The sequence below is a fragment of the Colossoma macropomum genome, unplaced genomic scaffold, assembly GCF_904425465.1.
Source record: "Colossoma macropomum unplaced genomic scaffold, Colossoma_macropomum, whole genome shotgun sequence".
Taxonomy (NCBI): domain Eukaryota; kingdom Metazoa; phylum Chordata; class Actinopteri; order Characiformes; family Serrasalmidae; genus Colossoma; species Colossoma macropomum.
In genome coordinates, this window is record NW_023494808.1 from 6,405,771 (window position 1) to 6,549,949 (window position 144,179).

At 39.4% G+C, this 144,179-nt stretch overlaps 7 protein-coding genes and 1 pseudogene across 10 annotated transcripts in view; 4 read left to right on the top strand and 4 right to left on the bottom strand.

Annotated features, from left to right (window-relative positions):
- Positions 1 to 5,082: 5,082 nt before the first annotated feature.
- Positions 5,083 to 42,312, bottom strand: LOC118797919 (zinc finger protein 658B-like). The gene is made up of 7 exons (XM_036557220.1): positions 41,805 to 42,312; positions 37,257 to 37,698; positions 36,436 to 37,160; positions 27,704 to 27,880; positions 11,406 to 11,639; positions 7,532 to 7,946; positions 5,083 to 6,707 (listed from the first exon to the last, which is right to left on the bottom strand). The coding sequence occupies exons 1-7, from the start codon at positions 42,003 to 42,005 to the stop codon at positions 5,512 to 5,514; spliced, it is 3,390 nt and encodes a 1,129-aa protein (XP_036413113.1). The 5' UTR covers positions 42,006 to 42,312; the 3' UTR covers positions 5,083 to 5,511.
- LOC118798044 (zinc finger and SCAN domain-containing protein 2-like) lies at positions 19,663 to 28,672 on the top strand. Its single transcript, XM_036557360.1, has 3 exons — positions 19,663 to 20,010; positions 23,222 to 23,735; positions 27,180 to 28,672. The coding sequence occupies exons 1-3, from the start codon at positions 19,852 to 19,854 to the stop codon at positions 27,908 to 27,910; spliced, it is 1,404 nt and encodes a 467-aa protein (XP_036413253.1). The 5' UTR covers positions 19,663 to 19,851; the 3' UTR covers positions 27,911 to 28,672.
- A 3,484-nt stretch (positions 42,313 to 45,796) lies between the features above and the next one.
- On the bottom strand, positions 45,797 to 70,976 carry LOC118797920. The gene is made up of 9 exons (XM_036557221.1): positions 70,479 to 70,976; positions 62,998 to 63,454; positions 60,980 to 61,330; positions 60,290 to 60,852; positions 55,003 to 55,411; positions 52,935 to 53,022; positions 50,700 to 50,880; positions 47,188 to 47,638; positions 45,797 to 47,063 (listed from the first exon to the last, which is right to left on the bottom strand). The coding sequence occupies exons 1-9, from the start codon at positions 70,671 to 70,673 to the stop codon at positions 46,336 to 46,338; spliced, it is 3,423 nt and encodes a 1,140-aa protein (XP_036413114.1). The 5' UTR covers positions 70,674 to 70,976; the 3' UTR covers positions 45,797 to 46,335.
- Positions 70,977 to 74,324: 3,348 nt separating this feature from the next.
- On the top strand, positions 74,325 to 84,750 carry LOC118798043 (zinc finger protein 883-like). Of its 3 annotated transcripts, none has more exons than XR_005005972.1 (4): positions 74,325 to 75,072; positions 76,982 to 77,411; positions 78,728 to 79,389; positions 79,497 to 79,664. XR_005005972.1 is itself a non-coding variant. In XM_036557359.1 (3 exons), exons 1-3 carry the CDS (start codon positions 74,932 to 74,934, stop codon positions 80,996 to 80,998), a joined length of 2,073 nt encoding a protein of 690 aa, XP_036413252.1. In that variant the 5' UTR covers positions 74,326 to 74,931; the 3' UTR covers positions 80,999 to 83,117. The 3 variants fall into 3 exon arrangements, 1 of the variants encoding a protein (XP_036413252.1); XR_005005971.1 differs by lacking the exon at positions 78,728 to 79,389 and adding an exon at positions 84,672 to 84,750 and having other exon boundaries at positions 74,326 to 75,072; positions 79,497 to 83,111; XM_036557359.1 differs by lacking the exon at positions 78,728 to 79,389 and having other exon boundaries at positions 74,326 to 75,072; positions 79,497 to 83,117.
- Positions 84,751 to 89,834: 5,084 nt separating this feature from the next.
- On the bottom strand, positions 89,835 to 95,496 carry LOC118798046 (annotated as a pseudogene).
- A 9,123-nt stretch (positions 95,497 to 104,619) lies between these two features.
- Positions 104,620 to 115,521, bottom strand: LOC118798042 (NACHT, LRR and PYD domains-containing protein 12-like). 2 transcript variants are annotated; one of them, XM_036557357.1, is made up of 11 exons: positions 115,413 to 115,521; positions 113,766 to 113,870; positions 113,437 to 113,634; positions 112,697 to 112,732; positions 110,132 to 111,935; positions 109,443 to 109,616; positions 109,179 to 109,352; positions 108,457 to 108,633; positions 107,408 to 107,578; positions 107,242 to 107,288; positions 104,620 to 107,127 (listed from the first exon to the last, which is right to left on the bottom strand). In XM_036557357.1, the coding sequence occupies exons 1-11, from the start codon at positions 115,423 to 115,425 to the stop codon at positions 106,571 to 106,573; spliced, it is 3,456 nt and encodes a 1,151-aa protein (XP_036413250.1). In that variant the 5' UTR covers positions 115,426 to 115,521; the 3' UTR covers positions 104,620 to 106,570. The 2 variants fall into 2 exon arrangements, with proteins under 2 accessions (XP_036413250.1, XP_036413249.1); XM_036557356.1 differs by having other exon boundaries at positions 113,437 to 113,664.
- A 10,050-nt stretch (positions 115,522 to 125,571) lies between these two features.
- On the top strand, positions 125,572 to 127,177 carry LOC118798045 (zinc finger protein 239-like). Its single transcript, XM_036557361.1, has one exon. The coding sequence runs from the start codon at positions 126,389 to 126,391 to the stop codon at positions 127,175 to 127,177; it is 789 nt and encodes a 262-aa protein (XP_036413254.1). The 5' UTR covers positions 125,572 to 126,388.
- A 13,433-nt stretch (positions 127,178 to 140,610) lies between these two features.
- LOC118797921 (zinc finger protein 271-like) overlaps positions 140,611 to 144,179 on the top strand; it is a 15,772-nt gene continuing 12,203 nt past the window's right edge. Inside the window, exons 1-3 of the mRNA XM_036557222.1 lie at positions 140,611 to 140,760; positions 143,405 to 143,624; positions 143,963 to 144,179. The exon at positions 143,963 to 144,179 is cut by the window's right edge and continues 976 nt beyond it. Coding sequence (XP_036413115.1) covers positions 140,611 to 140,760; positions 143,405 to 143,624; positions 143,963 to 144,179 — 587 coding nt within the window. The remainder of the gene's footprint in view (positions 140,761 to 143,404; positions 143,625 to 143,962) is intronic.

Sequence of the window (144,179 nt, forward strand, 5' to 3'; positions counted from 1 at the left end):
ATACCTTATATATTGTATTTATAATATTATGTGTATATATACATGTATATATCATTCATAGATATATTTATAATTGTCTATGTATTGTTCATGTACTATATTTCATAGATGCGTCATATTTAGCCTTATTATACACCAAAACACCACAGCACTGCCAGGTTTTCCACTAAGCCTGCCACTGACTTATAGATGATTTTTTTAGTTGTAATCACAAAATATAATTCAGATAATCTCTTACATAAAAATTATAGTGCTTTTTATATGCATTATATTGATTATAACATCTAACTTCTAGCAAATATATCACTAAAAAGATTGTTAAAACTGAAAAGTAGTGTCACAGTGTTCCAGTATAAATACAATGTATCACATATCACTAGTTGTTCTAGAGGCTTATACAACCGTATGCAAAAGTTTGCACACCCTGGTCAAATTCCATATTTTGTTGATTTTCTAAGCAGAAATGAGTTGATACTTGGTCTACAGAGAGCAAGCTGAAATATGGCTTTTTTGTGCTAGTTTTTGTGCACAAGTTTGACATACTGGAAAAAAAGTAATAATAAAACATAAAATGTGTCATAAGTTTTGCACAGGCCACGGTTTATGTTTTATTTGTTTTCAATATGTGAAATTCAACAAATAAGCAGTAATTGTGTATTACACTGTGCAGAATTGTGCTCTCTGTAGAGAATGTGTTCACTTATTAACACTTAGAAAGTCTAAAGAAACGTGTCATTTGACCAGGGTCCCCAAACTTTTGCATACAGTATATCAGTGGTCTGGTTCATTAGCTGCATTAGTCAGGTCAGTTAAAGTTCAGAGGAGGCAGTGCTCTGTGTATTTTAATGCTTCTCTAATAAAACTGAACAAATATTAATTATGTAATTATCTATCCAGCAACTTTAACAGTATTTCTCTCTCTTTTTTCAGTACAAGACCAGACAGACCAGGCAGATGGCGTTGTCTCCAGTTCAGCTCAGGCTCCTGGGGCTCCTGTGGGTCCTGGGGTTCCTGGGGCCCCTGGGGTGCACCAGACCATCACGGCTGACAGTAGCAGCAAGGTTACCGCCCCTGTTCTTTCCGGTGGCCAATTCCATGGCCCTGTGACTTTTAACTTCAATTAATGAGAACACTAAATGCATTTTTACCAGGATGTTTACCAGGACATTTACCAGGACGGCACTGCCAGTACGTACAGACCAAAAACGATGAACAGCAATCCATTTCATACGCTGTAATATATAGTCCTTGTTATTTTAAATGTTCTCATGGATTTAATCTACTTTTTACTCACTAACTGTGTAGCAGACTGGCTGAATCACATCAACAATCAAGTCTTTTAAAAAGTGAAGAGCTATAAGCTCCATGAACTCTGTGTTATCCACTAATTCTGTATGTCATAAAATATATTTAAGAACGTGTCTGAGCCAAGCTAAGCCAAGATAAAGTGCAGTCAATTTTTGTTACAGAAATAACTAAATAATTTTGCTGTAAAATCATTTTTTATTCAAACTATTCAAGATCACAATAAATCTTTTTTTTTTTGATGGCTGCTTGATCTTATGTTGCTTCTTGACTGTCCCCTCATTATGTTTACTATTGTTCCACAGTCTAAACCATGTCCCCCTCAGGCAAAACAAAAAGCTGCAAAAGTTTTGGCACCCCCAGTCAAACTCCATGAACACACCTCTGTGCATCTTAAAGCACAGTTACTGTTTATTTGCTGAATTTAATGTACTGAGGGAAAAATAAAACATAAAATGTGACAGGTGCAAATGTTATGGTACATTTCATGTTTCTTGTATTATGTTTTCCCCAATATGTTAAACTCAGCTAATTAAAAGAAACTGTGCATTAAATTTACTGTAAAAATGCTATATTTAAGTGTTCTCTGTAGAGGATGTGTTCACTTATTACTTTTCATATGACTGTTTATTACAACTCCCAATTGACTCTTAAAACTTATTCATCCTGTTTTGTTTCCCACATGTGAACGTTGAGATGTTGCAAGAAAGATTCATGGTTTCTTGCTGAGAGCTGGAGCTGTAAAAGAGCAGCGTCCCTCCTGTCTGAAGCCCACAGGTTGCATCTCGGCTCCTCAGGGCTGGGGCGTATCTCACAAGCGGGGTTTTCTTAGTTAACAGTGTAACTTAAACTCAATGGGCCTTGTTCACCAACTATTCTTAACAAAATCTTCTTAAAACCCACTTGCGCGGTTTTCATGAAGATTCTAACATTCAGCAGTGTTTTCTTATCTGGGATTTGTTCTTAGGTAAGAACAGAATCTACACACACTCAAGAGCTCAAAGGTGAGATCAGTTCTGCGCTTTAAGAACAAAACATGAATCTGACATAGACTTTTTCTTAGGGCGTTTCTCAAGAACATATTTAAGAACAAATTTAGGAACATACTGGTGAATGAGGCCCAATGTGAGGTATCCAGCTTAATGACTTATCCTGCTTTGTCAAATAGCGTCCAGTGGTGTGTCTCAGCTTAGTCTGGGTTCCTAATTAAGTTCCAGCTTCACTAAACCTGAACATAGTCGCCTCTTTTTATGAAGGTGGCTGCAAACTTTCTCTGTAAATCAGGCTTAAATACTCAGGCTGTAATTAATCCAGGTTTAGAAAAATAAACCAGCATTCTTCATGTGATTGATGCCATGAAAGTTATGAAGACAAAAGTGACCTGAGGGGTACACCCATCAGTCCCCGGATTGGTTTAGAAGCTCAGCACTGACTGATTGGTAACACTTTATTTGGATGGTCCACTGTAGATGCTCAGGCTATTTTTAACTAACTTTCAACTAAATATCTATTGCATGCAACTGACCTTGAATTGTGTGACCTTGAATAAACCTACACTACTCCTAAACCTAACCCTAACCTTAACTTCAACACTAAACCTACACCTACTCCTAAACCTAATCCTAACCTTAACTTCGGCACTAAACCTACACCTACTTCTAAACCTAACCTTAACTTGAACACTAAACCAACACCTATTCTTAAACCTAACCCTAACCTTAACTTCAACACTAAACCTACACCTACTCCTTTAAATAAAACCTTAATGTTGTTGATAATCAACTCTCACCAGAAAGTTTGTTAATATAGGTATCTGTAGATCATCTATAGAGGATCATCCAAATAAGGTGTGACCGATTGATCCAACACCTCATACTCCGCGAGCCCTGGAGATGGTCAGGCTTACAGCACTATGATGTAGCCCAGTACAAAGTGACCTGTCTTTGTGAGATACAAAATTCAGAGTTAGATTCAACTAAGCTTAAAAGTCAGGCTAATCAAACTGAAAATTAACATATTATTTTTTCCAGCATTTGCAAAGCTAACCTTACTGATCTCATCACAACAAACTGGAGATGAGTCTGGTTCATTACTTATGAAGGTTTGGACACCGCTTGTCAAATTACATGATTTGTTGATTTTCTAAGGGGAAATAAGTCACACATCCTCTACAGAGAACACCCTTTTGCACATTCTAATGCACAGTTACTATTTATTTACTTAATTTAACATACTGGAAGAAAATAAAACATAAAATGTGGCCTGTGCAAAATTATGGCACATATCATGTTTTAATTTTACCAATAGGCAAATGAATACAAATTGTGCACTAAAATGTACCCTGTAGAGAATGTGTGCTTATTTTCACTTTTCATTTTCCAAAAAAAAATAAATAAATAAATCAAAATTCACATACAACTCAAATCTACAAGACTGCTGAACTAAGCTAGACAAATTAGAAGATTCTGAATCAGTCAACAGTCTTCAACTATCATTTTTATTCAAACTCAGTAATAATCACTTTTAATACACCAACAGTTCATCGATTACAAGGTTCAGTCTTATAACTGCAGTGAAGCCATCTTTTAGAGACATCAGGAACTGAGGACTTACACACATCCCATCTACAGGAACACAATCTGAAGGAGGCATGCAAAATTTAGTACAGTCGGCAGATGGACTGTGTGGATAATGGGAATCATATCATAGAAATCATAGGCCAACAATGAATTTTCAGAGTAGGAATGCAGATCTCGGACCAGGTTATGTGTTTAACACAACACTGAAAGGAATTACATTAGATCAGTGTTTCTACTCTGAGGCACTTGATAAATATGGGCCACCGAAACTGCAAGTTACTTTGCAAATACACTCCAAATAAAGCGTAGGTTAGACATCCCTCACATTACTGAAAGTGCTATTACTATTCTGACAATATTGTGGTGGGCAATAAGACAGTATTTTGTTTATTGTTACATAATGTCAAAAGATGCTTTCTTGCTATCAGGGATATGCTCAATATGTCAGAATACTACAGAGCCCTGCTGATGACATCTGGCAAGAACTAAAATAATGCATGGCCACGACTTAGCAAGGCATGGGAACGAGATCATGCCTTATTAAGCTGTGGTCAAGGCTTAATTATCCCATTCCCACGCCTTACTAAGTTGTGGACATGCAATAGGATCTCTTCCCCATGCCTTACTAAGTTGTGGCCACGACTTCATTATCTCATTCTCACGCATTTCTAAGTGGTGGACTTAGTAAGGCATGGGGACGAGATCCTATTGCATGTCCACGACTTAGTAAGACGTGGGAATGAGATAATTAAGCCTTAACCACAGCTTAATAAGACATAATCTCATTCCCTAACTAAGTTGTGGCCACGTCTCAATTGTCTCATTTCCCGGCCTTACTAAGTCGTGGCCACGCATTAGGACAGGGGTGCACAACTCTGCAGGGCCGGTGTCCAGCGCAGTTAAACACCACTAAACCTGGCAATTAACGGATAAACGCATTTTGTTGCATTTGCTGGTATAATGTAGTGGGTAACACCTCTGCCTTCTACACTGTTGACTGGGGTTCAGTCCCTGCTTGGATAAGAACCCTACACTATACCAATAAGAGTCCTTGGGCAAGACTCCTAACATTATATTCGCCTACCTGTGTAAACTGATCAAATTGTAAGTCGCTCTGGATAAGAGCATCTGCCAAAATACTGTAAATGTAAAATGTAAATCACCAAACTGTGCTGGACACCGGCCCTCTAGGACCAGAGTTGTGCACCCCTGCATTAGGATCTCATTCCCACGCATTAATATGGCACAGCCACACATTATTTAAATTTATGCAGGATGTCACCAGCAGGGCTCTGTAGAATACTGGTCAACTGGATGATTAATTACAAGCAGAGCATAGTTAGTCCTGTTTAACTGGATGTTACAGAACAGTTTGTGAAATTTTGTAGTATTTCTAAATTTTTGACTGTGTAAACTTTCAAATGTTGCAACTGCTGCTTCTTTTGTCCCTTCCATCTTATCAAACCTCAAAAAGGCTAAATATTGTGATGTATACTGAGTATTACTAAAATATCTTGACGTATCACAATACTTTACTTCTGCCATACTGCTCACCCCACACAGTATTATTGCACAACCAAGAAAAAGCCTTAGCAGTGCTTTGTGAATGTCTATGAGAAGTGAAACACTACGTTACAGTAGTGTTTTTATGAGTCAGCTTGTGCCTGTGAAGCGCAGATGATTTGATGAAACCCTTTCCGCAGATGGAGCACAGGCAGGGCTTCTCCCCAGTATGTATTTTGTAGTGGGCTTTCAGGTCGCTCAGCCGTGCAAATGGTTTGTCACACTGTGAGCACTGGTAGGGTTTCTCTCCTGTATGTATCCTCTGATGCGCTGTGAGGTACGTCGAGCGGCTGAACGTTTTACCGCACTGGCTGCACCTGTAAGGCTTCACTTCCAGATGCGTCCTCTGATGGTTTTTAAGGTTTGAGGGGTGAGAGAACTTCTTCCCACACTGCGAGCACTCGTAAGGCTTCTCTCCAGTGTGCGTCCTGTTGTGGGTTTTGAGGTCGCTCAACCGCACGAACGTCTTGTCGCACTCGGGGCACTGGTAGGGTCTCTCTCCGGTGTGTATCCTCTGGTGGTTGGTGAGGCTCGCCGAGTGAGTGAATGTCTTCTCGCACTGAGAGCACTGGTAAGGCTTTTCTTTGGTGTGCGTCCTTTGGTGGTTCTTGAGGATCGACGAGTAGGAGAACTGCATCCCGCAGACAGGGCACTTGTAGGGCTTTTCTCCAGTGTGCATCCTCTGGTGGATTTTGAGGTTGTCTAACCTCGTGCAAGTCTTGCCACACTGGGAGCACTGGTAAGGCTTCTCTCCGGTGTGCATCCTCTCGTGGATTTTGAGTATCGACAGTTGTGAGAACTTCTTTCCACAGGTGGAGCACTGGTAAGGCTTCTCTCGGATGTGGATTCTGCTGTGTTTCTTGAGGTCTCCTGAGTGAGTGAACGTTTGATCGCACTGAGCGCACTTGTAAACCTTCTCCCCACTGTGAACCTTCTGATGGATAGTAAGGCTTGCCAAGCAAATGAAACTCCTATCGCACTGGGAACACTGGTAAGACTGCCCCTCCACATGTGTCCTGTAATGGATTTTAAAGTCTCTCAACTGGGCAAATGTTTTACCGCACTGAAAACACTGGAAACGTCTATCGTCACCGGGTAACCTCGTATATCTTTTAAGAGGAGATGATTTAGCGAAGGCGATGCCATACTGGGAGTAAAGCTTCAGTCCACTGTGGGATTTCATGTGGATGTCCACCGGTTGCGATGTAGAGACACTTTTCTCAGTATTGGTGCACAACTGGCTGGGCTCAGCTGGGATTTCTAGACAGGGAGGTTTTACAAAAGTTAATATCAGATTTACTTTTAATTAAGGATGCACTGTAACTAAACCATCTGGTACTCTGGAAGAACGTCTTGGGGAGCCTGATTTGGTCATAGTAGGCCTGGGCGACAGGGCAATATAATCAGATAACGTCCATGATTGACCGATATCCTGATGGCAATGCATAAAAGGCAATAATCGCTGTGTTGGCAAACAGACAAAGAATTACAGAGGACTAATCTACCGCTAAACAGCTGGCTAAATTTGTTGAGAAATGGGGTTTATGTTCCTTTCAGAAGTGTGTGGACGCACATCACATTAGACAAGTTTATTTCTGTTTAATGAGAGACAGAGAGTCAGAGAGAGAGAGAGAGAGAGACTCCTGGGGACCACAACTTTCGTTATATATTTTCTAATATGTTTTTTTTTATATTTTTCACTTAAATATTTCATAGTCATGTACAGATTATTGAAGAAAAACATGTTTTTTACTTCAAAATATGGCCTCACCCTTTACACATTACTGTGAGGACGAGCTCTTCTGTGATGCTTGGAATTCTATATAATTGATTTAAAAACCAATGTTGCTAAATTGGTGGCTCAAGAAGGTGTAATTGTTAAAATAACATTGTTTTATTTTGAAATATAAATAAATTGTAACTTTGTGTATTCTGTAAACACTAGGGACACAAAAATGGACGTTTCCACAGAATGACTAATCAGCATTGGGCATCTACATAGATTAGATACAGACTCCAATTCCTGTATCGACTCATCTCTACTGATAATTGAAAAAAAAGCAGAATAAAACAAACATACTTACTTGGAGCATCTGATTTCATATTACTGGACTTCCTGCTGTCTACCGGCTTCACTGCACAAAGATCCAATGGTGCTTGCTGTTCGTCCTCGCTGTATATGTGGTAAGGTATTTCCGTCTGGTTTGGTTCAGTTTTACAGACGGAAGAGAGACTGGGGTTTTCTGGCAGGTTCTGAGGCGTGTGCTGGTTTTCTTTTTCGTTTTCACATACAACATCCTTTGTTTCTGTGGCAGTTAGTTCAGTTTTAGCAAAAGAGAGCAAGCTGGGCTTATCATCTCCTCCAGCATGTACAAACGAAGTTATTTCTTTCGGATTTGGTTCTGCTTTCAAGACAGATAACAGACTTGGTTCATCCTCCAGCTCCTGTACTGTGAGCTGGTCTCTGCTGTCTTCATTCTGCAAGTCTTCAAATGCTCCCTGTGGAAAAAACAACACAAGATTATTATTATTAATGTTATTTCCTTCAAACTTCAAACTTCACTGATGGAGGCAATTAAGACTGTAATGAGGTTCTCTGCAGTAGTTTGTGAAGCGTGGAAAAACATATCAGCCTGTTTTTTACTTGCAGAAGGACAACAAAAGTGACACTGAGGGGAAAAAGAACATATTTAGCTGCTGGTGTCTTAGAACTGGAAATGAAACTGTTTAATAGAACCAACTGTCATGCAAGTGCTTACACATGTGGTATAACGTGCAACAGGTGCCCCACTTTAAGCTAAATGGCTTCCTGTTTTTCACCAGCTGCATTTTTGCCCCTGTCAGGATTCACTGGCTCCACCTGCACTGCAGCCGAGTCACACTATTAGCTAATGATCGAGTCTGTTTTGAGCTGAATCAAGCGTGTTGAGGTTGGGAAGCTGTGCAGTGCAGGTGTTATGTTATGCACTTTATTGGTCTTAGAAAGGAAGACCCTTTTAAGCGTCCAGCTTATGTGTCTCAGAACACGACGTCTTCCTCTCGGCCTTCTTTAAAAAGGACATGTGAAGGACGTTTTCCTGAGTCCGACATCATTTTAAAGCAATTAAAAACACAAGCACTGCTCACTGCTGCTCGTCTCACTCTGACTGGACGTGATGCTCGTTGTCATGGTAATGTCTACACTAAGCGGTTCTCTATGCATGTGTGTTATTTTGGATCTGATTACTTGTAGTAAGCATGTAAACAGATTTTCCATCAGGTTGTTGAGTAGAGTGAGAATATAAACACCTCAGTCTTCATCTATAATAGGAATGCGTTCAATCAGATTAGCAAAAGTCTTTGCATGTAAACACAGACACTGTCAGGCTAGCAGCGGTAAGGTGGACTACAAGCCTGATGGTGGAAATCGCTGGTCACTGTGAATGTAAGCATTTCTGAATCTCTGCAGTTTTCCAGGTCTCCTCCTGTAATGCACCTGATGCACATCTTGAAAAGCTTGATAATTAGCTCACGAGCCAGATCAGCTCTTTTAAAGCATAGAACATATTAACAGCTCAGGGAAGTGAGACCAACTGTGAGACGCTTCAATGCACAAAGAGTGATGCACCCTCTGCCCCAGGATTAGTCGGTACTAGTTTACTGTTTCCTTATTGATGTTGATTTGTAACTTAGCTAAAAATGTATCTAACGGTGATCAATTAGCAATACATGTAACCCAGCTCACAGTTTAGTGTTTTTCCATCACAAATGCACCCAATTCACCTAAAAGTCCTAATCCTTATCACAATACTGTCCAAACTGGACTTTTTCTTGTTGTTTCCCAGCTCTAATACACCTGATCCAGCTCAGTGGCTAATTATCAGCCCTTTCAAGGTGTGAATAATGTGTTTTAATGACGGAAAAAACATGAACTGAAGGTCCCTTATGTACCGCTTTTCTTAGAAACCAGTGTCAAAGATCAAAACTAGTCATTTTGGTACATCCTGTCAGAGTAAACAGCTCAAAAGAAGAGGCTTTTTTTTTAGAAATCAATTATAAATTCTAGTCATTCTTTTTGGGATTTATTTTTTTTAACCAGGTGGTATAAAAGTTCTGTTGGAGAACCTTTACTTACTAGAGCCAAACCAATTAGGTCTCTGTAGAATAATTTTAACATACAAGGAACATTTTACACATTTGAGCATACATGGATTTGTATCTTGAACATAATAACATCAACATATGAACAGGCACATATTCAGGCACTCATTATTTTGCCGTTTATTGGGATGAAAATGTGAAGACGTGGCACTGCTTGTGCACTGAGGCTTCACTCAGGGGTCTCACTGTGCTGTTTGTCTTTTTTTATGCTCTAGTAGAGCTGATTCAGCTAGCCAGCTAATTAAGCCCTTCAAGGTTTGAGTCCGATGCGTTAGAGCAGGAAACATGGAACAACTTCCATTCACACTGACCAGCCCAGCTACAAAAACCTTACAAAGGGCCATGCATGGCACATCTAGTAGTATTCCTGCTCTATCATACCTGGCTCCACTTATCAGTCCATTATAAAACCATCCATGACTCTTAAACGGGTGTGTCAGAGAAAAGAAAACATTAAAATGTACAAACTGGCTTGAGGGTCAGAACCTTGAACTCTATAATGCAGCATTTTAAAATCCTGCATTAAGTCTATTCAATCTATTTGGCTCTAACAGGCAAATTAGTTCAGAGAACAGTATTTTCCTTCTCCAACACCACCAAAATGACTTCAAGCAGGGCTGAACACTTCACATCTCAGCGTTCTTCTACTGTAAAGCACCTGACCCAACTTAGCAAGTCATTACCAAACCCTTCATGATGTTAAAGGGGATTTCCATCAGTGAACCCACACGTTTTCTACACATGATGTTGATGATGGTAAGATAGTGGTCAGTCTGAAAAACAAATGTTTTGGAAACCCGTGTTTAAAAACAGCTTAAACCAGTATTTCACTGCTGTCGGAACAAAACATTGTATCTCCAAAATGGTAACTTTACAGGAGAAGGAAAAAACCTTCTTTACTTTTTATGTAAACCAATGGAAGCAGATGTTTTTCTATGTTATTTTGTACTTTTGTTCCATTCATCACAAAATGTACACACCATGTAAAGGCATTTTCAAATTATGTCAAAAACTGAAAAATGTGAAAAATGGAGATAAGAGGTTTTGTTCTGACAGCAGCGATAGCCCTGATAGCAAGAGGATAGCAGACCACTGTCGGCCCACTGTAAAGCTGGCAGTCCACTGGCGTTTGGTCAGCATTTTCCTGGCGGCCCATGGGCAGTTAAAGTTATCATCCCTCATTTTCCACTCACAGTCCAATTTACTGATTTTTCCTTCCCTCTTTTCTTTAGTTATACTTTGTAAATTAGTTAAGTAAATAATTTTAATCTAGCTCAGTGTCAGCAACAACATTTTCTATAAAATCTATTTATATCAGAGCTAATCATTATTTTTTGTCTTAATTTGTAATATTTGTCTTAAATAAAATAAAATTAAATAAAAATCTCTGTGCATTTAAAGTCTGTTTAAGGACATTAAAAACTAGTCAGAGCTTGTATGCAGAACAGTAATCTGGGTGGTCCGAGGGTGGACCAGCAGTGGCTAACTAAAAATCTAGCCAGCGGACCGATATATGCTCGCTATCTGGGATGCTGTGTTTTGGATGCTGGTATTCTTGTCAACCAGCATGACCATGCTGGGTGACCAGCTAACCCAAACCAGCACAGACCAGCATGGAATGGACTATTTGACTGATTTGGCAAAATACTTCAGTTCAAATTTCTCTGACTAATATTGCAACTGCAGTTTAGATTAGATTCTTTTCTGTAAATTGAGCTTCAGGCCAGCATAAAAACTGAGTCTGATGAGTTGAGCCTGATGTGTTAGACGCTAAAATTGCTAAAATAGAAAACCACCAACATCTCGTAAAGCACAGACCTCTGAGTGCTGCTCTCCCTCTTCCCTCCACTTCTTCAGTCTGGCCTCCAGCGATGCCACCAGCCTCCTCAGCTGAGTGTTCTCACTCTGCAGGTCCTCCAGGGTGCCAATGTCCGTCATGGTGAGGTCTGTGCCCACCGCCTTAGAGCAGCTCCCAGAGTCCTGCATAAGCTGGATGGTTATAGTGACCTCTCCATCCTCACGGCTGATCACATCAGCGGACATCCTCGCAGATTAAAGAGGACTGACGCAGCCAGACCTGGTCCACCAAGAGCTTCGACCTCCTGAAGTCTGGAGAAGTAAACAGAGGGAGAGAGAGAGAGGGAGAGGGAGAGAGGGAGAGAGAGGGAGAGAAGCAGCAGCTCAAACCTGGAAACACTGTATTTCTCCCCTTTTCTAAACGGAACTCAGTGTTTTCCTCTTTTTCTCTCGAGCTGAAGTAGCTCCAGCAGATCACTCGCTCCGTTTCTTCTTCTGTAAGGAAGTGACGGTGCAGAGCGCTACATGTACAAAGCGCCGCCCTCCGGACGATCATGGAGGCGTTACTACCGTCCAAAGAGAAAGAGCTGAAAGGCAACTCCACCGAATTTTCAAAGTTTACGCATACAGCAGTCGAGATGTAAACAAAGTCATCCAGAGCGGTTTGATGTGAAATGGTTAATTGTAGACAAATTCCTATCCATTGTATTTACTGTATATGCCGAAAATGGACCATTAAAAACCATTAGGATTAAAACTGGCTTAATGCTTTCCAGTAGACAGCACTTCTTTCCCTTAGAACATCTTCAGATCCCATTAGGAAACCATCAAATGCATTTAGAATCAGAAATTGGTCACCTGTTAAGCCATTGGATCCTTTACACTGTAATAGCAACCCATTAAAAAGCCAAAACACGTTACGAAACCATCAGGAACCAACAGAAACACTTAATGGTTTTTATTGTTTTTTTCAGCAGGGATCTAAAACCACCAACTAACCTACACGTGCCAAAATACTTTGAAAAAGTAGTGATGGCTGAATACATAATAGATGTCCTAAAAGGAAATACGTAAATACGTAAAAAATAATGTATGCATAATATATAATATAGAGTAGATTTAGAACACAAGGTGGGGGGTGCTGATATTTTAAGCAGCTTGAATGTGACGCGAACGATGACGTCATGCACACATATTTACCTTTTTGTCCATTTGATAATTTGCATTAAACAGAATGTGTCATACTTCAGATACTTAATTTCTGTATGAATTGTGTTCTGAAAACTTATATTTCATTACATCCTAAGCCTGACATATATCTTCTGGTTCATAGCCCACTGTAGATGTTGTGTAGATCCTAATCCTAATTCTGAATCACCAGACTTCCTCCAAGTAGTTTGTTTATAATTTTAACATCTGTTGATATCTATTGAGGGTTTCCAAATAAAGTGGAATCTTTTAAATTATTATTATAAACAAGAAATTGCAGAAATTAATTTAAATTAATTACAGAGATGCATTTTTTAAACCATCTTTTTTGCTGCTCTAAAATATTTGGTCGACCATCATTTATTACAAAACTCACATGTTAAACTTGGATCCTGGTGGCTTTTGACATTAAAGAAATTCAAAAATGTATTTTTAAATTGTGAATTGTAAAACGATGCATTACCTAACACTAAGGCACCTGTAATAACCAAACAGTTAAACTTTTCAGTATTTTATTAAAATGAATTATGAAGACAATTTTTTAAACCTCCCAAAAGATTTCATCTATTGCTTTTGTGATGATGTTGTTGGGTAATTTACCACAACTTAAGTGTACTTAGATAATACTGTAAAATCTTGAAAAATGTGAAAAACTCCAAAAGTTGAAATAAAGCAAAACTAGGAAGCCAATATCCAAAAATAAGACACAAAATTTTCTTTAAAAATCATTTCAGCATTACAGGTACAGGAAAGAATGAATTGAATGGACTGAAACCAAAGAATGACACCAAAAGTAAATCAGACCATTACAAACCTGTATCAGCTGCAGGTTCTCTACCCTCTGCTCTCAAATCATTATACTTAAATGCAAATTATATTTAAATCAAGCTAATCAATTTATGACTTCTCATTTGTTATATTAAAATCATAATTATCGCTAAATCTATGATTGGTCCTTAAGGCACATCAAAACTTAATACTAATGACTTGACTAAATAATAGAACATTGGATGACATTAATCAGCATAGGCTGTAGGTTCATCATCGAATTAAAATCTTGTTGTTCAGCTTTGATGACCATGAATGTCTCCACCATGTCAGGTAGAATAGCCGGTAGATGGGCATAAACAAGTTATTATCTCATGTCACAGCATCCCTCTCAAAAAAGTCTTCCTGCATCACAAAAAACATCAGCGTGAGTCCTTAAATGTTTCAAAGACTCTGAAGAAGATAATGAAAAAATATACAGCTTCTGTGTTCTGGCATGTATACAACTTTATGCTGCTTAGAACAGGTTTGTGTAGACCATACTGAGGAGAGGTCACCACCAAACATGATTGGGTGTGCCTGAATTGATTTTTACAATTATAATGACGTGAATTTGCATAGAAAATGTAAATGATATATCCAATGATATGATATTTAAAAAGTAAATGATATATCCAGTCACTCCCTTCAATGTCCCGGCTCAGTAACCAAGATTTGGCTTCAAAAAACCTGACCTTACCCACTGAGCTAATTTTGAAACATATGAAATTTTACACAAAAAAAAAACAGTTCCACAGGCTCCCCTACAATGGTCAGCAGGATCAGCATTTGTTATTTACAGTGTTTACATTTAAGTGGGAAAACCCACAATTCTCATAATTTTGTTGTTCTTTCACTGTTTTGATATGCCAGTTTTGATGGGATAGTGGTGTTAAATTGAAAACACAAACCTTATAAGGTTATTTCATACTGCATACTGAGGACTGAGGTACTTCAAACTTAAAGCCTGCATAGAGGGGCTCGGTGAATTTGAACTGGAATGTATGTATGTGGATCAGTTTGTTTTGATCAGAGACACCATAGAAGGACACAGTGCCAGCAGGCCAGTCCAGATACACTCCCACTTGGCTGGAAGTGGTACCACATTTCACTGTGCTCTTACTGTTATGGCAAGCACTTTGGCAAAGTTTGTCACATTCCAGGCTCCATGATTTGTCATTAAACCCAAGACTACAGTCATCACCTCTTCCTTTCCTGTTGATCCCTATATATGCCACTCCAATAATCATTTTCTTATGCCACTTCACTTCCCAGTAATGGCGCCCAGACAGAACCTGCTTGCAGAACTCAGATCTTTCACGATGATTGATGTACTCACACCTCTCCTCTCTCTGTTCAACCCTCCTGTTGTACTCAGACAACCAGAGATTAACACTTGACATGTTTGGATCCAGTGTGGATCCAGATAGGCATCTGAAAACAGAAAGCAAAATAGGTGACTGGGTCATCAAAGGGCCATTCCAGCCTAAAAGTAGCACTTAGTATGTTCTTTGTTGTGTTATGTGATATTCTGTCCTGTAGCGCTGCATCCCTTATCCTCACTGTTTTGACAAAATTTATAGTTTTGTATCCTTCATGTGTTTTTGTCCATCAGTGTTCTCTGACTAGAATAATCAGCATGCATTAAGCAAATACATTGTACAATCACAAGGACAAAAACAATCCTGTTTGCTAGTGTAGCTGCTAACATTAAGGCTAATGAAAACATATGTAAAATTTGTCTTCCTAACAGAAACATTAAACACCTGGGTTCCTTGTTTATTAGTCAGCTAGTTGGGAAAATCAGCCAAAGAAAACTGTCTGCCCAAAGCACTTGTAATTTTTCCTCCCAGCTTTAAGATATTTCATCAGAGAGAGATTTTCCTTGTCTTTGCAAACTGAGACATCTAACCCTAGAGGCTACTGTGGTGCCACTGTAGGAGATGTTTACAACAGGTATGTTTACAAGACGAAAGTTATACTTTCGGTTTTTCAATGTATTTTTTTTCCTTTTACAACTTGTATGATTAATTGTTTTAGAGTGAAAGTTATGTAATTTACACTTCTCATTTTCCTTAGCAAAACCTTAATTAATTACTCATACAAGTAAACCAAATCATACAGATATATAGGATAAATCCACGTCATGACCTGAAAATTCTTCCCAGTTAAATTTAATTACCACCACAGGTAAGAATTTGTGTTCTTTGGGCTTATATAGAATTGGTGAAAGTACAAATATGCAACTGTGGGCATATCAGAAGATAAGGTAGGGCTAGTGTTTTTTTTTTAGACTTACATTTCATAAGGCCTGGTTTGATTCGATCCTGACCTCCATGGTCTGTGCTACATTTCATATAAAAAAACATAAATATGATTAGTATAGGCATCCTATAGAACAGGGGTTTTCAATCCATGTGCTGGAGATCTACCACCCTGCAGGATTTAGCTCCAACCCAAATCTAGCACGCCACATACAAGTAATGATGCTTTTCAGAGGCATCTGAATATTAGAGCAAGGTGTGTTGGACCTGAACTTCCAGGGTGATAGATCTCCAGGACCAGGATTGGCTATGGCTACAGAATATATCAGCCCCTAAAGAGATTTCTACAAAGAAGAACATAGCAGGTGGGTACAAATCCCCAGAACTGCTTTATACTAGCAGTAAACAGTACAATAACCAGTACAGTATTAACTTAGTTCCTAAAATAAATAATTTGCTTTTGCATTTAATGCTGACCTAAGTTTCTCCAGTGTGAACTCTTCAGTCCACTTGAGAGCTTCTCCACTCCTGAATTCTGCAGTTCATTATTACTGAGGTCCAGCTGTTTTAGGCGGGAAGATTCCAAGTTTAGAGCTGCAGCTAAAGCTTTACCATTTTCTTCGTTGAGATTACACCACACCAGCCTGAAATATTAGTTGTGAAAGAATGTTACTTACTGGATTTATTTTATCTTTTTTAAATATCTGTAGATCACTGTTTCCCAAACCTGGTCCTAGAAGCCATAGTTTGGTGCTTTCCTTGCGTTAACACAGTATAACTCTGTAAGGGTTTGTTAATGAACTGATTAGTTGGACCAGGTGAGTTGGAGCAGGGAGAACACTAAAATGTTGAGAGCAAGGGGTTGGGAAACATTACTGCAGATCAACATTTACCAATCTCAGCACTGGTGACCCCACACAATGCACATTTTTGTGCTATGTTTTTCCTGTAGCACAACTGATGCAACTCACTACCTAATTAACAATCTCCCCAATGTCAGGGTCAGATTTGTAGAGTAGAAAAAATGCGGAGAGAATTGCAAGGATTGAGGTTGGCAAAATTATAAAAACTGTGGTAAGAAATGTTCTAGTTGCCTTGAATAATCTACAGATTTATAAACGTAAATAAGAACTACTAACCTCAAAGTTTTCAGTTTACGGTATAAATTTTTTTGTCCATCTGAAAGTTGGCTGACCCCTAAGTTAGAATCTTCATGTGTTCTGAGAATGAACGACCACCCAAATAATATGTAGTCAGCTGCAGTCTGGAGATTTACCGATGATGAGGTAAAGAGTGGCTGAACATTTTTTGCAGAACAGATTATAGTAATGACACTCATAGTATACTATACTATACTATACACAATCCCACCAGGATCTCATGGCCTTTTTGTTGCAAGCTACAGTGGTTGATTTTACAGAGGCTTTTCTCAATGTTTGCAGCAATATCTGCACTTTGTTTGTTAGGGGTGTTGCTATAAACCTGTAGAATTTAAAAACTTGTGATGGCTGTGAGCCTGATATATTTCTTCAACTTGTTTTGAAGCCTAGTGTAGCTTAGGTAGTTATAAATTCTGGAAATTAAGTGTAAATCTCAGAGACAAGATCATACAAACACCAATGATGTTATCGATGCTCAAAAAAAAAAGAGTTTTTAAAATTTCATACTAAAGTTATGCAATGAAACTGCTTCTAGAGAAAATAAGCACCATATTTCTACAGATATCTTCAGGGAAGAGGAGGAAAAGAAGTAAAAAAGGGTACTGTCAAACATATTTTGGCAGAGCATCCATTAGCACTGTATGACTGTATGAACTATGCCTGAACAATATCTAAAAATAAATGATAGGCTATTTTAGTGGTAGAAAATGAGATCATCAGTTAAATTGCCCCCTCCTTGGCCCACCATGAAAACACAAATAATCTACTGCACCATAGACCTGTGTTCTAAGTAATCTTTAACTTATTTGCCTTTTTAGATTGAACTGAATAATATAATAATATAATAACAAGAAATTCAACACCTTTTGATATTATACTATTGCACATTTGCCTTTTCTTTAGCTCAAAATATTTGTTGGCATATATCTCCTTGCATTAACCATGGCTAACCATGGCAAAAGATTACAATAATTGCAAAAGTACTTAATTATTTACACATTAAACACTCAAATAAGGCAGTAATATTAAATATTTTCTTTGAGGAATAACACATCGATCTAATTGTTTAAGGTATTATCAAACTTTTAAGTGATTTATTCTTACAAAGCCTTGCTGCAGCACTTTAGAGCTGGGATCAGTCTCCTCTGACCCTCCACTGACGTGTTGTATTTCTTCAGGTTAAACTCATCCAGCACCTCTTCAGACATTAACAGCATATAGGCCAGTGCAGAGCAATGAGCAGGTGAGAGCTCTTTGATAGAGTGTTTGTCTGACTGCAAGTACTCCTGAATCTCATCATGCAATGTGTTGTCTTTTATCTCAAGTAAGCAAAGGAAAAAGTTGATGAATCTCTCTGGAGAAATGTCCTTGATATACAGTATTACAGCATGTACTCTTAATAGCCTCTGCACTGTCCTCACTGTGCGTGAGCAAGGCCTGCAGGAAGTCTTGATCGGCTGGCAGAGAGATGCCAAGCAAGAAACGAAGGAAAAGATCCAGGAAACCATGAGTTATCCTTGATCTCTGCTTGTGATCGTAATCAGCTCCATCAGCTCTCCGCAGTTCAATCAACCATGGACCCTCACAGAGCAGGTACTATTTGGGTGGTGGATCATTCTCAGCACTGAGTTTTTAAACACCGTGTCCACTCACTGTCCACTCTTTTAGACACTCCTACCTTGTCAGTCCACCTTGTAGATGTAAAGTCAGAGATGATAGCTCATCTGCTGCTGCACAGTTTGTGTTTGTCATCCTCTAGTCCTTCATCAGTGGTCACAGGATGCTGCCCACAGGACGCTGTTGGCTGGATATTTTTGGTTGGTGGACTATTCTCAGTCCAGCAGTGACACTGAGGTGTTTAAAAACTCCAGCAGCACTGCTGTGTCTGATCCACTCAGACCAGCACAACACACACTAACATACTGCAGTGCTGAGAATGATCCACCACCCAAATAGTACCTGCTCTGTGAGGGTCCATGGGGGTCCTGACCACTGAAGAACAGGTTAAAAGGGGGCTAACAAAGTATGCAGAGAAACAGATGGACTACAGTCTGTAACTGTAGAACTACAAAGTGCACCTATACAGTAAGTGGAGCTGATAAAATGGACAATGAGCATAGAAACAAGGAGGTGGTCATAATGTCATGCCTGATCGGTGTATGTGTGTTTGTATATGCTGATATATGGCTAAAATATATTTCCCATATTTGAAAATGGCCAATTTCAAAAAATATATGTCCATATGTGACTAATATAATTGGGATATAAGGGAAAACCATACATGCTAATATATGTCATACACACTTAAAAATGCTGGTTCTTCAAGGGTTCTTTATACAGAAAATGGTTCTATAAAGAACCATGAACATCAAAGAAGACGTTGCATTCTTCAGACTGATGAAGAATGTGTTGAATATGGTTCTATATGGAACCTTTTTAAAAAAAAGGGTTCTATGTAGCACCAAAAAGGGTACTTCTACTGTAACAATGTCAATAATAGAAGAACCCGTTTTGGTGCTATACAGTCAATCCGAAGAACTCTTTCACCATGCAAAGAAAGGGATCTTTGGGTGTTTATGGTTCTATATAGAACCATTTTCTTTATTAAAGAACCCTTAATGAACCATCATGTTTAAATATTTGCCATGTTTGAAATCCATCTTGCCATATATCAGATTTTTGTTTGGGTGAGTATGAGCTGTTTATATAGATTTATTTTCACACTGTAGCGCCCTCTATTGGTCGTCATAATTATTGTCCAAAGCTTTGCACTGTAGATGGCAGTAACACGCAGACTGGTGTTCAGTCTGATGTCAAAAACAAGAAGAAGGAGCTCAGCTTTCTTGGCATGTTCGCAGTAAGGCAGCAGTATAGGTTCATTTACAGATCAGAACTCAGTCTAGGTCTAGCTCTAAGTCTAACAGCGGCTGTATTTACCCTATGAGGTGCATTTCTGTGTGCAGCACTGCGTGTTTTTAGCCCTCCTGCTTTAGTCCATGGAGACTAGAGAGCTAAATTAATGAGTTTATGTACATCGACTTGGATTGTAGCAGCATGGCAGTGCACGGTCAGGAGGGAGCCAGACGGGCAGCAGTGATAGTGGACACTGAACATGTCCTGCATCCAAAGAATGGATCAGTGATCCATTCATTGAAGACTGAAGAGGAGGGCGAGCTCGTAAAAGAGGTTTGTGCTTCTGCACGGTCGTTTCTATACTAAAAAAGAGGGAATTATTGTTGTTCCATGTCTTATAAATCGCAGCCTGAGTTTATCTGTCTAACATTTATTAAGAAATTGGTGATGAATGACTGTCTGATTATTCTAATTAGTGGAGTTCATGCTTTTCCACCTGTTTGCAGCTGATGAGTTCAGGAGGAATAGTCTACTTAAAGGGTTCTTTAGTAAAGACAATGTTTTTTTTATAGAACCATGGACTCTAAATGGTTCTTGAGATTGATGGAGAATGTGTTGTATATGGTTCTGTATGGAACCTTTTTGTAAAAGGCTCTGTGTAGTACCAAAAAGGGTTCCACTATTGTTACAAGCCCTTTTTGGAACTATGTAAAACCCTTTTTGCTAAGCGTGTTTTTTTAAAAAGATGGTTCTTCAAGGATTCTTTAGTAAAGAAAATTGTTCTGTATAGAACCATGAACACTCAAAGAACCCTTTGTATACTTAAATGGTTCTTTGCATAGGGAAATAGTTCTTCAGATTGATGGAGTATCTGCTAGGTGGTTCCCTACAGAACCTTTTTGAAAAAGGTTCTATGTAGGACTCAAAAGGGTTCTTCTGTTGTTATGATGGCAAGCTTGTAACCATAGAAGAACCCTTTTGGTTGCAATATAAACCCCTTTTTAAAACCACCAAAAAGGTTCTATAGCACATTTTCCATCAATTTGAACCATTTCATGATTCAAATAACCCTTTAATCAGGGAAAGGGTTCTTTGAGTGTTCATGGCTCTGTATAGAACCATTTTCTTTACTAAGGAACCCTTGAAGAAGCATCGTTTTTAAGTGTACTATACTGACTCCTTTCATGCACACTTAAAAAGGATTGCTCTTCAGAGGTTCTTCAGTTAAGGCAGTGGTTCTGTTAGATCCATGAGTTCTATATAGAACCATTTCATGCTTAAATGATTCTTTGCGTGGTGAAAGGGTTCTTCAGATTGATGAAGAATGTGTTCTATCTGGTGTAATTGTTTTTGAAAAGGACTCTATGTAGCACCAAAAAAAGGGTTCTGCTATGGTGTACAATGTCAAGCTTGGAACAATAGCAGAATCATTTTTGGTGCTACATAGAATAATTTTCAAAGATGTTCTATATAGAACCATGTACAGCACATTCTCCATCAGTCTTAAAAACTGATTCACCATGCAAACAAATATTGAAGAATGAACTTATAATTGTAAATAGAACCACTGCCTTTAATAAAGAACCCATGAGGAAGCATCTTTTTTAAGGATGCATGAAAAGCAAATATATGTAAAGTAGATTTATCGGGTACATCTGAAAACGTATGAAAATAAACAAACTATGTTTTTTTTGTCTAATGTACAGTTGTGTTTGGAATAGGGCTGGGCAGTATGATCATATTAATATTGGCATTCCTGATGAGCTGTGAAAAACATTCTTCATTGCTTCTCCTTTTGATCTTTCATTTAAAATATTAGCAAAAATCAAACCTTTGTTGAAAAACTAAAAACTCAATCTTATTGTGACATAAAACAGTATGTAAAATGTTAAATGAAAGTAATTTGTACTAATGGTCTTTGATACATTTTTTAAATGTGGCACTACTGTTTCTATTTGTGTCTATTCCAACTTATTAGACCTGGATATTGTGTCACATCATATTGTGAATCCTATATACACCGATCAGGCATAACATTATAAGCTCCTCCTTGTTTCTATGCTCATTGTCCATTTTATCAGCTCCACTTACTATATAGGTGCACTTTGTAGTTCTACAATTACAGTCTGTTTCTCTGCATACTTTGTTAGCCCCCCTTTTACCCTGTTCTGTCAGGACCCCCATGAACCCTCACAGAGCAGGTACTATTTGGGTGGTGGATCATTCTCAGCACTGAGTTTTTAAACACTGTGTCCACTCACTGTCCACTCTATTAGACACTCCTACCTTGTCAGTCCACCTTGTAGATGTAAAGTCAGAGATGATAGCTCATCTGCTGCTACACAGTTTGTGCTGGTCATTCTCTAGTCCTTCATCAGTGATCACAGGACGCTGCCCACAGGACGCTGTTGGCTGGATATTTTTGGTTGGTGGACTATTCTCAGTCCAGCAGCGACACTGAGGTGTTTAAAAACTCCAGTATCACTGCTGTGTCTGATCCACTCAAACCAGTGCAACACACACTAACACACCACCACGTCAGTGTTACTGCAGTGCTGAGAATGATCCACCACCCAAATAGTACCTGCTCTGTGAGGGTCCATGGGGGTCCTGACCACTGAAGAACAGGGTAAAAGGGGGCTAACAAAGTATCAGAGAAACAGATGGACTACAGTCTGTAACTGTAGAACTACAAAGTGCACCTATATAGTAAGTGGAGCTGATAAAATGGACAATGAGCGTAGAAACAAGGAGGTTGTCATAATGTTATGCCTGATCGGTGTAGCATATCATGATATTATATCTTTATATTGCCCACCCCTAGTTTGGAATACATATTCAAATGTAATAATGTATTTGAAATGTATCTCACATATTAAAAATACATTATTTTTTTAGAAATTGAAATTCTAAGTTATTTTTTAAAAATACATATTTGGAAAGTAAAATCTTGTAGTTTCTTTTCAAGATTGCAGAATTAATTTTAATCTAATGATAACATTTAAAAAGGACTTAGATATTTGATAAAGTTACAAAACAAAAATATACAAATGTACAAAACAAAAATATACAAAAATATGTTGTGAAATCTGATACATACGCTGTGAAAAAGAGGAACAGAGTGGAAATTGATAGTTTGAATTGGTGTAACATATTACTGTATATTGTTTTATTCACTGTATTTAAGAAAACCAATTAAACTGCTTGTTAGGAGCTATTACCACCAGTATTTTTTTCTATATCTATATCAATCAATACACAGTTTTTTATAACCTCACAGATTATAAAAAAACATATACTAATGTAAGGACGTTTTATTGACCACTGAAAAAAGAGAGCTAGAAATTCTGACTTATTTTACAAGATTTATACATTTAGACAACAAGATTTAGTGTTTTTAATAATATAGCAGTTTAGTTTATAGAACTATATAACTCACAATACAGCTTTTAGATCTAGAGTAGCACTGAATGGCTTAAATATTAAAATAAAGGAGAGATTTCAAGCAGTTTGATTAAATGCTTTTTGTCCTTTTCAATAACAGGAGCTCCATGATGCATCTCCCCTTTATCCTCCACATAAACGCCCAACACAGGTACAGCATCATGAAGGCATAGTGGGAGAGCAGTGTGCAGTCCAGGATTCAGCATGTGTGGAAAGTCTGTTTGTAGTTATTAAAACAGAGCCAGAAGAAATAAATGCGTCTGCACAAAGTGGTGAAGACCACAGGATAGCACAGGACTGTGGATATGAAGAGGAAAATGAGGACCACCAGTCTCTCCATGAGATAAAGGAAGTGCCCAGTTCGGTAGTTATTAAAACAGAACCAGATCTACAGAGACTGAAGTGTGAATCTGAAAGTGAGAACCATCACATACCTCAGCAGGGGGAACCTTACCTGCCTCCTCTCTGTAAAACAGAAGCAGACACTGTGGAAGTCTCTTACCCCCTATACAGCGGCGCTGGTGAACAGACCTGCATACAGATGTGGTCAGTCCAGCATGTGGACTGTAAGCAAATACCAGAGTTGATGGGAGACCAAGAGGATTCAAATACAAGTAAGTTGAGTGTGTTTGGTTGGATAATAAGTGATTATACAATGACACTTTTTTGATACTGATACAGAAAACGTAAGTATCAGCAGATACTGATGTGATACTCTTCTTTAAAGACTACTATGCTTCACACACACACACACACACACACACACACACACAAACACACTTTCTAAACCGCGTATCCTCCTGGGTCACGGGGTGGCTGCAGCCTATCCCAGGTGGTCATTGGGCGAAAGGCAGGATACACCCTGGACAGGTCACCAGTCCATCACAGGGCAGACACATAGACATACACACTCACACCAAGGGGCAATTTAGCATCTCCAATTGTCCTGACTGTATGTCTTTGGACTGTGGGAGGAAACCCACACAGACAGGGGGAGAACATACAAACTCCACACAGAAAGGTTGACCGGGCGGGGAATCAAACTCAGGCCCTTCTTGCTGTGAGGTGACAGCGCTACCCACTGTGTCACTGTGCTGCCCCCTATAACACTTCATTTAAGATTAGCTAACCTAAACGTAATCCATCATGCTGAGACTAATCAAACACTCTACTACCCCATAGGAAGAACTTCACTAATTAAAATTGATGGTTCTTCAGGGTTTCTTCAGTAAAGACAATGGTTCTACATAGAATCATGAACGCTCAAAGAACCCTTTGCATGATTAAAGGGTTCTTTATGTGAAAGAGTTCTTCAGATTTATGGAGAGTGTGTTGAATATGGTTCTGTACATAGAACCTTTTGAACAGGATTCTATATAACACGAAAAAGAGTTCTTCTTTTTTACAAACTTCACATTGTACACACTTAAAAAAGATGGTTCCTCAAGGTTTCCTCAGTAAAGACACTGGTTCTATATAGAGCCATGAACACTCAAAGAACCCTTTGCATTAAAGGATTCATTATATTGTGAAGGGGTTCTTCAGATTGATGGAGAATGTGTTGAATGTGGTTCTATATGTATAACCTTTTTAAAAGGGTTCTATATAGCATCAAAAAGTGTTCTTCTGTTGTAACAAACTTGACACTGTACACACTTAAAATTGATGGTGTTTCAAGGGTTCTTTAGTGAAGACAGTGTTTCTATATAGAACCATGAACACTCAAAGAACCCTTTGCATGATTAAAATATGCTGAGTATGGTTCTAAATATAGAATATTTTAGGAAAAGAGTCCTATATAGCACCAAAAAGGTTCTTCTGTTGTTACAAGCTTGCCATTGTAACAAATAGAAGAACCCATTTTGGTGCTATATAGAATCCATTACAAATATAACCATATGTAAAGAAGATTTTCTCCTCTCTCTCAAAGATGAAAGTTTTAAGTGCTGTTTATCTGATGGGGGCAGTTTTGGTGTCCACCAGCTCTTCCAGGTGGTTGTTAGGAGCCCCATTTAGTCTGTAGCTTTTAGAGTTCTGGAAGCTCTTGTTTTTTCCGCTTTGACTAAATGGATAATCTTATATCTAATCTCCTCACAAATATCCCATCGTCTGCAGAATCTTTGATATAAAAGATATCACCATGATGCGAATGCAGTCATGTGAGCATTACAGAGCCTTACCTTATACCTTGCAGTTTCACTGATGCCAATATAATGACCATACAATTACCAACTAGGCTAGCTTCTAATATTACTGAATAATTGATACTGATAATTACAGCTGTCCACAACCGAAGTTTAAGTTTAATAATTCTGAAATTTAAAGCAATTGAAAATGTCAAAAATCTACCGGGAACAGGACGTATGTCTATACTGACCCCATGCAGAGTGAGGAGGATGATTTGAGTGGCCAAAGAATCTCCAAGGATCACAGCTGGGGATGTTGGTTAGGTCTTGTGGTGGGAACGTCTCCCAAACTGCAATCAGACGCCACCTATACAAGCACAAGTTGTTTGGAAGGGTTGCCAGCAGAAAGCCTCTGCTGTCAAACTCAAGCGCCTACTGTTTGCCAAACATTTCGGGATCTTTCAGTGGGACTGTGTTCTGTGGACAGATGAGAGCAAAATGCTTGTTGCAAATTGGCAGCAAACACCAGAGATGAGTTTGGTGTAGACAAAAAGAGAACCCTGTTCTCACTATGAACTATGTGGATCTGTGATACTGTGGGGCTGTTTTTCCCTTCCAAAGCCCCTGGACAGCTTGTGTGGATACATGGTAACTCCATTAAGTACCAGCAGATATTAAATCAAAACCTGACTGCCTCAGCCAGGAAGCTTAAACTGGGCCATAGTTTGGATCTTCCAGCAGGACAATGATCCAAAAAACACCTCAAAATCAACACAAACATGGTTCACTCAAGGTTTTGCCATGGCCACCCCAGCTCCCTGTCCTGAACCCCATAGAAAACCTGTGGGATGAGCTGAAGAGGAGAGTCCACGCTGTGGACTCGGGATCCTTTGCCATGTGTTCTCTGGTCTAATTAAGTGGTAGAGGAGAGACTCAGAGCCGGTATATTTGCAAAGTATTAAATTAAGTCGCATTCATATTTACCATACATGATATGCATCACAATGATTAGTTTTTGAGATTTAGTAAATTACAACAGACAAAATGGAACCTGTAGTGCCACCTATAATAATAATAATAATAATAATAAACCTACGGCTATACTGATTTTATTGCATGTTTTAAAAACTGCTCTGCAATAAATCCAATTAAACAGGCCTAATTATGTGCACTTTGAAATGAAAAATGTTTTTAGTTGGTGTTCTTCAAGTACTGGCCATATCCACAATATATCTAGAAAAGTGTATTGAGACATAATCGTTCAACAATAAAACAACAATAAAATTTTGCTATATTGCCCACCCCATGTACACATTATCATAGATTAGAATAATTATACAAAAAGAATGATTCCTGGTTTGGAGAAGAAAACAAAAATATTGGGCATGTGAAAGAGAATAAAGGAACCATAATTAGCATAATATGACAGGTGACACTCATCATGATATCGCTGCTGTTGGAACAAAAGCTCGTATCTCCATTTTTGTCATTTTTCAGTTTTTGATATAATTTGAAAATGTCTGTTGTTCTTTACATTGTGTGTAAATTTCATGATGAATGGACCAAAAGAAACGACCCAAAATTACTTGAAAAAAAGTCTGGTTCCACTGATTTACATAAAAAGTAAAGTATGCTTTTTCCTTCTCTTGTAAAGTTGCCGTTTTGGTGATCTGAGGTTTTGTTCCGACAACAGCGATATTCAGTAATATCAGTTATTGCCCAAGGCCATAAAAAAAGGCTAGACTGAATTGGAAGAATCCTTTTTTTCCCCATCCAATATCTGATACAGCATTTGTCTGCTAATAACACCCCAATGCACCCTGGTTGCATAGCAAATAATTACTTTAGTAAGCAATATATTTTGTTAGAACATCATTTGAACAGTTTTTATGTTGTTTTAATGACACTAATTTCCTGTTCTTGATATGTCAGGTCAGCCATCCTCAAATAATGGGAGCAGATCTCCAGCTGGCCGACAAATTCTGGACAAAAAGATTACCAGAGAAGGAAAGCATGGGAAACATGTCCATCGCCTGGACAAACCCGGTAAAGAACACAGCAGACTAAAGTCTTACTCCTGTTCTGAATGTGGAAGTACATTCTCTAAATCATCAGCCTTTTACAGCCACATGAGAATACACACCGGTAAGAGGCTGTACCAGTGCTCTCAGTGTGACAAGTCCTTCACCCAGTCAAGATCCTTCAAAACCCACCAGAGAACACACACCGGAGAAAAGCCGTACCAGTGCGCTCAGTGCGGGAAGACGTTCACGCGGACAGACGTGCTCCAGATCCATCAGAGGACTCATACCGGTGAGAAGCCCTACCTTTGCTCTCAGTGCGGCAAGAGCTTCACTCGGTTAGACGTCTATCAGAACCACCGTAGGATTCATACCGGAGAGAAGCCTTACCAGTGCTCTCAGTGCGCCAAGACGTTTACACGCTTAGACGTCTACCAGAATCACCAGAGGATACACACGGGAGAAAAGCCCTATCAGTGCTCCGTCTGCGGAAGGCGCTTCTTGTACTTGTCGAACATCAGGAACCACGAGAGGACGCACACAGAGGAGAGGCCGTACCGATGCTCTTTGTGTGATAAGACGTTCATTCAGTCGGGACACCTTACCAAACATCTGAGAACGCACACAGGAGAGAAGACGTAACAAAGCTGTGAAAATACTCTCTTGTTAAATCACCCTTTGATTACATCCTGTGGATTAATATTCCGTAATTACACAGCAAACAGTGCAAAGAAGTTAGTCGTGTGCAAAAGTTTTGGCACCCCTGGTCAGTTGACATTTTGTTGATTTTTTTTGTTTTTTTAAAGTGAAACACATCCTCTACAGCCCATGTGACAAACACAAGGCCCGCGGGCCAAATCAGTCATTTCTATTAGTATTAGCCCATTTCACCCTGAGCTGCACTATAGTTCATATTGTGAGCCCCACCCCCTCCCTAGCAACGGTCTGCCAGGTGTCTAGTTCAAGCGAATGGGCAGCTTTAAAAAAACCTTGCTGTCTAATGAGGATATTTAAAGAGGTTTAACAGTTACCTGCAGCTAATTTTTGAGTCATTCAGTTACTCAGTGCCTATTTTCTGCTGTTGTAGCTTAGACAAATTTTGAATAAACAATAGCCAGTTGGGGTCATGGCAAAATATTACGTAAAAATAAAAGCACATCTGACCCATTTGTGCTGGGATTTTTTAATATGGCCCTCTTAGTCGTTGACTTTGACAACCGTGCTCTACAGAGAACACACTTCTGCACATATTAATGCTCAACTCCTTTCCTTTTTAACATATTGGGAAAAAATACAGCATAAGACGTGACTTGTACGTAAGGAACATTTTACATATTATGTTACATCTTCTCAATATTTTAAATTCGGCAAATAAATAGAAATTGTGCACTAAAATTTGCACAAAACAGCCCTATTTAATTGTGTTCTCTGTAGAGGATGTCAGCTTATTTTAACGCAGAAAATTGACAAAACATTATTTGACTGGGGTGCCTGAACTTTTGCATACAACTGTGTAAGAGAGCTGCTGGTGTGTCAGTGAAGTTTACACATATCTTTATAAGTGATGTACTAGAAGTGCGACAACTTACAAAAAGAATGTTTTCCTTCAATGCAATACAGTGTTTTCTCAATTAGATTGATTTTTCAATACAGCAAAAACAGAGTGGCAAAAAACATGCCTTAGTTAGTGTATTAATGTTAATGTTTCCAATTAGCTTTAAAAATGTTAAAATGCATTTATAAAAATACAGTTTTTGAAACTGTATTTTAAAGCACTTGCCACAAGCTGATATGCTAGTCATGATAAAGTGATACAATATGCTGCCATACAGTTTTCAGTACAGTACAGTGTGTTACGTTGTATTGTTACATTACTAGAGGCAACACTTGATAGCATTATCCTGATTTAAGGAGTTTTGTTTATATGATGCTGGTGTGGTCTGTCATCATGCATCTAAAAGTGGGCTTGGTGAACATGCACTACAAGGCTTCAGAGCGTCTGAGGCTGTGGAAACGCTGGCGTCATGGAACATGGACTCGAGGTCCATAATTAAAACAAAAACTTAAATTTGAATCATTATTTTCAATTTACACAGAATACAAAAGCGCTTTAAAGATAAAACTAGGAACCCGAAGCGACAGAACAGTGCGTTACCTTTTATTTCTGGGCCTTTTTTGGGACGTATGTGCACCACTTCTCAGCACCACAAGTAAAAGGCCAAATTATAATTTGGTTGAAAGGGCTGAAATGAATAAATAGACAGATGAGATTAGACACTACAAAAATGATGGGAAGAAATTTTTGGGAAAAGAGAGGAAGAAACAATAACTCAAAGCCCAGCTTCGAAACATAAAACTACAATAACAGGCCACAATTAATAGTAGCCTACACTCTTAAAAAGATGGTTCTTCAAGGGTTCTTTAGTAAAGAAAATGGTTCTATATAGAACCATGAACACTCAAAGACCACTTTGCATGATTAAAGGGTTCTTTGCATCATTATAGAGTTCTTGAATGTGCTTGAATGTGCTACACACGGTTCTATATAGAACCTGTTTGAAAAGTGTTCTATATAGCACCCAAAGGGGTTTCTCTATTGTTGCAAATTTGTCATCTTAACAGGTGCTATATAGAACCATTTTCAGAAAGGTTCTTTATAAAACTGTCTACAGCACATTGAAGAACCTTTCACATATAAAGAACCCTTTAGTCGTGCAAAGGGTTCTTTGAGTATTCATGGTTCTATATAGAACCATTGTCTTTACTAAAGAACCCTTGAAGGACCGTCATTTTTAAATGTGTACAATGTCTTTGTAACAATAGAACAACCCTTTTAGGTGCTATATACGACCATTTTCAAAAAGGTTCCTTATAGAACTAGCTACAGCACATTCCCCATCAACCTGAATAACCATTTCAGGATGCAGAGAACCCTTTAATCATGCAAAGGGTTCTTTGAGTGTTAATGGATATATATACCATTTTTCTTTACTGAAGAACCCTTGAAGAACCATCCTTTGTAAGAGTGACACGGCTCACCCAGCATTATCGAAGAATGAAAGCAGCATTTACACAAATGTCCAGCCGGGTGGAACCTCCCTGTTTACCATTTCATGTTCTCCGGCCACTTTGACACAGTACTGACCCCTAACGAGCATCTGGCCTGTCCACGTCAGTAAATTTCAGTCATAGAAATACATATACGTGAAAATGTATGTACAGATAGAAGATAATTCCATAATACTTATATTTTCATCTTTAATCCATAGTGTGTTTATTATCAAGTAGAAATTACTGTTTTGATTTCAGAGCCCTAAATTCTGACAGTACAGATTTTATACTGGTGGTCTAAAAGAGTTGGTAAACTCTTTATCCTGCCTTAAGTGTGTTTATTTGTTTGATGATTAATAATTTGCTGATAGGAAATGGATTAAATTTCCAAATAAAATCTTAGCTCCACAGATTAACCTTGAACTTGAAGTGTCTTATACCTATGAAATATGACTGAAACTGACTAAAAAGAGTTTTTGTAGCCAAATGTTTTTAATGTTCTACAAGGTTAAAATTGTTACAGATTGTGCTGCAGAGCTTCTGTGGTTTGTACACCAAATGATTTTTGAATTCTAAATGAATAGAATGTGATTAACTTGAACATTGTTTTATTGTACTATTTACAGTGTCTTATTTCATCATTGTGTATTAATTGTATTGTATATATTTGAAAGCTATTTAATGTGATACTTATATTTTATCTTTTATTCCTCAGCATCTTACCAAAAAGAAGGTTTTGCTAAAGGACAGCCTTAAATAAAATTGGTATAAAAAGCAGCAACCAAGTTTAAAAATGGTTTCTACTTTTTGAACTAGTCTTATTAAACTAGCGTATGTAATACTGTTAATCCACAACTCATGATCACACTTGTGCCCCCTTATTGAAGCAGCCAATCCAGTATAAATTAATATACATTAATTTCTGATTCTGTGGTTTCACGTTTGATACATAATGTTGATGATATTGTTATGGTGGTCAATGTGTCTTTTGAAAATTACTTTTGCTAGCTGGATAATATTGTCTTCTAATGTATACAGAGAAGGTACAAGAGATTATATCCTTTTGTTTTTATGAGACCAGCAATAAATGGCAGATACCAAAAGAGATTATGGACTTGGGTAATGTTTATTCCCCATGATACAGTACAGACTGTGTACTGTTACACCAGTGGTCTACTATCTACTATCCTGTAGAGTTTAGCACCAAGCTGCTGCCTCCTCCTTACCTGACACTAATGCACCTGATCCAGACAATCAGGAACCTCTGAAGAGGTTGATTAGCTGGAACAGGTGTAGCAGACTGTGGTTGGGAATACACTCTGCTGAAAGCTAGACTCTTAGAAATCATGGTTCTTTAAGGGTTCTTTAGTAAAGAAAATGGTTCTATATAGAAACTTTTTGAAAAGGGTTCTATGTAGCACCAAAAAGCGTTCTTCTATTGTTACAATGTCAAGCCTGTATCAATAGAAGAACCATTTCTTGGGCTGTGTAGAAGCCTTTTCAAAAAGGTTCTATATAGAGCCATCTACAGCACATTCTCTGTCAACCTGAAGAACCCTTTCACAATGCAAAGAACCAAAGGGTTATTTGAGTGCTCATTGTTCTATATAGAACCATTTTCTTTGCTAAAGAACCTGTGAAGAACCATCTTTTTTAAATGTGTAGATCTCCTGATGAGGGCTGATGACCATCATGCTACTCTACAGCTTCTGTGGATCACAGGTTCTCAATCCTGGAGCTGGAGAACCACTTCCCTGCATGTTGTAGTGTTCTCCCTCTGGAAGTGCTTGTTCATTTTGTTAATATAGTTTGTTAGTTATATCAGGTGTGAGGAATGTCTGAAATGTGTAGGACAGTGGTACTCCAGGACCAGGGCTGAGTACCAGTGCTCTAGATCAGGGGTACATTTCTTGTGTTCTCTCATCAAGCTCACTTGATTCGATGCATTAACTAATGAACAGGACCCTCGTTGGCTGGATCAGGTGTGCTAAGTAGGAAAAACTCAAATATTTGCAGAGCAAACGGTCACCAGGACTGGGATTGGGAGCCCCTGCTCTAGATAACTGTACGTTGGTCTGAGTTCCAGGTCCATGTTTGACATTATCTAGCAAAGAACCTTTTAAAGAGGTCACTAAAACTTGTTCCTGGTCTACCTTCCAGCAGTGTAGTCTTAACCACAGTCTACCACTCCTGCTCCAGCTAATCCACTTCTTCAGACGTTCCTGATTGGCTGAATCAGATACATTAGTGTCAGGTAAGCAGGAGGCAGCATTTTAGATGCAGGCTGGAACTAAACTCAGCAGATCTTCAAGAGGAGGGTTGGTGACCACTGTTTTGAAGTAAGTATTGAGACTGCATTTTATTCCCTCCAAGGTGACGTCCAACCACCAATCCAGTCGCACTGCGCTGCATAACTTGCTTTAAAGTGGGCAGTAGTTAGTTTCTCTGAGTAGGAACCACCCAAGTGGTCACAGTCATGTGATTCACGTGGGAAGTAATCAAAAAACATTTAAGTTGTTGTACATACTTAAAAAGATGGCTCTTCAAGGGTTCTTTAGTAAAGAAAATAGTTTTATATGGAACCATCACTCAAAGAACCCTTTGCATGAAATGGTTCTTCAGATTGATGGAGAATGTGTTGCAGATCTATATAGAAGAGGTTCTATATAGAACCTCCTTGAAAAGGGTTCTTCTGTTGTAACAAGCTTGACATCCTAACAGTAGCAGAACCCTTTTCTGCTATATGGAACAGTTTTTTTTTGCATGATTTAAGGTTTTTTTGCACCATGAAATGGTTCAATTTTTTTTTGTAAAGAGTTTTATATAGCACCAAAAAGGGTTCTTCAGACTGATGGATGTGCTGTAGCTGGTTCTATATATAACCTTTTTGTAAAAATGGTGACATCATAACAGTAGCAGAACCCTTTTTGTGCTATATAGAACCTTTTTTTTTGCACGACTAAAACGTCTTTGCATCACGAAAGGGTTCTACAGACTGATGGATGTGCTGAAGCTGGTTCTATATAGCACCGAAAAGCGTTCTTCTATTGTACCAAGCTCGACATTCTCCGTCAATCTGAAGAACTCTTTCAAGATGCAAAGAACTCTTTAATCATGCAAAGGGTTCCGTGAGTCTTCATGGATCTATATAGAACCATTTTCTTTTACTAACGAACCCTTAAAGAACCATCTTTTTTAAGAGTGTAGTTTATGTAGCTAGTAATTATCTGGCGTCTTTCAAGTTTGGCCCATCGCACACGTCTGTAAAAATGATCATTAGTTAGCATTTGTACGGTTTTATTTGATTATATAGAATTGATTGATTGTTAGCTTCTTTTCTCAGCCATGATGGAAACGTCTTCATCACCTGACTGTAAAGAGTGTCCATGCAGTGCCTCCTACCAATAAAACTAAGACCACTTGAGCGGGTGAAAGCAGCGCTGCCTGTTGGTGTCATTTGGACCTTTTTGGAAATAACTGGAGTTTTAATTCTCATCTTGCCAAGTTGAACAACTCCCCATCCTGTGCGTCTGATGCTGACGCTTCTGCCTTGATCAGGTGCTCACTGTTTGCCAGCCTTCCGGACTGTTTCAGCCTGCTGGACTGTTTTGACCACCATTGAGCTTCACGCTGTACAAAACTGTGCAAACCTCACCCTCATAAACTGACCCTCCTGCTGCTGCTGCATAAACTCAAACTATCTAATTAACCATTGCTCCTCCTGATTTTCCCCATTTTGTATTCTAATATTTTATTCTAACACTGTTTGCTATCCGGTGTCAACCAGAGGAGGATGGATTCCCCTTTTGAGTCATGGTTCCTCTCAAGCTTTCTTCCTCCTGCTCTTTTTCCTTGCCACTGTTGCCATTGGCGACGCTCATGGGGGCTTGGACCCGGATTTTTCTGTAAAGCTGCTTTGTGACAACACCTGTTGTAAAAGGCGCTATATAAATAAACTTTGACTTGACTTGACTTGACAACAATTACTTAAAATCTAATGTGAACACAGGATCTCCTTTCTTTCATGGGAAAGACAAACTTCATCTTTAAGCGCTGTTTAAATCTGTTACTATGTAATCCTTAGCTTAGCTGTGGTTTAAAGTTTAACCCAAGTTTAAACTGCTAAGTGAGTACTCATTGACCAAATGTGCAGGGGGCAAGGCTTTATTTCAAGCTGTATTTGTCACAAAGGAGTAATGCATTTAAGTATATTCATTTTCATCTGTGTTCTATATATGATCTGTCTATGTTATGTAAAAACAATCAGAACAAATAAAAGACATACATAGTGATCTGTAGTTCAGGGGCAAGATTTGAATAGATTTGCTCTTAGAGGTTAAGAACACAGGTTAAGAACTCATTGAAATGTTTTGCATTAATTCGGGTTTCTTTTTCTCTGAGTATCAACAGGGGCTTTTGTTTCTAGCAGTATCTGAGCTCAGGACTAACTTTCTCTCTAACCTATTTGTACTAGCAAAGATACTTTCTCTGAGTGAGAACAAAGCACTCTTGTAAGTTGCTCTGGATAAGAGCATCTGCTAAATGCTCTAAATGTAAATGTAAGAGATAGGTGGTTCCAGTTTCAAGTGGGATCTCATTCCAAATACTAAGTACATGAATTGATCATGACTCATAGAGACTACCAATTTATTTTTATTAAAAATCCTTCAGAACAGGTTGTGACAGCTCTTCGTCTTTGACGGTGGTTCCCCAACCCTTTACAGTCCTGTACCCCTCCAGACATTAAACCACCTGCTGCATACCTCCTCTGACGTCTTATAAACACACGTGCATGTATTGCCAAGATGCACAAGTAAGACATGATAGGTTCATCTCAGTACCTTTAGTCAGGGAACATAATTGAACCATAATCCACTGAAATTATATTTTCTAAGCTGTACTGACTCCACACACCCCGTCTCGTCTCCAGGCTTTTTATTTTGTTGTTCTGTTTTAAAACATTCAGTTATGAAAAGGTACAAATACATACTTTTCCACTGGGACAAACCTATTTAATATACACAATTGGACCCTAAAACCACTGTTGAACATTTGAGGGAACATTTACATTGTTTGTACCTTGATGAATGAAGAACGTACCTGCACAGAACCTTTATTTCTAACAGTGTGCAAGTGCACAACAATAAATGCGATAATAATAAACCTTACTTTATATTTTTTCTTTATGATTGGTTTCCCAATTTGAATGTAACAAATCTGGTCGCTGCTTGGCCAAAAGTATGTAGAGCAATCCATGTGCAAAAATCAAAAGCTTTGCTGTTATTTTATTGCTTCTCAGCTGTTGTTAACAGCAGGAATGATGAGCGTTTGTACAGAGTCAAGTATTAAAACAGGCAGTACAGCGCTGATGTGCACTGAGAAAGGCATGTTCTGGTGTTGAATTCCCTCATTTGGTGTGGACCTTCATAAAAATGTGGTTCCCAAAGCAGCAACTTTCACTTGGAAGCGACCCAAGACCCGCAATTGTTGCCAGACCACCGTTCATCTCTTCGGTATGGACCAGAATACGGGTGGAACTAAAATATCTGTTTTCTGTCAGCGCTCCATGCAGTTTAGAGAATGTGGAGATTTTCTTTTCAGTGTAATGATTTAAAGTCAGTTTTCAAAGATCTGCTCAGTTTCTGTGAGGATCTCTTATTCAGGAGGTGGTGAAGGTGTGCTGGAGTGGCAGAGCTATTGTATTGTCTTTACTGGGGGAGTATCTGGGCAGTCATAGGCTGGAGGTTAGGGAACCAGCCTTGTGACCGGAAGTTCACCGGTTTGATCCCCTGAGCCGACAGGACATGACTGAAGTGGCCTTGAGCAAGGCTGCTCCCCAACTGCTTCCTGGGCGCTGTGGATAGGGCTGCCCACCACTCCGGGCAGGTGTGCTCACTGCCCCCTAGTGTGTATGTGTTCACTAGTGTGCATGTAGGCGGGTTTTTCACTGCATGAATGGGTTAAATTTGGAGGTCTAATTCCTCTGTGTGCAAACACAGTTGGCAAAATGGTTCAGAATTCTGATTATTGGTGCGGCTGGCTAATGAAATGCAGTGTTTAGAATTTTTTATATACTCCCAGCAGCACACCCTGGGGGTACGCGAACCACTGGTCTATGACGATGCAGGAGAAAGGTTGTGTTTCTTCTGATGGCAGAACAGTGTATACGACGCACCATAGCTCTTCCCACAGATGTTACAGTGATAGGGTTTCTCTCCAGTGTGTGTTCTCCGGTGGCTTGTAAGGTGAGCTAACTGAATGAAAGTTCTATCACACTGAGAGCACCGATACGGCCTCTCTTTTGTGTGTTTCCTCTTGTGATTTATAAGATTTGAGAGGTTTAAAAACTGCTTTTCACACACTGAACACTTGTACGGCCTCTCTCCTGTGTGCGTTCTCTGATGGACCTGAAAGACACTGGACCGTGTGAAAGTCTTAGAGCAGTGAGAACACTGATACGGCTTCTCTCCGGTATGTATTCTCTCATGGTTCTGTAGGATATGTAAGCGTGTAAAGGTCTTCGGACAGTGAGAACACTTGTACGGCTTCTCCCCGGTATGAGTTCTCTGGTGGATCCTCAGACTATCTAAACGCTTGAAGTTCTTCCCACAGTCCGAGCACTTGTAAGGCTTTTCTCCAGTATGAATTCTCTGGTGGATTTTGAACGTATTCGACTGAACGAAAGTCTTATTGCACTGAGAACACTGGAACGGCCTCTCGCCAGTGTGGATTCTCATGTGTCTGTAAAACGAGGACGACTGAGAGAAGGTTCTCCCGCACTCGGAACAGGGATATGACTTCAGTCCTTTGTGTGCTTCCACAGGCGGCTGGCTGCACTCAGCTGAAATGGAACCGTTTTTGGCATTTTAAGACTTTTAATTCATTTTTTATGTTACAAATGTCCAGTAATATAAGACATGTTGTTCTGTTTACTTACCTGAAGTATTTAGATCCTCATTTTCCTCTTTTCCACATTTTTCATGCAGTGGCTCTTTGTCACTGTAAGCAGAGTCTGGTTCAGTTTTACAGACAGTTGGCTGGTTGGACACCTCTTTCATCTCATGAAGGGTCTGCTGGTCATTCAGTTCTTGTTCATCTGGTTCCACTTTAATAATAATTAGTGAACTGCGTACATCCTCCTCGAGTGTGTGCTGGTTCTCCCATGTCTCAGAGATTGATGGAGTTTCACAAAAAGGGGACAGACTGGACACATCCTGGTCTTCCCCACTGTGTACAAAGGAACTGCTTTCTTCTGGACCTTGTTCTGTTTTAATGACTACTAACAAACTTTTCTGACCCTCCTGGTCTCCACCACCATCTTCTTGGTGTTGTATTGGTTCCATTTTAGGGAGAAGAGTGGGCTTTATGTCCTGACATTCCTGTTAGAAAAGACGAAAAACCCACACTAATTAAAACAGGTACAATCTTTGTGTTTTTAAAACAGTTTCCAGAATTATAAAAAAAATGCAGGTATCAACAACAGAAGATGAAAAGAATATAGTGAAAGTATGTCAGCTTTACTCCACTGCCCCAGTATTTACACCTTTCTCTGTATGTCGTCCAAAAGAATTGTCAAGTGGCAAACACTCTGGTGGTTTTAAGGATGTGGATTAAGCATAGCCTTGGACCAAAATATAATATCAGTGCTCATACACCATTAAAAATCAATGAGTGCGTTCACATGTACTCAATAATCCATTAACTGCAGAAAATCAGATTTTGTCAGCAATCCAATCAACATGTTTACATGAACTTGGGAAATCAGAAAATGGGGAAACTCCGGGTGTACATGAGTCAGACAGTAATCAGATTTCTGCTTTGCAACCAGCTAATAAAGAAGCCGTGATGTAAACCTAATGTAAAACTTAATGCTGCACCTTTTTTTTTACATTGAGTCACTTTACCAGAAAATATGAACATACATCATCTAGAAGATGAAGACTATTTAAATCCTTAATATTGTGAAGCATGTATTTGGTTTCAGCGTCACTCCAAAAGTGTTTTGCTGCGTCCCGCCCCAACTCTGCTTTTGTTTATTTCCGGTACCGCCGTCTGTTTTCGCACATGCGCAGACTGAGAAATCCGAAAGAAATCAGGGTAAGAGTTTACATGCACTGAGAAATCTGCTTACTGAGCTATAATCCAGCCTCTTAATCAGATTTCTTAATGGGATTTCTAGACCTTACTCCGATCTAAGAAATCGGAGTGTGCTGTTTAGATGACCATTTGAATAATCAGATAACTGCAAAAATCCGATTATGATCCGAGTGTTGAGTGCATGTAAACACACGCAATGTCAAGGTTTATTATTGGCTTAATTTTAATCCGTGTCTTGGAAACCAGGCCCAAACATTTTAGAATATGCTGCCTTGATGCAGACAAACTTACTGAAAGATGTCCAAGAAGAAAGAGTTTAGTCTTATTTAAGCAAAGTTTAGCACATTACAAAACAACAGTGACTACAACCAGATTCAAGAGTCAGATTAAACCAAAACAAAGCTTTGTGGCCATAAACACTGGCTGTGTTTGGGGAAAAACAGGGATAGAAGTGCAGAAAGGAACTACAGTGGACAAGGACCATATTAGGTACCGTTCTCGGTACTTTCGCTGGCAACTACTCTTACAAACTTGCCCCCCTCCGCAGTTTAAGGAGACACAGATTTCCAGAGATTTTTCACTCTCTCAAATCAGACATCACTGATGTTCTAGACAGACAGTCGGCATAGAGCGAATGAGCTTTCCTGCCTGAGACGAAAACCTCAAAGTCAAAAGGCTGAAAAGCTAGAAGCCACGTTATATTCCTGGAGTTTAATATGTAATCGTCCCCTTAGTTACTCAATCATTTAACTAATCAAATTTAGGTGATCACTGTGATCAAGTAAACTAGACAGAATTTAAATATCACTTAGATTAAACATTTCTAGCACTGTATAAAAGGTCAACAAGCAGCACCATTAACAAAAGAAAAGAGAAAAGAATGGAAATTATCAAAATACAAGCATGGAAAGGGTTACAAAGCCATTCCTAAGGTTGTGGGACTTCAAACAAACCACAGTGTGATCCATTATTTTTAAACTGAGAAAACTTGGAACTTTACAGAATTGGCCGGCCTACCAACATTCCTCCAAGAGCACAGTGACCCCTCATTCAGGACGTCACAGAAGAACTCAGACGAACATCTAAGACACTGTAGAGAAGGTCAGCCGTCGTGATTCCACCATCAGAAATAGACTGGGTGAAAATGGTGCTAATGGGAGAGTAGTGAGGTTAAAGGTTACTGCTAACAAAGAGGTAAGTAAAGGCTCATCTCTGACTTGCAAAAACATCTTGATGACCCCCATGTATTCTGCTGAACAGCGTCCAGTTATCAGCATGTGATCTGAAGCTCAAGTGCAGTTGGGTAGTGCAGGAATTACATATTCAAACAGGTGATGCAAAACTGTATTCCTTCAATAAATTAAATGATGATTTAAAATCCGTTTGATGTTTCCCTGTTTTCTCCTTGTGTGAAATTACAATTTGTATGAGGATCTATTCATTGTAAAAAAATCTAAATAGGGTGGCAAATATGGTTTTGTTTGGTTTTAATGAAACTGTAAATATTTTTTTTCTGTCTGATTTTTTTCTCTTTTGCCTTTTACTTTGTTTACATTCTGTTGCCCTCTCTGGTATTTGCCCGTCTGATATTGTAAGAAAGAATTATGTTCTTAGTATCCTGTCTGGTAAAATGAAGGTTTAAAAAAAACCTTTCTCTATTGACACTGTATATTGTAGATGACCTGTCCAAAGTACCTCCTGTCTAAATTCACATTCACCATTACAGCAGAGCAAGCGACACTGGATCAGGAGGATCTCTTTGCCCACAGCTGACTCAAAGCACTCTTCTTTCTTTAACACATTTATTGAACAGTTTATCAGTGCCTGTGATCGGGCTGAACCACTTGGGCAAAACATCTAATCGTGATTTTTCTGACAAGTATTGCTATTGCAATTAAAACTGTGATTGTTTTCTATAAACAGAGGTCCACGTCTTTTTTTAACCACGAAGACCAACACTTCACTTTTTCTGGCTTGCTGTGATTGTGAAGTCCCAACACATAGGTGTTTGGTTGCTTCTGAATGATCTAAGGGGTGAGACAGTGGCGCCGTCACCTCACAGCAAGAAGGATCCGGGTTTGATTCCCCAGCCGGGCAACCAGGGTCCTTTCTGTGTGGAGATTGTATGCTCTCCCTGTGTCAGCATGGCTTGCACAGACATTTACTTTGACTGTGCAACCGCGACCTATCCAGGGTGTTTCCTGCTTTCCGCCCAATGAGCACTGGAATAGGCTCCAGCGCAACCCAGGAGGATAAGCGGCCTAGGCTGTGTGTGATTAGTCTATCTTAACTACAAGACGTTCACAGGCTCTGTGTCATCAGGCTGAATTTTCCCACTTAAAACTTGTTGATAACGTAGACTTTAATTAAGAGTTATATATAAAACCATTTCATGCCTGAATGCTTCTTTGCATGGTGAAATGGTTCTTCAGATTGATGGAGAATATGTTGTATATGGTGCTATATAGAACTTTTTTGAGGGTTCTATGCAGCACCAAAGGGGGTTCTTCTGTTGTAACATGCTTGGGATTGTACCAGTCATGCACAACGCATTCTCCATCAATCTGAAGAACCATTATTCCATGGAAAGATGGTTTCTGTGAGTGTTCACGGTTCTATATGGAACCATTGTCTTTACTAAAGAACCCTTGAAAAAACATTTTTTAAGAGTGTAGAACAATGTCAGCAAAAACATTTTCAACAAAATTGTTTTATTAGTGGTTAATCTCAGCTATTTGTAATAACTATTTTAGTTTATTTTCCAAAATAAAAGTCTCTGTGCATTTAAAAACTGTCTGAGTAGATTAAAAACTAGTTAGTCCTCGTATAGAGGACAATAATCCGGGTGGCCCAGCGGTGCCCTGCAGTTAGCGGGGTGCCAACCTTATCAATTCAGCTGAACAATATATGCTTACTATCTAGAACCATTCCCTTTACTAAAGAACCCTAGAAGAAACATCACTCCTAAAAAAAGGTGTTTTTCAAGGGTTATATGGTAAAGAAGGAGATTCTATATAGAACCATGAACACTCAAAGCACCGTCTGCATGCTTAAAGGGTTCTTTGCATGGTGAAATGGTTCTTCAGATTGATTAAGCACGTGCTCTATTTTGTTCTATAAAGAACCTTTTTGAAAAGGGTTCTATATAGTATCAAAAAAGGGTGAAATGCTTGACAGTCACATCAGCAGAACCCTTTTTGGTGCTATACAGAACCATATACAACACATTCTACATCAATCTGAAGAACCATTTCACCATGCAAAGAACCCTTCAAGCATGCAGACGGTGCTTTGAGTATTCATGGTTCTATATAGAACCACACTCTTTACTAAAAAAACATCTTTTTTAAGAGTGTACACTAGAAAAAAGGTAAAGTTCTCTACAGACCTCCTCCTCCTCCTCCTCCTCTTCCTCTTCCTCCTCCTCCTCCTTCAGGATCAGGGTCTCCTCAGATGAAGCCCCCTCAGTCCAGTGATTCTGAGCCCCTCTCTGATTTACAGGCTCCTCCATAGAGACAGTAGATCCCCCCGCCTCGCTGCTCGGGGCTCCAGACGGATGAAGCTCCATCCTTCTCTTCTTTTTCGTCATCCTGGACAGAAAGAAAGCCCCTCAGAGCGAAACTAGCGCTCTTATGGTGGCCGAACCAGCTGGACTGTCCAGCGTCAACTTACAGAGCGGTTCCAAATCTGGACCAACGCAGCCGAACACGATCAGGTGGTTACGAGAAACATCAGTGCTGAGGGAGAATCTCCTCCTCAGCGCTCAGGTCTCTATAAAGTGAGCTCCTCATCGCTCTGCTGACCGCAGACCTGAGCTCAGCTGCTCAGAGTCCAGCCCGAGACCCGCTGTGCGGCTCTATTAGCGCTGTTTCAACAACAATCCGCCTCCAACGCTCCGTGTGTCGGTCTGTGGAGCGGCGGCCCAGAACTCCTCATCTGATTGGTCGAGGCGCGCGTCAATCAAAGCGCGTATGCGGAATTGGCCTGTGATAGGTCTTCAGGACTGCTGACGTGGCGCTGTTTCCTACGCTGTGGGCGGGGCTAAGCGTTTGTTCACTTTCAAACCGTTATATTCTGTTTTTATTTTATGGTTATTTTAACGCATTTTAATGGAATTTAATACAAATCCCGAATAACTCACAAAATAGCGACAACCCTGCTTTAATATAACGTGATATTTACATTTTTATGAGCTACTTAAAACACTGAAGTACCAAAGAAACTGTCCGATTAACTTTGAGCCCCTAAAAACGGGGGACTATGTATGAAAGTGGCCGTAATTTCTACACTGTTCACCTGTTTGGCTGTAAACACCACTTTGAACGGTGAGCTCATATTATTTATTATATAATTTTAACTTCAATATGCTGCGTCAGCCGGCTAAAATGACACCGGCATCCAAATATTTATGAACCTGAATGTACAGTAATACACTTTAATATCTGATTTCACTTTTGATACATATTACTGCTGACTCGATGACATAAACATGTGGAATAATGTAAATTTTAAAATTTGTTTCATTTTTTTAATGTTCTAAAAGATCAATACAGATTGTGCTGTAGAGCTTTTGTGGTTTATGCACACTCTTCAAAAAGATGGTTCTTCAAGGGTTCTTTAATAAAGAAAATGGTTCTATAAACAATCATTAACACTCAAAGAACCCTTCGCATTATTATAAGGGTTCTTTGCATGGTGAAAGGGTTCTTCAGATTGACAGAGGATGTGCTGTAGATGGTTCTATATAGAACCTTTTTGAAAAGGGTTCTATATTGCACCACAAAAAGGTTCTTCTATTGTTATGATGCCATGCTTGTTACAATAGAAGAAACCCTTTTGGTGCTATTCAGAAGCATCTTCATTACTACACTCTTAGCAAAAAGGGTTCTTTGGCTTGTAACAATAGTGGAACCCTTTTAGCCACAAGGCTTCTATAAAGTACAAAATTGTTTTTTTTGGCTTGTAACAATAGTGGAGCCATTTTTAGTGCTATATAGAACAATTTTCAAAAAGGGTTCTGTAAAGAACCATCAGAGCACATTCTACATCAATCTGAAAAACCATTTCACCATGCAAAGAATCCTTTAACCATGCCAAGTGTTCTTTGAGTGTTCATAGTTCTATATAGAACCAGTTTCTTTACTAAAGAACCCTTAAAGAACCATCTTTTTAAGTGTACCAAATGATTTTTAAATTCTCAATGAACAGACTGTGACTAATTAACATTAACTTAGCACTGTTTTATTGTAGTGTTTACAGTGTTTGTCTTATTTTAACATTGTATATTTTTTAATGAACGATGGTTCTTCAAGGGTTATTAAAGACAATGGTTCTATTTGCATGCCTAAAGTGTTCTTTGAATGGTGAAATGGTTCTTCAGATTGATGGAGAATGTGTTGTGTATAGTTCTAGAGAGCACCAAAAATGGATCTTCTGTTGTACATAAGCTTGACAATAGAAGAGCCTTTCTGATTCTATATAGAACCCTTTTCAAAAAGGTCCTATGTAGAACTAAACTATACATATATATATATATATATATATATATATATATATATATATATATATATATATATAACACATTCACCATTAATCTGAAGAACGACTTCACCATGCGAAGAACCATTTAAGCATGCAAATGGTTTTATATAGAAGTCATGGTTCTAAACAGAACCATTCCCTTTACTAAACCACCAATAAAGAGAGAAAAGAAAAATGTTTATCTCCTGGTTGTATCGTTTTCAGTGGTGGGCTGGTTCTCCAAAATTCCTCCAACGTTCAAAAAGTGCACAGACAGTGATTGAGTGGGGATCTCTGTTATGCTAATAACGAAGCATAACCAGGTGGGAACCGATGCTGGTTACGTCTGTACCACACACAAAGCAATGATAACTGAAGAGTGTTTTATATAAAACTTTATTGGTTATAATAAAGTAATGTGTTTAACTATATTCAGGTTGTTCTCCTGTATTTAATTTAAGCAACAGAACATGAGAGGAAGTGTGTTATCTCGAAATATTGGCGATAACACAGTCCTCGAGTGTCCTATTGCTTTAATACAAGTTAAATAAATAAAGTAAAAAATTAATAAACTGGGCCGTGAACGCGGCGTTTAATATGTTTTAATGTTCGCAGTTCCTTCACCAAATTATAGTTCCTTAACAAGCAGCTTGTTGCTACGTCAGAGTAACGAACTCCACTCACTCGCTGCTCAGTCGGCAGTTCGTTCTCCAGCTTCTTACCCTAAATTCCCAAACTGTGATCACCACTGAGCAGCTTTTCAGTCGGCAGCTGTGACAGAAGAACAGCTAAACAACGTGGAATCAGCCAGAAATTAACCCAATACTATTCGCCAAATGTGTAGTCTGATCTTCAGGGTCTGACCAAATCAGACTGAGACATAAAACTGACCCAATATCAAGTTCAGCTCAGTTTTGTCATTTTTTGCCAGATCAATATTAATGTTGTTTTGTTCCAGCCAGTCTGTAAAGCATCTTACAGCCCATTTAGTTTGGCGAATGGTATTGGGTTCATTTCTGGCTGATTCCAGGTTGTTTAGCTGTTCTTCTGTCACAGCTGCCGACTGAAAAGCTGCTCAGTGGTGATGACAATTTGGGAATTTAGTGTCGTCTCATCTTCAGAGTCTGACCAAATCGGCTGTCGGCCAAATGTGATCTTAAAAGTGTCCATTTTCTGTTTGTGGCAAAGTAAGAAGTAAAAAGGTTCAAATAGCTTGAGCGTCTCCTACAGCTGTCAAAGTCGTTGCTTAGCAACGGCTTCTCAGCAGAGTAATGCAGTGTTTGTGAAAAAGCTGTGATGTTATGGTGAAATAACAGCACAGTTAGAACGCTTCTCAACCAATCAGCTTGCGTTGCCGGAACTGTATGTATATATATCTGAAACAAAATAAAAGACAAAGGAGAAAGATTGAATACATTTCGCTAGTAAACACAAGAGAACACAAAAGAGGTTCTGTGTAGTTCTATCAAATTTTGCCATGTGTAGTAGTGTTCTAGACATTTAGAAACAAACAATAAACATATTAAGATATATGAAAACTCATTATAGAGAATCTGAAAAGAGAACCCATGCATAAGTGCAATAACTGATATGACTGTTACAGTAGAGGAACCCTTTTTTGTGCTACATAGAACCCTACTCAAAAAGGTTCTATATAGAACCATACACAAAATATTCTCCGTCAATCTGAAGAACTATGTCACCATGAAAAAAACATTTAGGCATGAAATGGTTTTGTATAGAACTCATGGTTCTAAACAGAACCATTCACTTTACTAAAGAACCGTCATTATTTTAAAAGTGAACACAGGATTCCCTGCATGGTGAAATCGTTCTTCAGATTGATGGAAAATGTGTTGCATATGGTTCTATACAGAACCTATTTGAAAAGGGTTCTATATAGCACCAAAATTGGTTCTGCTAATGTTACGATGTTGAGCTTATAATGACAAAAAAACTTTTTTCAAAAAGCTTTTATACAGAACGTTCTCCATTAATCTGATGCACCATTTCACCACGCAAAGAATGCCGTTAAGCATGCAAATGGCTCTTTCAGTGTTCATGGTTCTACGTAGAACCACTGTCTTTACCGAAGAACCCTTTGACGAACCATCTTTCTTAAGAGCGCATACCTCAGGGTGTTAGCACCCCAGCACGTACAACACATATTGATAGACACAAATATATTGTTATATTTTATTGCTAACAATTGTTCGAAAACCAAAAAAGGTAGAAGTGTAAATAAAGTCAATGCCAATGTGGTGTCAGAGTTAAAAGTGGTGCCAGTTCTCTGTGAGATCCCACTCCAAATCCTCAACACATGATCTTATCATGTCTCCTGGGATACCGTCTATTCATTTCAAATGAAAATGCACAAGGTTCTTGTGACAGCTCTTCATCTATGGTGATGCAGGAGAAAGCTTGTGTTTCCTCAGATGGCAAAGAAGTGTATACGACGCACCGTAGCTCTTTCCACAGATGGAACAGTGATAGGGTTTCTCTCCAGTGTGTGTTCTCCGGTGGCTTGTAAGGTGAGCTAACTGAATGAAAGTTCTATCACACTGAGAGCACCGATACGGCCTCTCTTCCGTGTGTTTCCTCTGGTGGTTTCTGAGATTCGAAAGGTCTAGAAACTGCTTTTCACACACCGAGCACTTGTAAGGCCTCTCTCCTGTGTGCGTTCTCTGATGGACCTGATAGACGCTGGACCGTGTGAAAGTCTTAGAGCAGTGAGAACACTGATACGGCTTCTCTCCGGTATGTATTCTCTCGTGGTTCTGTAGGATGTCTAAGCGTGTAAAGGTCTTCGGACAGTGAGAACACTTGTACGGCTTCTCCCCGGTATGAGTTCTCTGGTGGATCCTCAGACTATCTAACCGCTTGAAGTTCTTTCCGCAGTCCGAGCACTTGTAAGGCTTTTCTCCAGTATGAATTCTCTGGTGGATTTTGAACGTGTTTGACTGAACGAAAGTCTTATTGCACTGAGAGCACTGGAACGGCCTCTCGCCAGTGTGGATTCTCATGTGTCTGTAAAAGGAGGACGACTGAGAGAAGGTTCTCCCGCACTCGGAACAGGGATATGACTTCAGTCCTTTGTGTCCTTCCACAGGCGGCTGGCTGCACTCAGCTGGAATGGAAAATGGTAAAAATTAATTTCATTTAAAGCACATTTTTGGCATTTTAGGGTTATTAATCTATTCTATATGGTAGAAACATCCAGTAATATAAGATGTGTTGTTCTGTTTACTTACCTGGAGTATTAAGACCCTCATTGTCCTCTTTTCCATAATTATGCAGTGGCTCTTTGTCACTGTAAGCAGAGCCTCGTTCAGTTTTATAGACAGTTGGCAGGCTGGACACCCCCTCCGGCTCATGAAAGACATGATAGTTGTCACTGGAACTCAGTTCTTGTTCATCTGGTTCCACTTTAATAATAATTAGTGAACTGCGTACATCCTCCTCGAGTGTGTGCTGGTTCTCCCATGTCTCAGAAATTGATGGAAGTTCACAAAAAGGGGACAGACCGGACACATCCTGATCTTCACCACTGTGTACAAAGGAACTGCTTTCTTCTGGATGACCTGGTTCTGTTTTAATAACTACCGACAAACCGTTCAGACCCTCCTGGCCTCCATCACCTTCGTTTTGGTGTTGCATTGGTTCCATTTTAGGAAGAAAGGTGGGCTTTATGTCCTGACATTCCTGTTAGAAAACATGGGAAGATCACACGTATAAAAAAAAAGGGTTCAATCTTTGTGTTTCTTAATCTTCAAGGTTTCCACAATTTTACCACTTCAAAAAGAGGCAGACTTTTGCTGCATGGAATTAATACAACAAAAGATCAAGACAACATGAAGAAAGTATGTCTGCTTTTATTTCTACTGCTTCATTTCTGATATGTTTATAATTTAGAATTTCATTAAACTGGGTTCACCAACTTTCAATGGTGCTTGAAAGTTTGTGAACCCTTTAAAATTTTCTATATTTCTGCAAAAATTTGACCTAAAACTTCATTCGATTTTCATACCAAACAGCAGAAAAAGAGAACCAAATCAAACAAATGAGACAAAAATATTAGACTTGGTCATTTATTTATCGAGGAAAATGATCCAATATTACAGGCAAAAGTATGTGAACCTTTAGGATTAACAGATAATTTGAAGGTGTTTTCAGTCAATGGAATGGCAATCAGGTGTGAGTGACCACCCTGTTTTATTTAAAGAAAAGGGATCTATCACAGTCTGATCTTCACAGCACGTTTGTGGAAGTGCATCATGACACAAACAAAGGAGATTTCTGAGGACCTCAGAAGAAGAGCTGCTGATGCTCATCAGGCTGGAAAAGGTTACAAAACCATCTTTATAGAGTTTGGACTCCACCAATCAGAGTCAGACAGTCTGTGTACAAATGGAGGAAATTTAGCACCATTGTTACGCTTCCCAGGAGTGAATGACCAACAAAGATCACACCAAGAGCAAGGCGTGTTATAGGTTACGAGGCCACAAAGGAACCCAGAGTAACTTCTAATCAACTAAAGGCCTGTCTCACAGAGTCTAATGATAATGTTCATGGGTCCACCATCAGGAGAACACTGAACAACAATGGTGTGCAAGGCAGTGTTGCAAGGAGATGCCGCTGCTCTCCAAAAAGAACTTTGCTGCCTGTTTGCAGTTTTCTAAGGATCACATGGACAAACCAGAAGGCTACTGAAATGATGTTTTGTGGATGGATGAGACCAACATAGATCTTTCTGGTTTAAATGAGAAGCGTTATGTTTGGAGAAAGGAAAACACTGCATTCCAACATAAAAACCTTATCCCATCTGTGAAACACGGTGGTGGTAGTATCATGCTTGGGCCTGTTGTGCTGCATCTGGGCCAGGACAGCTTGCCATCATTGATGGAACACTGAACTCTGAATTATACCAGGAAATCCTAAAGGAAAACATCAGAACATCTGTCTGTAACCTGAAAATCCTTTTAGGACTTGTGTGAAAATCTGATGAAGTTTTAGATCAAATTTATGCAGAAATACAGAAAATGGGTTCATAAACTTTCAAGCACCACTGTATATGCTATCAACAAGAAGAGTCAAGAGGCACAGAGGAGTCATAAGATCACAGCTGGAGTTCTGCGGATGTCAGTTTAAGGACTGGTTTTGTAAGCCTAGTCTTGGACTAAACTGCCATCAATGGTCTTACACCATTAAAAATCCATTTCAGTCTTGGCTTAATTATAAACCAACTGTAAAAATATTGCAAGATGCTGCCTACATTCAGATTCAAGAAACTGGACCAAGATAAAGCCTTTTGGCCACAAACACCAGCTGTGTGTGTGTGTAGGGGGCAAACAGGGAGAGCCATGCAGTAATCCGATAATCCGATCATAATCAGATTTCTGCACTTACCTGATTATTCAAACGGTCATGTAAATAGCGCACTCTGATTTCTTAGATCAGAGTAAGGTCTAGAAATCTGATTAACAAATCTGATAAAGAGGCTGGATTTTAGCTCAGTAATCAGATTTCTCAGTGCTGTAAACTCTTACTCTGATTTCTTTCGGATTTCTCAGTCTGAGCATGTGCGAAAACAGACAGTGGCACCGCGAGACGCAGCAAAACACTTTTTGAGCGACGCTGAAACCAATTACATGCTTGACGAAATAAAGGATTTAAATTTTCTTCATCTTCTAGATGATGTATGTTCATATTTTCAGGTAAACTGGCGCAAAGTTTTAAAAAGAAAGCCGCGGCATGAAGTTTGAGTTTAATATTATGTTTACGTCACGTCTTCTTCTGTGAGTTTATTGGCTGGTTGTAAAGCAGAAATCTGATTACTGTCTGACTCATGTAGACGTGGAGTTTTCCCATTATCTGATTACTCAAGTGCATGTAAACACGTTGATCAGATTACTGACAAAATCAGATTTTCTGCAGTTAACAGATTATTAAGTGCATGTAATCACACTCATTGATTTTAAAAAACAGTTAAAAAAACATTTTTTTACTTTAGCATTTAACTAGTTTTTTTTATTGTTTCCTTTGGTTTTTACTGGAATATTACTTTTACTTTCTTGTTAGTAGCACTTTTAATTGTATCTTTATTTTTGTAATTATAATTAATATATACCATTTTCTGCTATTTATTATTTGTTTATTTTATTTTCGATTATCTTTTCTTTTCTTCCTCTGTTGTTTTTACTTTGTATCGTGAGGCACTTTGAGCTGCATTTTTATGATGAAGAGTGATTCAGAGTGGTTTGGTGTGAAATGGTTCAGATTTCTTCACAGTGGTGGTGACAGGAACCAGGGGTCGCCATGACTACAACACAAATATAGCCATTTTATTTACTATCCAAAACCACCAGTGAACCTACACAAGCCTCCTGCATTTTTACAATAATGTTGATGATGGTAAAATAATAGTAGATCTGAAAAAATATGTTTTCTTTGGGGACTGTTTTGCCTTGCAGTGCTCTGCATGTATCCCTCCACCATGAATGTATTGAAATAAATTGATTACAATACGTTTTTAAAATTTTATCAGAAAACTCTCGTAAATAAATGTCTCAGTCATCAGGCAGTGAATTCATAACCATTTTATGTAGTAACTTTCTGTGCGGGAGCTTTTAGAGGTGGACGTCTGGTTCCTATCACCACCACTGTGAACAGTTCTGAGTGATTTTATTATGTGGAAATTATCATAATTGGGTGGAGTTGCCCTTTAACAGTGTGGAAGTGTGAAAAAGTAAAGTTCTCTACAGACCTCCTCTTCCTCTTCCTCCTCCTCTTCCTTCAGGGTCAGGGTCTCCTCAGATGAAGCCCCCTCAGTCCAGTGATTCTGAGCCCCTCTCTGATTTATAGGCTCCTCCATAGAGACAGTAGATCCGCCCGCCTCGCTGCTCGGGGCTCCAGACGGATGAAGCTCCATCCTTTTCTTTTTCATCCTGGACAGAAAGAAAGACCCTCAGAGCGAAACTAGCGCTCTTATGGTGGCCGAACCAGCTGGACTGTCCAGCGTCAACTTACAGAGCGGCTCCAAATCTGGACCAACGCAGCCGAACACGATCAGGTGGTGACGAGAAACATCAGCGCTGAGGGAGAATCTCCTCCTCAGCGCTCAGATCTCTATAAAGTGAGCTCCTCATCGCTCTGCTGACCGCAGACCTGAGCTCAGCTGCTCAGAGTCCAGCCCGAGACCCGCTGTCCGGCTCTATTAGCGCTGTTTCAACAACAATCCGCCTCCAACGCTCCGTGTGTCGGTCTGTGGAGCGGCGGCCCAGAACCCCTCATCTGATTGGTGGAGGCGCGCGTCACTCAAAGCGCGTAGTCGGAACTGGCTTGTGATTGGTCCTCCGAACTGCTGACGCGACGGTGCGTCCTACGGTGTGGGCGGGGCTAAGCGTTCCTTCATTTCAAAACCGTTATTTTCTGTTTTTTATTGCATTTTATTTTATTTTTAAGACCAATTAAAGTATTTTTCCACATTTTTGTGGGCATTTATGAAAGAGTACATATCGGGATTTTTTTCACTTTATGAAAACACCATTACAGACAAAGTTACTCTAATACTGTGGATTTTTTTTTTTAATTAATTTATTTTTTCTTGTTCCATGAAACCAAAGAAAGACTTATTCTTAATACATATCTCATTAAATAATTACAGTGAATATGTAATATTATTCAAGCTCCTTATTAAACCAGCGATGTAAAGATTTATGAAGCAGATATTGTTCATTATTATTATTATTATTATTATTTATCTAGAAACTAAAAACGGTGAACTCTACCTTCACATCTGAGCTAAAAAACTACAAAAACGCCACTTTTCCTCCTATTCAGGACAGAGCGCGCAGTGACGCAGTAACCATGGCAACTTAAACAGCAGCAGGCCTTTTTGTTTTGGTTTGTTTTTTCATTCTTTTTTCTTTTTTTTTTCTTCTTTTACCTTCTTTTCTGACAAGGGTCTGAATTTGAGACTAAGGTTTACGGCGGTGAGTCAACTCGTTTAACCCGGGGATTAATACGATAACCGCCAGGAAGCTAAAGCTAGCTTGTTTTTCGAACTTTCCGTTCCACCTTAAATAACGCCTCACTCCGGCGCCTGTGCAGGTACCAGGATGCAGCTGTGGCGCCATTTAAGGTGGAACGGATAATTCGAATAAGTAGCTGCCGCACAGGAGGCTGACTTTAGGCAGTAAGAGTGATATTTTTAATTTATTTTACTACGTTTGTCCTTTTCAGTTAAAGAAGCTAAACGTATCCAGGTTAGCCAGAAAATGAATGTAACGTTAACCTTACCAAACGTCTTTCTTTTAATGTTAGCCTCTTGTTGACCAGGGTATATTTTGGTTTGTCCATCTGAATTTACATGCCCAAATCGTAAGGCAAATTATTCAGTAACTGCATGAAATAAATGTTCATTTTTATTTTATTTATTTATTTTTTTGTAAAAGCTCCCCTCAAATTAACAGAAAATGTGTTTTATGATACACACATATCGCTATATGCTTACAATTTACTGCTGAAAGCCAAAAATCTTAGACGCTCTTTGTATTATTTTATAAGAATATTTTTTACAGAGCAGATCACTGAAGAGACGCCATCTGTTTATAGTTTATAGCCCAGATTTGTGGAAAAATGGGTCGACTTTAAGTAGAAAAATTGTGAGCTCAGCTTCTTTTATTATAAGGTTTAAAATTACAATACCCATCTATTTGACTAGAAAGAAGACAGTTACAGCTCTCATACGACACCCACCTTTTGAATGTAGCTTATGAAATATGAAAGTTATGAAGAATATGACGAAGTGCGTTTTGGAACCACCGATGGTCTCAAGGAGTTGAAAAGGTTAGCTTGTTAGCTAAAGTCTTCTCCGGTCTTCTAGTCTTCTACAGAGTGAAACTATATGATCTGTGGAGCTGACAGAATGGACAGAGAGTATAGATACGAGGTAGGTTTTCCTAATAAAGTGACCATTGAGTGTACTCATGACACAGACCTTGCCGTCTTTGCTGTTCCATCTCGGGTGCTGTGAGAAAAGATGGACGGTACAAAATCTGGACTATCACAGTCCATTGAAGGTTCTCCTGAGAAGACAAAGAGAAAGATTAATTCAGCTGATTGTTTAACCAACATCAGTGTGCAAGTCGACAATCAACTGCCATGTCTGTTACGCAGCAACCGACCATACATGCACAGCTGAAATGAAACATGTAGTCAAAGTAATCAAGCTAGTTAGCCAGACAGCTAGTTAGCCAGACAGCTAGCTAGCGTTACTGATGTAAAAAAGGTCAAACAGAACTAAAGTGTGATAAACTGTAAGTAGTGAATACTGTGAGAGCGCCCCCTGCTGTTTATCAGAATCGCCGCTCCCCAGTTTCAGTCTCCATTTCCCAAACGCTTTAGCCGAGCACGCTAACGTTACTCCTCCTAATAAACAGACACACGTTCAGCTCCGTCTCCTCATTATTCACCACCATCACTGTAATATTTCATCATCAACATTAACACACGAAGGTGATCAGAGGGGCGGTGGAGATCGAGTCTGCAGCGTCTGAGATCTTTAAAACGCAGAGTTAGAAAAGAAAAATCATCTCACAGTGAAAGCAGCGTTTTACAGTAGAAATAAATGGAGCTCATTATGCTGGTAGTGAACTATGCTGCCTGACACAGCTGCCTAACAACCATAGAAACAGACCTTAAACAGAAGTGAGGACTCTGTTGGGGTTCATCCTAAAGTTATGACAGTATTTAGGAGATTTAGGCCCAATCCCATTTCACCTCTCGCCCCTACCACTTTGCCCTTAGCCTTCTGTTTTGTGCAGTCTAGGGTAGGGTGTCCCGATTCTTGTTGAGATAGAGGGGGAGGGCGAAGTGTTGGGGCTACGTGACCCTCCAAACAGAGGTTTTTCAGACACTCCAAACAGAGTGTTATGAGTAAAACTGGCAAGGCGGCTGAACAAGAGACCAAAGAAATACTACAAATGTGAGAATTTTCTCAGTTAAAAATTAAGATAACCATTGTATGATTATAGTTTAATGTCGTTTCAGTGTATTATGGTTCTTTTCTTCATAACAAGCATAAAAAATCGCTAATAGCATGCTGATGTATCGGTAGCTAGCCAGCAAATTTTCCCGTTCCACCTTCAATAGTCCAGCAGTTCTGACACCTGAAGCACCAGAATGTAACTGCTGCTCCATTTAAGGTGGAACAGGAAAATTTAAACAAGAATCTGGTGAATATCTGACTTCAGCTTCATATCACTGAAGAATTAGAAGTGGGCGATAATAAATAATTGCCCCCCTCTTTGAGGGCATATGATGCCCTAAATGTAACTAAACCCAGCAGTGAGGAGCTGAACTTTACCCTCCTCTGCTGTCACTGCAGACTGGCAGCGTCGCCTACAGAGCAGTGCTAGTAGCTGTTAATGAAGTTATGCTCTTTTTATTTGAGGGTCCCATTTCAGAGGGAAGATTTCAACCACTACCCTGTAACTCAGTTCCAAGGGGTTAGGGTGACGCTCGAAAACTAGGGGTAGGGGTAAAAAGAAGAAATGGGATTGGGCCAAAGTCTAGTTATGATGTTTGTGTAAGACAGTTTTCTTATCTGGAGTTAATGATAAGATTATGAACTTAAGAAGTTCATGGTTGTCATGGTGACTAAGCAAATAATATTTCAGAGGTAAGAAGTTTCTGTAAACTGGCCCCAGGTTTGTGTAAGTTTATACTTAGGTTTCGGCATTAAGTCTTCTCTAAGTCCTTAGTTAACATTAGTTACAAGAGAAGAACTATTTTTGGTGCTATGGAGAACCGTATACACCACATCAAGCAATCTGAAGAACGATTTTAACATGCCAACAACCATTCAAAAAGGCAAAGGGTTCTTTGAGTGTTCATGGTTCCATACAGAACCACTGTCTTTCCTACAGAACCCTTGGAGAACCCTCTTTTTTGAGAGTGTTCTGACCAAAATCCACATTATTTACTTCCTCTATCACCGATCTGGGTCACACACAGTGCTAACTCACTCAGCCGGCTAACGCTGGCAGACAGAAACAGGGGCGTACCGGACACGAAGTGGGTGCTGCATAGACTTGCGCTGCCTTTGGGACCCTCAGGACCCCAGTCCGCCCTCCTGATGGCCTGGAGCCACAGCCTCCTGCGGTTCTTGGCAAAGGGGTGTGATCCCCTCGGGATGTTAAACATCCTCCAGCCGTCCTGGCTGCGGTTGGTGCAGTTCACCGCGCAGCAGCTCCTCGTCATCGCTGACAGTTGCCCCCTAGTTGCGCGCGCATCTCCGTGATGACGTCGCGCAGTAACGTAGCCATAGAGACCGATAAACGCCGCTGGTGAACCAGAAGCCGAGAGCCACCGTGGTGAAATAGTTCCGGGAGCGCGGTCACGTGGTTGTGGTGAGCGGGGAGGGGGGCGGAGACTCCAGCTGTCACTCACTGGTTCCTCCAAACTGAAGCGATTCTAAGTTAAACCCCCCTTTGAGCGAAGCTGGGGGCGTTTCTGTGACTGTCAGGGTTCTGTGAGGGTTCTGAGTCCAAACACGCCGTTTCTGATGAGCTGGTTTCACATTAAAACAGTTCTGTGTCGGGTTTGTTCTGCCCGCTGCCCGGTCCTTCAGCTCGGGGGGAAGGGGGCTAGGGGGACTGGCGAACTGAACCCTCACCTGAACAGGCCCACCACTTTACTTATAATGTAAGTCAATGGAACCAGACTTTCTTCCAAGTCATTTTGGGGCGTTTCTTTTAGTCTGTTCTTCATTATATTTACACACAATTTCAAGAACAACAGGCATTTTCAAAATATATCAAAAACTAAAAAACGACAAAAATGGAGACACAAGGTTTTCTTCGGACAGCAGCGATTAAAGACTAAAGATTAACTAACAATTAAGTAGTGGAGAGTATCACTAACTTGGCTACTGAATGAAGAGCCGTTTGGGAGCAGAGGGAGTCAGCTCTTCACCGTGAGCCAAGCCAACTGATCTGACTCTCTGAAAAGAGCCAGGATGCCCATCACTGCTTCCCTGAGCTGAGAGAAATGTCTGAGGGAATTTATGCAACACCCTTAACGAATTCCCTTTGGTGATGGAAGACCCCCTTAGGGTTCGTACTTAAGGGGAAAACTTTGTTTTTGAGGGAACTGTGCCCGGTTCAGAATGGAGCAGTGATGTCAGAGACATCCAGTCATGGTCCTTCAGATCAATCACACACCGTCAGGTCCACAGACATTCAGTGTTGTTACTGTTAGAATCTTTAGAATCTACCACAATGCATTTAAATTAGATCATGAAAATGAGCTCAAAGTGCACTTTCAGCTTTAATTTGTGAGTATTTACACCCAAGTCGTGATTGACCCTCCTGTTATGTTTGATGTGAGGAACAGCAGTAATATTCCTAAGTCAAACTGACCCGCTGCATTTTTAACCACCTGAAAGTAGTTAAAAAAATACATATTTCTCCATAAACATTGTCTTTAGCTCAACTAATATCAATCAATTGAGATTTTCAAACTGTTTTTTTCGGTACATTGGCAAAAGCTAGACATTCAACACGTTTTATTTATTCTTATTTAGACTCTTTCAACATTTTGACATTTTCTGTCATGGGGGAATGTTGATTAATACAAACATCTCTTCTGTTCCGGGTCAAACTGACCCTTCAGTTCACATCACACTGACCTGAAACATACCAGGAGGGTTCAGTCCAAACATCCTATTTTAACAACCCTTTATGGATTTAAGCCAATAAACAGAAAAAAAAACAGGAGTTAAATGGTTGTAAAGGGGTCGCAACTGATGCTTGTTACGTCTGTATAACCCACAAAGTGGTAACGATTCAATTAAAAATGCTAAAAGTGACTGAAAAGTGTTATTTAAAACTTTATTAGTTACAAAAGAGTAGTGCAATTAAGTATATTCCATTATATCTCTTGTAATCTATGTAAAAAAATGAAAACAAATGGAAGACGTAGGCCATACATAGTGATCTGTTTGTTGTCATATCAAATGTTAACATGTATAAGTTAAACATTTTACTAATCGTGTAAAAAAGCATGTACAAATATATAAACTCATTACAGTGAAGCTGAGAGAATAACTCGTATAAAATGTCAGGCATGCAGTAACCATACTGTATATGCATATATGCATAGAAAAGCATTAACTAACGCCTGGGGGGAACCCTTCTTCTGTTCTAGATAACCTCCCATGTTCCCATTTCTCTCTATGATAATCTGTGACAAAGTTTTCACACCCTGCCCACTCTCCATCTCCTCCTTGATTCCTCTATGGATCTCTTAGTTCTTCAGCAGACAGGGTTGCCTCAGGGGAGTGGGGTAAGTATAAGCAAACAGAGGAGGATCAGCCATATGTAGCAGTGTTACAGTACTGTATTCCATTAATGAGTGGTGTTTTTTATTGTGGACGGCTCATGGCACTGCTGAGTGCTCTCCTTTTAATGGACAGCACCCTGTTTACACCCGGTCACTTCCTGTGTCCAGTATCTGGATTGTATTCTGATAAGATTTTAGCCACATGCATTTACATTTGGTGGTCAAATTTGTCTCCGGTTAGTTGGACTGAAATCTGATTGCTGTTTTGGATGGAATATGCAAATGCATTCGTTACACAGCAACCAATTACCAACTGTTTATCTGTTAGCCTCTTTGTCTGCAGTTTGGTTTGTTCAATGTCAGTCCATGTTGCTATTACGCATTTCGTTTCATCTGGTCTCCAACCATGACCGTCATCCATGATCATCTTCCTCACAGACATGGGTCACGTGCCCAGTGATGAACTGCATAGAGAGGAGTTTTTGTTGCACTGGGAGGAGTTTCAGTTTCACTGGGAGGGGTTTCAGTTGCACTGAGAGGAGTTTCGGTTGCCCTGGGAGGGGGTTCCGTTGCACTGGGGGAGGTTTCAGTTGCACTGGGAAGGATTTTGATTGTTGAATGTGTCTTGGAGAGACAGATGTGTGTACACCACTAAAACGTGGCTCAAATGTGTCTCTGTCCACCTCCTGAAGTGAGTAGTCAGATTTGAATCTGTTTGCAACACTTGCATTTTTATGTGACTTGGCCTTATTCAGATATAATCCTGATATTCAAGACGCATGAAGTGACCAGGTGTGAATGGGGTCAATGTGTATATGAAGGTATATTGGTGCATATTGCTGTTCAATCAGCTGATCAATCAGCTTCTGAGTTTGATTGTAAAGGTATGCCAACTCAGCTTTCATCAATGTCATGTTGATGAAACCTGGATTCAATCTTGATAAATTTAGTGACTATATAGTCAGAGGTTTCAGTAAGAATGGTTTACCTTTTAAAGGTGCAGCGTGCAATATTTAGTGGCATGTAGTGGTGAGGTTGCAGACTGTAACCAATCAAATCACCCTCCCTCACCTCTCCTTTTCCAAGCATGTAGTAGAACCAATGGTGGCTGTCAGGTTTTCTGCTGTCGCCTGTCCCGATTTTTGTTTTGCTTCTTCATGTTTTCACTTCTTTGACAACGAGGATTTGGCCTGACTTACTTTTTTTGTGCTAAATAATATGTCTGATCCTCCATTTGTCAAAAAGTGGGTTCCTTAAACTTCTCACAACACAAAATGATCAGCCAGCACCGGCAGGAACCACTGCTTCTTCTTTCTACGTCTTCCAACCAGTCACCAAATTCAAGCTGTGTGAAAGACACTCTCTAGAGCCAGTGTTTGGTCTGTCTGTTCTGGGCTACTGTAGAAACAGGCGCAAAAGGGTGGCCTAGGGTGGAAGAGAACCTGCTCCTATGTAGATATGAAAGGCTTATTCTAAGCTCACGAAAACACAATGATTTCTAGTTACAGGTGATTATATGCTAAAGAAAACATGAATTTGTACTATACTCCATTTTTGCTAATAGATCCTTCAAAATCTTACACACTGCATCTTTAAATTTGCCCAAAATTTTTTTGAGTCACTGCCAGCCTGTGGTATACCACCCCATTTCCAAAAAAGTTGGGACCCTGTGCAGAATGTAAATAAAAATAGAATGTAATGATACACAAATCATGTAAACCATATTTTTAAAGGAAAACACTACAAAGACAACCTATCAAATGCTGAAACTGAGCAACTTTTTTTTCAAAAATATATGCCCATTTTGAATTTGATGCCAACAACACATTCTGAAAGTTGGGACGGGGGCATGTTCACCACTGTGTTTCATCACCTCTGCTTTTAACAACATTCTGTAAGCATTTGGGAACTGAGGAGTCCATTTGCTGTAGTTTTGAAAGTGAAATGTTTTCCTGTTCTTGTTTGATATAGGATTTCAGCTGCTCGGCAGCTGATAGCACTGATAACAAGCTGAGTGGTCTTTAGCCCAGAGGATACAGTGTCCATGATTTCCAAAAACAATTAAAAATTTTAATTTGTTGGACTCGGGCTTAGAGAAAGTGGTAGCATTTCTGGATCCTGTTTATATATGATTTTATATATGAGTTTTAACTTGCATTTTTGGATACAGCGACGAACTGTTTTCACAGACAGTGTTTTCAGAAGTGTTTCTGAGGCCATGCAGTGATTTCCACTACAGAATCATGTCTGTTTTTAATGCAGTGCTGTCTGAGAGCCCAAAGATCACGGCCTTGTCCCTTGAATACAGAGATTTCTCCAGCTTTTCTGAATATTTTAATGATATTATGTACCATAGATGATGATAAGCAAAAGTTCTTTGCTATTTTATGTTGACAAACATTTTTCTTGAATTGTTGCACTATTTGATCGTGCAATCTTTCACAGAGTGGTCAGCCCCTCCTCATCTTTACTTCTGAAAGACTGAATGCTCTTTTTATACCCAATCATGTTACTGACCTGTTGCCAATTAACCACCAGGTGTTTTTTTAGCATTACACAACTTTAACAGCCTTTTGTTGCCCCCGTCCCAACTTTTTTGGAACATGTTGTTGGCATCAAATTCAAAATGGGCATATATTTTTCAAAAAACAATACAATTTCTCAGTTTCAACATTGATTTGATGTCTTTGTACTATTTCAATAAAATATAGGGTTTAAATGATTTGCACATCATAGCATTTTGTTTTTATTTACATTTTGCACAGCGTCCCAACTTTTTTGGAAATGGAGTTGTACATTTAAGAGATAAAAGTGGTTGCAGTTCCATGTGAGACAGAGATTTTCTTCATAACAGGCTCTTATGATGGTTCCTCACCTATGAAGGCATGGGAGAAAGTCTGCCTTTCTTCTAAAGGTATAAAAGAATAGAATAACACCATAGTTCTTCCCACAGATGGAACAGTGATGAGGTTTTTCTAAGGTGCTAACTGAAAGAAAGTTCTATCACACTGAGCAGTGGTGCGGCCTTTTCTTTGTATGTGTCCTTTCATGGTTTCTAAGATTTGAAAGGTCTAAAAACTGCCTCCCACAGATGGAGCACTTGTAAGGCCTCTCTCCTGTGTGTGTTCTCTGATGGACCTGATAGACGCTGGACCGTGTGAAAGTCTTAGAGCAGTGAGAACACTGATACGGCTTCTCTCCTGTATGTATTCTCTCATGGTTCTGTAGGATATCTAAGCGTGTAAAAGTCTTCGGACAGTGAGAACACTTGTATGGCTTCTCCCCGGTATGAGCTCTCTGATGGATCCTCAGGTTATCCAAGCGTCTGAAGTTCTTCCCACAGTCCGAGCACTTGTAAGGCTTTTCTCCGGTATGAATTCTCTGGTGGATTTTGAATGTATTTGACTGAATGAAAGTCTTATTGCACTGAGAACACTGGAACGGCCTCTCGCCAGTGTGGATTCTCATGTGTCTGTAAAAGGAGGACGACTGAGAGAAGGTTCTCCCGCACTCGGAACAAGAATATGACTTCAGTCCTTTGTGTTCTTCACCGGACGGCTGGTTGCACTCAGCTGGAATGGAAAATGTTGGAAATTAACATCATTAAAATCTCTGTTTTTGGTATTTTGGGTTCTTTAAGCTAATGTATTCTAACTTTACACTGTGGGAGAAAAAACAAACATCCATTGTTTAATTTACCTGAAGTATTAAAACCCCCATTTTCCTCTTTTTCACTGTTTTCATGCCGTGGCTCTTCATCACTGTACACAGGGTAAGGCATTCCCAGAGAGTTCGGTTCAGTTTTACAGACGGGTGGCAGGTTGGACACCTCCTCCAGCTCATGAAGGACATGGTTTTCACCACTGGAACTCAGTTCTTGTTCGTCTGGTTCCATTTTAATAATATCTAGTGAACTGTGTACATCCTCTTCGATTGTGTGCTGGTTGTTACTATCAAATTCGTCTCCACCATCATCTTCTTGGTGCTCTACTGATGTGGGCAGCGGTTCCATTTTAGGGATAAGAGAGAGGACGTTGTATCCTGAGATTCCTGTTAGAAAACATGAGGAGATCACACTTATTTTTATTTCACTCAGTCATTTTAAAAGTCTCTAGCCACCTTCAGACAGCAGTAACTGTTTGAGTTTAACTTTTCCTTGCTCCTTATTATTATTAAATAAATAATAGTAATAAATTTTATTTTAATATTTTATTGCAACTTTTAAATGATGTTAATTCTTTAACTGTTCTAGTAAATAATTTGATTTTCTAAAAATTTTAGTTTTCTTATTGCTTACTATCTAAGTTGGTTCTTTTACTTCATTTTAATGTGTTTTTATTTTATATTTTATTGATTTTTTATGTCTGTTTTCTATTTGAGTTGTTATTTCTTATTTTTATTTATTTTTATTATTATTTTTAAATATAAATATTGTCTTGATGGTTTTCATTTGTTTTAGTTGGTAAATTTACTTTTCACCTTTTTCAATCCCTTGTAATTTACTCGGCTACATTGTAAATGAGGGTCACCCTTAGGCCCAATCCCATTTCACCCCTTGCCCCTACCACTTAGCCCTTAGCCCTCTGTTTTGCGCGTTCACGTCTAGGGTAAGGGTGTCCCAGTTTTAGTTGAGATAGAGGGATAGGGAGAAATGTTAGGGCTACATGGCCCTCCAAATGGAGTGTTATGAGAAGAAAGAAAAACCGGCAAGATGGCTGCACGAGCGACCAAAGAAACCCACAAATGTGAGAATTTTCTCTGTTAAAAAATTACGATAACTATTGTATTATCTTAGTTTAATGTCGCTTAAATGTATTATGGTAATTTTCTTCATAACAAGCACACAAAAAAAATCACTAATAGCATGCTAATTTCTCAGTAGCTAGCTAACTTTCCCGTTCCAGCTTAAATAGTCCGGCAGTATTGACGCCAGGAGCGCCAGAATGTAACTGCTGCACCATTTAAGGTGGAACCCAAAAATTTGAACAAGAAGCTAGCGAATAGATGACTTCAGCTTCGTATCACCAAATAATTGGAGTGGGTGATAATGAATAATTGTCTTATCCCCCCTCTTTGAAGGCATATGATGCGCTAAATGTAACTAAAGCCCAGCAGTGAGGAGCTGAACTTTCCCTTCTCTGCTATCACTGAAGACGTGCTGGGTCGCCTGCAGAGCAGCGCTAGTAGGTTGTTAATGAAGCGATGTTTTGTTTTTGTTTTTTTAATTTGAAGGTTGTCCCATTTCGTAGGGCAAGTTTTTAACCACTACCCCTTGTAACTCAGTTCCAAGGGGTTAGGGTGACACTCGAAAACAAGGGGTAGGGGTAAAAAGAAGCAATTGGATTGGGCCTTAATGTAGGAGTCGAAATAAAGGTTGATTGATTAATTTTCATCATTTAAAGTTTTAGTACACTGTTGAAAAAGAGGCAGAGGACTGTTTTTGCTAGTAGCTGGATACAGATGCTCTAAGACGGTCAATGTGGTTGACAAACTGGACATCCAGCTGGGTTAGGTGAATACAAACAGCCAAAATCAAACAGCTGGTTAGGCCAGCTTAGCTGACCAGCATAGGATTAAGTTTTGTTTGAGTGATGTTTTAGCTGGTCTGCCAGTATGTTCACCTTTAAAAGCTTATTAATTATAACTTTGGGTCATGGTAGAAAAACAAACATCCAGGAACATCAAACCTGCTGTTCGGCCAAACGCAGTTTACTTACCTGAAGTATTTAGATCACTTCCACAATTATGCAGTGGCTCTTCATCACTGTAAGCAGAGCCTGGTTCAGTTTTACAGACAACGAGCAGGTTGGACACCCTCTTTGGCTCATGAAGGACACAATGGCTGCCACTGGAATTGAGTTCTTGTTCATCTGGTTCCATTTTAATAATGACTAATGAGTTGCATATGTCTTCCTTGGGTGTGTGCTGGTTCTCCCATGTCTCCTGAGAGATTGATGGAGGTTCACATGACAGGCTGGACACATTCTTAGACCGCTGAAGGACGTGCTGGTCTTCACCACTGTGTACAAAGGAACTGCTTTCTTCTGGATGACCTTGTTCTGTTTTAATAACTACTGGCAAACCGTTCTGACCCTCCTGGCCTCCACTACCTTTGTCTTGGTATTGTTTTGGCTCCATTTTAGGGAGAAAGGTGGGCTTTATGTCCTGACATTCCTGTTAGAAAAGATGGGAAAAACACACTTATTAAAAAGGTACAATCAGGTACAACTGTGTTTTTGATCGTTCAACGTTTCCAAAAAGTATGTCAGCTTTTATTTCCATTTAATACATTTTTATGTATATATTTTTAATTTCATAAAATTGCAACAAGACTAATTGTCCTTCATTGCCTCAATACTCATATTAGCCCCGTTTTACCCTGTTCTTCAGTGGTCAGGACCCCCATGGACCCTCACAGAGCAGGTACTATTTGGGTGGTGGATCATTCTCAGCACTGCAGTGAGACTGACGTGGTGGTGGTGTGTTAGTGTGTGTTGTGCTGGTGCAAGTGGATCAGACACAGCAGTGCTGCTGGAGTTTTTAAACACTGTGTCCACTCACTGTCCACTCTTTTAGACACTACTACCTTGTCAGTCCACCTTGTAGAAGTAAAGTCAGAGACGATAGCTCATCTGCTGCTGCACAGTTTGTGTTGGTCATCCTCTAGTCCTTGACGTTGCCCACAGGACGCTGCTGGCTGGATATTTTTGGTTGGTGGACTATTCTCAGTCCAGCAGTGACACTGACGTGTTTAAAAACTCCAGCAGCACTGCTGTGTCTGATCCACTCAGACCAGCACAACACACACTAACACCACCACCACGTCAGTGTGACTGCAGTGCTTAGAATGATCCACCACCCAAATAATAAGTAACATCAGAGCCATAAATAAAAAGTTATTTTAAGTTTAGCTTTCATATTTGAGTTGAAATTAAATAATCAATATGAGCTCAGCTTAAATTTGAGGGATTAACATCCATATTGGCTAAAATGTGTAGGTATTAGAATCGTTTTTATACATTTTAAGGGGCTCCAAAGTATTTGGACAAAGTAAAATGATCATAAATTGTTATTTTTAATATTTAATACCAGCTGCAGCCTTTACTGCAGCTGTCTTTAGTTCCTTCTTCTTGAGGTGTTTATCTTCAGTTTTGCTTTCAGTAAACATGCATGCTCGATTAGATTGAGGTCAGATGATTGACCTGGCCACTGCAGAACAAAAAGGTAGCTATTACAGCATGCTTCGAGTCATTGCCCATCTGCACTGTGACACACCGTCCAATGAGTTCTGAAGCATATGGTTGAATTGAAGTAGATAATCAGCCATATACACTACAAAACTTATCCTGCTGTTTTTGTCAGTGGTCACATCATCAATAAATACAAGAGATCCAGCTCCATTGGCAGCCATACATGCCCGCACTATAATACTCCCTCCACCATGCTTCACAGATGAGGTGGTATGTTTTGGATCATGTGCAGTTACTTCCCTTCTTTATGAATTCTCTTCCCATCATTCCGGTAGAAGTAGATCTTTGCATCATCTGTTCAGATGTTTTTGGTAAAAATCTAATCTGGTGTTCCTGTTTTTGAGGCTTACTGGTGGTTTACATCTTGCGGTAAACCCTCTGTATTTTCTTCGGTGAAGTCTTGATTGTTGACTTTGACACAGATACATCAACCTCCCAGAGGAAGTTCTTCACCACAGTTGTTTTCTGTGGTCTCCTAGGCCTTCCGGTGTTTGAGCGTATTCTGTTTAATTGTTGGTTTGGCCACACCTAATGTTTTTGCTATCTCTCTGGTGGGTTTGTTTCAGCTTCCTTGATGCAAACAAGCTTTCTGGAAGACTTGCAAGAAGAAAGCTTTTAATCTTACCAAAGATTAGCTCTTTGAATTTGCAAAACATTAAAACTTTGACAAAAACAAAGCTTTCTGGCCACAAACATCAGCTGCACTTGGGGTAAAAACGTGGACCGCCATGCAGAAAGGAACTACTGCGGGTGTGAACCATTTTAGGTACTGTTGCTCTTGACATTGAAATCCTGTGGTCTATAAGTAACTGGACAAATTCAACATAATCTAGAATAAAATGGTCATGTTTAATACTTGGCTACAACTTTAGTCGGAAGTCTGCTGCCCACTGACACAGTGATGCTCTGCCAGGCTAGTTGTCATTTTAAGATCCTGCATTTTAGGGACATTTTTGCGTTCAGTGAAATACCAATCAGTGGTGTATGAGGCCAGATCATTGATTTGACCAGTCAACAATATTTTTTTGCCTGAAAAAATTCCATAGCTGCACTATATTTAGAAAGCATTCTTTGTAAACTGTGGCCTCACTTTTCATTTCTGTTCTTGAGGCCAACAAGTGGTTTGCATCTTGTGGTAAACCCTCTGAGGTTACGCTGGCATAGTCTTCCATTTTGCTAGTCTTTGATACATCTATGCAAACATCCTGTGTTTATGATCTGAGCTCCTGATCCGTGAACAGTTGAAAAGATGTTTTTCTTCAGAATTTGCTTCTCGCTTTGCTCACTAACTAGCACAATGTTTCAATCAGTTGATTCTGGCACACTTAGGGTCAGTTTTCCAGACAGGTGGGTTCTGATCTACTATTCTAAATGGAGATTCTCCACTGATAGGAGAATTTAGTCCAGGATTAAGCTCTCTGTTCAGGAAACTGACCCTAAATGTGTTTAGTGGACATTTCTGACTTAATCAGATTTGTCAGCTACATCATGGCTTGCTTTACTGACAGTAGCCATGTTTACATGCAGCTTGATAATCCATTAATAACACTGGCTTGTTCATGGGGGCTTGGACCCGGATTTCTTTCTGTAATGCTGATTTCTTTGTAAAGCTGCTTTGTGACAACACCTGTTGTAAAAAGCGCTATATAAATACACTTTGCTTGCTTGCTTGCTAATAATCCAACCAACTGCTCAATCAGAATAGAATACGTCCATGTAAACACCTCAGTCTAGGCTAGTCCGATTGAGGCCATTCGGAATGCAGTTTCTGATTGAGCGAGGTGGGTAATCCTGTAAATAAATAATAGCCACATAAACACCTGAATCTGATTACATTCCCAGTCGGAAAGTTTAAGTACGTTCTGTGGGAGCCGGAAATTGGTCTGCCAAGGAAACAATGTTTATGCTTCAAACTTTAAAAGACTGAAAGCAGTCAGCAGGATGGATGGATGATCTCAGAATGTTGCAGGATGTGATGTCTTCCTAACGCCACTTCTTCGATAAGAACATGTGAAGTACATTTTCCTGATTCTGCCGCAAGTTTAAAGCAATTAAAAACACAAGCGCGCCAACTGAAATCTCAGTTAGCTCAGGTAAAATATTAGATCTGCTTACTTGTAGATCTTTTAGATTACATTAGATCTGATTTCCATCAGATTGTTGAGTAAAGCATGTAAACACTTATGTTTTCTTCTATAATTGGTAATGAATTCAATCTGAATGGTGTAAATTCAATGGTTTCCAGGATGAGAACGGCAACAGCAGCCTCCAGGTTCAAATGCCACATAGAATACAATAGGACATAGTAGAACAGGGGTGTCCTACTCAACCACTAAAAGGGCCATAGTAAAAAAAAACTCTGCAAATCTGTGGGCAGCTGTATTTTTAATTTCATTTTTACTTAACATTTGCCAATTGTTTATCCAACAATGCCAAAACTTCAATAGCAAAATAGACATTAAATACTTTTTCAAAAACATTTCTGATTTATTTTCTGAATTATTGTTTTAGGTAGTTTTCTTTAAACTGCCTATTTACTTGAACTAGACACCAGGGATCTTTTATTTTTGGGTAACCGCTGACCCACAGATTGTTGTTGGGGGAAGAGGGTCAGAATGCACACTATGTTGCAGTGCATGCTGGGGACTGTAGTGTATCTCCAGGTTAAATGGGCTACTGAGAATAGAAAATTAAAATCATTTCATGGGGAAGAACAGAACGGAACAGTGTTTACTTCTTATTTACTCGCATCGATTTTTGCCATCGATCTCTACTACAGTGCTGCTCCACATCCCCAGTTTAAGGAGACAGAAATGCATCACGTTTCAACCCCCTTGAACCAGACACCCCTCGTGGTGTCCTACACAGATAATCCGCAGTGCAGTGGCTGAGCTTTCCTGCCTGATAAACCTCAAAGTCAAAAGGCTGAAAAGCAAAGAACCACATTGTAAACCTAGTGCTACTGTCCTTCATGTTACTAGGCCAGGACACAGTGACCAGAACAAATCTGCAACCCATCAATTACTACTTAAAGTACCACTAAAATCATAAACTATAAAAATATCATCTATGTTGAATAATTGTTAAACACTTTTATGTATAATTGTTATTACCAGGTAACTATTACAAATGACAAACACTTTCAGAAATAAAGGTACTAGACTGTCACTGGGGCAGTGCCCCTCTTGTCACTGGGGTGGAACCCTCAAGGGTACATCTCAGTACCTTTAGTCAGGGAACATAACTGTACCACTGAAATGATGTTTTCTAAGCTCTACTGACTCCACACACCCCGTCTCGTCTCTAGGCTTTTATTTTACTGTTCTGTTTTAAAACATTCGGTTATGAAAAGGTACAAATACGAACTTTTCACCTGGAAAAACTTATTTAAGGTTCACAATCAGACCTTAAAACCAATGTTGTACCTTTGAGGGAACATTTACACTGTTTGTACCTTGATGAATGAAAAATGTACCTGAACAGAACCTTTATTTCTAACTGTAAATGAGTTAGAACTAATTAAGATGTAAATTATATTAACCATTATCAACTATTATTAATAATGGTTAATACAATGATTTATGGAAACATAATGGTAATATAATAATTTTTAACCATTATTATATATTACTGTATATCAACCATTAACAAAAACACATTTTTGAATGCAGGAGGTCTTTAAAAGGGGCATTCCACCCTAAAACCAGCAAATTTGAAATATGTAATTAACTTGGGATTTTAGGTTTGAGTAACTCAAAAAGTTAAAATAATTAGAATTAGAATAAATAGAATAGTTAACCTAACACAAAAGGTTTTGTTATTCTAACATGTAGAGTTTAAAATCTTCAGTACATTGAACTTAAACTTGCTGTTTAAGTTATGTGAGCTTATTTGGGCTTACAGTGCAGCATAAACCAGACCAGCATGGAACTGTGCTGCTATTCCAGCAGGGTTAACCCACCGAAAACAAACCTGTGGTTATATCTGCATGAAAAGAATTTAAGATGGAATGCTGCATGCACGAAGCCTCCAGTAAAATCAGTCCTTAAATCAGTTTTGGGGTTAAAGTTGGACCAAGTCTTTCCACACACAATGGCCCATTGTGGCCCACTGCCCTGCACATTTAACCGCTTTTCCTGCTTTAACACTGACACTTTATCTCAATAACGTCTGTTTGTGAGCTGAATAGTTGGATCAGGTATGTTGGGGGGAGGAAAAACACTGAAGTGGCGGCGGGCCTCCAGGAGCAGGACTGATAAACACTGGCTGTGTTTACAAGCAAAGAGGTGCCAATCTGATTGAACTCATTCCAATTATAGATTAAGACTGAGGTGTTTATATCACACTCTACTCAACAATCTGATGAAAATCTCTGTTTACATGCTCACCACAAGTAATCCGATGCAAAATTACATGCATGCGTAGAGAACCACTTACTGTAGACGTTACCATGACATCCAGCATCACGTGAGTCCAGTCAGAGTGAGATGAGCAGCAGTGAGCAGTGCTTGTGTTTTTAATGACCTTAAAATGATGTCAGACTCAGGAAAACGTCCTTCACATGTTAAAGAAGGCAGAGAGGAAGACGTCGTGTTCTGAGACACATAAGCTGGACGTCCGTCCCACCGCCGTCTTTTAAAGATCAGAGCATAAACTTTGTCTCCTCTGCAGACCAGTTTCTGCTCCGCCATGTTGGATGTGCGACGAACATGATCAGAACCGACTTAAACTTTCCGATAGGGAATGTAATCAGATACACGATGTTTGCACGGATATTATTCCTCTATTTAACAGATTATTTACAGGATTACCCACCTCGTTCAATTGGATAGATAGTGTATTCCGAATGGCCTCAATCGGACTAGACTATTCCGATTGAGGTGTTTACCTGGACGTGTTCTATTCAGATTGAGCTATTATTTGGATTATTAATGGATTAATAAGATGCATGTAAACGTAGCTACTGTTATAAACCCCTCTATTAAAATGAACACAAATAAACAAATGAAAACTGAAACAAACGGTAAAATAAACCAACAGAGAGAAACATCAGAAAAGGAAATAAGATAGATGGATAGATAGATAGATAGATAGATAGATAGATAGACAGATAAACAGATAGATATACAGATCGATAGACAGATAGACAGACATAGATAAATAGACATTGATAGATAGACAAATAGACAGATAGATATAGACAGACAGATAGATAAATAGATTTCACCATGCAAAGAACCATTAAGGCATGAAATGGATCTATATATTGTCAAGGTTTCTTTAGTAAAGGCAATGGACCCATTTGTCCACTTTAATGGTTCTTTACTTGGTGAAATGGTTCTTCAGATTGATGGAGAATGTATAGAACCTTTTTGAAAATGGTTCTATGTAACACCAAAAAAGGGTTCTGCAACAATTTGCAAATCACAACAATTGCAACAAAAGAACCCTTTTTGGTGCTATATAGAACTTGTAGTAGAACCATTAGAACCATTAGTTCAACCATAGTCGAACCATTAGTTCAACCAATAGAACCATTGCCTTTACTAAAGAACCCTTGACGAACCATGAGTTCTATATAGAACCACTTCATGCTTAAATGGTTCTTAGCATGCTGAAATGGTTCTTCAGATTGATGGAGAATGTGTTGTATATGGTTCTATATAGAACTTGTTTGAAAATGGTTCTATGCAGCACCAAAAAAGGTTCTTCTATTGTTACAAGCTTGACATCGTACCCTTTTTGGTGCTATAAAGAACAACACATTCTGCATCAATCTGAAGAACCATTTCACTGTGCACACCATGCAAACTCATGGTTCTAGAACTACTCCCTTTACTGGAGAACTCTTGAAGAACCATCTGTGAAGTGTGCAGTGCGGATCATAGGTTGTGTCACTGTACAAAAACCAAACTTAACAGTCTGGAAAAGTAAAGTTATCTACAGACCTCCTCCTCTTCCTCTTCCTCCTCCTCCTCCTCTTCCTTCAGGGTCAGGGTCTCCTCAGATGAAGCCCCCTCAGTCCAGTGATTCTGAGCCCCTCTCTGATTTACAGGCTCCTCCATAGAGACAGTAGATCCCCCCGCCTCGCTGCTCGGGGCTCCAGACGGATGAAGCTCCATCCTTCTCTTCTTTTTCGTCATCCTGGACAGAAAGAAAGACCCTCAGAGCGAAACTAGCGCTCTTATGGTGGCTGAACCAGCTGGACTGTCCAGCGTCAACTTACAGAGCGGTTCCAAATCTGGACACGATCAGGTGGTGACGAGAAACATCAGCGCTGAGGGAGAATCTCCTCCTCAGCGCTCAGGTCTCTATAAAGTGAGCTCCTCATCGCTCTGCTGACCGCAGACCTGAGCTCAGCTGCTCAGAGTCCAGCCCGAGACCCGCTGTCCGGCTCTATTAGCGCTGTTTCAACAACAATCCGCCTCCAACGCTCCGTGTGTCGGTCTGTGGAGCGGCGGCCCAGAACTCCCCATCTGATTGGTCGAGGCGCGCGTCACTCAAAGCGCGTATGCGGAACTGGCTTGTGATAGGTCTTCAGGACTGCTGACGTGGCGCTGTTTCCTACGCTGTGGGCGGGGCTAAGCGTTTCTGCCCTTTTAAACCGCTTTTTTACCGATTTTATTTTTATTTTACCTTTTAACATCAGTTGAAGTCATTTTCCCCAAAATGCAACATTAGATGTATTTTTATTTTTTATTTTAAGTGAATTTAAGACCCAAACAAAACAGACTTCTTTAAAATGTAATTTGCATTGTTCTTTTGTTTAATAAAACACCGAAGAAACAATCAGTGCGTTAAATCAGATTACAGTGAGGCCTCTGTAATCCCAGCTGACAAAAAAAAAAGACCATTAAAAGTTTCTGATGGCTCCTGATGGTGTCCAACAGTCTATAATAGTTTTAGCGTTTTCCTGATGGGCTGATATCACAGTGTAAAGGACTATAGTTTAACGTGTGTTGTGAGCCTGAGTCCAGATGCTTTCCTAATGGGATCTAAATGTGTTCTACAGGAAGTGGTCTCTAATGGTAACCATTAAGCCAATTCCCATTAGAAAGCACAAACCGGTTTTGATCCTAATGGTTATAATGGTCTGTTTTCAGTAGGGATGGCTTATGTTGTATCATTAGCAAAAATAAGCTTGAAACCTGCAACTATGCACTACATTACAGACAATTAGAGGGTATATTTCTGTGGGTCGATGCCAAGGTGCAAAATACAAGGCATCCTGGGGGGTCCGCGACCTCCTAATTAACCTCTAAGACCCCCTGAATGTCTTAAAATCAGAATTCTGGGGGTCCCTGTAAATAAATTTATTATGTTGTTATGCTGTTCATTAGGGATAAATAAACACTAAAATCCAGATTCAGTGAGGCTCAATGTTTACCTGCTTCACCCACAATCAGCTTCTGTCTTTGGTGTTCTTAACTAACAAGGGCTGCGTCACTGCTCTGCCTCAGGGTGGCGCTGTAGCAGACTAGTTCACCCAGTTGGTCCTTCATAGTCTAATAACTGTAACTGTGCCCAAGATAACTCTATAAAACTTTACAATGAGCTGCAGCAGATCTGGAAATCTGAAAACTCGTCCAGTGACTGTTCCTCATTTCTCACACTGAAGACAGAAGAGGAAACGAGGAAGATCTCAGTTAATGTGAGGAAGAGCGCAGAACCACACTAGAACAGAGACTTTACAGAAGAACAACCGATAAAACAAACATCAGGACCACTATGGTGAGTGAGTTAGCAGCCAGCTAACGCTGGATTAGCCAGCCAACATGGGATCCCCTAAATACCAGGGGGTGTTTTGCACACTGGCTTTAATCCTAATGGTTCTAATGGTCTTTTTTCGGCAGGTTTTTGTGTGGGTCTTCCACACAAACAGACAGTAGATCTGGCTGATTGGTGGTCCAGACTGATGAAATGAAGCGCCATCCTTCCCTACTTCTCTCTTCCTGAACGGACTGGACTGAATAAATGCTCTCAAGCCCTCGTCAACAGCCATTTGGGTCCACATCTGGAGAACTGGCGAGGTTTATGCAGTTTTCATGTGTCCATGTACTTTAATGCTGCTCAGTTAAAAGTTTTATATAACTCTAAATACAATACAGCAAATGGAGAGAAAGAGGAAAAACAAACAAACAAACAAATAAACAAATGAAAACTGTGAACATAAACGATAATACAAACCAACAGAGAGAAATATCATAAAGACAGGTAATAAGATAGATAGATAGACACACAGATAAAGAGATAGAGAGATAGACACAGATAGACAAACAGACAAACATAGATAGACAGAGATAGACAGAGATAGACAGATAGATAGATAGATAGATAGATAGATAAACAGACCAAGATAGATAGATAGACAGACAGAGGGGTAGACAGACAGATACACAGACTGCTCTGTTAAAAGTGTCATATAACCGTAAATAAAATACAGCAAAGGGAGAGAAAGAGGAAAAAACAAACAAATGAAAACTGAACAGAGAGAAACACCATAAAAAAAGAAAATAAGATAGATAGACAGACAGATAGATAGACAGATAGACAAACAGACAAACATAGATAGACAGAGATAGATAGATAGATAGATAGATAGATAGATAGATAGATACTGTAAGAAGACAATTGCACATAAACTTACATTTATTAGGCAGAAATAGAAACAGAGATAAATGAACCTATGAGAGAGGAGGTAAGTATATTTAAGTATATATAAGTATATCTATTGTATATTTACATGTCATATAAGACAGATCTGTTGTGTCTATATGAGAGCAGGTGTTGCACTAGTTACGACACAGTGAGTATAAACATAACCAGGAAAATCAGCAGTGTTTACAGCGTGAAGTGCGCAGTGACAGTCATTACAGTAGCATCAGAGACTCTATTACGGTGTTATAAAACAGACTATTCACACAAAACCGCCAAAACTAGAACACAGGTTTCAGCTTTTCATCGCTCTCTTACTGCGAGAGGTGAACCGATTCAAATAGCGCTCCTCATCTCTGAGTTCACTAAAACAGTCCGCGTTTGGTTGTCACTCCATGACGCGGTCAACGTCACGAATCTAATTGGCTGCGCTCCATGTCAATCAAAGTACGTGTGACGCGTTCGGCTTCTGACAGGTCTCGTTAAGCACTGACGCCACTTCCTGTACTGTGGGCTGAGCTAAGCGTTTCAAAAATCACTGCATTTTAATATATTTCACTAGAAAATTCCAGTAATAATCACACATGATTTTTTTTGCATTTTACTGCAAAGTTAAAATAAAAAAATATGAAATATTTCATTATTAAATACAATATAATTGATACAGTAGAAGAACCCTTTTTGGTGCTATGTAGAACCATTTTCAAAAAAGCTTCCATATACAACACATTCTCCATCAATCTCAAGAACATTTTCACCATGCAAAGAACACTTTGATCATGCAAAGTGTTCAAGGTTCTATATAGAACCATCTTGTTTACTAAAGAACCCTTCCCTTGAAGAACCATCTTTAAGAGTTTATTCCAATGCAGCGCACTCTTAAAAGATGGTTCTTCAAGGGATCTTTAGTTTCTAATCAGAACCATGAGCTCTGCGTGCTTAAATGGTTCTTTGCATGGTGAAAATGGCTCTACGTAGCACCAAAGGGTTCTGTCGTAACAATACAAGAACACTTTTTGGTGCCACATGGAACCATTTTCAAAAAGGTTCCATTATGAACGATGTACAACACGTTCTCCATCAATCTGGAGAACGACTTCACCATGCAAAGAACCTTTTAAGCAGGCAAATTGTTCCATTGCCTTTACTAAAGAGGCCTTGACAAACCATGAGTTCCATGCAGAACCATCTCGTGCTTAAATTGTTCTGTGCATTGTGAAATTGTTCTTCAAGATTGATCCAGAATGTATAGAACCTTTCAAAATATGGTTCTATGTAGCAACAAAAGGTTCTGCTATTGCTACAAGCTTGACATTGTAACAATAGAAGAACCCCCTTTAGTGTTATATAGTAACATACAGAACTCAGGGTTCTAAATAGAACTTGAAGAACCATCTTTTTAAGTGTGTAGTCAGTAGTGAAACAAGCCTGACAGATTCCCATAATACTGGTAAATCACAGTAAATCCAGACAGTGCTTTATAAGCTCTAACAGCACCTGTGCGGCTCCGCTGAATTGTCCCCTCTGCTCTTCCGTAGAACATTAAACTTAGCCCTGAAGAAACAGGTCGACCGGTTTGTCCAGCCTCCTCGCGCGTATGTGGGGCAGCTGTGGGAGTTCACTCGGCCTGTTAGTGTCCAGTTTCAGTTTCAGAGGGTTTGGGTTGGTGTTTTTGACCTGCAGGTCCTGAATGTCCACCTTCAGCCTTTAAAGAGCTCAAACCAGCCGCCAGACGCAGCTTCAGGCATGTCCTGCACCAAGGCGGTGAGCACTGACCTCTCCATGGTGGACATCTCCTGCCTGGAGGGTCTCCGGACTGAACTGGCGCAGCTGAGGACGCTGGTGGCGACGTTAGAGGCGAAGTTGAAGCAGAAGGAGCAGGGCGAGGTCAGCTCCACTTTCCCAACTGTCCCGTTCCACCTTAAGCGGTGCAGAAGTTATTCGCCAGCTTATGGTTCGAATTGCCCCGTTCCACCTTAAGTGGTGCAGTAATTATTCGCCAGCTTGTTGTTCGAATCGTCCCGTTCCACCTTAAGTGGCAGTAGTTATTCGCCAGCTTCTTGTTCGAACTGTCCCGTTCTACCTTAAATAGTGGAGCCTGGGGCGACAGAATGTAACTGCTGGACCATTTAAGGTGGAACGGGACAATTAGAACAAGGAGCTGAGTTCAGCTTCGTTCCATTAACCGAACAGTCCAGCATTTTCCTCAAAAGCGCATTTTTCCAGGTTTTGAGGTGTTTTTAAAATGTAAGGTGTGATTTTTGTGAACACGACACGAATAATGACCTCCTGTGGACCAAAATAGCCAAACCGCTAAATACAGCGACGCAATACTCTCATTAAAGTCACACGAGACCGCGGCTGCGTCCTAAACCGCACTGTATTTTATAAATATAGCGCGTCAGAACTCTAGACCACCAGTACAGAGTGCGGGATGTGTAGTAGTTTGTGGTTTGGGACGCAGCTCATTCAGTTCACTTCAACCGCAAACAGGAAGTACATGTATAACCTTGAAGCCATTAGAAGTGTCTGCTGGTTCCTGATGGTGTCCAGTAGTCACTATTAGTGGTTTGTGTTTTCCTGATGGGCTGATATCAGAGTGTAGATCACAGACCAATAGAACCATTAGGATTACAATCTGATGGTTTTGCTTTCTAATGGGAACTGGCTTGATGTTTACCATTAAAGACCACTAACTTCCTGTTGGACTACTGAAAAAGACCATTATAACCATTAGGAATAAAACTAGTTTGTGCTTTCTAATGGGAATTGGCTAAATGGTTACCATTAGAGACCACTACCTATAGGACACCTTTAGATCGCATTAGGAAACCATCAAATGCATCAGAACACCAGTTAAACCATTAGAGTCCTTTACACTGTGATATTATCCCATCAGGAAAACACAGAATACCATTAGTGACTATTGGACACCATCAGGAACCCACAGAAACCTTTAATGGTCCTATATAGAACCTTTGCCTGCTTAAAGGTTCTTTGCATCATGAAAGGGTTCTTAGGAATGTGCTTTTTGAAAAGAGTTCTAAAACACAGAATACAATTAGTGACTATTGGACACCAGCAGGAACCCACAGAAACCTTTAATGGTTCTGTATAGAACCTTTGCATGCTTAAAGGTTCTTTGCATCATGAAAGGGTTCTTAAGAATGTGCTTTTTGAAAAGGGTTCTATATAGCACCAAAGAGGTTTCTTCGATTGTTTGATATCAAGCTTGCAACAGTACAAGAACCCTGGTACCATATAGAACCTTTTTGAAAATGGTTCTATAGAGGCATTACAACACAACCTCCAACAATCTGAAGAACAGTTTCACCAGGCTAAGAAGCCTTTAAGCATACAAACATCTTTACTGCCTTTACTGAAGAACAGTTTTTTGTTATTCTTCTTCTGCAGGTCTTCAATTGTTATGATATCAAGCTTTACACAATAGAGGAACCATTTTTGGTGCTTTATAGACCCCTTTTCAAAAAGGTTCTATATAGACCCATCATCAGCACATTCTCCATCAGTCTGAAGAACACTTTCACGATGCAAAGTACCCTTTAATCATGCAAAGGGTTCTTTGACTGTTCATGGTTCTGTATAGAACCCTTTTCTTTACTAATGAACCCCTGAAGAGCCATGTTTTTGTGTGTACAGTTGTGGATGCTAAATGTACCTTTCTTTGCTTGTAGTGTTAGAAATAAATACCCATCAGTTACATTGATTTCCTATTTGCTTCCAGTACATCTGTGAAATTTATGACATTAATGCTTTGTGTTTTTGTCTGTTATAGCTTGAATATGAGGATCTGAAGCGTGAAGTCAATGATGTAGGGCAACAAACGCTGGACGTGGCCAGCTTTTTAGCTGATCTTAAAAATGAACAGTTTTCAAAAGAAATAGCCAGTACTGGACACCGTGGTGAAGACCAGTCCACCCCGCAGGATCTGGAGGATGCGCTCAACGTGACTCCCGTTCGTGCAAATGGACAGACCACCGCAGAGACCCAGGAAGCTGTGGGTGAAGATGAAAACCAGCGAGCACTTCAGGAGCTGGAGGAAGGACCTCCACAGTGTAAACATGAGCCAAACCCTGTGCAGATGTCCTACACTGTGTTCAGCGGTGGAGACCAGCAGACGCTGTTACAGATGTGTTCAGTGAAGCTGGTGGACTGTGGGAAGATGGTCAGCCTGGACAGTCATGATGAAGACACGCTGACCTCAGGTACCTGCACTGTGTTTGAATTCCAAAGATCTTGATTTTTGTACTGCTGCTTTTATTTTATTTTGCCACTTATAACACAGGCTGTGCAAAGATTTTCGCCAATCCGATTGAATTCACTCCGACTTTAAATAAAGACTGAGGTGTTTATGTCACACTTTGCTCAACAATCTAATGTTTACATGCACACTACAAGTAATCAGATACAAAGTTACGCACATGCAGAGTACCAATTAGTGTAGATTGGGGTCGGCAGCATGCGGCTCTTTTACTGTCCTGTTGCAGCTCCGCAGCAGAATTAGATTTGTAGGTAAAACTAAAATAATCCTCCTTTTCAGTAAAATAAAGCTCTGCTGATCGTTCAACACAGTTTAACAATAAATGTTTATAAACGCTGGGGCTAATCTAACGGCAAACAGAAAGATTTACACAAACATCGATAATTTGGAGACGAATGGATTTACTTGCATTTATAATCATTCCAGCTGGTTTCCTGATACGTTTAATCTGTAACAAGAAACTGTCAAACACTTTAAAGTCGTGAGGCTGAAGTTGCGCTTCTCGTTCACCAGCTTCTTGCTCGAATTGTCCCGTTCCACCTTAAATGGTGCAGCAGTTACATTCTGGCGGCTCAGGTACCATTTAAGGTGGAACCGGAAAAGAAGCTGGTGAATGAGAAGCGACTTCGAAGAGACTTTAGCGTCTCCTAAAAATCAAACGTTGAGAGACGTTTTACAAGACACTGTTCTACTTTTCCTGCCGGAGATGCGAGAAAAGCAGCTATAGCTGAGCTAAAGCTTAAAGCAGAGCAAAGTAAGTCTGTGTTTTCATTTATATTTTTTATCCTGTTCAAGTATATCAGCACATGCTGAGACATATTTACAGCCAAAATGGTAAAATGGACATAAAATGTTGTAGCTACCAAAGTGGTTTGATTTTTGTTGAGAGGACAAAAAAGGCTTTTCTAAACATTTGGATTGTTAGTTTTCAGCTGGTATGCTCGTGTTTTAAATTGCTTTAAAATGATGGCAAATTCAGGAAAACGTACTTCACGTTTACATACTAAAGAAGTGGCGAGAGGAAGACGTCACATCCTGCAACATTCTTAGGCCTCTGTCTATTCTGCTAACTATGTTTAAGCATTTTAAAGTTTGATGCATAAACTTCGTCTTCTCTGCAGATCAGTTTCTGTGTTGAACTTTATAAACTTCCATTATGATGCAGGCACACATGCACAGAACATACTTAAACTTTCGGATTGGGAATGTAATCAGATACAGGTGTTTACAAGACTATTATTCTTCTGTTTTTATTTACAGGATTACCCACCCAGTTCAATCAGATAGAAGCCTCAGTTGGACAAGTATACACATGGACATATTCTATTCCAACTCAGCTATTAGTCGGATTATTAACGGATTATTTGGCTGTATGTAAACGAGCTGCCTGACCCACAGGCACTGACAATGGGTGGAAGTTCTAGAGTTGTGCGCCATCTTCATGCCTCTCATGGCCACTGTTCTCAATCTCTAACTTGTAACAACAAATGAACCCTTTTGGATACTAGATATAACCCTTTATAAACAGATTCTATAGAGAACCGTCTATAGCACATTCATGCACATTTTCCATCAATCTGAAGAACGCTTTCATGATGCAAAGAACTGTTTAATAATGCAGAGGGTTCTTTGAATATTCATGGTTCTGTATAGAACCATTTACTTTACTAAGGAGCCCTTGAAGAACCATCTTTTTAAAGAGTGTACTATACAATTCGAAGAAATTGAACCAAATATAGACCTCAGGACTAAAATAGCATTACTTCTATTTCAGACAAATATGTCAAGGTACTGATTATTTTAGCCACATACAGCATGTAGTATTTCGTAAAATTTATGAAAATCTAAAATTTATACTCTTCAATGAGGATTGGTGGTAATAATAAAAGGACCTCAGGCACCGATGACAGCCATGAGAAAAGGTTGGTTGGGCAGCTGGTACACATGGCTAGTGATTTATTTAATGGAAAAACATTTTCTTAAACACTTAAAGTAATATTTTAACAATATTGCTTATTTACATAAACAGGTGAGCAGCGCCAGTTGTCATCCTGCAGTGGGAGCAGTCAGCAATCTGGAGAAATGATTCGGAAGAAAAAGATTAGGCGAAAACCAATGCATCAGAAGCCTCCCTGGACATCCAGATGCTTAAGCAAACTTGCAAGACGCAACAGACGAAGAAGACCTTACTCCTGCTCACAGTGTGGAAAGACTTTATCTACTTTATCAAGCCTTAAAATACACATGAGAGTGCACACAGGCGAGAGGCCTTTCAAGTGCTCTTACTGTGGTAAGACTTTCATTCAGTCGGGATACCTGACAATCCATCAGAGGATACATACCGGAGAGAAGCCTTACCAGTGCACTCAGTGTGATAAGGCCTTCCGCGACTCGGGGCACCTCACGACTCATTTGAGAGCTCATGCTGGAATAAAACCTTACCAGTGCTCCGAGTGTGATAAGGCTTTTCCAAATTCCTCTTCATTTAAAGTCCATCAGAGAGTACATACTGGACAGAAGCCCTACCAGTGTCCCATTTGTGAGAAACAGTTCTCGTGCTCATCAAGCCTTAGAAGCCATCAGGCATTACATGCAAAGCAACGGCCTCACCAGTGCTCTCAGTGTAGCAAGTCCTTCACTAATTCAGCAAAACTCAAAGTCCACCAGAGGACTCATACTGGAGAGAAACCGTACCAGTGCTCTCAGTGCGGTAAGACTTTTAGTCAATCAGGAAGTCTTACGACCCATCAGAAGTTACATGCTTCAGAGAGGCCTTACCAGTGCTCCCAGTGTGATAAAGCGTTCACACGCTCGGTGTACCTTAAAAACCACCAGCGAAAACATACCGGAGAGAAGCCTTACGAGTGCACCATGTGTGGAAAAAGGTTTGCACACTCATCAATACTGAAAATACACAAGAGAACACACACTGGAGAAAAACCTTACCAGTGCTTGACCTGTGGAAAGCAGTTCTCCAGCTCAGCATCGTTAATAGGGCATCGAATTGTTCACACTGGAGAAAAGCAACACCAGTGCTCCACTTGTGGAAAAAAGTTTGCGTACCCTTCGTTGCTTGAAAAGCACCAAAGGGTCCATACGAAAGAAAAGCCCTTTCACTGCTCCCAGTGTGACAAGACGTTTGCTCAGTCTTCAGCCCTTAGAGCCCATCAGAGGGTACACACCGGAGAAAAGCCGTACCAGTGCTCTGTCTGCGGGGTGAAGTTTTCAAATTCATCTATACTAGCAAGGCATCAGAGCGTCCACACTGGAGAGAAGCCTTATGAGTGCTCTACTTGCGGAAAACAATTCCCGAGGTATTCTAATCTTAGACTCCATCAGCGGACACACACAAATGAAAAGCCTTACCAGTGCTCTCAGTGTGAGAAGACCTTCGCTCACTCATACAGCCTCAAAATCCATCAGAGAATACATACAGGAGAAAAACCTTACCATTGCACTGAGTGTGGCAAGACTTTTACACAGCTGTCGCACCTTCGGAGCCATCAGAAAGTACATACGCCAAGGATGTAACAATGCACTGTCTGTGAAAGAGTGACACTGTTTTTCTGTAATTTTAGTCTTGCAGGCCCAGACGTGACGAGGGTACATGTCTGGGGACAGTTTGTTAAAGGTTTGGTGCTGGAATGCAGTAAAATCTGTCGCTAGCAAGGGTGCGCCCCCTCTAAAACCCATCTCGATTTCCTCTAGCTAGTGAAAAGCTATTGTTAGCTAATGTTCATTCTTCAAAATGAATGTTTTTGTAGTTCTAGAATGGGATGAAAGGCATAATTGAAGTATAGCTGAATCAGCTCAGGTTTGTGGACATTGTGGGGGTGATGATGCTTTGATGACTTCTTTTGTTTACACAGGGCCCATGTCCTGCATGCTTCCTGCATTTTATTTTCAATTTATGATGTTTGTACAGTTTTATGTATCAAGAAGAGCCACGGTGACCATTTTCCCAACTTTTCCATCTATAAGGGCTTAACTGCTGTAGGTGGATGTATGTAAATGAGGTATTTTGTGACCTCACAGAAGATTTTATATGGGTTTTGTTTATATATGGACTGTTTGGGACAGAGAGTGAACGGTACGTTTTGAAAATGTTTTTTGCACTACATCAAGCTTTTATTTCAGATATGTTTTAAGATATTTTAACATAGGAATTTATTTTTGTAAGCAGATTTTGGACTAAGACATCCGTTCAGGCTTCAGTCCAACCTTTCTTGTGTTGGGTAACATTTTTCTTGCTTCTGGAGATGACCACTGATGGGTAGGACAGAAATGTTTTGGCTTTAATTTTGGTCAGCGTGGACAGTTAAATCGTGGCTATGGCTGGGTATCTTTTTCAATATCGATACAATACTGATAGCTTGACTCTGATAAGATTCCTGAACAGCACTTTTTTGATAGATATTTTATTACAAACAAATTGTGGGTGTGGCTAAATGAGAAATGAATGGGGTGCTGGAAGCAGGTATACTGATGGACCTAAATGGACTTAAAACTTTAAAAAGCTGATGTTGACAGCAAATGGACTATATAGATACCCAATCAGCAGTCTGCTTTTCGATTACAGATGCTGATAAGGCTGATGTCTTAGGTATTGGAATTTTATACTCAATGATGTGAACATTTTCTGATAATTTGCATTATTGAATACTTCAGCCTGTACCATGGAGGTATGAAATTTCGATACCCTGCCCTAATTGTGGTACATGGACCAGCATGTTTAAGTGAAGAAGTTTTGAATCTGTTCAAAGTTTGAATGTTCTTAGATTTTATTACAGGGTAAGAGGGTCTTCTTTTTGAATGTCGAGGACTTAAACTGGAAAAGTTCACTTTTTACATGTTCTTTGTTTATTGCTCTGTTTTCTGATTGTGTCTTTTTAAGTTGGAATGTAAAAAAAAGTGTCAAAGTTTCAAACGGCACTACGAAATGCAGTTATAGTTTTGATACAGTCAAATTAAGGCATGTGAAACATGGGAGAATTTTAAATATTTGTTTCTTTCACCACTTTTTACAAATGTTTGAGTGAGTGGTGAGTGTTGGACCACAAACCAAAGGAGAATAACAGCATCAGTTCCTCATACACTGGTTAGACCAGTGTTCTCCGACCCTGGTCCGGGATGTCTGCCCGCTCTGCACTGTGCTTCCTGAGCTGCAATAAACACATTAGAGCTGGGAAGACATGAAAACAATGCAGGTGGGGTCTCCAGGAATGGAGCTGGAATGCAAAACATTAGGCAAGACCATCAGCAAATTTGACCTTACTCAAGATAGAAAATTATTTTGCACATGCGGTGAAAGTTATGAAAACACTAGTGGAAGCTTTTTCTGTCTTAGTTTGGTTTATTTGGTGTCTTGACCACATCTCATCAGCACTTGTTATGGAATACTGTGAATGTTTTTTGCTACTCTACTTGTAGTTAGAATTGAAATTAAATTCAGTTTGTTGTGAATTGCTGTGTTGCTTTAATCTCTGATCTTCAGTAGATGGCAGTCTTGCCATTTGGGCTATAATGGGAGGAGCTTGTGAGATTGGACATCCCTGATTCACACCTGAGAAGCTGTGAACAACTAAAGCAGATCTCATTTTAGAGAGTGTTAAGCAAAAGGAGGAAGAACTCCTGTCATCAGAGAGTAAGAGACAATTCATTTTTGTCCTTTACTTGATTTCAGGTCAGATATTCTGCTTTGTCCCATAATATAAAGTAGCAAAACTGCTGAAATCGCAGCTACATACAGGCAGAGTGTAAGTACTAGTTGTTTCCCGACACTGCAGGTCAAGCCGTTTGCTATGATGTTACTGGCTGCTTAGGTTTAATGTATGATGGAAGGCTTTCTGTGCATGATGACAAAACACAATACATCTTCATTGTGTATTTAAGAGAGCTGGAATCAGAACATGCCATCAAATACTGGTATGGAGTGTTGGTCTCATGGTATGAGACTGACTTAAAATGAAGAAAAGTGAAATTATTGAGAATTCATTTGAATTGCTTTGTTATTCCATTGCGTGCTGTGATTTTTCCAATGTATTTTGGCTTCATTCTGTTAAATTTCTACAGAAATCCCTAAATTTCTGCATAAATTGGTGGTTAAGATGTAAACAGAGTGATTCAGAGTGGTTTTGTGTAAAATGGTTGATTGTAGAGACTCAGATTTCTTTACTGTTTACACTGTAATCCTGTGAAAACCTTGAAGAAAAACTAAAATGAAAAATGCTATAAAGGTTTTAGATGCACTGACTTATATGTTTTAGATGAACTTACAGCTCGATTCTTTTATGGTTTTTCTCACTTTCTTACGTGTGTGATTGTTTTCTTTCAAATCAAAATAAATTTCATGCCTGTAGATGAATATTGTGACTGCGATCAAATGAAGAGCAAAGTGAAGCCATGGTTCTGCTCGGAGAACTGCCTTTTATTAAACTTAGCAGGTAGGAAGGCACAGAACATATAGCTAACCTGTGGGGGAGGTCACCACTAACCACACACTTCACGCTACTGGTGACACCATCCCCTCTCACACACACACACTCCCAACGCAGAATAATATATTTAACATATTACACACTAACCGACATCAGCATAAACAACATAAACATTACCTCTTTTAACTGGGGCGTGTGCCCCCCTGCATGCTGGCTCCTGGTTGGCTGCATGCTGCGTGGCAAGTGTCCTCAAACTTTTGACTTATCTCTCTTTCTCACCACCCTTATGTAACCCCACACTCTTAAAAAATATGCTTCTTCAAGGGTTCTTTAGTAAAGAAAATGGTTCTATATAGAACAATGAAGACTCAAAGAACCATTTGCATTATTAAAGGGTTCTTTGCATCTTGAAAGGTGTTTTCAGATTGATGGAGAATGTGCTGTAGATGGTTCTGTATAGAACCTAATTGAAAAGGGTTCTATATAGCACCAAAAATGGTTCATCTATTGTTACAGACCTGATATTGTTACAAAAGCAGAACACTTTTTCGTGCTATATAGAATCCTTTTCAAAAACGTTCTATATAGAACCAGCTACAGCGCCCTTTAACGATGCAAAGGTTCTTTGACTGTTCATGATTTTGTATAGAACCATTGTCTTTTACTATTGTCTGTTACTAAAGAACTCTTGATAAACCATCTTTTTTAAGAGTGTACAATTCGACTAGCACACATAAAAGAGAGGTTCCTGTTCTCTTCTCTTCCAGAACAAGCCAACCTAAATAAATGCACACATAAGAGGAATTCCATCAGGCCAAATGAATGGATGTCAGAGGGAGCATTTTCTCTGTGTGGTGACCCCATTGAAGGATCCCTGAAACTGCTGATCAGAGAAGAGAATGCTGAGGATGGAGGAACATACAGGTGAGGAGTTCAGGTGTCCTTCAGCTACGCTGAAGTAAAGGTGGACGTTAAAACAGGTAAATATTGTATCAGGACAGTTTTGAGTGACAACGGGTCACGAACAAAAGGTTTGTCACACTCATACATCCCAAACATGGTTCTTTGGGAGAACCCAAAATGGTTCTTCTGTCATCTAATCAATGTAATCAGTTATTAATTTGTTACTGAGCTCTGCTAAACCCTGAGTGGACTGATGAATTACAGTCAGGTCCATAAATATTCATATGTCAACAAACATTGTTATTTTAGCTGTCTACCAGGGCATACTGGAGTTAAAATTAAACAATGAATGTACTGAATACACTGTCCTGAAGATAATTGGTAACATATTCTGGTTTAATGGTGAGGAACAGTGTGAATAAGTAAAAGTTACAAGAGCAGAGATTTTCCCATGTGGCATGTCAAGATTCAAAATATTCTTAATACGTAACTTTTTTACATGCTATAATCGAGTATGTTACTGAATACATTTAGGGACAGTGAATTCAGTATTCAGCCATCACTGAATACTTTTTCTAAGTATTGTGCCCAACTCTGGTTATTCATTATTACTCTTATTTTATATAAGTGCCTCTTGTGATGGTACATGAAGGAAACTTTGCAGTCATTCCACTTTTTCTGGATTTTTCCCCCAATTTAGTCGTCTCCAATCCCACTCACTAGTCTGGACTCCCCCAATCACATGCTACTACCAGCGCTAGGAGGGTGAAGGCTAGTACAGGCTTCCTCTGAGACCTGCGAAGCCACTGCATCTTTTCAAACTGCTGTTAATGCAACATCATTGGACAGCTGAACACATTTGGAGGAAACCGTCAACCACTAGATCTGTTACGTCAGCTAACAGACGCTTGCGGTGACTATTAAAGCATTGAGTGATGGGGGAGAAGGGGGGCCATCCTACCCACCCAGAGAGTGAGGCCAATTGTGCTCTCTTGGGCTCCCCGCCACGGATGGCTGTAGCATCACCAGGGACTGAATCTCCTGATAATAGAGCCAACACTTAGACTCAGCACTGAGCCACTCGGAAGCCAGAGTCCTACAACTGTTTAAACAAGCCAGTATTAGGGTTTCAGTGTTTTTCACATTAGAAAAGTACAGTACCTCATAGTTGTCACTGCGTTTTAGGTCTGCAGATATCACACATTATGTGTGAAGGACAGGATGTTTGCTTTCACACTAGCTGAAAACCACAGAGGCAGAATGTCACTACTGTGCAGAAGTTAGTGTGGTCATCCACTAAGGGACAACAGTTTACAACTATTTTACTTACCAGAGGTGGAATATCGTGGAAAATTGAATTTTCCTACTTTTGTAGTGGATTCAGCTACTTTTATTCATAAACTGAGCAGAATTCTTAAGACAAAGTTAACTCTTTCAACTTACAAGAGGAATGTAAGCAATCACAATGTGCCAGGATGTCTGGTCAAAATCTGACCAACCAAGTTTCTGGCCCCAGGAATTCTCTAAGGACTCTCTCATGTCTCACCTTTCTTTCCTCTGGGCAGCACTGTGCAAGAGAGGAGGACCAGACCTCAGAGCCATCTCTCTTCTCAACCAACCCAGTATGTCTGGGGCCTCATTCTCCAATATCTTCCTAAGTTTGTTCTTAAATGTGTTGTTGGGAATGGTCCTAAGCAAAAATCTACATCAAATTCATGACATGTTCTTAAAGCGCAGAACTGTTCTCACCTTTGTGCTCTTGTGTGTGTGTGTAGATTCTGTTCTTACCTAAGAACAAATCCCAAATAACAAAACACTGGTGAATCTCAGAATCTGAGTGAAAACTGTATAAGTGGGTTTTACATTTCTTTTTAAGAATGGTTGGTTAGTTGGTGGTTGGTTTAAGTTTTATGACTTTTTGAAATTCCCTTCTGAGATTCTTCTACCTCTTCTCCCTTTTTTGAAACCTTGAGTTTGATGTAGAATGTAAACACTGTTAAAGTTTCAAAATATGCACATATGTCCATTTTGAATTCACTACTCTTGTGCCTACAGCAGTTTAACTCTGCCCACTCATTTCACATTACAAAGTGTGTTTCAGCCCAGACTGCTTTTTGACTAAGGCACAATACAGGACAGCCAATCGGAACAGAGCTCATTTACATACTTTAGTCTTAAAAACACAGCAACAAAAACAGCCTGATAACTCTAAGGGATAAAGAGAGGTTGGAAAATGGTCATGTAAACGTGAATTATGACTGTTGATACATAAAACCACACAAATGTTACAAGTGGACTTCAGAGAAAAAAATAAAATAAGAATACACTGATCAGGCATATCTGCCCGATGACAGCTGGGATAGGCTCCAGCACCCCACCGTGACCCAGAAGGATAAGCGGTTTAGATGATGTATGTATGTATGTATGATTAGGCATAACATTATGACCACCTCCTGGTGTGTGACACAGCAACTAATTGGTAGTACTAGTCCTCAAATAAACACTAATGAACATAGCTGTGGACATGTGTGAATCTGGATGCCCTAAAGTGCCCATGTCCTGCATTTCCCTTTTCTATCCACACCCATAATTAATGGTTACTTGATCAATTTCCAACCTCTCTTTATGCGTTAGAATTAAACACTGTTTTTGTTACTGAGCCTTTAAGACCGATATGTAAATGAGCTAGGTTCTGATTGGCTACTCCATATCGTGCTGCATTCAAAAAGCAGTCCGTGCTGAAACACTCCTTATAAATTCAGTGTGAATGGGTGGGGCCAAACGCATGTAAGCAGATATATGTAAATGATTTTTTTCAAAGCATTACAGAACTAGGCAATGAACTCATTTGGAAATGTGATATATGGTTTATGTATGCACAGGTATCATACCATGGGGCAGTCGTGGGCTGGAGGTTTGGGAACCAGCCTTGCGACCAGAAGGTCGCTGGTTCGATAGCCTGAGCCAACAGGACGTGACTGAGGTGCCCTTGAGCAAGGCACCTAACCCCCAACTTCACCCCGGGCGCTGTAGATAGGGCTGCCACCACTCTGGGCAAGTGTGCTCACTGCCCCCTAGTGTGTGTCTTCACTAGTGTGTATGTGGTGATTCACAGCACAGATTTGTTAGATTGCGGAGGTGAAATTTCCCCATTGAGGGACCAATAAGGGTCACTTAATCTTAATAAAGGGTCAGGCATGCATATATATATATGGCCATATGTGACAAATAAAGGTGGTTAGGCGGGTATATGGGACAAATAAAGGTGGTTAGGCGGGTATATGGGAAATCCAATGCATGTTAATATAAATAGTACATTTTTAAACTTGTTAACATGTTATATCAAACTCTTTTATTCCAAAAGTATTCCAAAGAGTAAAAAGTATGTTTTATTCTCTTAGAAATGTAATTGAATAAAAGACCAAGTATTCAATCACAATAATTGAGTATAAATCCTCCAAAACAATGCTCATGTACAGTAAAACGGTTTAATAATACAGTACAATTAATTAGGTATTTTGTGGGCTTACTTGTTTAATCTGGTGAGCTGTACATGTTTTTCTCACTCTCAGGTACCTCAGACAGCATATTATAAGGACATCATAGACACCAGACATCATCCTGACTTCACTGGACTTACAACTAGCAATGCAGCATGCATCATCCCTTCTGATCAAGATAATGCTGTGTCGGGGCAAATTGATAATCAGGAACCCACTTATACTGCTGTAATTTTCCTGAGAAGAAAACATTCTCCCAATAATGCTGCAGGTATCTACAATAAGGCAGAATCCACTACTGACTATCCCTCTGTCAAACATCATGGAAAATGGGACTATCTTTTAACTTTTAATAGCTAACACCAAAGCAGTATGTAAATGTTTATTTTTCACATGTGAATATGAGCAGTGCAAAATGTAGTAAAAATATTTAAGCACAAGTATCAGATCACTTAAAATCCATCAGCTTGTATGATCACAGTGGTCTTTTGAAAATATGAAGATAACTATATTTGGATTTTTATGGCAATACAGTACATGCAAGAACAAAGGCCCTAGAAGTTTCTGCAAAAATAGTGAATGAAAGAAATAAGAATAAGAGAGAGAGAGAGAGAGAGAGAGAGAGAGAGAGAGACCGAGAGAAAAAATGGAAGAAAAGAAAACTAGAAAAGTGCATTTCCTGAGGAAAATGTAGAGTGATTGCGCAGTTAATGCTTGCTAGGTGGATGCTAGATTCTTGCAAAGCAGTTACTATGGTATCCCAGGTGGTTGCTAGGGTGTTGGTAGGTGGTTGATATGGTATCCCAGGTGATTGATAGGGATGTTGCCTAGGTTCTTGCTATGGTGTTGCTAGGTGGATGCTAGGTTCTTGCTAGGCAGTTGCTATGGTATCCCAGGTGGTTGCTAGGGTGTTGGTAGGTGGTTGATATGATGTCCCAGATGATTGTTAGGGTGCTGGTAGGTGGTTGGTGTGACATCCCAGATGATTGATAGAGTTTTGCTGTGCTGTTATTATGGTATTCCAGGTTGAAGAGAGAGGAGAGTGCAGTATAAGCACTTTTTAACAAGCCTAATCAGCTCCAAGGTGGGAGATCTGGCAAAAAAAATCATACTAAATACGATACTTCAATAAGTTTTCATGATACACTCACAATATTTATATTGTCTGACATCTGGAAACAAAGACAATAGTGACAAATTTAAAGTTACTATCAAAAACTTCGAATACAATTTTTACAAATGTTTTATGTACTGTGTTGCACTGTATCTAATTACAGCAGGCGTAGACAGGCTTTCCTTTATAATCAAACATGCAGTAGAGTACTGACGAAATCCATCCATACTTAGAAAAATCAATATTGTCAATCAAACATTTTGTGACATAATTTATCATGATAACAATAAATACTGTCATATTGTAAAGTAGTTTTAAAATCATCAGCTGTGACAGTTGAAATTTAAATCCTCTCATCTAAATCAATGAGAATTTTTTTTTTCATTTTGAAACATTTAAAAAAACATTTTAAAACATTTTGAAAGTATAAAAGTTACAAAAAATGAAATAGGTCTTGCTGAAAGTTTCTCCATGTTTGAACACAGTCTGCATGTTAAGCATTTAAAGCTGTTCATTTTGTCAGAAAAAGGAAAGAAAAAGAATAATAGAGACAATAATACAGGGCTCACCTTGTAATCACTGTAATTAATCTATCTGGCATAAAATTACAATGAGCCGAATTCCACACAGAAGCCAGGATACAGAGGCTTCTTAAAGGTAGTTTGGAACGTGTGTAGGTGGGACAGTGTTTGAGCATCAGGAGAGACGCTGTAGAAAGACAGAATACCAGCCGGCCAGTCCAGAAACACTCCTATTCTGCCTGACCGTGAGACAGATGCATGTATGTCTGTGTACAGTGAATTGTGACGGGCATGGTAGCCAGTTGGACTGTAGCCGAGACTCCAAGACACTTCATTCAGTCCAAGCTGAGCCGAAGCCTCATGGAAAGAAATGTCATCTTCTTTCCTTAGTATTTGATGGTAGGTTACGCCTATTTCAGGGCTTGAATCTTTTAACTCGACCTCCCAATAACAGCGATCGGACAGACCCTCCACACACAGCACTTGTGGAAATACTTCAAACCTCTCTGGGTGATCTGGATAATCTTGGTTCTCGTCCACATGTGTCACCTTCATGTTGGCCTCAGACAGACAGAGTTGTTTGTGTGCTGTGTTTGGATCCAATGTGAGCCTACAGGCATCTGCAAGAGAGAAATGGGTTTATTGCCCTCTAATATTTGACACTGAGACATAGACAGAGAGAGGGAGAAAGTGAGAGGGAGCACAGAAGAACTTACATTTTTTGACCCCTGCTTTGATAAAGTGTTCATCTTTTGGTTTCATTCTGAAATTAAGAACGATAAACCATATTAAAAGCATGGACTGATTTTTTTTGTCTCTTTTTAGTAAGGAAAGATACTACACCCGGTTAATGTACAGTTAACTCAAACACACCACTAACCTAAGTAAAAGTTTATAGTGTGGATCCTCCACTCTAGCAAAAAGCAGCTTCTCTCCTGACTCTCCAGGATGATTATAGCTCAGATCTAGCTCTCTCAGGTGAGAGGGGTTAGAATTCAGAGCTGAGGCTAGAAAAGAACATCCTTCCTCTGTGATCATACAACCAGATAATCTGCAAGAAAAAAAAAATTATCTAAACAAGAATGAATGAACACAGGACTAATTTGTCATCATTCTTTACTTGCAGTTTTATGTTTTTTAAATGTTGTCTTTTAAAACTGTATGATATAGTAAATTCTTCTTAAAGGTAACTAGGTTGAGTTTATTTCATCTTTCTAAACAGCACAGATGCAGAGAGAAGGAAAAAAGAGCAGAGCAAACACAATATGAGGACTCTTTTCCAAATAAATATGGTGTTATGGTATAAAGGATTCAATGCCATTTTACCTTTTCTCACAAATGGATCTCAAAACCACACATAGATATTTTTAATGCATAGTTTATGGTGTCCCTGTTGTCCAGTTAATGAAAATGGAAGAATATACAAATGTAGAAACACAACTTCTAAAAGTTCTGCTATTCAGGTCATGTACTCAAAGTAAACCATGCTATTCCTAATGGCTCAATTCCTATATAGAGACATGTTTATTTCAATCAAAATTGTAAACATTTTTTGTCAATACATTTGTCCAACCTGAGAATTTTTGAGAGCTTAGAGTGAAAAGGCAAAATTGAATTAGCACTGAATGAGTAAAGTTTAAGCAAAACTCATCACTGACCTCAGTATCTCCAGTCTACACTTTGGATCCTCCAATCCGGCAGAGAGCAGTTTTATTCCTGCATTCTGCAAGTCGTTGTCACTCAGGTCCAGCTGTTTTAGATGTGACTCAGCACTAGTGTTGAGAAATGAGGAGAGGAACTCGCAGCTCTTCTCAGTGAGGTTACACCAGCCCAACCTAGATTGGAAACACTGCAAAACTCAGTTATAGAAATCTCTAAGGGACGTTTTAGAAATCTGAAAGGACATTATGAAAACATAAATGAAGACACAATGTGATAAGTAGTTTTTCCTAACACAGTTCTGCTAACATTGATTTTTACTAAATCAATAATATAACATTGTACAGGACAACAGATGAGTTAAAATGACAATATGGCTGGGGCTTCTGAGTGGTGGAAATGTCTAAGCATTGGCCTGATAGTCAGGATATTGTGACTTAATTCTCTGGCAACGCCATTACCATCTGTGCCTGGGGGCCCAAAATAACCTAACTGGACTTTCTGGGTGGGTAGGATGGTCCTCCTTCTCCTCACATTACTCACTGTGATGCTAGTCAAAACTGGCATCTGTTAGCATGTGACTCAAAGTGACCACGTTTTAATGCTTAAAAAAACAACCACTTCACTTAGCACATGGTCATTTCCCCACTCACTGCCATATCATCAAGTTTGGTCATGGACAATATAGCTAACATTACTTTGCCACCTAAAACACCTGGTGAACAAGTAAGCTAGCTTGCAAATTACTAAGTGTTAGGGTAACATTATTAATGTTACATATGTTCCCAAGGTTGGCAGGTTTGCGTTAACTCACAATGTTAAGTTAATTCACAATTTCAACTTTCCACATCCACCCAGCCTGTTTACCTTTGCAAAGGTGTTAAAAGCACTGTCCTGCCTTGTGGAACTAGCCAGATGGATATTTGATCTGTCTGGTTCCAGATATTTTGCTTTAATTATATATGGGCCAGCCAAATGTTCCTCCAGTGATACACAAACTTATGAATACTTGCCTTAGAATTTGTAGTTTACAGTATGAATTCCCTAGTCCGAGAAGGGGTTGACTCACTCCTGAATCTTGCAGGTCATTGTTTCTGAGGTCCAGTTCTTTCAGACAGGATGAAATTGAGCTGATGGCAGAGACCAGTTCTGCACAGCTGTTACAGGCAAAATTACATCTGGCTAACCTGAAAATGCAATTACAGTCAGTGAAAATTTCAACTATATGACTTGATTGAGTTTAATTTAATAAATACAACAGTGACCTCAGTATCTCCAGGTTACAGTATGAGCTCTTGATTCCATTGGAAAGCAGCTTTGCTGCCTTTTCAAGTCTGTAGTTATCACTGAGGTCCAGCTCTCTCAGGGGGCAGTTTTCTGACTGCAGAGCTGCAGATACACATTCACAGCAACTCTCAGTAAGTTCACAGCCAGCAAGCCTGTAATGACAGTGTGCAAAGTCACAACTAATGATTGATGATTAAAATGTAAAATATGATACTTTAAGTAAAAAATGTATTATTATTAATGTGTGTCAATGTCAGTGTATGACAGAAGTCCACAAGATGTTTCATCAAGGCTTCAATTTTCAGTTTTTGCTGTTGAGGACAGCATTGGAATAAACCAGATTGCTTGTTTGGGAGCCATGGACCCCACATATCTCCGTATTGAAGCACAGTATTACACAATAAAATATGAAATACTACAGAATATTTTTACATTTGAAATAAACAATCAACACTGCTAAAGCTTTCGTTGGAAAGCAATGTTGTCACCATGCCAATGTTTGCGTGACTGTATGCCACCATTGGCTGTTTACTGCTAGAAAACAAGGAATTGTTTTTTTCATCGCCAACATGTACACATATATGAACTTTGAACTGAAGTGGTATTGCACGCTAAAACTCACAAAGCTTTTCTGCAGCATCTCACAGCTGGGATCAGTCTCCTGCAAGCTACATTTGATGTGTTATATTTCTTTGGATTGAGTTCATCCAGCACTTCTTCAGACATCAAGAGCATGTATGCCAGAGCTGAGCAGTTGGATAAGGAGAGACTTTTGCCTGGAAATGCCTCTGCACTCAGATGTTTCTTGATCTGGTTGTATAGGGAGCTGTCTTTTAGTTCAACCAAGCAGAAGAAGTGATTGATGGATTTCTCAGGTGACAGATCTGGACCATTGTTCTGCATTTGCCGGATGTGCTGTGTTACTTTACTGATGCTCTTTTTGGTGTTCTCTGTGTGTGGCAACAGGCCTGCCAGAAGTTTCTGATTGGACTCATGTGAGATGCCCAGCAGAAAACACAGAAAAAGATCTAAATGCCCTTTCTCACTCTCTATGCTTTTGTCAATTGCCTTCTTCAGCAAGAGATCTAACTGAATGTTAGCAGGAGGTTGATCATCAAAAAAAAACTGCAAATCATTCATGCTCTTGTTCAGGTAAGAGTAGAACACATGAAGAGCAGCAAGGAACTCTTGAAGACTCAAATGTATAAAGCAGTAAACCTTTTTCTCGTGAAGTACAGACTCCTGTTTGAAGATCTCAGCGCACATTCCAGTATATTCAGAGTCTTCAGTGACGTCAATACCTCACTCCCACAGGGCACTTTCGTAAAACATAATGTTTTCCTTTTTCAGCTGTTCAAATGCCAGCTTGGCTAACTTCAGGATCAGTCCTTTGTTTGATCCCATAAGTTTCTGGTTCTTCATGTTCATCTGTATAAGCAGAAAGTGGGTGTACATTTCTGTTAGTGTGCTGGGAATGTCCTCTCCGGGATTTTGGGCCAGCATTTTCTGAAGCACAGTAGCCGTGATCCAGCAGAAGACCGGAATATGGCACATGATGTAGAGGCTTCGAGAGACCTTAATGTGGGAAATGACTTTTGAGGCTTTAGTTTCATCTGGTATTCTCTTTGTGAAGTACTCTACCTTCTGCTTATCAGTGAACCCTCGTACTTCTGTGAACATGCTCACATGCTCTGAAGGGATTTGGTGGGCTGCTGCTGGTCGGGAGGTTATCCAGATCAAGGAGGTTCGAAGCAAATTTCCTTTGATGAGGTTAGTTAACAACAAATCCACAGATGCTTTCTTATGAATATTTGTCACCATCCTGCTGCTGAAATCCAATGGAAGTCGACTTTCATCAAGCCCGTCAAAAATGAATGCAATCTTGAGATTTTCATACGTTTTGGTTTCTTTTACTTCTTCCAGTTCAGGGTGGAATTCCAGCAACAATTCATGAAGACTGAACTCTGAATCTTTTATCAAGTTAATCTCTCAGAATGGAAGCAGGAACATGCAGTCTATGTGCTGGTTGGCCTCTCCCTCTGCCCAATCAAGAATGAACTTATGAACGGATACTGTTTTTACAATGCCAGCAATGCCTTTGGTCAACACAGTTTTATTGTGGTCCTCATTTTTCCGTGCTAAACTGAAAATCTGATTGCAGCTGATTGCTATCTCCTGAGATTTGTGAACCCTGAAAGCTTTGTCTTTCATAATTTTTAGAATCTCATGTTCATTATTGACTTTAAGTTCTCCTTCTGTGATGAAGAGCTGTGTGTAAACCTTCTTTTATTCATTTTATTTTTTGCATCCTTCTTTCCCTCAAAAATACATTCAGTTTTCCTCTTCATGCTGGCTTTGTGAGTCTCCAGAACTTTCTGCAGGATTGATTCATCTGTTTGGCACAAAGAAAAGCAATGTAATGGGTAAACAAATAATAAACTGAGTGTATTTAATTTATTAAACATCAAAAAAAAACATACTAAATTCAAGTCTGTAGGTAACAAAATGGAAGCCTGCAAACTGTCTAGACAGTCCTCACCCCAAACAACTTAACAGCAAAACTGGCCCCTTTTTAAAGAAAAGATATAGAAAAGAGTTGTGTCCGTGTACTCAGCATTAAGTCAAGCTCGTTCAGTGTTAGTGTTGGACTCGGCCAAGCTTGTGCCTTGTCTCCACTCCTGTTTGTGATATTCATGGTGTCGAGGTGTAGCCGAGGTCAGGAGGGAATTATGTGTGAAGGCTGGAGGGAGGCATCTCTGCTATTTGTGGATGATGTTGTGCTTTTGGCTGGATCGCATGGATGCCTCCAGCACTCACTGGAGTGGTTTGCAACTGTGTGAAGCGGTTGGTATGCGGATCAGCAACTCCAACTCCGAATCCATATTCCTAGCCAGAAAAAGGATGGAATGCCCTCTCCAGGTAAGGGGAAGGGACCTGCCCCAGGTGGAGGAGTTTAAGTATCTCGGGGTGTTGTTCACGAGTGATGGGAAGAGGGATCATGAGATCAGCCACAGGCTGGGACAAGCAGCAGCAGTAATGGGGTCACTGTATCAGACTGTAGTTGGGAAGAGGGAGCTGAACCATACAGCAAAACTCTCTGTTTACTGGTCAGTCTACATCCTGACCCTCACCTACGGTCATGAGCTGTGGGTAATGACTGAAAGAATGAGATTGCAAATACAAGCGGCAGAAATAAGCTTTTTTTCGCAGAGTGGCAGGCTACACTTTACTTGACTGGGTGGGGAGCTCGGTCATCCGGGAGGAGCTCAGAGTAGAGCCGCTACTTCTCTGCATTAAGAGGAGCCAGTTGAGGTGGTTTGGGCATCTAAATAGGATGCCCCCTGGATGCCTCCCGGTGGGGGTCTACCAGACACGGCCTACTGGGACGAGACCCTGGGGTCTTTGTAGGACCCAAGTGGCTTGGAGTGCCTTGGAATGAGCTGGGATTCTCTGCTCTCCCAACTGCTACCATGACCCTATCTGGACTAAGCGGTTAAAGATGATGATGATGATGATGATAAATAGAAAATAGAAATGTCACAATACCAATTTATCTTTTCTGCTATCTACTAAGTTTTTAAATTAGCTAATTAAAGCACTTCACTGAAGAGCCTCTCTTTATCCAATCTCTTTACTACCCCACAGGATGAACTACACAGCTACTCAGGATAGATTTTTTAGAGAACTGGATCACAGTTATTCTTTTCTTCCCCTTCGATATCTTATCCAGCATTTTGTACTGATATCAGCTTGATCCAGGTACCTCATATTGGATCAAGACCATCTCAGTTGTTTTAGCAAACGCATATGGGTAAGATCTATCGGAGACAAAGACAATGCATTTTAGGCAAAATTTTAAGTTCACAATTAGAATCAGTATGGTAATCATGATTGTGGTACCTGAGTGTATCTTTGCTGCTTCTGCTCCTAATGACAGTGACAAGAATGAAGAAAGATGAAATAAAATCAGGCATAAAATGCACAAACAAAATGCTATGGATTACTGTCTGACATTTGTATCCTGAACTACTGTATGAAGCGACTGAGTGTTTCAAATCTCCACTGAACAAAGTATGAAGCATACTGATGCCTACCTACTACCTAGTTTTGTGTCAAACAAGACGTTTGCTTGTGATTTAGGCCTGTCACAATCATAAAAACTTTAGCTTATGATGGTAATAATTGTGATTAAAAATGTAATTGCATTTGTTGTTCATTGTGTGCAACTGTTATACATAAAATGGGGCAAACTAGCCAAGATATCTTGCTTCTGAAGTGTGGATACTCAGTTTATCCCAACTGATGGCAGACACAGCTGAAGCTCAAGTAAATAATTATTATTAACTGCTGCCCTCTAAAGGTATTACAGCACCAGTCAGAAGTTACCAATTTTGTTGTTTTTGTAAGAACCATGACGTGTCTCAATAAATGCATTTTCTGCTTTCTCTTATGTGCATTTGTCTCAAACCAAATAATGTAAATACACCTAATTCACATTCTGTGTATTGCAGTGTAAAACATATGATTGGGAAAGATAACAACTGTGTCAAATAACTGTGAACATATCAAATAATTGCAATCAGGTGATTATATTATAATGTGACATTAACATACCTTTTCCAGAATAGGTGTTGACGTTGACCACAAACGGGCCATTGATGAAGTTCTTACTGACTGTAGGAGCAATTACAGTGCTGCTGTTATTAGCACTCACAACAACAGAGCAGCCATTAGGAGGAAGTGCAGGAGCTGTGGGAGCTGTCTGTACCGAACTAGGACACACATCTGGGTGGTTCTCTGTTATATGTGTCAGTGTCTTGTTAGCATCTGGAGAACAGATACAGTTTCACTTTTTGGAAACTGTATTCGATCTCCATCGATGTCACCATCTGTATTGATCACTTAGGACAATATAAAGCCCTGTGTTACCTTTAAAGTGCTAATAGTTTGTAGGCTGCGTTCTTCTCTAGAACCAAATAGACAGAACAATCACCAGACAAGCCAGCAGGAGCTCTGGGCAACTTGCAGTCTCTGAGAAAAGAGAGAGGAAAAATATTCAGATTATGATTATTATTAAATGGTTGAGTGTTTCCAAAACCAGTCCTCAAACTGAAATGCACAGGTACTGAACATTCTTGGTCAAGTTCCATGTTTTTTGTTGATTATGTTGCAGTTACGTACTTGTATATTTTGCAGTGTGGGACACTTGCCAAATAAACAGCAATTGTTTCTCAACTTTCTGTAGAGGATATGTTAATATATTTTCACTTAGAAAATCAACAAAACATGCAATTTGACCAGGGTTCAAATTTTTTCATGTGACTGTACATGATTACAAGGTTCTGCTCTTCTGAAACAACATAAATATAATCAGCAAATATTGTTTTAAATATCAGTCAGTTCTAAACATGTGGCCTAATGCTGATAAGTGCTTCTGGGTCCTTTTTGTCTGTCCCAAATAGGTCTGAACGATTTTGGGAAAATATCTAATTGTGATTTTTCTCACCAACATTGCGATTGCCATTTATATGCAATTATTTTCTATACATTCATTTCCGGGTCTGTTTTTTGGCCAAGAAGACCAGAATATCCACTTTTTCTGGAATGAGGCTTGAATGAGTGCATCAGACTACCAGTTAGTTGGGATTGTTGTGATGTCATATATACAGAACATGGGTGTTTTGTTGCTTCTGATTTGTCTAACTCATCTACAGGCTGTTCACAAGCTCAGTGTTATTCGGTTAAATTTCCACATTTAAAACTTTTTAAGACAACATTGTTGATAATGTATTTTATAATAAAACTTGCAGTTGTACACAATTTTAAATGTCCCTGTCAAATTCTGATTTTGATATCAAAACTATTCATCTTTCAGCCGTAGTCCCAACGTATCAAACCTTAGAAAAGAGAATATCATGATTCACACCGTGCAAGCTGAAGGTGTCACCGCATTGGTTACAGAAAAGTCCCATAAGAGCAGGAAGAGAAACACTGAGAGAAAACAAGATTCAAAAGAGGAAGCCATCATTCTCTAGTCTGCACCGGATGTTCACAATTACATAGTAGTGGCAAAGTGCACAGCAGGAGACACACGTCAAGGTCACTGCTAACACAAATTGTGCATCAACGGATGGGCTGCAATCTCTAACTGTGCAAGGTGGAGCTATGAGGGAGGGGGTTTAATTCAAAAGGCTGCTGAATGTATGTAGTGGCTAAAGTTTGCTGCTGCTTTAGTATCACAATTTACTGTTATAATGCTGATTTCAGCCTTATTCAGGTCATACAGTATTGCATAATAGCTTCTTCTGTACTGCTCCTGGTCTCTGGTGAGGCCACATAAACATTCGCTAACAGGTTTATACAAAAGGAGCAATGCCAGTAATCTACGCTTTGTGATCACAGGAGCTGAGCAGCACTACATTTGATTTTAAAATGTACTTAACAGTGACTTTACTCAGTTACTGAAATAAAACAGCAGTGCACGCAGCCAGCTCCTTTCTATCACTCACATACCAAGATAAAAAGGATGACACTGCAGTAGAAGCAGTAGAACAGGTTATACAGGGAATGATGTAGAGAAGTTTTAAAGAAACTCCAGTTATAGGCTGATCCACTTCATCTGTGCAGTTTTCTACCATCTACTACTGTTCTGTTTACTCACCATATGAAAGCATCCTCCTGAGTGACTACATTCCAGAGTCCCAGTGGGAGTTTACAGCGTTCTGCTGCAGACCTTACAGCCCAACTTCAGAAAGTTCTGTGCTCTTCCTGAATCTCATAAAGAGTGCTTTCACTTTACACTTTAATACGTCACAACGTGCTCTCTGACTGTGCACTAGCAGTGGACGTTGTGCTGCCTTCAAGGTCAAAATGTCCTACCGTAGTGAATATTTTTAGGCAGCTCCCTACACAAAACTACAGGTATGATTTTTTAAGCCTAAATGGCCTTAGAAGGGGAGTAATAATAATCTGACTCTGTACAACTGATTTAAAGTAATATTTAAGTTAGAGTCATTATGCTGTACTAATGATATGTGCATACTGAATAGGACCGCTCGATGGGTAGGATGGACTGTTAGAACACCTGGCCCTTTTCAGTGAATCAGATCACTTAAATCAACTCAACAAAAAGGCAGAATTTCCTGATAAGGTGATTCGCACTATCAAAACATTCTACCTTTAGTTTTAATGCTGGTAAAATTTTCTGATAAGGCGATGTAGGAAATCCAAATATTCTACCTATACTTTAATGTAGGAAACTGCCAATAAACATATGCTACGGTAGCACATTTCAACAAGGTGGGATAATAACAGGTGGGTCCTGTGATTTCTGCCTTCAGCATCTTGGGATCTACCAATTTATTTTGTCTTAAATTATACACCAAACAAACAAAAAACAACAGCTCAATGAATGTCACCTCCCAACATCCACCTAAAAGAGTCAACTTGCTTACAAAATACAATTCCCTACCGTGTATCTGTGTGTGTGTTTGTGGTCAGCGAGGGGATTATGAGAGGAAGTAACTGCAGTGTACAGCAGTTAATGTACAGAGCAACAAAAGTTCCCAGGTGACAAGCAGTGGGAGCTGACATTGATTGAGCAGCTGTTTTTTGTTTTATTATTATTATTATTATTATTTAATAATAACAATAATAATAATTATAATACTAATACTTTTTTATGAAATGGTGTTGATTTATCATAACTGAATGTATTAGTTTGTCTTACTGGTCACATAAACTCTTTCATGGGACCATGTAAAGTACTCTGGTAGTCATCAAAGGAGTGGCTTCAAAAGAAGAATTTAAAAGAGGCAGAGTTGAAAGCCAGAAGGGTGGAAGGTAACATGACAGAAAAACAATGGACATTAAAAAGAATGAAATGGGTGGAGTTTACTGTCTATGAGTTCAGCAACTGAGGAATGAGTTTGGTTCTATTCTGTAAGTATTCATATCAGCCTGCTATTGCTTGTTTATTGAATAACCATATAGTTACGGAAACCACACACACACACACCCCTTCTAAACCGCTTATCCTCCTGGGTCGTGGGGGCTGCTGGAGCCTATCCCAGCTGTCCCTGGGTGGAACACAGGAAACACCCAGTTGCCTGTCCATCGCAGGGCAGACAGACACACACAATCACACACACCCCCTACGGACAGTTTAGCATGTCCAATTATCCTGACTGCATGTCTTTGGACTGTGGGAGGAAACCCACCCAGATACAGGGAGAACATGCAAACTCCACACAGAAAGAAGGACCCTGGCCTCAAACCCAGGCTCTTCTTGCTTTGAGGCGACAGCGCTACCCACTGCGCCACCGTGCCACCCATGGTATGGAAACCTGAAATGCTTTTTAAGTAAATGAGCCATTTATTTGCTGTACAAAACAGTCCTTCTAATATAACGGAGTTGATTTAATTGATGCCAGTACATTAAACAAAGAAGAATATTTGACTGAAGTTCGACTAGCTAGTTCCAGAGTGAGCAGAACTTGGAACAGCAGCTCGGTGGAAACCATTTATAATTACTGGGCTGTTTGAATTAACCTGACGCACTGCCATAGTGTGGATCACTGAAAATTAGAAAATAACTTAAATAAAGTTATTTAAGCTTGAACCTGTTAAGTAACTTTACTTATTGTTTTGAGGCAAAAGGGTTGCATGATTTTTTTAACTAATTTAAGTGTACAGTAACTGTAATACAGTATCAAGCATTATATTTGGTTTAGCTAAACTTTTTAACTTTAACTTTTATTTACAATTTCTGCAGTTTTTTTTCACATGTTTTCTCTTTGAAAGACAGACCTATAGAGATAAAGAAGGGACATATGTTGGGACATACATCATACGTTGTGCTTACCAGTGATTCTCTCTGCCCTGCAACCTGATAATTATAAAAATAACTCTTTTTGTTTTCTTAATCAAACACATCTGTAACTAACCAGCATTAGTCAATTATCCAGCTCTTCCTGATGTTTTTAGAGTGGAGAAAACCAGAACATAAAACTGTGCACTCATGCAGAAAGATTTATTTTGCACAGAAATCTGTATGGACAGTATTGAAACCTTAGCTTCTTAGTGTCATTTATTTCATTTCAAAGTCTCAGTTTCATTTATGTGGAATACTATAAAGTTTAGAGTTTAATAGAGTTTAAATGAAACTCATTATGTTTTGAATTGGTGTATTATTCTCATATCTGATCTCCAGTAGGTGGCAGTGTTTATCTAAGATTAGTTTGGTCATGAGGAGGAGACTGTTGAACATCACTGATTCATACCAGAGAAGCTGAAGCACCTAACGCATGTAACACTAAGTAGAGGGACAGTGTTAGCAAAACGAGGAAAAAGTATTTATTTCACTTTTGTCTGTAATCTAATCTGAGTTCAGACACTATTCAGTTCTTCATGCAGTTCTGAATGATCAAATCCTGCAAAACTTGATACAATATGTAAGGCTGTTATTGTGGGTTATGTTCAGTCTTTGTCAAGACTAAGGAATTTCTGACTGCCAGGGGTTTCTAACTGCCAGGAGTCCCTACCTGCCAGGCACTCTGACTGCCAGGAGCTCTAGCTGCCAGGGGCCTCTGACTGCCAGGAGCTCTGACTGCCAGGGGCCTCTGACTGCCAGGAGTCTCTAACTGCCAGGAGCTCTGACTGCCAGGGGCCGCTGAATGCCAGGAGCTCTGACTGCCAGGGGTCTCTGACTGCCAGGAGTTTTGACTGGCGTTTTGACTGCCAGGGGTCTCTGAATGCCAGGCGTTTTGACTGCCAAGGGTCTCTGACTGCCAGGAGCTCTGACTGCCAGGGATCTCTGACTGCCAGGGGCCTTTAACTGCCAGGGGCCTCTGACTGCCAGGCACTCTCACTGCCAGGAGTTTCTGACTGCCAGGCACTCTGACTGCCAGGAGCTCTGACTACTAGGGGCCTCTGACTGCCAGGGGCCTCTGACTGCCAGGCGCTCTAATTGCCAGGGGCCTCTGATTACTAGAGGTCTCTGATTGCCAGGGTTCTCTGAGGGCCAAATATTTTTGACAACCCACTACAACAGTAAACACAAGATGAACAAATGGCCTTTGGACAAATGACTAAAGTTACTAAAGTTTAAAAAGAGAACAACTCTATTAAAATCTTACCCCAAAATCTTCCAATTTTACACAAAAATCTTCAGATCAAAACACAAAACATAAGTGAAAGCTGAATGTCTCCATCTCATTTGCAATGCCTTTAACTTACGTGCTGGAAGGTTTCCCATGAGAATAACTTAAATTTAATACATTTTTATGAGCTGCAGTGTAACTCTTATCTGTGATGTCCAGTAGATGGCAGCACTTCATACAGACACAGCCAGAGAACATTTCTCCCTTCTCTATTATTCACTTCAGTCTGTTACTCAAATTGTTGATGAATGTTATTGGATGTCTTTTATCAGCTGCACAAGCAAAATGCTTCAGCTGTCATTTACATTTCAGATTATTTAAAACTTTAGAGCATTATTTCCAAGAAGCTCCAAATTTCAGAGAATGTGGATGACACCGGCATTGTAGAGAAGTGACTAAAACATCAATGACAAACCTGTTAGAAGTGAAGTAAATGGTAAGTGTTTTGGAAAGAAATAATCATGGTACTGTTGCATGAAACTAACTCAAACTTAGTTCAGTCAAAAGTTCTTCCAATTTACATTTTTAATACTGCATCTCATTTAGGTAAACAATACATTTAAACTAAAGAATTCACCTTAGAATAGTTCAAAAGTTGCCTTAGAATTTGTATTTGACTGAATACAAGAGGTTTAAAGAGCCTTCCCATAGCTTAACAGCTCTGTAACGATTTAAGTGTTCATCCTAGAGCCTTTATTAAATTATGTTAAGGTTCTTTCAACTTCAAAAGGGTTCTTCACATTCACACATCTCATTTTCAGAACTATTCATTTTATGTTAGCTGGCATGTCAAACTTGGTTCCTTCCAGGCTACAGCTCTGTGGATATGAGCATTCCCATCTGACACTCTGAATTCAGCTGATGAAGGTTAAATGCTAATTGAGTTGAATCAGGAGTGCATAATGAGGCAGACCGCTGAAGTCTACAGAGCTGCAACCCACAAAGACTGGAGTCCCAAAGCATGTTCTGTTTCACTAAGAAGTCTTTGGTACCTTTACTTTTAAGAGTATGGGGATGTGTACAGATGTTATCTTACAGATGTCACAGATGCACTGGATGTTCTGTATAGTGGAGCATGTGCTTTAAGCCTATATAGCTGATTTATGAAACTATATGGAGAAAAAAAAATTTAGAAGTATCTCAGACATTACCAACTATTTTTCAAACAAGGATAACAGCAGACAGCAGTACCTCTACCGTCTTCATTTAATACAGCAGCACTATAGAGAAAATTGCAGTTCAACTCTTTAACCCATATCTCAATTGTGCCAGTTTACAAGCACAAACTGAATGATAATTCAAAACGAGTCTGGCCCAAATTTGGCAGGGTGTCTCCTGTGCACACGCAGAGATACTAAAGAAAGAAAGAAAAATAAAAGAAATGAAACAGTTGCATTCCTAAATCGGGCCATAACAAAAACCTTTAAACTAAATAAACCACTGAGTTATTTGTGGTGTGTCCTCAAAACAATTGTTGCTCAAAAACAATGAATATAACTCAGTACAAACCAACGTAACAAAAAGTTTGTACCAAACCAAAATTCAGGACACAAAGACAAAAAGAGAAAATATGCAAATAAGAAGCTGATGTTTTATTGCTTTTATATTTATACTTTTGAATAATATAGAATCACTACAAGCTATTGAAGAAATTACATATTTTATGGATAAAGTCAGCCCTTTCAATAGGACATAACTGACAATAAATAAAAACATTTAACATTTTAACAATTAACATTCTTTTATGAAATTATACAGTAGGTACAGCATATGCCAACAGAATCTACCGTCCTCAAAATTGGTTGGTCATCTAAGGCAATGAATTTTTCATGATCTTTTTAGTTATTCTTTATACTTTTGCACTGACATTTTCATCATTTTTGAATCTACAGACGGCCCTGGCATGCTCTTTTCTGCCTCTGTTGTTTTGCTGTTGTTCTGCATATCAGCTGGAGGCCATGTTTCTAATTTTATTTACCATTAAAATTGTTTGTACAATATTGGATTATGACACTTTATTGTATGCTTTTCATCTTTGAGGGGTTCTGAGTCAAAAATTCAACCTTCTTTTTGTTTTGGCCCAAAATTTTCAGCTGCCGAATAATAGATACATCTCCAAACTCAATGGGTCCAATGCATATTGTTCCCACTTTCTTTGTCTTGTTAGTTTGGATGTTTTCAGAGGCTGGGGGTGAGGACAGTTGGATTTGGACTTTTCAGGCTAGAAGGTGGACAGAAAAATGTCTACTCACTAAAACAGTCTGTGCTCAGCTACAGGAACACCACAGCATAGTGATGGGCCAGTCTGAACACAGCGTAGACAGGCTCTGTGAACCTCATATGGAACTTGTATATGTGGTGTTAACCCTGTAGAAAGACAGAGTGCCAACTGGCCAGCCCAGATACACAGCTATCATCTCAGAAATTAAGTTGTTCTCTGGTGTTTTTCTGAGGTCAGTTTTCTTGCCACTGTGCAAAGCACTGTAGTTGTAATTGGAGCAGTGTAGACTCCAGGATTTATCATTGTGACCTGCCAAAAGAGACTTGTCTCTCCAGTCCTGCTGATTCCTCCATTTGTGACCCCTATATTTACCCCAAACACGCTCCCACTCCACTTAACCAATCTTCCAAAACATCACTTAAGTACAGTAATACAGTTTAATAATACAGTACAATTACTCAAGTATTGTCCACTCCTGCTACACAGACTCCATCAAATAATCCAACAGGAGAAACAGTGGTTGCTATGAAGAGGTAGGCTTTTAGAATTTTGTGGGCTTACTTGTTTGATCTGGTGAGCTGTATATGTTCGTCTCTCTGAGTCTGCCTCACTCTCAGGTACTCCAGACAGATCATTATTTTAAGTTCTTTTTCTCCTGATAAAAGAACATTCTTCCAATACTGCTGCAGTAACCTTCACTTTTGACTAGGCTTCTGTCAAGTGCCACAGAAACTTAACTGTTTTAAATGCTTTGGTATTTTAAAATACCAAAGCAACATGTAAACATTTACTTTTTCAAATTTAAATCTGAAGACTGCAACATTTTGAACTAAATATAAAAGCAGTAGTATCAAGCCATTTAAAATCCATCAGGTTAAATTCATGATCACAAAAATATACACGCTAAGCTGGGCTCCCTTTGTAATCAAACATGCAACAGGGTACTGGTGGTACTCAGAAAAGCAATATTGTGACATATTGTGTCATAATTTATCACGATAACGATAAATACTGTCATATTCCAAGGCCCATATGACATCATCACCCGAGGCAGCTGGAATTCAGATGCTCTCAAGATTCCACCATCCTAATTTATGAGCGAATTAGTCAAATTTAAAAAATTCTGATTTTAAAAAGTACAGAAATTATAAAAATAAAGAAATTGATAGTTCTCATGAAAATGACCTCCATGTTTGAACACAGTCTGCATGTTAAACGTTGTTGCTGTTCATTTTGTTAGAAAGAGGAAAGAATAATCTAGATGATAATACAGGTCTTGTATTACCTTGTAATCACTGTAATTAATCCATCTGGCATAAAAACAATGAGCCGAATTCCACACAGAAGCCAGGATACAGAGGCTTCCGAAAGGTAGTTTGGAACGTGTGCAGGCGGGACAGTGTGGAAGTATCAGAAGAGACGCTGTAGAAAGACAGAACACCAGCCTGCCAGTCCAGAAACACGCCTATTCTGCCTGACCTTGAGACAGTAGCACGTATGTCCGTGTACTGTGAATCGTGGCGGGCATGGTAGCCAGTTGTACTGTAGCCGAGACTCCAAGACACTTCATTCATTCCAAGCTGAGTTTTAGCTGCCTGCCAAGCAATGTCATCATCATCTTTCCTTAGTATTTGATGGTAGGTCACACCTATTTCAGGGCTTGAATCTTTGAACTCAACCTCCCAATAACAGCGATCGGACAGACCCTCCTCACACAGCACTTGTGGAAATTCTTCGAACCTGTCCAGATGATCTGGATAATCTTGCTTCTCGTCCACATGTGTCACCTTCATGTTGGCCTCAGACAGATAGAGTTGTTTGTGTGCTGTGTTTGGATCCAGTGTGAGCCTACAGGCATCTGCAAGAGAGAAATGGGTTTATTACTCTCATATTATTTATATCTCTCTATGTCAAATATTATTATTGTAATAGAGGAGAGAGAAAGTGAGAGGGAGAGCACAGGAGAACTTACACTTTTTGACCCCTGGTTTGATGAAGTGTTCACCTTTTGGGTCCATCCTGAAACAAAGAATTATAGAGCATAATGTGAAAAATGTAAACTGACTTTTTCCTCACTTATTAGTAAGGAAAAACACTGCACCTGATTAATGTACAGTTATCTCAAATACACCACTAACCTTAATAAAAGTTTATAGTGTGGGTCCTCCACTCTAGCGGACAGCAGGTTCTCTCCTGACTCTCCTGGGTGATTATAGCTGAGATCCAGCTCTCTCAGGTGGGTGGGGTTAGAATTCAGAGCTGAGGCTAGAAAAGAACATCCTTCCTCTGTAATCATACACCCAGATAACCTGCAGGAAATAAGCAAAAACAAAATGCCATTCATCATCTATCTATTGGTCAGTATTTTTTTTGCCCACTGGATCATGAGGACATAATCAAAAATGAGAAAAAGTAAAAGCAAAAGTCATTACATTTTGATAAAAAAATACTTTATTGAATTGAAGACTTATTGACTTGACTTATTGACTTATTGACTTATTGCCTTGAACGGCACAGATATGTAGAGAGAAAGAAAGAAAGCAGGCCAAACACAACATGAGGACTCTTTACTATTAAAATGTGATTTTGTGGTGTAAAGGGTCTAGTGCCATTTTGCCTTATGTCACGCTAATGGTCCTCAAAACCATACATACAATTGTTGTCCAATTATTAGGTATATATACATTTCAGAATATGTGTAGGAACAGAGCTTCATAAAGTTGAAGATGCTTGTTTTGTAGTCTAAAAAGCATCTGTTTCTGCTATTCAGGTCATATAACCATTCTTTACGAAGGACAAAAGTGGGCAGCACTTTTATTTTTAAGAAATATATTTTAATGTATATCATGATCTCATTTCTAATGGTTCAAATAATACACAGTAACATGCAATGTTTAATTCAATACCACTTTTCCAAAAATATATTTCTCTGACATGAGTGCAGCTGATTTGTTTTAGGGCATGAAAAGGCATAATTAAACACAATGAATTTGGTCTAAGCCAGGGATGCTCACTCCTGGTCCTGGAGATCTAACACCCTGCAGAGTTTAGCTCCAACCTTAAACTAACATACTTGTTTCAGGTATTGAAGGTTTCACGAACATCTATTGGATTTGAAATCTCCAGGGAGGTAGATTTCCAGGACCAGGATTGGACACGCCATGTCAAAGCAAAACTCATCACTGACCTCAGTATCTCCAATCTACACTTTGGATACTCCAATCCAGCAGAGAGCAGTTTTATTCCTGTGTTCTGCAAGTCATTGTTACTCAGGTCCAGCTCTCTTAGATTTGACTCTGTGCTAGTCTTAAGAAATGAGGAGAGGAACTCACAGCTCTTCTCAGTGAGGTTACACCAGCCCAGCCTAGATTGGAAACATTGCAAAACTCAGTTATAGAAATCACATATGGAAGTTTCAGAAATCTATAAGGATATAAGTGAATCATAATTCAAGACACACAATGCTGGCATGGATTCCTCCTGGGACTTAATAATGTTCTGGGCTGAGATAAGAGAAGATTTAAAATGACAATATGGCTGGGGCTTCTGAGTGGTGGAAATGTCTAAGTATTGAACTTATCACTCTTAGATGTCTATCAAACAGACTAGTATATTGTAATGTTAACAGTGGAAGCTGAGCATAACTCAGTTTAACCAAAGCTAAACTTGCACAATTAATAGTAATTAAAGAGACAGAGTAACATAAATTTTCAATTGAATATTTTAAATCTCAATCAACTTGTGTTCCTTAGTTTATTCAACACTCCCTTTGCTATCAAAAAAATGTAGGCCCAAACTGAGCAGTTACATTCACTTACCCTTAATTGGAGAATTTGGCATGAAGAGGATGATGTATTTAGCATTAACCATGTATTGACCAGTGAGAGAACTAAACTTATGAATACTTGCCTCAGGATTTGTAGTTTAGAGTATGGATTTCCTAGTCCGAGAAGGAGTTGACTCACTCCTGAATCTTGCAGGTCATTGTTACTGAGGTCCAGCTCTTTCAGAGAGGATGAAATTGAGTTGAGGGCAGAGACCAGTTCTGCACAGCTGTTTTGGGTGAAATAACATCTGGCTAACCTGAAAATGCAATTACAGTCAGTGAAAATTTCAAGAATATAACTTGACTGAGTTTAGTTTGAAATTTAATTTACTAAATACAACAATGACCTCAGTATCTCCAGGTAACAGTATGAGCTCTTGAGTCCATCAGAAAGCAGCTTAGCTGCTGTTTCAAGTCTGTAGTTATCACTGAGGTCCAGCTCTCTCAGGGGGCAGTTTTCTGATTGCAGAGCTGCAGATACACATTCACAGCAACTCTCAGTAAGTTCACAGCCAGCAAACCTGTAATGACAGTGTGCAAAAAGTCACAATTAAATTTTTGTCATGGTCTAATGCCATGTTTACATGTTGGCAATGGGCAGTTTATACAAAAACTGATACTCTGTTGTTTTCAATGGAGGAGTCATACATTTTTTGGTGCTGTCAGTGGCAATGGCAGTGTATTACAGAGGTCATCAAGGGTTCAAATTTCCCAGCTTTTGCTTTTGAGGATGGAATAAACCAGATTGTTTGTTTGGGAGCCATGGACCCTGCATATCTCCTTGTCGAAGCACAGTATTACACAATAAAACTACAGAACATTTTTACATTTGATATAAACAATCAACACTGCTAAAGCTTTCATTGGACAAGCACCCATTTTTGCTGGTGAGCACAATGTTGTCACCATGCCAATGTTTGCATGGCTGTATGACACAATTGGTTGTTTACTGCTAGAAAGCAAGGAATTGTTTTTTTTTACAACAACAACATGTACACACATATGAACTGAAGTGGTAGGACATGCTAAAACTCACAATGCTTTTTTGCAGCATCTCACAGCCGGGATCAGTCTCCTGCAAGCTGCATTTGATGTATTGTAGTTCTTTGGATTGAGTTCATCCAGCACCTCCTCAGACATCAAGAGCATGTAGGCCAGAGCTGAGCAGTTGGATGAGGAGAGATGTTTGTCTGGAAGTGCTTCAGCACTCAGACGTTTCTTGATCTGGTTGTAAAGGGAGCTGTCTTTTAGTTCAACCAAGCAGAAGAAGTGATTGATGGATTTCTCAGGTGACAGATCTGGACCCTTGTTCTGCATTTGCCGGATGTGCTGTATTACTTTACTGATGCTCTTTTTGGTGTTCTCTGTGTGTGGCAACAGGCCTGCCAGGAGGTTCTGATTGGACTCATGTGAGATGCCCAGCAGAAAACGCAGAAAAAGATCTAAATGTCCTTTCTCACTCTCTTTGGCTTTGTCAATTGCCTTCTTCAATAAGAGATCCAGCTGAATGTTAGCAGGAGGTCGATCAAAGAAAAACTGCAAATCATTAATGCTCTTGTTCAGGTAAGAGTAGAACACATGAAGAGCAGCAAGGAACTCTTGAAGACTCAAATGTATAAAGCAGTAAACCTTTTTCTCGTGAAGTACAGACTCCTGTTTGAAGATCTCAGCACACATTCCAGTATATTCAGAGTCTTCGGTGACATCAATACCACACTCCCTCAGGTCACTTTCGTAAAACATAATGTTTTCCTTTTTCAGCTGTTCAAATGCCAGCTTGGCTAACTTCAGGATCAGTCCTTTGTTTGATCCCATAAGTTTCGTCAGATCTCGCTCAACCTTCTTGTCGTACTTCTGGTTCTTCATGTTCATCTGTATAAGCAGAAAGTGGATGTACATTTCAGTTAGTGTGCTGGGAATGTCCTCTCCTGGATTTTGGACCGGCATGTCCTGAAGCACAGTAGCCGTGATCCAGCAGAAGACCGGAATATGGCACATGATGTAGAGGCTTCGAGAGACCTTAATGTGGGAGATGATTTTTGAGGCTTTAGTTTCATCTGGTATTCTCTTCATGAAGTACTCTACTTTCTGCTTATCAGTGAACCCTCGTACTTCTGTGAACATGCTCACATGCTCTGAAGGGATTTGGTGGGCTGCTGCTGGTCGGGAGGTTATCCAGATCAAGGAGGTTCGAAGCAAATTTCCTTTGATGAGGTTTGTTATCAACAAATCCACAGATGCTTTCTTATGAATACTTGTCACAATCCTGCTGCTGAAATCCAATGGAAGTCGACTTTCATCAAGCCCGTCAAAAATGAACGCAATCTTGAGATTTTCATATGTTTTGGTCTCTTTCACTTCTTCTAGTTCAGGGTGGAATTCCAGCAACAATTCATGAAGACTGAACTCTGAATCTTTTATCAAGTTAATCTCTCGGAATGGAAGCAGGAACATGCAGTCTATGTGCTGGTTGGCCTCTTCCTCTGCCCAATCAAGAATGAACTTATGAACGGATACTGTTTTTCCAATGCCAGCAATGCCTTTGGTCAACACTGTTTTGTTGTGGTCTGTGTTTTTCCAGGCTGAACTGAAAATCTGATTGCAGCTTATTGCTGTCTCCTGAGTTTTGTGAACTCTGAAAGCTTTGTCTTTCATAATTTTTAGAATCTCATGTTCATTATTGACTTTGTTAAGTTCTCCTTCTGTGATGAAGAGCTGTGTGTAAACCTTCTTTAGCTGTATTTTATTTTTTGCATCCTTCTTTCCCTCAAAAATACATTCAGTTTTCCTCTTCATGCTGGCTTTGTGACTCTCCAGGAATTTCTGCAGAATTGATTCATCTGTTTGGTACAGACAAAAGCAGTGTAAACAAATAATAAACAAGCATATTTTCTTCATTTATAAACATCAAAAACACTAAATTCAGATCTGTAGGTAACAAAATAGAAGCCTGCAGGAACTATCAAGATAGTCCTCATCACAAACCACAGTGAAGCTAGTGCCTTTTTCAAAGAAACTATTAAATAGAGATGACACAATACCAATTTTTCTTTTCTAATAGCAATACTCAAAACTTGAGTATTGTCCAATAATGGGATTTTTTTCCTTTAAAACTCTAAACTTTAAAAATAGCTAATTGAAGCACTTCACAGTTTGATCATTTTTCACAGGTAGGCAAAGGTAGTGTTAGAAGTCCTTGAAGAGTTCTTGCCCAAGAACTCTTATTGGTATAGTGTAGGGTGCTTGCCTAGGCAGTGAACCCCAGACTACAGTGTAGAAAGCAGATGTGTTAACCACTACACTATACCAACCACTTTACTACCCCACACAATGAACTACACAGCTACTCAGGATAAATTTTTAACAGAACTGGATCACAGTTATTCTTTTCTTCCCCTCCAATATCTGATCCAACACTTTCTACTGATATCAGCCTTATCCAGGGACCTTGTATTGGATCAAGGCCATCTCAGTTGATAAAATATGTGTTGTTTTAGCAAACGCATATGGGTAAGATTTCTCAGGGAGACAAAGACAATGTATTTTAGGCAAAACTTTGGGTTCAGTTTTAGAATCAGTATGACAAACATGATCATAATACCTGTGTTTATCCTTGCTCCTTCTGCTCCTCCATGTTCTGAAAAATTAATCACAATGACAAGAATCAAGGCTGAGAGATAGACAACAGGAAAAGCAGGCAAAATGTGCACAAACCAAGTGCTGAGGATCATTGTCTGACACATCTGTATTCAGAACAGCTCCTGCATGAAGCCACTGAGTGGTGCTTTTGCTTAACTAATCTCCACTGAACAAAGTACTCCTATCTAGTTTTGTGCCAAACAATTATTTTGTTGATGGATCAGGCCTGTCACAAACATTAAATTCCAACTGATCACTGTCATATAAATAATCGTGATTAAAAATGTAATGGTCTTTTTTTGTTAATTGTGTGCAACTGTTAGGCCTATAGTGGACAACGTGGCTCATCAGATAACTTGCTGCCAAGCTGTCGATAATATAGCCCAACTAAGGCAGCTGAAGTGCACATAAACAATCATTACTCACCACTGCCCTCTAAAGGCATTTATAACTTTCCCTATTTTCGTTAGACCCATAAAATATCTCAATATATGCATTTTTTGTTTTCTCTTAAATAACATACACACATCTAATTCACACTCGTATTTTTTGTAGTGTAAACATATGATTGTGAAAGCTAACAAGTGCGGAAAATAACTGAACATATCAAATAATTGCAATCAGGTGATTATTTAATAATGTGACAGGCCTAATATGGATTGTGTCCTATGTCCTTTTATGGATACAGCAAGATTAACATACCTTTTCCAGAATTGGTGTTGAAGTTGAAAACACATTGGCCATGGATGATGTTCTTACTGACTGTAGGTGCAAATACAGTGCTGCTGTTATTAGCACTTGCAACAACAGAGCAGCCATCAGGACGAACTACAGTGGGAGTTGGAGCTGTCTGTGCTGAAGTAGGATGTACATCTGGATGATCTGGATACTGATGGTTATCTGTTATAGGTGTCAGTGTCTTGTTAGCATCTGGAGAACAGAGACAAATCTTGCACTTTTTTTGGAAATTATACTCCATCCATGTCACCATATTTATTGATTATTTAGGACATAATAAAGCCCTGTGTTACCTTTAAAGTGCTGATGGTTTGTGGGCTGCGTTCTTCTTCTCCAGAACCAAATGGACAGAACAATCACCAGAAAAGCCAGCAGAAGCTCTGGGCAAACTGCTGTCTCTGAGAAAAGAGAGAGGAAAAATATTATTTAAACACACAGTTACTCTTTACTAGCTGAATTTAACATATTGGGAAAAAAATAAAACATGAAAATAAAATAAACAAACATAAATAAATATATATTAATTAATATAAGCTAATAAGTATCATGCACTAGAATTTGCAGAAAAGTGCCATATTTAGGTTTGTTTTCTGTAGAGGATGTGTTAATATATTTTCACTTAGAAAATCAGCAAAACATGCAGTTTGACCAGAAGTGTTAAAACCATTGCATGCAACTGAATTGGTTAAATCTGACCAGCTGTCTGATGCTGACATTTTTAAAGCAATTATTTTTTGTTGATTTTTAAATTAATCATTTTCTCTTTTATATGTATTGTTTTAATCATGTTTTCACCTTGTTTTTAATTTCTATTCTCCTTTACTTTTTTTTTTAAACAACTTTGAATGACAGCAGTATATGAAAGGTGCTATATAAATAAACTTGTCTTGCTGATACTGACATGAATTTGAATGTGCATCCTTAGACACCATATTTCTTTCTATCATGGATATGATCAGTACCTAAAACTGACTCCATTACAAGAAGAGCATAATTAGTCCTCTTTCATTGGATTTAGTGTAGTGCACTATGTAAAATGCTGAAAAATCCTTTTACCTACATCGTATTTTTTAAATGTAGTGCTAATGGGGACCCTCAGAACATAAGATATCATGATTCGCACTGTGCAAGCAGAAGATGTCGCCGCGTCGGTTAAAGGAAAGTCCCATAAGAGCCGGAAAAAGAAACACTGAGAGGAAACTAGACTCAAGAGGGCTGCTCATCCCCCTCTAGTCTGGACCGGATGCTGGTTAATAATTACAATGGTAGTTGCATGGTGCACAGCATTGTTGCTGGAGTTTGTACACACATCAATGTCACTGCTAGGTTGATTGTGATCCACCACCCAAAAATATCCAGCCATTCATGACCACTAATAAAGGGCTAGTGGGTAGCCAACAAACTTTGCATCAACACATAGGCTACAGTCTCTAACTGTGCAACTGTGCACGTATGTAAAGGCTAAAGTCTGCTGCTGCTCTGGTATCATGATCTACTTTGATAACGTTGCCTTGAGCCTTATTCAGGTCATGCAGTATTGCATAATAGCTTCTTCTGCACTTCTCCAGATCTCTGGTGAGGCCACATAAACATTCTCTGACAGGTTCACACAAAGGAGCAACACCAGTAAATTACACCATGTGATCACAGGCGCTGAGCAGCACTGCAGTTGATTTTAAAATGTACTTAACAGTGACTCATAGTTTACTGAATTACTGAAGTTAAACAGCAGCGCACGCAGCCAGCTCCTTGTTATCTTGGTATATCACTTACATACCAAGATAATAAGATGATGCTGCAGCCGAAGCAAAAGCACCCAATAGAGTCTCGCTAGGTTATACAGGGCATGAGGTGGAGACGTTCAAAAGAAACCCCAGCTGTAGGCTGATCCACTTCATCTGTGCAGTTTTCTTCCCTCTACTACAGTTCTGTGTACTCACCGTATGAAAGCATCCTCCTGAGTGACTACATTCCAGAGAACCAGTGAGTTCACAACGTTCTGCAGACCTTGAGAAACTTCTGAAACTTCCTCATGCTCTTCCTGAGACCTCATAAAGAGTGCTTTCACTTTAGAGGCTCAGACGTCAGAGGGCGTTTTCACACTCTGACCGTTTACTGTGGTTAAGCAAGCTGCCTTTCGCCAAAACACAGTTAAACTAGCTGCAGGTAACCTTGGAGCTCTAATACTTCACACTTAGCGGTAAACAGCGGTAAAAATTGTTCGTATTTCAACTCTGAACTGATATCTGTTGCTTTTATGGACTACTTATTAGAAATCACTGTAGAGAATGTGCTGTAGATGGTCCTATATAGAATCTTTTTGAACATGGCTCTATATAGCACCAATAAGGGTTCTTGACACTGTAACAATAGCAGAACCCTTCCTGGTACTATATAGAACTCTTTTCTGGTTATTTGGTTCCCTTTCCTGTGATTTTTGTCCACAGCATCTTAGGATCCTATAATTTAAGACAAAACAAATTCTTGGATCCTAAGATGCTGATTTGATATGATTTGACATCTTGTTTATCCTAAGATGCCAAATTATGTGTGTGTGTGTGTGCGTGTGTGTGTCTGTGTGTCTGTGGTCAGTGAGTGGATTATGAAAGGAAGTAACTGCTGTGTTCTTAATACATGTATTCTGCAAATAATCCCAGAGCAACTCTCTGCGACCAGGATGCGGCCAGTCTGCAGGCATGGACTAACCCAAAGACTTCCCATATCAGTCCAATGGCAGCAAGACAACCACAACATCCTCACCACAGTTCCTCATTTGACTTCATCAGTCCACAGAACATACTTACACTTAAAAAGATGCTTCTTCAAGGGTTATTCAGTAAAGAAACCATTTACTTATGCACACAGTTCTTTGAGTGTTCATGGTTCTATATAGAACCTTTTTCTTTAATGAAGAACCCTTAAGGAACCATCTTTTTTAAGAGTGTAAGTGAACTTTTAAGGGGACTCAATCTGAAGAGCCATTTAAGCATGCAAATGATTCTATATAGAACTTGTGGGTCTATATAGAACCTTACTGAAGATCTCTTGAAGAACCGTCTTTTTAAGCCTGTACCTATTCTACTGTTACTTAATTTTCAAAGTAAAAATGAATAAGATCCCATATGGAAAAAAAATATATGGACATGTATTTTTATATATTTGAAATACATTTTAAATGCATTGCAGTCCAAACTAAAATAATAATAATAATAATAAATTCATTTATTTTAAAATGTATGGGGAAATATTACACACAGAAATGTACCATACAAAAATAAATGTGTGTAAATGTGTTTATCAAATCCATCTGAAAATGTATGAAAACAGCCAGAATCTTGTCTAATGCACTTCACTGTCTGATACCTTCAGGCTCAATCCCATTTCACCCCTCGCCCCTACCACTGAGACCTTAGCCCTCTGTTTTGCGTGTTCTCGTCTAGGGGTAGGGTGTCCGAATTGTTGTTGAGATAGAGGGGAAGGGCGAAGTGTTTGGGCTACATCGCCCTTCAAACAGGTTTTTCAGAGACTCCAAACAGAGAGTTATGAGGAAAAAAAAAAAACGGCAAGATGGCTGAACAAGGGACCAAATATATACTACAAATGTGAGAATTTTCTTCATTAAAAAATGTATCTTAGTTTAATGTCGTTTCAGTGTATTATGGTCGTTTTCTTTGTAACAAGCATAAAAAATCGCTAATACCATGCTGATGTATCAGTACCTAGCTAACTAACTTTCCCGTTCCACCTTAAATAGTCCAGCAGTTCTGACGCCTGAAGCACCAGAATGTAACTGCTGCTCCATTTAAGGTGGAACGGGAAAATTCAAACAAGAAGGTGCTGAATATCTGACTTCAGCTTCATGTCACTGAAGAATTAGAAGTGGGTGATAATAAATAATTGCCCCCCTCTTTGAAGGCATGTGATACCCTAACTGTAACTAAAGCCCAGCAGTGAGGTTGCTGAACTTTACCCTCCTCTGCTATCACTGCAGACTGGCAGGGTCGCCTACAGAGCAGTGCTAGTAGCTGTTAATGAAGTGATGCTCTTTTTATTTGAGGGTGTCATATCATAGAGGAAGATTTCAACCACTACGCTGTAACTCAGTTCCAACGGGTTAGGGTGACACTCAAAAACAAAGGGTAGGGGTAAAAAGAAGAAATGGGACTGGGCCTTAGAAATGAAATTGTATTCCAGTATTTTCATTTTAAATATGATCAAATGAACCTTTAACATGACAGAAGCGAGTGTTGTGGGTATTGATACTCTGTGAAAATGCAGTTATGATTTGATATCTTGTTTATGTGAAGTACATTGTGTGTGAGAGTCTGACTGCAGACGTACATGGTTAATTTAAAGTACAATGCAGATCACAGTAGTCAGTACCGTTTACATACATCTGTAACCTTCATTACACACAGCTGAACACAGATAATAACTAATACTAATAAATGCGTTTTAAAAGTATATTTAACAAATACATTTTTGGCCATTTTCATACCTCAGATAGCAGCATATATGGGTCCACTGGCTTGATAAATTTGGCACCCTGCTGACTGTTTGCCTGCTGGTCCACCATCGGACCACCCAGATTACTGCCCTGCATACAAACTCTAACTAGTTTTTAACCTCCTTAAACATGTTTAAAATAAGGATATTTTTTTTCTAAAATAAAAGGCTAAGACAAGTATTATAAACTGAGAAAAAAATGACTGGGCCTAATACAAAATGATTTTATAGAAAATGTTGTTGACACTGCACTAGATTAACATTATTTACTAAACAAATTTACAAAGTATATCTAAAGAAAGGAAGGAAGGAAATATCAGTAAACTGGACTGTGAGTGGAAAATGAGCAATGAAAAGTGGAATTTTGTCTAATACTCTGTTTAACTACCGGTGGGCTGCCAGGAAAACGCTGACAAAACGCCAGTGGACCACCAGCTTTGCCATCGGCGGGCCAACTGTGGCCCATTATCCTCTTGCTATAAGGGATACACTGCAAAAAAATATTTAATAAATATATTTGGAATGCATTTTTTCCATATGGGATGAATTATGAAGGCCTCCTTATTCTAGACAAATATAAATATAAAGTATACATAAATATAAAGTATACATTTGTACCAGTAATCATTGAGTTTTTCTTGTTTTTTGTTTTCGGGTTTGACGATGCATTTCCACGGATTCGCCAGCAGATGTCGCCATTCATTCATTCAATTAAGCTTCAGAAAGAATAACCTTCAGAGATCGTTTCTCAGAGATGTCCTGCGGCCACTGGCCTCTCCACGGTGGACATCTCGAACCCGCAGGGTCTTGAATCAGCTGAGGAAGCTGATTTAGAGGGTAAATTAAAGTGGAAAGAACGGCTTGAGTTCCAGGCAGAGGTCAGTTTTGGTTCTGTCTGTGTAGATTAAGTGTAATTGAAACCATAAAGTGTTTCTGTTGGTTCTTGATGGTTTTGGCGTTTTTATTGGGTTGATATCGCAGTGTAGAGGATCCTAATGGTTTAACAGGTGACCAGTGGCTGACTCTAAATGCATCTGATGGTTTATTAATGAGATTTAAAGCATTCCTAATACAGTAGGAAGGATTATTAGGTTTAATAAATGTTTAATTTACAATTTCCGCCCGTTTATTCGGACAAATCACGGACAGTTCAGATTAAATACTTTCGGTTTACGGTGTTTACCTCGCTCTGTTTGGAGCGCGTCTCCATGGAAACGGCGCGTTTTCAGGAGCCAATCAGAAGGCGAGCTGAGAACGCGTTACAGCTAACTAACTAGCATTTAGCTCACTCGCAGCTGAGAAGGAGGGCTGCCGGTTTGAGGATGGACAGAAACCGGATAAATGGATTCACTGCACATTTAAACAGAGAAGAGGGGCTTTTAAACGAGTCTCAGGAGAGTCAGAGCAGCCGTGAACGAGGCCAGTCAGGTCAGCTAGCCCGCTATTTATTTAATGGGATTTATCTAATAGTTATAATAGTCCTTTTTTAGCAGGGTACTAAAAGACAAGGATTCAGTCTTGTTTAATCTGGAAGATTCTATATCAGTATTCTATCCCCTGTGTACCTGCATCTCATTTATTATCTACCTCAGACTAACTGCACATACAGAATGTGTACAACAGCACATTTGATGGTTTTATTTCATAACTTGTTACTGTACAACTGTACATTGGAATAGTGCAATACTAGTGTATATTGTGTATATGTGTATATTCAGAATCGGTGTGTATATATATAAAAAGAAATATATTTCTTTTTTTTCTTAGATATTTATATATTTTTTTGTATTTAAATTCTATAAGGGGGCTACGCACCTAAGATTTTCACTCACTTTCCAACTGTGCAAATGTGATGTGACAATAAACGTGATTCGATTTTTTGAAAAGGTTCTTTACAGAACTGCCTACAGCAGATTCATGCATGTTTTTCATCACTCTGAAAAACTTTTTCATAATGCAAAGGACCCCTTTATCGTGCAAAGGGTTCTTTGACTGTTCATGGTTCTATATAGAACAAATTTGTTTTTATCAAAGAACCCTTGAAACACTATCTCTTTAAAGAGTGTAATAAGTTATGCTTAAAGTAAGTTGTTAATTACTTGAGTGTTAAACCAGTTTCAGGAATGTCCTGCACTAAGTTGGTGGCCACTGACCTCTCCATGGTGGACATCTCAAACCTGGAGGGTCTCCAGACTGAACTGGCTCAGCTGAGGACGCTGGTAGCGACGTTAGAGGATAGATTAAATTGGAAGGAGCAGGGCGAGTCTCAGAGAGAGGTCAGTGTTAGTTCTGTCTGTACAGATCTTTTTGAAGGGCAGGTCAGTCTTTATGCCAAAAGATTCCCTTTTAAAGGAACAGCTTTGGGTTTCTGTTACAAAATGTACCTTTTCCCAGTATTTATAGGCTTTAAAGAGGGTGTTGTTGGTTTTGTTAAATTTGTGCTTCTAGGGAAGCGGTCAATCAGCATCGCCCTCTACTGTTTATGTTCAGAATGTAGGTTAATTGGAGGTGCAGGTTGTACAGCAGCTTGCAGAGTCCAATTTAGTTCTACTTAACACTATAACAGTTTAAATGATGGTAAAGGACAGAAATACGGCGTTACTGGCTTTTTCTCAAAAAATGGACTACAAAGTCTGTCATCAGCGATGGCGAATTGCCCTACTTTGTTGAAATGGCTGTACCATAGCATACATTTATAGGCAGCTCCCTACATAAATACATACATAGGATATTTCGATTACCTAAATCAGTGTATTAGAAAACACTGCCTGCATTAAAGCTATAGGTAGGATATTTTTATTTTCAGAGAGTAAGTAATAACATTAAACTTGTCTGTATAATACACTTGAATGTTGTATTAACATTAAAAAAAAATAAAATCTAGAAAAGCTATTTTACTATACTAAATTAATGAAATGCCCATATGCAGTAGGTCTGCTTGATGGGTTAGAACATGAGCACTGAGTCATGGGTTCTGTAGTTCAGTTGTATTTTACTCTTTGCAGTTATATATGGCTTTGTAAAACATTATATTATATATAGTGATTATAAAATACTATAAAGTATTATATTGTATTGTAGCTACTAGGGGTGGGAATCTCTAGGCACCTCACGATTCGATTCGATTACAATTCAGAGGGCTGCGATGTGATTATAAAGCGATTATCGATGCATCTCGATGCATCTTTTTTTCTATATAGCATTTATATTTTCTCTCTGTGTGAGCTCAAGTTTCGAGTTCAAGTTTCAAGTTTATTTGTCATTTGCACAACATGTCAGGACATTTATGCATTGAAATGCTTGTGGTGAGGCTCAGCTAATCACTCTACAGTAAGTAAATAAGTAAAAATAAAAATACAAGAAAAACCAACTGAAATATATTAAATATACACAAAATATACACAAAATATATACAGAATGTAGAGACAATATACATTTTAAAGTGACTAAGTGACTCGGTGTTATTGTTATTTAAAGTGACTTGGTACTTTTAAAGCAAAGTATTTGTAACAATCCATAATGAATTTACTTCCAATATCTTTTTTAATAAAACAAATGGAAGGGATGTGGCAAGTGAACTGGAAAGCTCTCATTCACTGCTCTTGTTTGGAGCACGAGAAGCTGCTGCTACTCATCTGCGATGAAATGCGCAGTAACTGTGAAATAAAATCCAGTGGCAATGGATGTTCTCGCAGCACGTTACAGCTATTCTACCCGTTTTCTTTAGTGATTTTATAACTTCGGTTTTGGTCTCGTTGTAGAGACGGGGGGGGGGTCACTGTGTCAGTAAAGTGTCTTTGAGACGGAACGTGTGCAACATAGCGCGAAAGCCCTGTTTCACAACGACTGAGAACCGGCGTGCAGACTGCAGGTCACATAGCAGCGATGCATTATTCGCATTATTCGCATTTATAAGCGGCGCAGTTGGTTTCCTGGTATGTAAAATCTGCAACGAGAGACTGTCACACACTAAAAAGTGGCGAAGCTGAAGTCGCTTCTCTTTCGAATTCTCCCGTTCCACCTTAAATGGTGCTGCATTTACATTCGGCGTGTCAGTTAGAATATAAGGTGGAACGGGAAAATTCGAACAAGAAGCTGGAGAATAAGAAGCGACTTCAGCCTTGTAAAACAGTCAAACATTGAGAAACATTTAACTGATCTACTTCTGAGGAAACGTTTTCTGGCGGAGATGGGAGGAAAGCAGCTGTAACTGAAGCTTAAAGCAGAGCGAAGTAAATCTGCATTTTCGTTTATATTGTTTAGCCCATACTAGGACATTATCACATACTGACACATACTGGACATTAAATGTTGCGGCTCCCAAGGTGGTTTGATTTTTGTTGAAAGGACAAAATGTCTCTTCTTATCATTTGGGTTTTGACTCCTGATCTAACCAGGCTTTAATGCAGAGGGAGCCGGTCGGATTTCTTCCTCATCCACTTGTGTTTTTGTTATGTGCTGCCACACACTGTCCGGGTGCTGCACTTCCACACTTCCAAGTTCCGCCTTTTGCGTTCCGTCAACATTACATTGTAAATTAAATATTTAGAAAATCGATTTTTGACATCTGTGAATCGATTCAGAATCGTTCACATCCGCATCGCGATTTTGTATGGTTGCAAAATGTCCATTTCACAAAAATCCAGCTTCAAGTGCCAAAAATTTGCCTATGGCAAAATGAACTGCATTCAAAATGTTTTGATGGCAACCAGCAAATGGCATAGCTCTCCACGTTCCTTCCTCATAGATTCATCTAATATACTACCAAAGCAAGCACCATTCTCTGCTCTTTGGAATCCTTTGGGAAGCATTTTAAAATATATTTTTATTTGAATGCATTTCACTCAAATAAATACATTTGAACATAATAAAAATAGCTAAAATCTTTAGTAAAAAGCTAAAAACGAGAAAAATATATTTTTGACTACTTACTGCAGATGTAACGGGCAGAACCATTGTATTAGATGATGATTTTGTAACATTTCCATGGAAAAAACATATGTTGCCTCAAATATTGAGCTTAAGTGCCTTAAGAATGATTAAACTGAGCTAGGGCTGAAAATTCGTTTTTGATATTGTAATCGATCTTAATCGTTTTCATGTTGAAATTGCAATTTTAAAGAGTAGAGTTTACAGCAGTGCAGACTGCAGATCACCACAGCAACACAGACAAGAAATCTCGCCTAGCTAGTAGCCTACAAAAAGGCAAAGAGAGAGATTTAAGATGAACATTGACCTGAATGGAGCTAAATGGATTTATTTGCATTTATAAGCACTCAGCTGGTCTCCAGATACATTTAATCTGTAATGAGAAACTTTCAAACACTAAAACATTGTGAAGCTGAAGTTAGCTTCTTGTTTGAATTGTCCGCCATTTAAGGTAGAACAGGAAAATTCGAACAAGAAGCTGGAGAATGGAAGCTGACTTCAGCCTTGTAAAAAGTTGATTGTTAAGAGACGTTGTACAAGAAACTGTTCTACCTTTGAGGAAACGTTTCCTGCCAGAGATGTGAGAAAAGTGGCTACAGCTGAGCTAAAGCTTAAAGCAGAGCAAAGTGAGTCTGTGTTTTTGTTTGTATTATATTATTATCCTATACTAGTACATCAGCACATACTGAGACATATTTAAAGCCAAGACAGTAAAATGGACATAAAATGTTGCTCCCAAAGCTGTATATGTGCCATCACAACTAACTGGTAGTCTTTTGCACTCAGCATTCAGATGTCCTGCCAGAAAAAGCGGAAATTCTGGTCTTCTTGACCAAAAAACAGTCCTGGAAATTAATTTATAAAAATTAACTGCATTTAAATCGCAATCACAGTATTGGTGAGAAAAATCTCAGCAAGATATTCTCCCCAAATTGTTCAGCCCTAAACTGAGCTGAATATTGACTACATTGTCGCAACAGGAAAGACCTTGAGTTTGAGCTATGAGTATCAGAAGACAAGACTTGAGAACTCTGACATAAAAAACATACATCCTTAAATTAACCTGCTGTGGGAATGTATTACCAAGTGTATTTATGTTCAAGTACTAATCCAGTTCAGTCATTCTTTAAGAAGTTAAATTCAATATTTAAGACAGGATTAAGAATTAAGATTCTTTAAAAGAACTTTTAAAATTCATAACAGAGCACAGCTTTGCTTGCATGAACTAGACAGAAATTTAGCTTCACTTTTATTTTATTTTTTTTTGACATTTTTTGGGATCCTTGATGTAATCTGCCAGACTCTAGGAAAGTTGGCACAAACTGACCCATGAATCTTGCACAAAAAAGACACAAATTTGGTTTGTTAGTAGACCTGTTCATGAATTTATGGTGGTTTTTGAGATTTAGATGCAGTTTAGCTATAAATTAAATTACTTTGCACATGTTTCTTTGACTTCTACAGCTTTTGCATGAGGATTTAGGCCTGAAGCATGAAGACAGTGATATAGAGCTACAAATACTAGATGCAGTCAGCTTGCTAGCTGTTTTTAAAGACGAACCAAATTCAGAACAAAGAATTTCTACTGGGCAGAATGGTAGAGAGCAGTCCTTGATGGGGGGTTTGGAGGATGGACTCAGTTTGACTGTTCATGTTAATGGACAGACCACCACAGAGATCCAGGAAGCTGTTTGTGAAAATGAAAAGCAGCTAACGCTTCAGGAGCTGGAGGAAGGATCTCTACAGTGTGAGCATGAAGCAAACCCTGTGCAGATGTTCAACACTGTGTTCAGCGGTGGAGACCAGCAGACACAGTTAAAGATGTGTTCAGTGAAGCTGGTGGACTGCAGGAAAATGATTAACCCTGATAACCATGTCCATACTAGTAAGTGCAAACTACTGCCAAACATGCTTAATGCTGATTTTGGACTATTTATTGTAATTTTGGGCAGTCCAAAAAGTGGGGGCAGTGCAGTGACTGGCTTAACATACACTATATTGCCAAAAGTATTCACTCACCCATCCAAATAATTGAATTCATGTGTTCCAATCACTTCCATGGCCACAGGTGTATAAAATCAAGGCATGCAGACTGTTTCTACAAACATTTGTGAAAGAATGGGTCGCTCTCAGGAGCTTAGTGAATTCCAGTGTGGTACCGTGATAGGATGCCACCTGTGCAACAAGTCCAGTCATGAAATTTCCTCGCTACTAAATATTCCACAGTCAACTGTCAGTGGTATTATAACAAAGTGAAAGCGTTTGGGGACGACAGCAACTCAGTCACAAAGTGGTAGGCCACATAAAAGTGAGTGGGGTCAGCGGATGCTAAGGTGCATAGTGTGCAGAGGTAGCCAATCACTACAGACCTCCAGACTTTATGTGGCCTTCAGGAACAGTGTAGAGAGCTTCATGGAATGAGTTTCCAAGGCCGAGCAGCTGCATCCAAGCCTTACATCACCAAGCGCAACGCAAAGTGTCGAATGCAGTGATGTAATGTAGTGCCGCCACTGGACTCAGTTGAGACGTGTTCTCTGGAGTGACGAATCATGCTTCTCCATCTGGAAATCCGATGGACGAGTCTGGGTTTATGCCGTTGCCAGGAGAACGGTACTTGTCTGACTACATTGTGCCAAGCGTTAAGTTTAGTGGAGGGGGGATTACGGTGTGGGGTTGTTTTTCAGGAGTTGGGCTCGGCCCCTTAGTTCCATTGAAAGGAACTCTTAATGCTTCAGCAGACCAAAATATTTTTGACAATTTCATGCTCCCAACTTTGTGGGAAAAGTTTGGGGATGGCCTTTTCCTCTTCCAACATGACTGCGCACAAGTGCACAAAGCAAGGTCCATAAAGACATGGATGAGTGAGTTTGGTGTGGAAGAATTTGACTGGCCTGCACAGAGTCCTGACCTCAACCTGACAGAACACCTTTGGGATGAATTAGAGCGGAGATTGTGAGCCAGGCCTTCTCGTCCAACATCAGTGTCTGACCTCACAAATGCACTTCTGGAAGAAAGGTCAAAAATTCCCATAAACACACTCCTTAACTTTGTGGAAAGCCTTCCCAGAAGAGTTTAAGCTGTTATAGCTGCAAAGGGTGGGCCGACATCATATTAAACCCTATGGATTTAGAATGTGATGTCACTCAAGTTCATATGCATGTGAAGGCAGATGAGCGAATACTTTTGGAAATATAGTGTATGTAATAAGGAGAGAAAAAAACGTCAAAATCTGGAGAAAAAGCTTTTTATGTTGACTACATTTTATCAGTAGTTTCATCAATCATATAAAAACATTCCTGAATCCTGCCAAAATAATAAAATCAACCTAATTGGGTAAACTTATGCCTAATTAAGCCCTTGATTTAATTAACAACACTTTTAAAAAACTACTTGTCTTATTTTCTTTACAGGTGAGCCAAGCCAGTTGTTGCCCAGCAGTGAGGACAGATGTATAAGTGGAGAACTGATTCAAAAGAAAGAGATGAGCCGAAGAGGAAGGCCTAAGAAATCTTCCTCATCTTCACAACACTTAAACAAACATGGTGAACACAACAGACGGAGGGCAGACCTTAAAGCCCATCAAGTGACGCATATTAAAGAAAAGGCTCACAAGTGCTCTCAGTGTACTAAGTCCTTCGGGATTGCAACAAGACTTAGAAAGCATCAGAGAATTCACATGAGAAAAAATCCTCACCAGTGCACCACTTGTGGGGAGAAGTTTTTACATGCTTCAGTGCATAGGAACCATCAAAGCGTCCATACGAAAGAAAAGCCTTACCACTGCTCCCAGTGTGATAAGACCTTTGCTTGGTCAAAAGGTCTCAGAGCCCATCAGACAATACACACAGGAGTAAAGCCTTACCACTGTTCTCAGTGTGGGAAAGCCTTCTCTTACTTTTCTAGCCTAAAACAGCATCAGCGAACACATACAGGAGTAAAGCCTTACAGGTGTTCTCAGTGTGGGAAAACCTTCTCTCAGTCTTGTAACCTTAAAATGCATCAGCGAGTACATACTGGAGAAAAGCCTTACTCGTGTTTTCAGTGTGGGAAAACCTTCTCTCAGTTGTCCCACCTTAAAAGGCATCAGCGAACACATACAGGAGTAAAGCCTTACTCGTGTCCTCAGTGTGGGAAAACCTTCTCTCAGTTGTTTAGCCTTAAAAGGCATCAGCAAACACATGCAGGAGTAAAGCCTTACTGGTGTTCTCAATGTGGGAAAACCTTCTCTCAGTTGTTTAGCCTTAAAAGGCATCAGCGAACACATACATGAGTAAAGCCTTACAGGTGTTCTCAGCGTGGGAAAACCTTCTCTCAGTTGTCTAGCCTTAAAACGCATCAACGAGTACATACTGGAGAAAGGCCTTACCAGTGTTCTCATTGTGGAAAGACTTTCTCTCAGTTACCACACCCTAAATACCATCAGAAAACACGTGCTGCACAGAAGACTTAACATCATCTGGGGTCCAAAGACATTGTGGAGACAACAGTCAGGTTGGACAGATAATAACTCTGGATAGCACAAGGATAACTTTCTGTCCTCTTTTGTCTATATTAGAAGAGTAATGTTCATGAAAAATGTGTTAGTGATCTACAGCAACTCAAGGTTCAGAAACAGCACTCTTCATTTTAAGCATCACTTTTCTTGCTTCTAAATTTGGTCAAGGGGATAAAGTTAATATTTGTGAATGGTAGACACAGGTTTACATGTTCATTGTTTGTTGTTCATTGTTTCAGTTGCAACCATGTAGCTTCTTGTTTCTACTCTTACTGTCCACTTTATCAGCTCCACTTACCATATAGGAGCACTTTGTAGTTCTACAGTTACAGACTGTAGTCCATCTGTTTCTCTGCATCTTTGTTACCCTGTTCTTCATTGGGCAGGACCCCCATGGACCCTCACAGAGCAGGTAAAGTCAGAGGCGTTAGCTCATCTGCTGCTGCACAGTTTGTGCTGGTCATCCTCTAGTCCTTCATCAGTGGTCACAGGACGCTGCCCACAGGACGCTGTTGGCTGGATATTTTTGGTTCTCAGTGCAGCAGCAACACTGAGGTGTTTAAAAACTCAGCACAACCCACACTAACACAACACCACGTCAGTGTCACTGCGGTGCTGAGAATGATCCACCACCCAAATAATACCTGCTCTGTGGGGGTCCTGACCATCAAAGAGCAGGGTAACAAAGTATGCAGAGAAACAAATGGACTACAGTGTGTAACTGTAGAACTACAGAATGAAACTAAATGGTCAGTGGAGCTGATAGAATGGACAATGAGTGTAGAAAAAAGGAGGTGTACCTAATAAAATGTTATAACTTGATAAAATGTTAAGGTTGTTAATGTATGTTTTGTTCATTATGATCATTTAATTAGTGAAGGAACTTGTTCAAAAATGTATTTTTATTTCCAGTTAATTTTACAATTTAGTGTGTCTGCTGTAAATATAAAGTGCATAATAATACATTATGCTTTCTCAGTCATTTTGAAATTTTCATTTTGTACATCTCTAAGATTTTTCAGATTTATTTACAACTTCCTAGTGTCATTTTAATTATTTTTAAAAACCTGTGATGTTGAGGAGGAGCCTATTAAAATAGTTTTATTGATTTGTCTATAATCTCTCGTTTTATATTGTTAAAATTAGTGATTCAAACTTTTATGAAGCTAATATATCTACTCATGCTTCAGTGAACAGCCTCCCAAAACTGATCCTGCCAGTGCCCCAGAGTCTCTGATTACCAAGACTCTCTGATTGCCAGGGCCCTCTCACTGCCAGAAGTCTCTGATTGTTAGGGGTTTGTGACTGCCAGGGCCCTTTGATTGCCAGGAGTTTCTGACTGCAGGGGCCCTCTGACTGCCAGGAATCTCTGATTGCCAGGGCCCTTTGACTGCCAGGGGCCCTCTGACTGATAGGAGTCTCTGAATGCCAGGGGTTTCTGCCTGCCAGAGGCCTCTAACTGCCAGGGGTCTCTGACTGCCTGGGGCTCTGACTGTCAGGAGTCTCTGACTGCCAGGTGTCCCTGATTGCCAGGGGCTCTCTGACTGCCAGGGTTCTCTTACTGCCAAAAGTCTTTGCGGGGTTACGGTTGTAATGGCGGCTTAGGCAGACGTGCGTGGTCCGGCTCCCCAGAGCATTGTTAAATTAACAGCGAACAGGTGACGTTTTACACTTTCGTTCTTAGTAAAACATTTGTTTTAAGACCGTGGACTCCTTTTATACTAAAAATGTCAAGACAGCTGAGAGAGAAGGCTGGCTCTAAGCCAATTTCTTCCACCTCCGCCATTGCGCAAGCATCCCGATGAGCTGATGTTGCTATACCGGTGCTAACCGCAAGCTCTTCCCAGTCGGAGAGCGCTTCCCTCGGGCCTTCCCCCCCGATGACCCTGGCACTACAAATCGCTCGAATTCTGCTGAAAATGGATCTTCCCAAACCCCTCCTTCGAAGAGGACCTTAGCCTTCGATGATGACACCCCACCGAGATGGTTTACGGCTTTTGGCGTGGAATTCAACCACAAAATGGAGAAAACTATCAGTGTTCTGAACGAATCACTTCAACCGATTCGCGAGAGACTCGATTCCCTGGAGCGGATATTCAAATCCTTCAGGAATAACATTGCTGAACTCGAGTCCACTACGGCTGCCCATGACACTCGGTTGGAACAACTTGAACTGGAATGTCGCTCACTTAAGCAGGTAAACACCTCCCTGGCTGAGAAAGTAGACGAGCTGGAAAACCGCTCTAGGAGGTGTAACCTACGTATTATTGGAATCCCTGAAGGTCTGGAGTCAAATGATCCAATCGGATTCACTACGGAGCTCCTCAAGGAATTGTTTGGTCCCGGTCTATTTCAAAGCCAACCGATCATCGAGAGGGCCCACCGGCTGGGCCGCTCACCTGCTGCGGGAGGGCGGCCGGTGGAAGACCCAGAGCTATGATTATCTTCTTTCATAGCTTTCAAGACAAGGAGCGAACCCTGAGAAAAAGCAGAGACAAGCTTCTTTACAAGGGTCACAAGCTAAGTATTTTTCCGGATTACAGCATGGATCTCTCTCGCAGACGAGCTGCCTTTCAGCAAGTCAAAGCAACTTTGTTTCAGAGAGGAGTTCGCTTTACGCTCCTCTACCCCGCAAGACTCAGAGTCATTGTGAATGGCGTGGCCAGGATCTTTGATACGCCTGATGCTGCGCAGAGGTTTTGCAAGGAACATGCAACTCGTTGACCTGACTGAACTGTAGCCTCAGGAATGGTTGTTTCTGAGGTTAGTGCGACAGTGGGTTGGGCCTCATTCTCCTACGTCATTTACCAATGTTCATACTAGGGCCTATATAGTGACACTTTAAAATTTGGTTAAGGACTTGGTATAAGATCTTTAAATCTTCAAACCATACTTTTGCATTACATATTTGGTTTCTACATGGTTCTTATTCTATTTTAAATGCTTAATGTTCTCATTTGTAATTGTCCTGTCCAGGTCCCAAGAGACTTTAAGTAGCTTATCATGTGAGATGTTTAGTATGGTTCTTAACCTGTTCGCTGTTTTACTTCTTTGTTGATGGCGGTGGGGAGCTGGGAGTGGAAGCTAGGTTTTTTTTTTTGAGTGGAATCTGTTACTTAGGGAGAGAGAGGTGGTGCATGGCTTTAAGAACCGTCTCCGGGAGCTCAAGTTCAAGTTGGAAGGTTATGTCATGGGTTTTTTCTCTATTGGGGTTTATTTTAAATGGGTTTTTTTTTTTCTTTTTTCTTCTTCCCCCTTTTTCCTCTCCCGCACTATTATCTCTTAGGCTTACTTTTACCATATGTCTACAATAAGGAAGAACACTAACCAACACAATCCGGTAAGATTTATCTCATGGAACGTTAAAGGTTTGCAGGCCCAGACTAAAATGGTAAAGGCTTTTTCTCATCTCAAAACACTAAGTGCAGACATTGTGTTCCTTCAGGAAACCCACCTATCTGGAGCGGAACATACTAGACTGCGTAAATCTTGGGTCAACCAAGTTTTCTATTCTAATTATAACACAAAGGCTAGAGGGGTTGCTATTTTCATTAATAAGAGGACCCAGTTCATTCCACTGAACATAATTTCAGACCAACAAGGTAGATATGTTATTGTTTCAGGTCTCCTGTTCCAGGTCCAGGTGCTATTGGTAAACATATATGCTCCAAATTGGGATGATGAGGACTTTGTAAATAGGCTTTTATCTATTCTTCCTAATTTAGATATGCATAAACTTATTCTTGGAGGTGATTTAAACTGTGTCATGAACCCAACACTAGATCGATCTAGCTCGAAATTGCTCTCAACTTCAAGAATGGCCTGATCTCTATCTTTGTTCATGGAGGACAATGGCTGTGTTGATCCCTGGCGATCACTTCACGCTTTTACTAAATTATTTTCTTTTTTCTCTTCACTACATAGATCTTATTCTCGCATTGATTGTTTTTTCATTAATAGTGAACACCTTGAGTCAGTTACCCACATTGATTGATTTCCGAGAAGTCTTCTCCTGAGCTGTTAAAATCACGAACGGACCTTCAAGCAGAGTTTAATCTACTTGCTACAAAAAAAGCTGAGGCTTTTATCTTGCGCTCACGTGGCTTAGTATATGAATATGGTGATAAAGGCAGTCGATTATTTGCTCACCAGCTCAGGAGACTTACCGCCTCTAGACTAATTCCTCAAATTAAAGACTCTACAGGTAATTTGACTTCTCATCCCAAGGAAATCAACAAGATTTTTGCTGACTATTACTCCTTGCTTTATACATCTGAACACCACCCCAAACCAGATATTATGTATTCTTTTCTGAACGATTTACAGCTTCCCACTTTAGACCCTAACACGGCACAGAACCTGGACAGCCCCATCACACTTCAGGAAATTGCAGAAGCAATTAGCTCGATGAGTAGTGGTAAAACACCAGGCCCGGATGGTTTTGGTATAGAGTTTTATAAAAAGTTCAAAGATAAACTATCGCCACTTCTCTTGGAAGTGTTTAACGAGTTGCTAAACAGGCTGCTTACTCAGGCAACAATCTCGCTTATCCTGAAAAAAGACAAAGACCCAACCTTATGTGGCTCTTACCGACCAATTAGTTTACTCTGCAATGAGCATAAAATCCTGGCAAAAGTGATAGCCAAACGTTTAGAGCCTGTCCTTCCTTCAGTCGTCTCAGATGACCAAACTGGGTTTATTAAAGGTCGGTACTTGTTCTCAAATATCCGTAGACTTTTGAACATTGTATTTACTTCTAGCTCTTCTCCTGTCTCTGAGGCGGTTATATCTTTAGATGTGGAAAAAGCTTTTGACCGCCTAGAGTGGGACTACCTTTTTGCCGTTCTTGATAAATTTGGCTTTGGTAAAAACTTGATTTCTTGGATTAAGCTTCTGTATTCTTCACCCTCTGCTCGAGTTTCTACTAATTCTGTGTTTGCTTCCTCTTTTCCTTTACAATGTGGTACTCGACAGGGTTGTCCTTTAAGTCCCGCTTTGTTCATTTTAGCCTTGGAGCCTTTATCAGTTGCCCTCAAAGCGTCATCACAGATTCAGGGTATATCACGCTATGGTGTAGAACATAGAGTTTCACTATACGCAGACGATCTCTTATTATTCATCAGTCATCCCCGATTTAAAGGAATTCGGCTCTTTTTCAGGGTACAAATTAAATTTTGAAAAAAGTGAATTTTTCCCTTTAAATTTTCCCTCATATCCGGTAGATCTGACCAATATTCCTTTTCGTTTGGCCCCAGACGGCTTTAGATACCTTGGTATTAATATCACTCGTTCTTTATCTTCTATTCAAGAAGCTAATTATACTCCTCTAATGTCATCCATGAAGGAGGACTTTCGGAGATGGAACAATCTTCCCCTATCACTTACAGGCCGAATTCAAAGCGTTAAAATGAACATTCTCCCCAAATTCTTGTTCTTATTTCAGTGTCTCCCTGTGTTCTTACCTAAGTCTTTTTTAGGACTCTTGACAAGGCTATTATAGATTTTATCTGGAGCGGTAAAATCCCCCGGGTCAACAAAATGACTCTTCAGTGGCCCAAAGTTGAAGGGGGCTTGGCCCTCCCTAATTTTCTGTTTTATTATTTTGCAGCCAATATTCACAAGATTGCATTCTGGATCCAATCACCGGACACTAATTGATGTGTTTTGGAATCACTATCATGCCAGTCCACATCTCTGAATGCCTTAATATTCTCCTCCCTTCCACTGTTCCCCTCTCGACATTCTTCTAACCCTTTAGTTGTAGCTACGCTGAAGATTTGGGTGCAATTTCGTAGACAGTTTCATTTTAGAACAGCCTCGACCCTCAGTCCCATAGGTAGAAATCACCTATTTACACTCTCCATCCTGGATCATACCTTTAGCGCCTGGAATACACTGGGAATATGCACTTTTAGGGACTTATATAATGATGATATTTTCTCTAGCTTTGCTTCACTGTGTTCAAGATTTAATCTTCCACGCACTAATATGTTTTGATATTTTCAGGTTCGTCACTGCGCCCAGACCCTTTTTGTTCAATTCCCTGGGCGACCCCTTGATTTGGCCTGGGAAAAATTTTTTACTTCTCCCGTTACTTCAAGAGGGATAATCTCGCTTATTTATAACAGCATCTTGTCTCTTATTGATCGGCCCTTGAAAACAGGTCGGGGTGGGAATTGGAGCTCGGTGGGGGATTGGACAAAGATTCGTGGTCCAAAACTTTAAAAAAGATAAATTATTCCTCTTCCTGTCCTCGTCTGAATTTGATACAGTTCAAATTGGTCCATAGAGCATATTTTTGCAATGCTAGACTGGCCGGCATTTACCCAGGGGTAGACCCATCATGCCCTCGCTGTGGTGGTACACCCGCCAATTTGCTACATATGTTTTGGGCCTGCACAAAGCTTCAGAGGTTCTGGTCTGCTGTTTTTACTTCACTAACTGAGGCCTTCAAATGCAACATAACTCCCTGCCCATTGCTTACATTATTTGGGGTCCCGGCAGAATCCCTTTTTTCCAAGCCCCAAATAGCTGATGCAGTTGTTTTTCCTTTTAGCATGGAAATCCACTACCCTACCCTCACATGCTCTATGGATAACTGATGTCATGTTTTTCTTAGACTTGGAAAAGATTAAATTTACTCTGAGAGGTTCTGCGGACGTATTCGACCGGATTTGGCAACCATTCATCTCCTATTTTAAGCGCCTATCTAACTTAAATACAGATTAGAGGATGTCTTTATCTGTTCTATTTTATATTAATTTTAATTTTATTTTATTTTATGTATGTATGCATTTATTTATTTATTTACTTATTTATTTATTAATTTTTATTTCCAATTTGTTTGTTTGTTCATTGATTCTTTTATTAACTTATTTATTTATTTATTTTTTTCGGTTGGGGAGGGTGGGGAGGGTGATTACAAGATATTGTGGAATTGACATTGTTATAATTGTAACTGTTTTCTTTGAAGTTGTGAAATAAAAAGGGAAAATATAAAAAATATATTAAAAAAAAAAAAAAAGTCTTTGCTTGACAGGGGCCTCTGACTGCCAAGAGTCTACTTGCCAACGGTCTCCGATTGCCAGGGGTTTCTGACCCCCAAAGGTCTCCGCTTGCCCATGGTCTCTGACTACCGGGGGATCTGACTGCCAGGAGTCTCTGATTGCCAGGGGTATCTGACTACCAGGGATAACATTACATAAATACTGATAGCAGCACCGTTTGGCCAGGAGCTTATCGATATTCCGAGACTGACCAGTCAGGCACCAATACCAATTTAGTACCTGTTCTCCATACCCACCCCTAAGAGATACCAAACAAAGAAGGAAAAGTAAATTTGTAGCATGTGTTTAAATAGTTCTTGCTCAATTTTTAGAGAGAATGTATATAACTCAGTACATCTCCGTGAGCTAAAAAATTCTTGTCCAAAACCAAAATTCAGGACAAAAACTGAAACCCAAACACATTGATTTTTTAAAATAGCATTCTTATTTATTCTTCTGAATGAAAAGAATAAATATAAGATATTGAGGAAACAGGACATAACTGAAAATAAATAGAAAACATTCTTATACTGTACATTATACTGTATGTACAGCATGTACCAAGAGAATCTACTGTCCTCAAAAGCAGTTGGTTATCTATGGCAATGAATTTTATTTTTTCATTACTGTTTTATTTAATCTTTGAATATTTGCACTGAACTCTGTGTCATTTCTTAGTGTACAAGTGGCTCCAGTGTGCTGCTTTCAGCTTCTGTTGTTTTGCTGTAATTCAAATTTCAAATTTTATTTATGTTAAACTTATTTGTACAGTATTAGATTTTGACACTGTTGTAGGCTTATTTAATCTTTGGGAAAAAGAAGAAATGGGATTGGGCCTTAGAAATGAAATCTTAGAAATATTCCAATATCTAATATATATATATATATATATATATATATATATATATATATATATATATATATATATATATTAGGGGTGCAGGAAAAACATGATTCTTAGATGCATCGCGATGCGGACGTGAACGATTCTGAATCGATTCACAAATGTCAAAAATCGATTTTCTAAATATTTAATTTATAACGTAATGTTGACGGAACGCAAAAGGCGGAACTAGAAGTGGGTAAATGCAGCGCCCGGACAGTCTGTGGCGGCACATAACAAAAACACCACTGGATGAGCGAGAAATCCGACCGGCTCCCTCTGCATTAAAGCCAGGTTAGATCAGGAGTCACAACACAAATGTTAAGAAGAGCCATTTTACAAAAATCGAACCACCTTGGGAGCCACAACATTTAACGTCCAGTATGTCTCAGTATGTGTTAATGTTGTAGTATTGGCTAAAAATATAAACGAGAGCGCAGATTTACTTCGCTCTGCTTTAAGCTTCAGCTACAGCCGCTTTCCTTCCATCTCTCTCAGGAAACTTTTCTTCGAAAACTAGATCAGTTTCTTGTAAAATGTCTCAGCATCCGGCTGTTTTACGAGGCTGAAGTCGCTTCTCATTTGCCAGCTTTTTGTTCTGATTTTCCCGTTCCACCTTAAATTCTGCCTTAGGCGCCGAATGTAACTGCTGCACTATTTAAGGTGGAACGGGAAAATTCGAAAGAGAAGCGAGTTCATTTTCGCAACTTTTTAGAGAAAGACAGTCTCTCATTAAAGATTTAACCAACCGCGCTGCTTATAAATGCGAATAAGTCCTCCAATTGTTCGTTTTAATCTCTGTTTTTTCGTTCGCTACTGGCGAGGCCAGACTTCGGGGCTATGTGACCTGCTGTCTGCTGTCTGTTCTCGGTCGTTGAGAACCAGGGCTTTTGCGCTATGCTGCACACTTTGGAGCCGAGATTCAGCGTCCAGTCTCGAAAACACCCCCCCCCCCACACACACACACACACACACACACACACACACACACTCTCTACAACGAGACCAAAACCGAAGTTATAAGATCACTAAAGAAAACGGGAAGGATGGCTGTAACGCGCAGCGTGGACACCCGACACCCATTACCACTGGGTCTTATTTCAGGGTAACAGCGCATTTTATCACAGATGAGTGGCAGCAGCATCTCTGAATGAGAGCCTTCTAGTTCACTTGCCACATCACTTCCATTTGATTTATTAATAAAAGATATTTTAGATATTTAAAGCAAAGTATTTGTAGTGATTCGTCATGCATTTACATTGTGGATCATTACAAATACTTTGCTTTAAAACTACCAAGTTTTTAGACAGTAGGAAGATAGAAATCCTGTATAGAGAAAAAAGATGCATCGATAATCGTTTTATAATTGCATCGCAGCCCTCTGAATCGTAATCGAATCGAATCGTGAGGTGCCTAAAGATTCCCACCCCTAATATATATATGTGTATATATATATATATATATATATATATACATATATATATATACATATATATGCAGGTATTGATACTCTGTGAAAATGCAGTTATGATCTGATATCTTGTTTATTTGAAATACATTGTGTGTGAGAGTCTGCACTGCAGATGTACAGGATTAATGTAAAGGACAGTGCAGATCACAGAAGTCAGTACCGTTTAGATACATCTGTAACCTTCATTACACACAACTAAACACAGATAATAACTAGGACTAATACATGTATTTTAAAAGTATATTTAACAAATACATTCTTGGGCCATTTTCATACCCCAGATAGCAGCATATATGGGTCCACTGGCTTGATAAGGTCGACACCCTGCTGACTGTTTGCCAGATTACTGCCCTGCATACAAACTGTAACTAGTTTTTAACCTCCCCAAACAGATCTTAAACAAGCGTAGTTTTTTCTAAAATAAAAGGCTAAGACAAGTATTATAAACTGAGAAAAAAATGACTAGGCCTAATACAAAATTATATAGAAAATGTTGTTGACACTGTGCTAGATTAACATTATTTACTAAACAAATTTACAAAGTATATCTAAAGAAAGGAAGGAAGGAAATATCAGTAAACTGGACTGTGAGTGGAAAATGGGCAATGAAAAGGGGAATTTTGTCTAATACTTTATTTAACTACCGGTGGGCTGCCGGAAAACGCTGACAAAATGCCAGTGGACCACCAGCTTTGCCATCAGCAGGCCAACTGTGGCCCACCATCCTCTTGCTATCAAGGATACACTGCAAAAAAATATTTAATAAATATATTCAGAATACATTTTTGCATATGGAAGGCCTCCTTATTCTAGACAATTTCATATCTGTCTATTGTAAGACTATAAATGAAATAAAATTAATATATTACAATATAAAGTATACATTTGTACCAGTAATCATTGTGTTTTTCTTGTTTTTTGTTTTGGGTTTTGATGATGCATTTCCACGGATTCGCCAGCAGATGTCGCCATTCATTCGTTCAATTAAGCTTCAGAAAGAATAACCTTCAGAGATCGTTTCTCAGGTGATTAATAGATTGAAGTATTGGCTCTTCAGTCCAGACTCCCACATCGAGCTGGACAGTCATGAAACCAGAAAAGGTGAAATGATCACTGATGTCCTTTAATTAACTCAGTGAGACGCAGCTTCAGAGATGTCCTGCAGCCACTGACCTCTCCACGGGGGACATCTCAAACCTGCAGGGTCTTGAATCAGGTGAGGAAGCTTAACTGCACAAGGGGGAGGGGGGTAAAATAAAGTGGAAAGAACGGCTAGAGTTCCAGGCAGAGGTCAGTTTTGGTTTTGTCTGTGTAGATAAAGTTTAATTGAAACCATCAAGTGTTTCTGTTGGATTTTGATGGTTTTGTATGAGTTTTGGCGTTTTTAATGGGTTGATATCGCAGTGTAAAGGATCATAAAGGTTTAACAGATGATCAAAGGCTGATTCTAAATGCATCTGATGGTTTATTAATGAGATCTAAAGGTGCTGTACAGGAAACTAGTGGTTTGTATTGGAAACCATGGCCAATTCGTATTACAAAGCAAAGCCATTATGTATTAATCTTAATAGTTTCTCCTTTTTCAGCAGGGACGGTGTATTTCTAATACAGTAGGAAGGATTATTAGGTTTAATAAATGTTTAATTTACGATTTCCGCCCGTTTATTCGGACAAATCACGTACAGTTCAGATGAAATACTTTCGGTTTATGGTATTTACCTCGCTCTGTTTACAGCGCGTCTCCATGGAAACGGCGCGTTTACAGGAGCCAATCAGAAGGCGAGCAGACTCATCGTCACAAAGCGGGAACTGGAAAACGGGCTACAGCTAACTAACTAGCATTTAGCTCACTCCCAGCTGAGAAGGAGGGCTGCTGGGTTGAGGATGGACAGAAACCGGAGAAATGGATTCACTGCACATTTAAACAGAGAAGAGGGGCTTTTAAACGAGTCTCAGGAGAGTCAGAGCAGCCGTGAACGAGGCCAGTCAGGTCAGCTAGCCTGCTAACTTTGGTGGGTAGGGAAAACGGTGTGACTGCAGTCTGGTGGAAAGTTAGCTAACTAGCTTTATAGCTAACCTCTTATTCTCCAGGGTATATTTTGGTTTGTCCATCTGAATTTACATGACAAAATCATAAGGCAAATTATTAAGTAACTGCATGAAATACATATAAATGTTTATTCATTTATTTATTTATTTATTTATTTGTAAAAGTATCACTCAAATGAACAGAACATGTGTTTTATGATCACACATATCGCTATATACTTACAATTTACTGCTGAAAGCCAAAAATTTTAGATGCTCTTTGTATTTTTTTCTAAAAAAAAAAATTTACAGAGCAGATCACTGAAGAGACGCCATCTGTTTATAGTTTATAGCCCAGATTTGTGGAAAAATGGGTTGAATTTCAGTCCCACAGACACAGTTGTTCTATAGTGGCTATGGTTTTACTGTAATATCACTGTGCTTACATTAACCATGATAAGTGTTTGGATACTGTAGGTTTATCCTGTTTCTTTAGCTTGTATAATCATAGAAACCATTTAAAGTTTCTCTTGGTTTTTGGTGTCTCATAGTCAGTAATGGTGTTTTTTTCCCTGATAGGTTATTATTCAAGTGTAAATAACTCTAATAGTTTAACAGGTGTTCTGGGTCTGGTTCCAGATGCACTTGCTGGTTTCCTAATGGGATTTAACCTCTTCAGCTCCTTGAGACCACCAGTGGTTCCAAAACACACTTCGTCATATTCGTCATAACTTTCATATTTGATGAGCTACATTCAAAAGGTGGGTGTGATATTAGAGCTGTAATTGTCTTCTTTCCAGTCAAATAGATGGGTGATGTAATTTTAAACCCTTATAATAAAAGAAACTTTTAGCTTTCAGCAGTAAATTGTAAGCATATAGCAATATGTGTGATAATAAAGCACATTCTGTTAATTTGAGGGGAGCTTTTAAAAAATAAATAAGTACAATAAAAATGTACATTTATTTAATGCAGTTACTGAATAATTTACGTTACGATTTGGTCACGTAAGGTCAGATGGACAAACCAAAATATACCCTGGAGAATAAGAGGTTAAAGGCGTTCCTACAGAAAACTAGTGTTTACTGTGGTAACTAGTAAGCCAGTTCCCATTAGAAATCAAAAACCAACAGGTTGTATATCTAATGGTTATAAAATCATTTTTAGCAGGGTACTAAAAGACAAGGATTCAGTCTTGTTTATGTACACTCTTAAAAAAAGATGGTGCTTCAGGGATTCTTTAGTAAAGAATATGGTTCTATATTACAATATATAACCAATGGACTACAAAGTCTGCCGTTAATGATGGCGAATTGTCCTACCTTGTTGAAATGTCCTACCACGAACACTTAAAGAACCCTTTGCATGATAAAAGGGTCCTTTGCATCATGACACTGTTCTTCAGAGTGGTGGAGAATGTGCTGTAGATAGTTCTGTATAGAAGAGCCTATATAGCACCAAACAGGTTCTTCTATAGTTACTGTGTCAAGCTTGTAACAATATAAAAACCCTTTTGAGTGCTATATAGAACCCTTTTTGAAAAGGTTCTACACAGGACTGCCTATAGCACATTCATGCATGTTTTCCATCACTCCGAAGAACCCTTTTGTGAGGCAAAGGACCCCTTAATCATACAAAAGGTTCTTTGAGTGTTCATGGTTCTATATAGAACATCTTTGTTTTTACTGAAGAACCCTTGAAGCTCCATCTTTTTTAAGAGTGTAATAAGTTATGCTTAAAGTAAGTTGTTAATTACTTGAGTGTTAAACCAGTTTCAGGGATGTCCTGCACTAAGTCAGTGGCCACTGACCTCTCCATGGTGGACATCTCAAACCTGGAGGGTCTCCAGACTGAACTGACTCAGCTGAGGACACTAGTGACGTTAAAAGATAGATTAAAGTGGAAGGAGCAGGGCGAGTCTCAGAGAGAGGTCAGTGTTAGTTCTGTCTGTACAGATCTTTTTGAAGGGCAGGTCAGTCTTTATGCCAAAAGGTTCCCTTTTAAAGAAACAGCTTTGGGTTTTCCCTCCAAAATGTACCTTTTCCCAGTATTTAAAGGTTTTAAAGAGAGTGTTGGTGGTTTTGTTAAATTTGTGCTTCTAGGGAAGCGGTCAGTCGGCATCGCCTTCTACTGTTTGTGTTCAGAATGTAGGTTAATTGGAGGTGCAGGTTGTACAGCAGGTTGCCGAGTCAAATTCAGTTCTACTCAACACTATAACAGTTTAAATGATGGTAAAGGACAGAAATACGGCGTTACTGGCTTTTTCTCAAAAAATTAACTACAAAGTCTGTCATCAGCGATGGCGAATTGCCCTACCTTGTTGAAATGGATATACTGTAGCGTATATTGTAGGCAGCTCCCAACATGAAACCATATATAGGATACTTCGATTACCTAAATCAGTGTATCAGAAAATGCTGCCAGCATTAAAGCTATAGGTAGGATATTTGGACAGACAAAATTTCGGCATATTTATCAGAGAATAAGTAATAACATTAAACTTGTCTGTATAATACACTTGAATGTTGTATTAACATTAAAATGCAGTAAAACTCTAGAAAAGCTATTTTACTATACTAAATTAATGAAATGCTCATATGCAGTAGGTCCGCTTGATGGGTTAGAACATGGGCACCTCATGGGTTCTGTACTTCAGCTGCATTTTACTATTCACAGTTATAAATGGCTTTATAAAACATTATATATAGTCATTCTAAAATACTATAAAATATTATATTGTATTTGTAGCTACTGTGTTTGTATGGTTGCTAAACGTCCATTTCACAAAAATCCATTTAAAAGTGCCAAAAATTTCCTGAGTCAAAATAAATGGCATTCAAAATGTTTCTCCATGTTCCTTCCTCACAGATTCCCCCCATCTATTATACTACCACGGCAAGCACCGTTCTCTGCTCTTTCGAATCCTTTGGGAGTCATTTAAAAATATATTTTTATTTGAATGCATTTCATTAAAATAAATACATTTAAATATAATAAAAATATCTGAAAACTTGGAAAAATAATTTTCTGAGTACTTACTGCAGATGTAACAGGCAGAACCATTGTATTCAGAGGGATGATGATTTTATTACATAACCATGGAGAAACATATGTTGTTTGAATTTAAGTTTAATTGCTTTAAGAATGATTAAACTGAGCAAGGGCTGAAAGATCGTTTTTGATATTGTAATCAATCTTAATCATTAATCATGTTAAAGCTGAAGTCAGCTTCTTGTTTGAATTGTCTCGTTCCACCTTAAATGCTACAACAGTTACATTCTGGCGCCATTTAAGGTGGAACAGGAAAATTCTAACAATAAGCTGGAGAATGAGAAGCGACTTCAGCCTCGTAAAAAGTCGATCGTTAAGAGACAAGAAACTGTTCTACCTTTGAGGAAAGATTTCCTGCCAGAGATGTGAGAAAAGTGGCTACAGCTGAGCTAAAGCTTAAAGCAGAGCAAAGTGAGTCTGTGTTTTTGTTTGTATTATTTTTTTTATCCTATATTAGTACATCAGCACATACTGAGACATATTTACAGCGAAGACAATAAAATGGACATAAAATGTTGCTCCCAAAGTGGTTTGATTTTTATTAAAAGGGCAAAATGGCTCTTCTTGACATTTGGGTTGCCAACCCCTGGCTTAGACCAATCAGAAGCAATTGCTGTATATGTGCCATCACAACTAACTGGTAGTCTTTTGAACTCAGCATTCAAGCGTCATGCCAGAAAAAGCAGATATTCTGGTCTTCTTGGGCAAAAAACAGGCCTGTTAATTAATTTATAGAAAATAATTGCATTTAAATCGCAATCACAATATTGGTGAGAAAAACCGCAGCAAGATATTCTCCCCAAATCATTAACATTAATATTGACTACACTGTCGCTACAGGAAAGACCTTGAGTTTGAGCGATGAGTATCAGAGGACAACACTTCAGAACTCTGACATAAAATCCGTACATCCTTTAATAAATGAACCTGCTGTGGGAATGTATTACCAAGTGTATTTATGTTCAAGTACTAATCCAGTTCAGTGATTCTTTAAGGAGTTAAATTCAATATTTAAGACAGAATTAAGAAGTAAGATTCTTCAAAAATCTTTCAAAATTCATAACAGAGTACAAATTTTACATGCTTGCATGAATTAGACATAAATTTATCTTGACTTTAATTTTTTTTTTTACATTTTTTGGGATCCTTGATATAATCTGTCAGGCTCTAGGAAAGTTGGCATGACTGACCCATGAATCTTGCACAAAAAAGACACAAATTTGGTTTGTCAGCAGACCTGTTCATGAATTTATGGCGGTTTTTGATATTTAGAAGCAGTTTAGCTATAAATGACTTTGCACATGTTTCTTTGACTTTTACAGCTTTTACATGAGGATTTAGGCCTGAAGCATGAAGACAGTGATATAGAGCTACAAATACTAGATGCAGTCAGCTTGCTAGCTGTTTTTAAAGACGAACCAAATTCAGAACAAAGAATTTCTACTGGGCAGAATGATAGAGAGCAGTCCTTGAAAGGGGGTTTGGAGGATGGACTCAGATTGACTGTTCATGTTAATGGACAGACCACCATAGAGATCCAGGAAGCTGTTTGTGAAAATGAAAAGCAGCTAACACTACAGGAGCTGGAGGAAGGATCTCTACAGTGTGAGCATGAAGCAAACCCTGTGCAGATGTCCAGCACTGTGTTCAGCGGTGGAGACCAGCAGACACAGTTAAAGATGTGTTCAGTGAAGCTGGTGGACTGCAGGAAAATGATTAACCCTGACAACCATGTCCATACTAGTAAGTGCAGTTTGAAAACTACTGCCAAACATGCTTAATGCTGATTTTGGACTATTTATTGTAATTTTGGGCAGTGAAAAAAAAAGTGGGGGCAGTGCAGTGACTGGCTTAACATATGTAATAAGGAGAGAAAAACGGTCAAAATCTGGAGAAAAAGCTTTTTATGTTGCTTCTATTGACTACATTTTATCTGTAGTTTCATCAATTATATAAAAAGCATTCCGGAATCCTGCCAAAATAATAAAATCAAACTAATTTGGGTAAATGCATGCCTGATTAAGCCCTTGATTTAATGAACAACACTTTTAAAAAACCTACTTGTCTTATTTTCTTTACAGGTGAGCCAAGCCAGTTGTTGCCGAGCAATGAGGACAGATGTATAAGTGGAGAACTGATTCAAAAGAAAGAGATGAGCCAAAGAGCAAAGCCTCAGAAATCTTCCTCATCTTCACAACACTTAAACAAACATGGTAAACACAACAGACAGAGAGCAGACCTTAAAGCCCATCAAGTGACACATATAAAAGAAAAGGCTCACAAGTGCTCTCAGTGGAG

What these genes read in the sequence shown, in the direction of transcription:
- LOC118797919 (XM_036557220.1), bottom strand. Translation starts at nt 42,005, where the DNA reads ATGACGAAAAAGAAGAGAAGGATGGAGCTTCATCCGTCTGGAGCCCCG. An exon ending in AGGAGGAGGAGGAGGAGGAG is followed by an intron (nt 37,699 to 41,804) that starts GTCTGTAGAGAA and finishes CTTTTCTAACAG; the next exon opens with GAATGTCAGGACATAAAGCC. An exon ending in TGAGGATCTAAATACTTCAG is followed by an intron (nt 37,161 to 37,256) that starts GTAAGTAAACAG and finishes GTTCCATTTCAG; the next exon opens with CTGAGTGCAGCCAGCCGCCT.
- LOC118797920 (XM_036557221.1), bottom strand. Translation starts at nt 70,673, where the DNA reads ATGACGAAAAAGAAGAGAAGGATGGAGCTTCATCCGTCTGGAGCCCCG. An exon ending in AGGAGGAAGAGGAAGAGGAG is followed by an intron (nt 47,639 to 50,699) that starts GTCTGTAGAGAA and finishes GTTTTCTAACAG; the next exon opens with GAATGTCAGGACATAAAGCC. An exon ending in TGAGGGTCTTAATACTCCAG is followed by an intron (nt 47,064 to 47,187) that starts GTAAGTAAACAG and finishes TTTCCATTCCAG; the next exon opens with CTGAGTGCAGCCAGCCGCCT.
- LOC118798042 (XM_036557356.1), bottom strand. An exon ending in TCTAAACTACAAATCCTGAG is followed by an intron (nt 108,634 to 109,178) that starts GCAAGTATTCAT and finishes TTTCCAATCTAG; the next exon opens with GCTGGGCTGGTGTAACCTCA. An exon ending in CAAACCAGGGGTCAAAAAGT is followed by an intron (nt 107,128 to 107,241) that starts GTAAGTTCTCCT and finishes TCTCTCTTGCAG; the next exon opens with ATGCCTGTAGGCTCACACTG.
- LOC118798043 (XM_036557359.1), top strand. Translation starts at nt 74,932, where the DNA reads ATGTCCTGCACCAAGGCGGTGAGCACTGACCTCTCCATGGTGGACATC. An exon ending in AGCAGAAGGAGCAGGGCGAG is followed by an intron (nt 75,073 to 76,981) that starts GTCAGCTCCACT and finishes TGTCTGTTATAG; the next exon opens with CTTGAATATGAGGATCTGAA. An exon ending in TGAAGACACGCTGACCTCAG is followed by an intron (nt 77,412 to 79,496) that starts GTACCTGCACTG and finishes TTACATAAACAG; the next exon opens with GTGAGCAGCGCCAGTTGTCA.
- LOC118798045 (XM_036557361.1), top strand. Translation starts at nt 126,389, where the DNA reads ATGAGCCGAAGAGGAAGGCCTAAGAAATCTTCCTCATCTTCACAACAC.
- LOC118798044 (XM_036557360.1), top strand. Translation starts at nt 19,852, where the DNA reads ATGTACATCGACTTGGATTGTAGCAGCATGGCAGTGCACGGTCAGGAG. An exon ending in AGGGCGAGCTCGTAAAAGAG is followed by an intron (nt 20,011 to 23,221) that starts GTTTGTGCTTCT and finishes TTTCAATAACAG; the next exon opens with GAGCTCCATGATGCATCTCC. An exon ending in CCAAGAGGATTCAAATACAA is followed by an intron (nt 23,736 to 27,179) that starts GTAAGTTGAGTG and finishes TTGATATGTCAG; the next exon opens with GTCAGCCATCCTCAAATAAT.